We start from the raw sequence: 119,629 nt of genomic DNA, 5'->3' as shown, positions 1-119,629 counted from the left end.
CAATCATAGGCTGCCTACTCAGAATCACAGACTACCAGACTGCAAGCCCTAGTTGCACATTGCTTAAAACTGGTGCCCAGAAATGGCCTGACCAACACAGAACAGAGCAGAACATTAAACTCTTGCCACACATTAGTCATCTCTAGGACATAAAGCAGAGGTTTTCAACCTTTGGGGGTCCATGGCTCCCTTGATCAACTATGTTCTTTCTGTGGCACCCCTGTGGGGCTCAGGAGCCCAGTTATGTCACCCCTTGCCTGCAGAGCTAGCAGCCCCTCACCCCTTTTTGAACCTTCCCTTGTGGAGTGTTCCCTCAGCCGCCTCTTCTCTCTCCTTGGGAGTCCTCTGTGCAGCTGCAGCTACCACCCCAGGTCTCTGAGCTGCCTCCCTGCCCCAAAGAGAGGTGCCTCCTCATGCTGCTCCACAGGGGCCTGAGAAGCACTCCCTGGCCAGCACCAGAGCCACCATTCACCTGGGGATCTTGTAGCAGGGGCCGCTGCAACAGACAGTTGTGCAAGCCTTTGTGTGGCAGAGATGCGAGAGGGCATCAGAGGAGGGAGGGAAGAAAAGAGGGACAGAGGTCAGTGTTGCCCATGGCACCCCAGACCATCATTCAAGGCACCCCAGGGTGCCACTGAACACTGGTTGAAAACCTCTGGCATAAAGTGTGGGGTGGGAAGTCTGAGGCCGAGGAGCTAAACACGGCCATCTTATTTGGTTATTGGGACTCTCCCCAGCCTACAACAATTCCTCAGCCATGCACACTCTCTCCAGGCCACACCCTTGACCAAGCCTGGTTCTCACCCTTCTTGAGTGTTTTTGTCTGGCTGGAATGAGTTTTGGAATGCTGTTTTCCTACCTGGATGGAGAATACAGAGAGACGTTTGCAGAAAATAGCCTTCTAGATAAAGGTAAAAATTGTATGAGTTGCACCACTCACTTTTGCTTCTGCTACCCCCCCCCCCCCACTGGCATGTGGCCCACGCAAAAGTTACCCAGAAGGTAATATAGCCCTTGGTCGGGGGGGGGGTCCTTACTCTCCTGGTGTAGAACAAAAAGTAGGGCCATGATTTTGCCCCACCTCCAATGTCCTTGTTCCCTGTTCCTCCCAGGGGTGTATCTAGAACCAATGAGTGGAAAATGCAAGGAAGCAGATTTCAGCTAAAGGTCCCATCTGCACTGTACATTTCATAGAACTGTAGAGTTGGAACCTAACAATAAGAACTGTGGAACAGACTGCCTCAGGAGGTGATGGGCTTTCCTCTGGAGAGAGGATATCTCAGGGACAGCAATATTTCAGGGACGCTTCAGTTGCATCTTGCAGTGCAGATCCTGCATTTAACAGGGGGTGGATCTACACACAGGGGAGAAATGCTATAAATAAGTCAGAAATTAAACCGTTATAACAAAAGAAAAAAAATGCTACGGAAAACCGCAAAGAAATTTTGTTTGCTCTCCAGCACCATCTGGTGTTGCATTTTTATAACACATTCAAAACCGGTTTTTTTCTAATGTAGCTGAGTCCCAGGTTGAATCAGACGGCCTCCACGATCTCTTCCAACTCTTTACGGTTCTGGGATAGCCCATCTTTTCTCAAGGGAGCTCGAGGTGGTGTTAATGGTTCTCCCCTCACCCCATTTATCCTCACAACATCCCTATGAGGTAGGGCCCAACGGCTGAGAGGTCGCGACCAGTCCATGGTTGCAACCAATGAGCTTCATGGGATAAATTGAACGTTGGTCTCTCCAATCCTCGTTGGACACTCCAACCACTAGGCCACGCTGCCTCTGTTTCCTCATGGTGGAGCAGCTCTGCCCAACTTCTTGCCCCACCATAGTAAAGGACGGCCCACGAACCACACAACGTAACATTGCCAGGCGCTCGCAGACTCCCGCTGCCATGGTTTTTGCAGCCCTGGGCAGGCATCCAAAACCAGCAGTTTATTGGGCTCCTGGAGGGCTTATTGCGGTGTGCGTTGCACGGTGCTTGAAAGGTCACAAGTTAGCTTGGCAAGGCATTACCCAGGAACTGTGGAGGAACTACTCTTTCTTGTCGCTGGGAAAGAAAAATTTCCACGGAAAAAAAATCCAAAGCACCCCCCCCCCCCGTCCTCTCTCAGCAAATAAGTAATGAAACAGAACTAATACCCCAGCAGGTGTTTCTTTATAGGATTAATGGGTGATTATTAATTTCTGCAGCACTTCGTGGGATTCAGAGCTCTCTGTATCTCATTTCATCCTCAAAACAACCCAGTGAGAGGGTGAGGATTTTTCCAAGTGCCGCAACACTAGCGTGTTGCATGGAACTGGGCTGAGATTTGGTTCAGCCAATTGCTTGTGTAAATCTAGCACAGTCCGTCTTGGCATACTCACCAGTGAGCCGGATGGCCAGCAAGACTTGACTGACAGAATCAGGGCTGACACAAGACATTTCTGCTGTCTGAAGCATCGTCCGGCTGGCACCCGAACCCACCCCTCGTACGACCGATGCCAGTGGCAGGTGAGCCCAGGGGCAAAAGTGGATGTCTGCAAAATAGGCACAGATCCATTTTGTCGCTTAGGGTAGTCTGAGGAAGCCCCCATAGATATAAGCTGCATGATGAGCCCAGGAGCCACATTCCCTTGTGAGCAACTTTCTGGGGGCCACATGATAGTGGTGGGCAGAGCCCAATGAAAAAGTGGGTGGAGCAAAACATATAATTCTCACCTTTGGACAAGCAGCTAGTTTCTTCACACATTCTCACCCTCCTTATCTATCCTTCACCTAAACCAAACAAGAGGCCTTATCAGAGGTCAAGGATACATTCCACCAAGCAATATACTCAGGATACCAAGCAAGGTTGGCAGGGGAAGGGGCCTGGAGAGTTTGGAGGGCCAGGCAGTGTGCATGGGAGGGCCACATCCATTCACACTGCCTGAGGTTCTGCAGCCCTGCCCGATGCTTTCAATAGTCTTGCTGCACCCTTTCAATGATAGTAATACTTTCTAAACGTGCCTTTATCCATATCAATTAACATACTGATATCTGATGCAAATAAATATTGGCTTCTTTTTTGGTCATACCACTTTCTTTCTTTTCTTTTCTTTTCTTTTCTTTTCTTTTCTTTTCTTTTCTTTTCTTTTCTTTTCTTTCTTGCAATCATATCCCACTTTTTTTAATATCCCACTTTAGAGACTCAGCTTTCCCCAAAGGATCCTGGGAGCTGTAGTTTGTTAAGGGTGCTGGAAGTTGTTAGGAGAACTCCTATTCCCCTTCACAGGGAACCCTGAGAAATGTAGCTCTGCGAAGGTAACAGAGGTCTCCTAACGAATGTAATGAACTACAGCTCCCAGGATTCTCCCAGAGCAAGCCATAACTGTTTAAAGTGATATCATAGCACATTATATGTATGGTGTGGAAATGGATCTAGTAGGCTGGGCTGGCTGAAACATCTTGACATGGCAACCTCAGAGCGAACCCTCCTCCTCCTCCTCCCTTGCTCAAAGACCTCAGCCTGGCTGTTTATCCATGTCCTACTTTTGATGGGTTGTGTGCGCAGATCTGATGAGTTAGTGCATTTTCCATATGGTTGCCAGGGAGGAGGGGGGGCGCACTGGGGATACAGCGGCAGGCCACACTTTGCTCCTCCAGCAACCTCAGCTGCAGGGAAGGACCCTCCCCTCGCACACACGAAACTGGGCGCCCGGACAGATTTGCATGCACGTTGCGCTGTGCCAGGCTCTACCCGGCAGAGGGTAGCAACAGGCCCTCCATGCCCCGGCTGCGGCGTGCACGCACGGATGAGCATAATGGAGCAACATATGCCCTTGCAAGCAGCTGAGGGTCTAATCCGCCGGCAGAGAAGGGTTTAAAGCCTTGCCGGTTTAAACCTCCCAACCGTGTGAAAATCCCACCTCGCTCACAGATGGGGAAGGGGAGATCATGGGGCGGCATGCGCCATTCTGCATCTGCAGCCGGGGAAGATGCTGTGCTCAGGTTGGTTGTTGCTTCTACTGGCGGGGCGGAGCTGCCTTCAAAGCACAGTCGGAGCAAGCCCTTTCTCTCAAAGAATTCTGGGCACTGTAGTTCAAGCGTCGCAGAGTTACAATTCCCGAGCAGCCCTTGACAAACTCCAGGGCCCAGAATTCTTTGAGGGGTGAAATGGGCTTTGGCTGTGCTTCAAAGGGATGGCGTGTGCACAACCTCAGACACTGATGCCTGTTTCTTTCAAGACTTCAAAGTGGGGATGGATCCAGGACCACGTCTGCGAAACATCTCCCCCTACTTGAGGAGAAAAGGTGCCTGCTTCAATATCAATAGGCAGCAGGAAATCCTAACTCCTTCTCCCAAAAGTGGGGCGTTCATCTCTTTCAGTGAATTTCAAACACACTCCCAGTGATGGACCTACATATGGGGGCCCTGAAGCTTCAACTGTAATAGGGGTCCCTTCACAACCAGCAAGGAGGTCTGGGACACCACTGTTATCTTCTTCAGTGGGGTTGTTACACGACAGATCACCACAATTATTATTTTTTTAAACGTAACTACTACATCTCAGATTTTGATTAAAATTCCTGCACTGGATTATCTCCTATTACATGAAGCACATTTAACAAAATAGTCTTTATTCTGGCTTCTCTAGCAACATATTCATATGCAGTTTCATCTTACGAGAGCTTCCTCGCGATGCCGTTTTCCAGAGACAATACGCATAAAGAATTGGTGCTCTCTCTTCGCGGAGCAGCCAACTTACCGTGACACTTCTATCTTTACAACATCTGTGCTACGGATTCTCAAACTTTGGGATTGTTGAAATACACACAGCCAAATATTAATCAACTTGAGTCGTGCGGCTCAAATTGGGTCTACTAGACCCAGTTTTGGGAGGTCAACTAGACCAAATTTAGGGGAGTCTACTAGACCCATTTTAAGCAATGTGGACTAAAGCAATGTGGGGCCCTTCCAGGATTAGGGGCCCCAAAGCTTAAACTTCATTCGTTTCATAGTAGATCCACTCCTGCACACCCCTCACCCCTGTATCCAAACTTTGAAGCCTGCTCACCAACTGGTTCCCCACCCCCTTCTTTTTTGCCCTGCACTAGCGTAGCTCCTTTCTCTTCCCCCTGCCCCATATATGCTCTCCCTCTCCACAGTTTTCCTCATACTAACAATACCAGAGTCTGTGTTGACCCAACATTGCCTCTCTTCTCTCGCTACACACACACACACACACACTGCCCAGTCCCTCCTCCCTTCTCCTTTTCTAATTAACTCAGGAGCTATTTGGCAATTAAAGAGCTCTTGTTAATGAGATAACAGGATTAGCTAGGGGGACACCATCCACCCACTCGCCCACCCCCCACCTCCTTGGCAAAGGTTCGGCGAACACCTGCCAAGATTAGATGGAAGAAGCGGGGGGGGAGGTGTTGGTCTGGCCCATTCTTGGTTCCCCCCAACCCAAGACTTTGGTTGGGCTCTTGGCCAAGATGAGACTATGGAAAGGAGCTGAGCTCTGGGGAAATACCATGGCATCCCCAAGCAGACACAATCCCGTTGCCCCCAAAATAGCGAGGTTGATAATGAACTGCTTGTTTAGAGGCCTTTAGCTGGAATCTGATACAAAGGAGAAGGGGTTTGTTGAAGAATAAGGAACATAGGAAGCTGACAGATATCAAGTCAAGCTATTGGTCCATCTAGCTCCATATTGTCAACACTGGCTGGCAGCATCTCTCCAAGGGTTCAAACAGAGGTCTTTCTAAAGATGCTGGGGATTGAACCCTTTGCACACGTAGTAGTGCTCTGCCGCTAAGCTGTCTCTTCCCATCCGCCAAAGGCCTTGCTATAGTTGTCATAATCTCCAGCTCTCTTGAAGTTACATTTCTGAGTGGAAGGTGTGGTGTAGTGGTTAGAGGGTCAGAACAGGACCTGGGAGGTCAGGGTTCAATTCCCCACTTGGCCATGAAGGTCACCGGGTGACCTCAGGCTAGTCCAGGCATAGGCAAACTCGGCCCTCCAGATGTTTTGGGACTACAACTCCCATCATCCCTAGCTCACAGGACCAGTGGTCAGGGACGATGGGAGTTGTAGTCCCCAAACATCTGGAGGGCTGAGTTTGCCTATGCCTGGTCTAGTCACTGCCTCTCAGCCCAACCTACCTTGCAGGGTTGTTGTGGAAGAAGGAGAACCACGTATGTTGTGGAAGAAGGAGAACCACGTATGTTTCCTTGAGCTCCGGAAAATGGTGCATTATAAAAATAACTTTTTTTACAGAACTAGGCAACATGGTGTAGAAATTGGTGCATAGATTTGGTGGCAGTCACGTGAAAATGCGTACAGAATTCCATGCAGGCTTTGTAAAGAAAATTGCAAATGCAGTCAGGGCATGTGAAGTGGGGTGCATAGGGGCACTGCCACTCCTAAGGATGGGGTGGGGCAGGGCAGAGGTGTGGGCAGGTTATGGAACATTCCCCTGCCCCATCCCAGCCCTGGCAAGCAGCAGCACCCCACAGCCAGGAGCACAGCACAACAGCAGCATCTCCCTCGTATACCGAAACTATCCAAACATATGCAGAAATGGGACAAACTCCTCTGTTACTCAATGGCTTGAACATCTTACTGCCCTTTCTGTGGCTGAACATATATCTTATAACTGTTAATCTCATTTGGAAAGCTATTAGGTCTTAAAGACTGCCGATATATATGTTTAAATTAGGATTTATGGGTAAGGTGAACTGACATTGGCTGCAAACACACTATACATTCAAAGCACATTCCCCGTGCAGACAGAATCCTGGGAACTGTAGTTAGTGATGGGTGCAGGGAATTGTAGTTCTTTGGGTGGCGCTGTGGGTTAAATCCCAACAACGGTGTGAGCTCCCGTTGCTCAGTTCCAGCTCCTGCCAACCTAGCAATTTGAAAGCACGTCAAAGTGCAAGTAGATAAATAGATAGGTAGTGCTCCAGTGGGAAGATAAACGGTGTTTCCGTGCACTGCTCTGGTTCGCCAGAAGCGGCTTAGTCATGATGGCCACATGACCCGGAAGCTGTACGTCGGCTCCCTCGGCCAATAAAGTGAGATGAGCGCCACAACCGCAGAGTCGTCCACGACTGGACCTAACGGTCAGGGGTCCCTTTACCTTTACCTTTTTACCATTCTCAGAATTATTTGGGGAAGCCCATGTGCTGTGTACGTACAGCTGTTTTCTTTCTGCTGTATTTGCAATAAAGAATAATAAAGAAATGGGGCAAATTGAGCTTAAGATGGAAAAAACGAGAAACTGAGTGAAACTGAAATTGACAGATTTCATCCATTCCTAGGGAAAGGGCTTCCACGGCATCCTCCTTAAGCCCACGTGCATCCTTATTTTCATCGATAAAATGCTGGAGAGCATGCAATGCTAGTGCTACAAATCTTTGCTGCAGCTCATGATTGGAGAAGAGAGATCTTAAGCACAAGTCTGGTTTAGACACCACCATGCTAAGCTCACATCTTTGTAAAGAAAAGGGGAGGAGATTCTCTCCTTGAACCTGCAGTCCCAGGAAACGAGAGTTCGGCTCACCATGACATGTGAACCAGGCCAATGAATACGAGGCAGGATTGTGCGGGTGGGGGCAGGATTGTAAGAAAGCTAACATGACAAATGTGTGCACCAGAAAAACCATTTGCGATTAAGGATTTCAGACAATTCTGATGAACACAGAAGCAGAAGCAGCAATCGCAGGTTTCTACTTATTTGCCCTGTGCCCAGAATGGAAATCAATCCAGCAAATACGATCAATATTTCCTGCTGTTGATTTCAGCCCGCAAAATAATATGTAATTGATTACGTACCCACACACACATGGGGTAGAGTTTGACCACAAACGTTACGCACTTTACGTAAATTTGCATTTGCTTTGCTGAGCTTCACAATTGCATTTCCTTGATTGCACAAACATGTTTTTTTAAAGTATTTTAATGCAAATGACAATATGTCAAACCATTTTTCCTTCAGGCTGGGATCAATGTCTGGATAAAAGTGAGGCTTCTCCCTCTAGTCAAACAAAGCCTGCATCCCAGCCTCCCCACACTGAAGCCCCAGATAAGATATGAGCCCGGAGGGGATCTTAAAATCGCAACAGCTCTCCAGCTTCTCCCACACATCCTCCTGGGGAGGATTTCGGGCAGGTGCTGCATGCAGTGATGTTACTTGAGCCTGCAAAACTCTCTCCGGCTCCTCGAGAAGAATTTAAAAGGCATCTCCTATCATCTGCATAGTTCCTCAGATAAAAGAGCCCGGCTTGTGTAATGGACAATAAAGTGAGTTGCCTTTTATCCTCAGTCAATTCCAGGGGATTAGCGTTCCCTGAACATCTGCATTAAACACTTCCTGGATCCAGGGCACAGTCAGTGAATGGCTGCTGCAGCTTTGAGAGCTCCCCTGCTGTCCCCATCCTCCAGACTGGCCCCACCGTGGAGGAAACGGTGCATTTGCCGCTAATGCTCTCGGCTCCACAGGTGGCGCAGCAGCAGCCTAGCGGCTGAGCGATTCCTGCTGACAGCAGTGGCTACTGCCCACTGAAACTGGTTGGGTGGAAGGCAGGGAGCCCAAGAGTAGGGGGCAGGGCCAGCACGTCCATTTAGGCGGACTAGGCAATTGCCTAGGGTGCCAAAATGGAGGGGGCGCTGGCCAGGCTCGGGCGGGACGGGCTAGCCAGCCCTGTCTCGTCCATTGGGGCTGGTGGCGCAGCACACCAGGGCGCCATACACGGGCGGGTGGGCGGGCAGGTGCTCGCGCTCCAGTGGCACAGGGGCTGCTGCCCATGCTGCTCCCGGGCGGGCTGCGAGCCGGCCACCCAGCCCCGTCTTCGAGCGCAGCGAGCAGGAGGAGCCGTGCAGCCCCGCTGGCGGCCTCCACCCACCCCCACGAGCGGCCAGGTGCTTGTGAGGCAGGCGGCGGGATGGGCGAGCAGCAGCTTCTCTGCTACAGCGGAGAAACTGCTGCTTGCCTCTCCACCACCCCCACCTCCCGCTAAAGCAGGCTTTGGCGGGGGGGGTGCCAGAAGGTGGTTCACCTAGGGCGCAAGAAGCCCTAGTGCCGGTCCTGGTAGGGGGAGCCAGAGTCAATGGCAAGAATCAGAGCCCAGAGCCTGCCTGATGTCTAGCCCCCGACGGCTTGGGTACCGTACCCAGATGGGCCTCGGCACAAGGCATGCCTCTGAAATATTACACATGGAAGGACAACTCTTCATCCAATAACTCTACTATCATTGTGAAATCCTTGTCATCTACAGGTGGGCTGGGAGAGTCCTCTGCCCAAAGCCCTGCAGAGCTGTTGCCACTCAGCGTAGACAATATTGAGTTAGATGGAGCAATATATATTGGTATAAGGCAGCTTTCTAGGTTCCTAAACACAAGGAAGAAAAGAAAATAATCTCACGAAATGCTCTTCTAATGTATTCTCTCTTTTTGAAGGATGGGGGAGAGGCGGTGAATATGATTTTTGAATGCATCCATGAGCGGGTTTTGAACTTGGTTGAATTTCCTTATCCGCTGACTTGTTTCCCCAGTTGCAGCCACCCACAGACACATTGAAATTCAGACTATTCAGGTGCATTTGGAGATAACATTATGTAATGCTGGGCAAGGGGACTGCACTCGACAGCAGAAGAGCTTGGGCTCAAGAGTAAGCAACAGCTGCTCTCAAAGTAAGTCGGGGCTTAATTTAAACCTGGGTTCAACAAAAGGCCCACTCTCCGCAGCTTGAAAATTCAGCTCCGGGAGCTTCTCAGCTCTGGCGTGTAAGGAATGGGAACACAAGGAGCTGCCTTGGAGGAGTAATTAGATTCAGTTTGCATTTAGAGGTGAACCTACTTAATTTGCACTTTCTGAAACATTATACAAATTGAAACACAGCCTTCTTTCAAAATGTCCACTTACCTGAAATTTTCACTGCTGTTCTCCAGCCAAGTAATGAGTGCAAAAATGCATATGTTGGGATATAGTGTGCATATAAATGCATATATCAGTGAAAATCCCTATAATCATTGTCATCTTCAAAATAACGTACTATAATGCATGATATTAGGGGAAAGTATTTTGCAAAGAATGTTCATATTAGCACTAAAATGCTGGTGAATTTTCATGAGGGATTTATATATCAGGAACTGATGTGGAAAGGTAGTGAGAGCTGCATTTCAGACTGGAAAAATGAGAAACTGAAAGAATCTGAAACTGAAATTTTGCCCATCCCTACCTTATACCAAGTTAGACCACTTGCCATTTAACTCAGAATACTCTGCACTGAATGGAACGTGTTCTCCCAAATTTCAAACAGGAGTCTATTCCAGACTTGCCTAGAGGAATCAGAAAGTGAACTTGGGGCCTTTTGCATGGAAAGTGTGTATTTTACTACCAAGCCACAGCCCTTCTGTAGTAACAAAGACAAGAGTGCCTCTGGGCATGTGTTGAATTCATTTCCCTCGTCACTGACTCATCTCCAGACATCATGGATCAGAATGGAAAGCTTCTGTCTCAGGAGATTCTAGACCCCTCACCTACCTCCTTGGTTATCAAAAAGCTTAGTTGCCAAACAAATCGGCTCCTGGACGCTGCAAACCCAGAAGTAAGTGTTCCGGTTTGCAAATGTTTTTTGGAAGCCGAATTTCTGACATGGCTTTCCGTTTGAGTGCAGGAAGCTCCCGCAGTCAATTGGAAGCTGCGCCTTGGTTATCGAATGGCCTCCCAGAACGAATTAAGTTTGATCATCAAGGTACGACTGTAACTTCACCATGAACACTGCACTCTGGAAGTAAGGGACCCCTTCAGCACTGGCAGAGGAAGAGGAGTGCGGGGGTAGCGCACACACACACACACCCCGACAGCACAATCCCAGTAGGGTGCCATCGTGGCTGCCCCCCGCCCGTGCTGAGCGCCACGACCCTGCAGGCAGCGTGCCCCATCCCCAGGATGCATGCCACACCCCTGCGGGTGACACGTCCTGCCCCCAGGACACACGCCAGCCCTGCCCCCACCTGCTCTCCACCCCACCCCACCCCGGTGCCAGAGTATGAAGCTCTGCCACTGTCCTGCAGTCAGATGCCACCTTCTCAGGAGGTCCAGGTCGTACAACGTAGGAATCAGGCCTTTAGTGTCATTGCACCTATCCTTTGGAATCCCCTCCCCTTAAATATCAGACAGGCACCATCTCTGTTGTTTTTTCAGCACCTGTGGAACCTCATGCAGCAAGCCTTTTAAGCATAGCCTCCAACATGCTGCTGAGGAAATCGGGACGTGCATATTTTGGGGACAGGTGACTCACAAGAGAGCATGCCCCCCCCCCAAGATACGCGTCTTTTGGGGCCAAGCTCTCGTGGGACCCAAGGATAGGATAGAAAAATGAGCAAGTTGTCCCCTGCCCCCAAGTCCTTATAAGCCCACTTAAATATAATGAACAAAACTTTAAGGGCATTTTCAACCCTGACAATTCATACATTCTTAAGACTGTGTTTTAAGTTCTCTGGGTGGCTCAAAATACAAACATAACAATCGCTGCATAATACAAAGCCATTAAACCTGTTAAAAATTAATGTGCACCTTATAAAACTAAGAAGACTGTACCGTAAACTGTAAATAATTTTAAAGGTTTCTGAACTTCTCTTATGCTGCTGCATGCATATTGGGAAAGAGGAAGTCATTTGCGAAAATGTCCTAAGAGGGTTTCTAGGGCTTTGTTGGAGCATCTTTGATCCTTACAGGAGTGCACAGACTGCAAAGTCACACAGATTTCTTCATCAGGTCAGCCCCCTTCCTGACGAAGAGCTTTGCGTTACTCCAAAGCTTGCATGTACGTCTTTTAACGACGGTGCGATGGCGGAAAATGATATTATTCTCTGGAGATCACGCAGCAGCGTCTCCCTCTATCAGAACAGATGACAGAAATGCACTAAAAATGAATGTAGGGAGCAGGTAGATAAAATTCCCATGTACCATCTCAGCTTTCCAACGGAAGGAAAAATTCCAATAAATGAAAGGAGCCTTCCGTTGAGAAGCGGGGTGCAGCAGAAGTTCGGGGGGGGGAGAGGCAACGGTTGTAATATCCCTTCCCTCCTCCCCCCCCCCACCCGCACCGCCAACATGTCAGGAGGGAGTAAACACGGCAGAAACAGATGGTGCTTTTGTGACCTTGGTGGGGGATAATGGTGGGGCTGCTGGGAGCGCGGGGGAGGGGACTGTGTCAGGCAGGATTAATAGACTATGCAGGAATGTCCAAACCACACTTTTAATGAACTCCGATAAAGATTTAATGAAGCAAAACACAGAGAGACAATAAGGGTCTCCGACCCCAGTGGGGGTGCAGGGGTCTCCATGGTGAAAAGAGCACCCTCCCGCCTCAGCAGAGATACACAAAGCCTGGGGGAGGCCTCACACTTGGTTATAGATTAAACCAACTGCCAGGCTTTAGACTGGGAAGGAGGAGAGGGGGAAGGTGGGTGGAAGAGGACAGCCAGGGATTAGATGGATGGATGGAGATAGATAGATAGATAGATAGATAGATAGATAGATAGATAGATAGAGGGCTTTTTTCTATTAAAAATGTTTAGGGGTGTTCTCATTTTCCTACTCATATTGAAATACTGCCCCTCAATGAGGCCAAACTTAGATTCAAAAAATGTTTAAGGGTAGGCGTACCCCTGCGTCTTCCCTGAAAAAACAGCACTAGATAGATGGATAGATAGATAGATAGATAGATAGATAGATAGATAGATAGATTTCACACAGGGTTCCGGCTCCCTCTGCCCTCACGATCCACAATCCCCAAATTTCCTGATTATTATTTTTTTAAAGTACATTCCTAGCATTTGTAAAACCTGAGCTCGGTGGCATTGGAAGGTGGGGGCGTTGAGAGCGGCATGCCCCAGTTCCAGCCTGGAGGGGGGGTGACACTCGGCACCACCACCACCCCCCGACTCCCAAGCCGCCGCCCAGCACCACTTCCGTGCAGCAACTCTCTGCTCGGGCACTGCAGCCTTACAAGTTGCCGTGTGGCGGCTGCTTGCACCCGGCAGCCCGGATGGACTGCGTTCAGTAGCGCAAATGTGTCGTGATGTCACGACACGCGCACGCTACGGAGCGGCACCCCACCCCTGGGGGGTGTCCCTGCGTTTGCCACTCCGCACGCCACTGCCTGAGCTAGCCTTTACTTATTTCTCTCCTATCCCAACTTTATCCCAGTACAGGACCCATAGCATGAAATTAAATCCAATACAGCTCAAAGCACATATATGAGACAAAATGTGCAGAAACTATTCTCATTTTTTTTCAGTGCAAATTTAGCCTGCTTTCTCCCCACCCCCCTCCCCCCGCCCCAGTTTCAGTTATTTACTTTGCTCCCACCCACCCCAAAAAAATGCCACCCCTGGAAAAATTCCTGCGGTTTCCTGTGGACGGATGGATAGCTGGATTGTACCGTCTTCGCTCTGGATCAATATGGGCTTTATTTCAAATTCCTTATTGCTTTAAACACATGTAGGGAAGGGGCAGGGAATGCCAGCCAGTTCTGTTGAGATTAAGCCAGTATTTACTCAAAACAGCTTGAACTTAAAATTCTCCACCTCACCTTTCTCTCCAAGGAAAATAAATAAGGACCACCAATTGACGTCCAGACAGTAAGAGGGATCATAGCTATTAGGTTTCCTCTTTCTCTTTTTTTTCTAGTTTAAGGAAGCAGGGCCATGGAACAAACTGATATCACCTGTCTTGCATTCTAGTTGATGAAGACTAGTGTAGCTTGCAAGCTAGCACATTCTAATTTCAGCTGACATTGGGATGATAAGCAGGTGACAGCTTATATAACTAGCTTATTCTGAATGAAGTAAGTCCAGCTGACTTCAATGGGCATATAGGGTTTCAAGAGAGTATATCAGGGATGGGGGTTTTGTGGCACTGCAGGTGTTGGGATCCAAACTCGTATCCACCCTGGCCAGCATGCCTCATGGTCAGAGGATTGTAAGAGTTGTAGCCCAATACAATTTGAGGGATTGCAGCCTCCACCTGCATTTCAGGTCCAACAATTGCCTTCATATTTGTGTGGCTTCTCCTATAGGAAAGGTTAAGTTCTTGGGTGACAGCTTGGACAGAGTGCCGCACGCTTGGCACTGGGGCGATCTGCTTGCAAACTATTTCAGTGATCCCCTTTAAAATGGGAGGCTCAGGGAGGTGTACCCCGAAAGACAGGATACAAAATGCATCATATAAAGTAAGTAAACACTGAATTACAGAGAATCAGCAGCTCCACTAACGGAAAAAAACATTGGGAATCATCAATCGGCTGGCGTTAATGAGGTACTAAAAACGAAGGCATTTTGCCAACTGGGTAGCAATCTGCTCATTTTGCCACTTTTTCGAGGGAAAATGACTTGGAGCCATCAGGGACACATATTCAAACAAACCACTTTGATGTGAATTAATTTCCCAATTCTTAGAGCAGTAAATGAATACTCAGCCAAGGAATAAAAAGGTGGGAGTTTTTGTTCTGCCTTCTTCAAAGCAGGCTTGTAGGTAAAGCGGGGACTCTGGAATCCAACTTGTGCCAACTTTTAGAAGTAGGTCCCACTGGATTCGGTAGGAAGGTATTCTCAGTTAAGAGGTACTAGCAGGGATGGGGAACCTGTGGCCTTCCACGTGCTGTTTGGGCTCCAACATGGCCATTGGTCAGGGATGATTGGAGTTGTAGTCTGGGGACATCTGGATGGCTAGTCACAGGTTCCCCATCACTGCTTTGATGTGTGGGCTACATTGTGGGCTACACAAATAATGGGTCCCCCATGATAAATAATCATAACCTACAAGCAGTTGGGTGCTACCTTCTGGGAGATACAGTGTGTCTGTGCTCTTCAAAGTCAGAAGAAAGCGAAATGAAACATCTCATATATTTTACAAGACTAAAAATCTGAATGACCGTCCTCTTTTGCAGAGATGAAATCAAATGCAGATCCTTTCAAGTCTGCCCAGCCCAGAGGAAGGAGATGAATCGAATGACACATCGAGCAACTCTCACTGACGGCATTTTGACAAGGCTACAATAGGGACATTGTAAGGCGGGGGGGCCTAATCTGTGGCTCTCCAGATGTTGTTGGACTCCAGCTCTCGCCAGCCAATGGTCAGGGGATGAAGGGCGGTGTGTAACCCACACGATCTGGAGGGCCACAGGTTCCCCACCCCAAGGGACAGGGTATACCTGACATCTAATTTACTTTAGTGGCTGTGACTAGGGGAACCAGGGAATGGCAGCTATTCTGCATTGGTCAGGCTACAACCCCAGACCCTCCAAGTGTCCCTATTTTCCAGGGACATCCGTGATTTAGAGAAGCCATCTCGGTTTCTGATTTGATCCCAGAATGTCCCACTTTTCCTTAGGGCATCCCTATTTTCATTGGAGAAATGTTGGAGGGTGTGGTAGGATGTCCCTGTTTTTATCCAATAAATATTGGAAGGTATAGAGTTATCCAAACCGCAAGCCGTCTGAAGGCAATCCTGTATAGGAAAGTGTTTTTTTAATGTTTAATGTTTTATAATGTTTTTAATTTGTGTTGGAAGCTGCCCAGAGTGGCTGGGGCAACCCCGTAAGATGTGTTGGGTATAAATAGTAAAACCAGCATTATGGGATAGGACGTCCCTATTTTCATTGGAGAAATGTTGGAGGGTATGCAACCCTATGCACACTTACCCAGGGAAAACCTCTATTGAACATTGCTCGAGTTTCACATGAACAAATATGCATAGGATTGCACTGGGTGAGTATTAAAAAGCCTAACCTTGAATATTTGGTTATGGACCACAGAACTCCAGAGATATGCCCATGTTGAAAAGGGAAGGTTTTCCATTTCAAAAAAAAAACTTCTGCTGTTTTTGTGCCAAACTATGGCGCAGGTTCAGCTTCTGGCCTGCTGCAACTTGACTCTCCTATTAATAGATCGCTCTCTCTGGACCCTCCCTCGCCCCTCTCTGGTGTCAAGTTCATAGCAGTTAAGTTAGAAAGAGGACGTAATTGTGGCGGGTGTGGGGTGGCGAATCGTGTTGCTGCTAAAGAGTAAGCACTGCATGGCTCACTGCATGGCTACGTTGCTGCCTCTGAGCCTCAGTTCCTCACTTGTAAAATGGGAACAATCTTGGTCTAGCTGACAGGCTTATTGTGAGGCTGGATGAGACAGGAGGGTGCCCTTATCCAAACAGATCAATGTATGTTTATTTAAAAATTCACCTCCCTTAATATTCCCCCCCCCTCTCCTTTATTTCCACCTCCCTTTTACTTCGTTAAATTTTACCATGTGCAGAAATGTGTAAAGGTGTGTTGTTGTTGTTGTTGTTGTTGTTGTTGTTGTTTAAGGAAAGAAATCTCTATCTCCGTTAGTAGATGCGGTCCTTCCTGTCGGCTTCAGTCTCTAGGTTTTTGCTGAGGAGGTTGTTCTGAATGTTTATGGCATTGTGGGGTGGCTGTGCTCAGCCTAATGAGTCACAAGCTGTGAAGACTCAGCATAAAATGACGAGCATGATCACACCTCTGAGTATTATCCGTGAGTGGGTGGCTGAGCTGCTGTGATGTCACTGTGTGGGCCTGTGCTAAGGGGAGGTTCACAATTTCTGTCTGACATTGGCCCACCTACCCTGATGTCACAGAGGACTTAGTCAGCCGTGGGATAAGCAATTGGCACGATGAGGAGAATCTAAATGCCTTTGCCTTGAAAAACCTTCATATAAAGAGAGCCCAAAACTTCACTAGGCAGTTTCTTCTTGGGGGGGGGGGTTGCTGCTTAAGATCTTCTTCCTAATATTTAGTGTAAGTGTTATGTTTCTCATGAATTCATCATTATTTGTGCTCGTGATAGTAGCAGAAGTGGTTGTACACACTTTTGAAACAACCTCACTTTCAAAAATTTCAGAGCAGACATTCTGATTCTTTCCCAGTTGGTAGAAGTCCAGTAGCTTCCTGCTGAAATCCTATAACTTTTCATACCACCAATGTTCCAGGTTAGAATCATAGAGTTGCAAGGGACCCTGAGACACTGGCGGAGGAACAGGGGGCGGGGGGAGCGCTCTGCCCCAGGCACCATCGAGGAGGGGGGTACCATTGCAGCCACTGCCCCGGACACATGCCGCGCTCAACCCTACCATGTGGGCACCACGCCCTCGTGGGCAGCGCCCCACGCCCCTGCCTGCTGCCCGCCCCCGGTGCCAGAGCATGCAGCTTCGTCACTGTCCTGAGGATAATCTAGTCCAACCCCCTGCAATGCAGAAATATGCAGCTGTCCCATACAGGGATCGAACCTGCAACCTTGGTGCTATCAGCACCATGCTCTGACCAACTGTTGAGCTGTAGCAGGAAAGTGCCCCTCCAGATGGCAATACTGCAAGAACCTTGGGTTATATAACAGGACAATTATTAAAGCAGGAAAGTGTTTGGACACCCCAGTAAAAATCCACCACCAATGTGCTATTATTACCTCAATGACATGTTGCAGAATACACCTGGGGGGGTGGGGAACACCACCAGTCTGGAGGGTGTGGGAGACCCTAAATCAGGGAAGTGCATTGCTTGGCAAGTAAATGCACCCAGGTCTGGCCTGAGACACTTGGCTGCCTGAGCTGAAGGCAAGCTGGCTCCCTCCAACTTCCAGGTATGGAAGTCAGCTGTCTGGAAGATGGACGTCAGTTCAACACTGGCAACAAGACAGCAGCCTCCATTGTATCTGAAGGCAGCAAACTAGCTTAGGTGACTCGCCAGCATCTGCTGCTGCTTCACTCTGTCTAATGGTTGGACCGGCATTAAGGACCATAGGACGTTGCCTTATATGTGTCCAAGTTAGATGACTGGTGCATCTTTTTTTGCCCAATATTGCCTACTCTCAGTAATGGTGGGTTGTACCCAATGTCAGTCCTACTCTGAGCAGACCCATTGAAATTAATGGGCATGCCTAACTTAGGCTGCATTCACACCTTACATTTAAAGCCAATTTAAACGGCCATGACTTTCCCCAAAGAAATCGGAGAGTTTGTTAAGAGTGCTGAGAGTAGTCAGGAGGCCCCACTATTCCCCTCACAGAGCTACAATTCCCAGAGTTCCCTGTGAAAAGTGATTGGCTGTTAAACCACTCTGAGCTCACTCAGAGAGCTGTCGCTATGTGAGGGGAACAGTGGGGTCTCCTAATTACTCTCAACGGTCTTAACAAACGACAGCTTCCCGAATCCTTTGGGGGAAATCATGACTCTTTAAAGTGGTATCATAGTGCTTTAAATGTACGGCCTTGGGTCTTTTTATTTTCGTGTCTGAATATAACTCTGTGTCTGAATAATACAGTAAGAGCTGTTCAGCAGTGGAACAGGCTCCCACGAGAGGTGGGGGACTCTCCTTCCTTGGAGGTACACAAACCCCAAAGTTGTTGGGTTGATTTTTTTTACAATGCCAAAAAACGCCCAAAAAAACCCCCAGAATTTTCCCATTGACTTGCCTAAGATCCAGGACAAAGCACTTCATTGGGTACCACTCTGTGCTTCTCCAGAATCTCAGGCAGGGAACGGTCTTTCATGCCATGTTCTACCTGGTCTTTCCAACAGGAGATGCCGAGGACTAAACCTGGGACCTTCAGTATGACATGCTCCAGCTCTGCCACTTAGCTTGGGCCCCAGACGAGCAGCAAAGCCAGAGGGCTGTTCTTTTACTAGGTCCCCAGCAACCTGCCCTTCATAGCTGCTAGGCTGCCTTCGACTCCAGGGGTCACACAAGTTGCGTCGGCCTGACCTAAATCCACATTCCGAGGTAGCAGGGCCCTTTTTGCACCTGAGTGGAAAAATCAATATCTCGCACATACACATAAACAATAAACACGCACACAAAGAGAGATTTGTTTTTGTTTGGTTTTGTTTTTTTAAGAAAAGGCAAATAGAGACGCAGGTTGGAGGCATGAAAAGCAGTGCACCCTCTGGAATCGGCTGTCGCATGAAGCAACTGTTTCCCAATGCCTCACGATAAGCTTCGCAGCCCTGCCAGGCAGGTAAAAGGCCATCCCTAAGGTATAGGCCATTCAAAACAAATAGAGCATAAGCATCCACAAAAAAAGAAAAATCCAAGCCAGACACTAGTATCATGTTCAGGAGAAGAGAGCGGGGAATGAGGCTTCGGTGCCTTTAAAGAGTTGTAGAAAACATGGCATTTCACCAGGTGTGGGGTTTTTTGTGGGTGCAGGGTTACAAAAATGGAGTGTCTACTAGAACCCCTCTTTTACATAATGCTTAAAATAAAAGCGTGACCCAGGTGGTGCTGTGGGTTAAACCACAGAGTCTAGGGCTTGCTGATCAGAAGGTTGGCGGTTGGAATCCCTGCCACGGGGTGAGCTCCCATTGCTCGGTCCCAGCTCCTGCCCACCTAGCAGTTCGAAAGCACATCAGAGTGCAAGTAGATAAATAGGTACCGCTCTGGCGGGAAGGTAAACGGCATTTCCGTGCACTGCTCTGGTTCGCCGGAAGCAGCTTAGTCATGCTGGCCACATGACCCAGAAGCTGTCTGCGGACAAACGCCGGCTCCCTCGGCCTATAGAGCGAGATGAGCACCGTAACCCCAGAGTCGGACATGACTGGCCCTGATGGTCAGGGGTCCCTTTACCTTTACCTTTAAAATAAAAGTTATTACGTTTGAGTTAGTTGAGATAAACAGAGATACAAAGCAAAAAAGAACCGTATTGCAGTGGTTTACCGAGTTGTCCTACTAGTCTCAGGTCCCAAAGGCCACCCGGCAAGCAAAGCTCAGAAGGTGACATCCGGCCGGTCCCTCTCCCGCTCTCTCCTAACCTAGCCTGCTCCCTCACAAAGTTGTTGTGAGAATAAAATGGAGAGGGGGCAATCTTGCACACTAGGAGCAGGCAGACTTTTCTCGCCCCATCCCCAAGGTTCATACACAGCCAGGGGTGCAAACCTGAATAAAATATTGGGGGGTCCCAAGTAAGCGCTGCCTCACATAATTGATCACAAGACACTGTGGCACATGCACACCATGTTGAATGGCAATGCCCATCGACTTTGAGAGGTCCCTGGCCCCCTCAATGGGGCAGGGGGGGGCTGAAGAGACCTCGCCCCCTAGGAATTGGCTCCTATATACACAGCTATAGGTGGGTGGCCAGGAGATGCATGCTATTGGGTATGGCTGGAGCTGTTGGTGAGCAGTGCCAGAACAGGCAGTGGGAGTGGACTGGACTGGTAGGTGGGACCCCCACTTTTTCCTCTGCCCCATCAAACCCCCTTCCCCATTTTCAGTTTATTTAGAGGTTGTTGTTTTTACATAATTTGTATGATACTGCACTACAAATTGCTACGCTCCATTGCTGATCTTCCTCTCTACTCTTTCTATTCACTGATTGTAAATAAATTAAAATAACACACACACACACACACACAGAGAGAGAGAGAGAGAGAGAGAGAGAGAGAGAGAGAGAGAGAGAGAAACGCCATAGATTGATAGACAGAGCACGCATATAGACTCACAAATATGCACAAATGTGCATACATTTGTACACATCCTGAGAGCAGAACTCCCTGTTAGATCTAAGTCCTGACTTCTGAGGCAGTGGATAACAGATATTTGGAGGTTTGGGGGAATGTGAACTTGGCAGAGGGGCAGTAAAATTCATGAGTGGAGCAAATTTGGTGACAAGGTGGCTTGGTCACCCACATGGTCCACCCAGAAGGTCCCTGGCAGCTGCAGGCAGCCTACAGATTGCCCGCATGTTTTGCCTGCTTCCTTGAACTCCGTAGAGGAAAACATGGCTCTATATGTAATTAATAATAGCAAACCAGCTTATTTCCCTTCCCAGGACACATCTTTCTTTACTTAATCTTTCGCAACCTCAATCCAGCCCTCCAATATTCAGCTATGCTTAATATACATGCATCCAACTAGACAGACAGACAGGGGCCTATAATGTTAGCTGAATCGTGCCCCCCCCCCTCTTATTTTTTTGTTTCCCCAAATTTATTGCGTCCATAATCAATACATCCCATAATTTATACCCCCCAAGCTGTCTCTCTCTCTCTTTTCTTTTCTTTCTTTTTTTTGTAGTCGCGTTCGATTTCCATCACTGAGTTATGAGCCTCTAACAGCATATTTTGTGCAAACTTTTTACCGGAGTAAGTGATGTTCTCTTCATTAATAGATCCCAGCAACAGGGTCAGTGGTTGGAATCCCAACCTTTAAATCTTAAAGGTACAGGAAAGGTTGAAGGACTTGGGTATGCTTAGCCTGGAGAAGAGGAGAGGGAGGGAGGAATACATTTTGCATTTAGACACTATAAATAGTAGTGACTCTATACATATGGGATAAGGAAGCTCAGGCAAAGGTGGGCCTCCAGGCTTCGCTATCTAGCCCTCAGGACTCTCCCCAGACATCCCAAACATGGCCCCTCTCCCCAGGGTTGGCCCAAGACATTTTGGCACCTGAGGTGATTCACAAAAGGCACCACACACACACACACACACACACACACACACACAACAGGGAAGAAGGGGTGAGTGAAGATCTACATTGAGAACAAAGAGGGGAATCAAATCCTGGGATAGCCCAGTTGATAGAGCATGAGACTCTCAGTCTTGGGGTTGTGTGTTTGAGCCCCACATTGGGTAAAAGATTCCTGCATTGCAGGGGTGCTGGGCAAGATGAGCCTCGTCATACCTTCCAACTCTAAGGAAAAAGGTAAAGGTAAAGGACCCCTGGATGATTAAGTCTAGTCAAAGGCAACTATGGGGTTGCAGCGCTCATCTCGCTTTCAGGGCGAGGGAGCCAGCATTTGTCCACAGACAGCCTTCTGGGTCATGTGGCCAGCATGACTAAACCGCTACTGGTGCATGAAGAACCATGACGAGTGCCAGAGCGCATGGAAACGCCGTTTACCTTCCTGCCACAGCAGTACCTATTTATCTACTTGCACTGGCGTGGTTTTGAACTGCTGGGTTGGCAGGAGTTGGGACAGAGCAACGGGAGCTCACCCCATCATGGGGATTTGAACCGCTGACCTTCTGATCAGCAAGCCCAAGAGGCTCAGTGGTTTAGACCACAGTGCCACCCGCATCCCCTTCCAACTCTATGGTTCGATGAACAGTTGAAGTGTGAATCAGAGGCTGTTGTAGGGTGAGGAGGAGGGCCTGCTCTGAATCATACTGAGCCCAGGAGACCCTGGAGGGCAGCCCCCACAATTTCCTCCATAGGGGTGGGACAAGAACAGCCACACCAATTTGCCAAGAGGCCACAGTAGAGGTGGCATTGGAGGGGGGCTGCAGAGGTAGTGGCAGCTCCATTCTCAGCGGAGAATGGCTCCCACAGATCCTGCCACCTGAGGTGGTGGCCTCACCTTGTCTCATGGGTGGGCCAGCCCTGCCTCTGCCTAAGCCAGGCCCCTCACCAGCGCTGTGTCACATCCTCCCTGAGTTTTTGCCTGACTGGAATGTGGATGTTCTTCTTGCTTATCTGGGTTGGGGATAGAGAGGGTCGTGTGAGTGTATGCAGAAAGCAGCCTACAATAGAAAAGTAGAATTTACATTTGTTGCTCCAGCCACTGTTTCCTTTGGGCCCCGCCCACTACTGGAATGTGCCCCCCTCAGAAGGTTACGTAGAAGTGAAAGAGGCCCTCAGCCCCAAAAGGTTTCCTAGTGCCTGCTATGGCTCCTTACATCTTAAGCCAGTGGTTCTTAAAGGGTGTGGCAGGAGAGGGTGCCAGGAAGATTCAAGGACAATCCATGTTATATTTTGGGAATGACTCAAGTTCTCATGTAGCTGCTTTGTTTTGTATTATCTGGATGCCCCGTGATCATATTCTAAAGTAGTTGCGTTCTGTGTTCTGTCTTTTTGGTTTTCCAATGCATTTATTATGAATAAAAAGTTCGGAGCGGTGTGAGCAAATTTTTACTTTGAAAGTGTGGTTTGAGAACCGCTGGCTTAAACTTACGACTTCTTGGACTTCCCTCAGCAACAGAATGGACCTATGTGTTTCCTTTTTCTTTCTGGCATCCCTCTAAATATTTCAAAACTGGCAACACACCCTCCCTTTAATTTTCTCGTCTGTGGGCTGAACATGCCCGCTTCTTTCCATCTGCCCTCTTTGGCATGTATCTTCTAGACTTTTGACCGTCCTCCTCATCACTCATCTTCTGCAAGATGGTCCCAGCGGCAGCTTCCCCCGCAGCTGATAAAGTGCAGTGGTGCAGAATTGGAAGTGGGGTGTGGGAAGATTATCTCAGTGAAGAAAGCTACAACCATAGGAGACAGCAAAGGGAAGGTTCCACTATGCTTGCACCTTTGGGGCTGAGCTCCTGCACTGATCCTGCTACTCCACTGCATGCTTTCTATTTAGATTTCAGTGATCAGCATGGGGAGGGAACCGGAGGACTAGTTAACATATTCAGCAAGATTAATTGGTTAAGTTTTTAGCGGACTGTACCCCTATTAAGCACAGATAAACCTGTCAATTTCAGTTCTTTCAGTTTCAACTTTTTTCCAGTCTTAAATGCAGTTCTCCACATTTGCACAGTGATTTGTTTTTTACTTATTTTTTTAAAGAAAAAAAAATCTGATTTAAATCCATCAACATTTTAGTGAACATTTCTCCTTTAAAAGCCCACATTTTTGTATACAATATAATGCCTTTTTGTAAGTTATTTTCACTAACATATGCATTGCTATGCATGCTTTCCCCTAATATGTGCATTATGGCATGTATTTTATTTTTAAACATTTATTTCCTGCTTGATTGTAACAAAACCTCTGTGGGTTGTTTTGTACGCATTGTTCGGGCGGAGAACTGCTTTGCAACATTTGGAGAAGTGTGAATTCTGAAGGAAAGCTGTGCTTCAATTTGCATACTGGTTCGAGAAGTGCAAATTAGTGACTCCCTCACCAAAATGCAAACAAAACTGAATGTCCCCATCTTTAACCCCTATAGGCTGGGATGGTGTGTTTAAATACTCCCTGCACATAAAAAGCTAGCATGTCAGTGGGCCAGGCTTGCCACTTCAAGGGCAAACAGCAACGTGGGGCGGGGCAGGGGGTCGTTTCAGCAAGAAAAAGGTACAGGGAAAGAAAGTTATGCCCCCTCCCTAGCACCACATTCCTGATCCAGATGAAAAGCCCTCTTCATTTTTAAACAGAGAGGGAAAATAGAATCCCAAGTACAGGATTCAAAGGCATCTAACCTTCTTCCTGACATGCTACTTTTCTATGTTCAATGGTGTTTGTTTGCTTGTTTGCTTGTTTGCTTGTTTGCTTGTTTGCTTGTTTGCTTGTTTGCTTGTTTGCTTGTTTGCTTGTTTGCTTGTTTGCTTGCCTGCTTGCTTGTATGGGGGGGGGACTATTCAAACATGGACCCTTCCTCAACTGCAGCCTGATGTGATACAGAGACAGCCCACTTAATTGTGCTGTATAGACCAACTGCCTCCGACACTCCGAATGCCTGATGTCTGGAAGTGCCTTTAGTAGTCCAGAGAGGCAGCCTCTCTCTTCCCCACCCACTCTCCTCCCCCTTCTTCCCCTTGATCAGACACAGCCCGGGGAATTTACAGTGGTACCTCGCAAGACGAATGCCTCGCACAACGAAAAACTCGCTAGACGAAAGGCATTCACTAACGAAAGGGTGACTCGCAAGACGAATTTCCCTATGGGCTTGCCTCGCAAGACGAAAATTTCAATGCATTCCTATGGGAATTAAATTCCTATGCATTCCTATGCATTCCTATGGTCGTGCTTCGCAAGACGAATTTTTCGCAATACGAAACGACTCGCAGAACGAATTAATTTCGTCTTGCGAGGCACCACTGTACCAAGCAGCAGGAATAAGCACATTGGCCTGGATCCCTGGAAACGCCACTAGACCGAGGAGTGAGTTAAGTTCCTCACAGTGGGAGCCCACTAGCCCAGGAAGAACAACTGTGAGGCTTCCAGAGGGTTGCAATGAACCAACCCCTCCGTTCCTATCTTAGACATTTCTTTTGCACACACACACATTGAGAGAGAGTGAACTTTCCTTTTGTTTTACACTTGGCAGGTTGTGCATTAAAGTTGTCTTAAACTTTTTCACAATATACAATTCCTTCCTTCCCTCAATCCTGATTTGCACATGCCTGTCTTGTATTTGTAGATGGCACATAGTAAGCAAGGACGTGACATTTGGGGGGGGGGACATGCTACAGCACCTAGCACATTTATGTGCAGTAATAGCAACTGCAGTAAAGCTGCCCATAAGCTGCCGTTAGGGCTTGTTTGAGCTGAAAAGGTGTGGTTGTAAATTAAGAAGGAAGGAAGAGGGAGAAGCTATCTGGGCCATGCTGACACTCAGAACAGAACATTGCCAACACAGCTTGGGAACCATTCATCAAACTGCACAGCAGTATTTCTGCAACGTAAGTTCCTGAGCAAGTTACACCAGTCGCCTATCTCAGGCCACTTCCAAACCGCCTCCTTGTTGAGCGCTCATCCTGATTTGCTTGCGAGAAGTTTGCAGGGAGGTTAGAGGGCAACAGGTATTTGTTAAACATTTGTTCAGATTTGTTTGCGGAGAGTTTAGATGACATTGCGTAAAATGCAGATTCAGGTTGCAATTAAAGGCAAATCTGCCAGATCCACCCTTTCCGAAACAAGATGTGAACTGAAACAACCCTCTGAAATTTGCACCCCTTCGAATTTTGCAGTTCAGCCAAGCAACATGTACAAAAATGCCTAAGCTGGGGTAAACTGAGCATAGAAACAAACAAATTAATTTAAACAACATGCAAAAAGTGTGTTATTTTAGGTCCCATTGCATTGCCAATATGTGTCCGTTAGGCAAAACTGCATACAAAATTGAGCGTTTTTGGAGAAATTTGTGCGAAAAGGCTGGTTAGGACTTCTTTTTAAACTGACATGGAAATGTGAAGGAAATGAGAAATGGAGGGAAACCAAAATTGAAAGATTTTCCTCCCTCTCACTTCAAAGCAAATGTTAGCCCACATTCCCCACTGCCTTTCCCCCCCCCCCAGCACTTTCCTTAAAGTTCCCAACCTGAATTTGCCAGTATGTGACTGAAATTAACTACAGTCCGCAAGCACTCAGAGAAAAGGCTGCTGGGTCCGAGACGATTCCAGGACCTTCACTCCCCTGTTTCCAAATTCAAAACCATCCATCAGCCTCTGGCTCCCACATTGGTACAATAATTTCCCCCCACAGCTCAGGAATGGCATATTGCACAATTCTCATGAATAGAAATAATAACACCGCCCCACATCCTTTATCTCAAACTCCCCACCCCCCCGCCCTGTGGATCCCCGGCAAAGATGGCTGCTTAGACCGTGGAGGAGGAGAAACCCCATCTGGAGCGGCCTGCAACATGCCATCGCCAACAGAGAGGACAACTCTTGCCAGGCTGCTCCCGTATGGGAAGCAGATGGGTGACCGGCCGCGTACACCGTCCATCATTCGGCCTGTCACGGCTCTATGGAAGCACTCAACAGGGAGCAGGCCACAGGCAAAGGTAACAAGGAGGGGAGCAGAGTGCACATTGGAACAGGGCAAAGGAGACAGCCGAGAAAAGGGGACGCTGTAAACAAGCTGAGCTATGCAACTCGTGTCCGTTCCTACCCTCTCCCCCCTCCTTGCAGCTTTCCTGCCCAGTAGGAATCAAAACAGGTAGTCTTAGGGTGGCCACTTCCACACAAGGACGGGGAAATAATTCGATTCGGTTTGCATTTTAAGGTAAACTCACCTAATTTGCACTGTATGGAACAATGCATGAACCGAGAAGCAGCCCTCCTTCAAAATTCGCACGTCTCTGAATTTTGCAATACAGCTCTCTAGCCGGGTAATGCGCCGAAAAAAACACATACCGGTATATGTGCCTATATTAACAATGAAAGCATGCAAAAATTCATTATATGAGTGAGGAGCAACCTGCTTCGCAGCTTAGGCAAAATTGCATACAAAATGTGTGTGTTAGGAGATATTCACACCAAAATACTGGTCAAGACTTTTTAAAAAAGAAAGAAAGAAAGAAAGAAAGAAAGAAAGAGAAAAAGAGAAAAAGAAAACTAATGTGGAAGTGTAGAGAAATGAACTGAAAATTAGAAACATGAGAAACTGATATTGTTAGATTCACCCATCCTGATTTTCATGTCACCAAAAAAGAAGACGCCGATTTTCATAACATTTGCATATGCTAAGTTATAGGGAGAACTAGAAATCTAGAAATCAAGATAGACTTTAGAGAGAAACCCCAATCATCCCACTAGCATGGAAATGGCTACAGTCAGGTGAGTTGTACACCTGCTCAGCCTGTTGTCCAGGTGCTAAATGTTGATAGGCAACTTCAAGACCCCTCCTGCTCTCCTTTCTTATGGTTTGTTATCTTAAAAACTGACATGGACCAGTCAGACAGCCAAAGACATTTGGCCCCTGAGGCAAACCGTAAAATGGCACCCCGCTCCCCACTAGGGAAGAAGGGGTTGGTGAAGATGTGCATCAGAAACAAGGGGTGAATAAAGAGCCACTTTGGGATCTGCTGCCCCTGTGGATCCTGCCACCTGAGGCAATTGCCTCACCTTGCCTCACAAATGGGCTGGCCCTGCTTGGACCCATCAGCCCGTCAAGATAAAGGGCTCATTCAAACAGAGGACTGCCCTCTGGAAAGCAGGACATGTGGCCACCCCAACCAGCCTCACCATTAGGCAGAGTGAGGTGACGGCCTCAGGCAGCTGATTTTAGATGTTATGAAAAGGTAACAAATTGTTTGTTGGTTATTATTAGGTCAGTTTTACTGACAGGGAGGGCGAGAGGCGCTAATGAGATTTTGAGCCTCAGGTGCCAAAGGACTTGGCTGGCCTTGGGTACTGGGCGCCTTGACTTTGCGTCCTGCTGCCACCCAACACATCCAGGCAGAGGCTCTTACTTGTAAGCAAGAAATAGATCTTTATTTGGGCAAGTAACAGCACAGTCCCAACATGACACTTCGGGGGGGGGGGCGCCATTTGCTGCTCTGTGTCAAGCAGAGAAATGTCTTGGACTGGCCCTGGGCAAACCAGTTGGCTTTTTTTTCACCATGAGAGCATAAGCCAAGATTCTAAGTCCACATATTTCACTTTAAGAAGAAAAAGGGAAAGCACAGCCTACTGCTCATTGCATTTCAAACTGGTGTAAACACGCCACATCTAACCCATTTGAAAGATGTAAATTCACACAGTGTGGACTTCACAAATGATGCTGTGCATCAAGGATACAAGAATGACAAACCGTTGGGTAGCTACAGGTGACCATTTGGCTGCATATCTATGTCTGATGTGTGGGGAAATCCTCCTTACCACTTTTCTGAATGTTTAAATTTTATTAAAAGTTTAATAACGCTTGCAATGCTATCTCAATTTGTTTATACTGATACTGTGTATATGGATACCATTTATGTATTTGCTTTTAAAATATAAATCACTTGCATTGTTTCTATTGTGTACACACGCATACACACACACACACACACAAAATACATGCAACTCGATCAGTAAACCAGCTAACCATGAATTGGTATTTTCCCCCACCCCCACCCCTGTTTAATTGCCCAGCCTCTCCTTTCCCTCATTCAACAGCAGTGAATGCCCCCCCCAGAAACTTATCCAGGTTAATTAAATAAAAAAAAGTCCTGAGCCTCTTGCGGTTTTTACATAAGTATTATCCTGCCAGCTTGAGAGGGCAGTACAGATGTCCAAGCAACCCACTTCCTGGGGTACTTTGTCTACCTCCGTGAGCTCTCAGCCTCCTCCAGAACCAAGCCTTCATGAAGCACAGATATCAACTCTTGCAATGGAAAAAATCTCCTCTCCCGTGAGACTCTCAGGTTATTATTGTCTGGAAAATTGAGCTTTAATTAGCCATTCGTTAGCATGCTGTTTATTTTTCTTGTGTTTGTACTCCCGTCTCCTTTCTACAGCTGCTGTCCAGGACAGAACCCCAACCCCATTCATGGCACTGATGATACCTCCCACTGGAGATAATTATTGCCTTGGCTCTACCTGCTTCCTTCCATGAGCTCACCCAGCAATCCCATTAGGCCCCTTGTGGTGCTGGCACATAAACACAGGCACGTGTAAGTGGGCAGTAGCAACTTAGTTAACACACTTTTTACATCTTACAGAGTTCTTTAGGGCCTTTTGGGCAGCCTGATGGCCCAGGTCTTCCCATTTCCACACGTGAGATGTAAAGTTCCACTCACTTCCTCTGGATTTATGGTGGCCAGTTACCAAAAAAGAAAAGGAAAGAGAGCTTGCATTATCATTAGCAGCAGCATACCAAAAAAAAAGTGGGGGGTGTAGCAAAAAAAGAAGGCAGCAATTTGCTTTTTTTTAAAAAAAAGGTGGTTTGCATCACCAAAAAAGGAAGACAGCAATTTGCATATAAAACAGTAATTGATATGTATAGGTGCCAATTTAAAAACAATGACTATAATTTAAATAGAAATGCAATACCTCTCACAGTAGTGGGTAAGACAGCAGGTGACTTCCATGCAGGCTTAATCTGCTGACCAAGTGCTGGAAACTGGGGGTGGGCAACTTCAAAGCTCCTGCTCTTTCTCTTTATCTCTAAACAAAACTTGGGACTACTAGGCAGTCGTCTGACTGCTCTCCAAATTAAAGGGCTGCTCTCTGTAAAGTAAGGCACCGTACTACCCTAACTGTATGAGAGCCACTGAGCAGAATCCATTTCCCTTTGGTGCATTTGCTGGGTGATGGAAATACAAGCGGCATGTGGGGGGGGGGCATTTTCAGGGCAGAAGCAGCAGCTGGGAGTGGCTTCACCCTTCCCCTCCGTGTGATTTCCCTCCCTCCCCACGGACCCCACCACAATGTGTTCTCTCCTCCCCATCCTCCCCACGAGCTTACTTTTTATCTTAGAGCCAGCTTGGGTGGAGGGGGGGGGTACAAGCCAGTAGAGGCTGGGTCACTAGGGCACTGCCCCATCAAACTCAGTCTGCTCCCAGCCAGCCCCCCACCTGCCTGCCTTCTTACTTGCAAGTAAGGCACGCCATTGCCTGTGTGCTTCCACCTCCTTACTCTCAGTGTTGCCCTCCTAGAACTCAGCAGCAAGGAGGATGGGGGCAAACCAAGAATTACTTGGCTCTGCCTGTCATTGGCTCGTTCCACCTACTATTGGTTTTTTTAATAAAGAATTTCTTAAATTTTCAAACAAAAACAAAAAATCTTACAATTAAACATTACCAACAATAACAAAAAACCCCACAAAAATACAATACAAATAAGAAAAATACAAAAATGACAATAAGCCTCATATTCCTTAACATTGTTAGATTGACCTCCTCACATCCTCTCCTTCTGCGTCCACTGTATATCATCCTTAGTAATTTCTTAACATTTTATAATCATCATTAATATCTAATCTTTTTCTTAACCTCTATTTTTCTTGTCGTACTTCTATCTTTCCTTTTGTCTTATATACTTTCCATATCTGTAGCCTATCTCGTCTTCCAGTTCAATTCTTAGGTATTAATCTTAGCATAAATTTTCAAATAGTCTTTAAATTTCTTCCAATCTTTCTGTACCGCCTCATCCCTCTGGTCTCGGAGTTTCCCGGTCAGTTCTGCGAGTTCCATATAGTCCATCATTTTCATTTGCCACTTTTCTACCGTAGGTATATCTTCAGTTTTCCAGTTTTTAGCTAGTAGAATCCTTGCAGCAGTTGTGGGATACATAAAGACTGTCCTATCTTCACTTGGGATTTCATGGTTTACAATGCCCAGTAAGAAGGCCTCTGGTTTCTTAGGAAATGTGTTTTTCAACACCTTTTTCAATTCATTATATATTTTCTCCCAGAAGTCTCTTACTTTCGGGCATGTCCACCACATGTGAAAAAAGGTACCTTCTATTTGTTCGTTCTACCTACTATTGGCTCCCCCTACTGCTGCCCCACCCTGCCTTCTGCCCTACTAGTCCCGGGGGGGTGGGGGTAATTGGGTTGTTGTTTTCATTCTGATTATATATTTTGTGGTTTTATATTTTGATTTTGTTCTGTGAACCGCCCTGACACCTCCAGGTATAGGGTGGTATAATAATAATAATAATAATAATAATAATAATAATAATAATAATAATAATATAGGCACCAGTCACCACTAGGTACATCCCACTCACATTCAGTTTATTCAGTCTATATGTGGTAGAAACCGGTGCCTGCTGATTTTAGCATGCAGTTCTACCCCAAGATACAGAATTAATGTCGATTTGATTTCTGCACCATTCATATCAGTCATCTAGCACACTTCACCAATCTGACATTGTCACTATCTTGTGCGCAAGACCTCCAACATCACGCAAAAGCTATGCGTGTTGATTTGTCAACGCGTGACTCCCCCGTTTAGGCTATCTGTTTGTGCACATTCCCTGCTAAATATATACACAGCATTTACTGACCCTCTTACCCAAATTCCTAGGCTGGCTTTATTGCATCGCTGACACTTGATGGTTGACACCTACCTACTTTTCAACAAGTCTACAGGAACACGAGGAAATTACTAGGAGCAGAGGTGGAGGAGACAGGCTTTTAAGGAATTTGTGGTGTGCAATCTGCTGTAAGTTTGCCCAAAGTGTGTTGTATTTTCTTCACTGGGGCTTATTAAGTATGTTCCGTGTTGCAGCCACAGAGAGAAAGAAAGGTGAGAAAATGCATTTTGCAGCTGGCTACAGATCACTGGAGCAAATCACGTCAGGCAGGAGAGCAGAAGGGTGGGGACTGGTGGTTCCCCAATTGTAAATACTTCTGCACATGTTATACCACATGTTTTGATCATCATGGGTTTAGCAAACATCAAACGCCAAATCTATTGGAAGGGGAGGTGAGAGTGGCTAAGGGCAATGATTGTAGGGCAGGGTCTCCAGCACTGAAGCAGAAGGAAGAAGCTTGCTCCTATGGGACCGTTATCAAGGCTTGGATAACTGCTTTGGTCTTAACACTTTGATGTGTTGTTGTTTTATTGGTTGTAAGTACGCCATTCTCTTTTTAGCATATTGTAAAATGCCCTGTGGTTTTCGATGAAGGGTGGCCCATAAAGGAAACAAAATTAAATTAATAAACCATTAGCCCAAGACTCGACCTAGTTTAGACTCAGATATTACCTAAATCAGGACTTAGTGCTGCAACTTGAGGCCCTGTGTGGGGTAATAGTTAAAGTGTCGGACTAGGATAGGGGCAAGACCTGGGTTCAAATCCCCATTCGGCCATGAATGGTGTCCTTGGGTCAGTCACTGAATCTCAGCCTAACCAACCACATGCAGGATTGTTACATAGGGGGTATAAAAGGCAGACAATGTCCGTTCCCATGAGTGCCTTGGAGACATGGTGGAATGTGAAGCATAGTAAGAAAAATCATGCACACCATACAATTAAAGAGAAAAGAATCTCGGGAGCTGTAGTATGCTAAGGGTGGTTGGAACCTCTGTGAGGGGTAAACTACAGTTCCCAGGATTCTGGGGGAGGCAGAAGATGTACTTTAAATGTATACACAAGACAAAAACAGGGATGTGGGTGGTGCTGTGGTCTAAACCACTGAGCCTCTTGGGCTTCCGATCAGAAGGTTGGCAGTTCGAATCCCCGCAACGGGGTGAGCTGCCGTTGCTCTGTCCCAGCTCCTGCCAACCTAGCAGTTCAAAAGCACGCAAGTAGATAAATAGGTACCACTGTGGCGGGAAGGTAAATGGTGTTTCCGTGCGCTCTAGTTTCCGTCACGGTGTCCCATTGTGCCAGAGGCAGTTTAGTCATGCTGGCCACATGACCTGGAAAAGCTATCCATGGACAAACGCCGGCTCCCTCAGCCTGAAAGCGAGATGAGCGCCGCAACCCAATAGTCGCCTTTGACTGGACTTAACCATCCAGGGGTCCTTTACCTTTAACCTTTACCTTACAAGACAAAAAACCACACAAGCATAGGGAGAGCATCATTACCTCCCCCACGTAGAGCAGCCAGAACAGGCTCCCATTCATCCAGGATTTGGTGGTACTGCTTCTGGGTCAAAGAGCAGAATGCAACGCTGAGGAAGTGCTGCATCTCTCTTGAAAACCTGAGCTGGCTGCGAAGGAAGGGGTGCTCTGACGCTCCTTCCCCCCAATCCTTCCAGCATCCCAACTGTCCCACCTGAGAAGGCAAACAGCTGCTATGTGATGGCAGTTTTGCATCCTTCTTGGGAAACTCCACTAAGGAGAGAGAGACAGAGAATTGGTGGGAATGCATGTTCTCTGAGCGTCAACAGCTTCTCTGAACACCACACACCCCTCTTCTCAGTGATGGGGAGGGAGCATTGTTGTTTTTTAAAAAGGTGGGGGGGGGACATTCAACCTTCCCAGCTCATTCATCCCCTGGGACTCCCTGCTGTGATTATCTGTGAAAGGGCCTGTGAGTGCCAACTGCCAACAGGCACTTGGCAGGCCAGTCGATAAGGAGAGCCCCGCGCATGAACAAGTGGTGAGACTCAAGCAGCCTTGGGTATCTCGCAGGCCCTGGTCCCCACCGGTGGCACTCGAGCTCTGTTTCTCACCGGCTTTCTCCACTCCCACCTGCCTCAAGTTCTCCCACCCGCCCCGCTCAGCTCCTTCTCGCCCTGCCAAAATGGAAAAGGGGACTCCATCAATTGGCAAAGGCATCAGAAAAAGCTGTCGGAATTCCCAGGCCCAGCGAGAGGCGAGAGCCGAGCACAGGCCTCGTCTCCCCTGGTTACGAGGCCTGCTGTGTCCCTATTGAGGGAGCAGCAGAAGGGGCGGTGGTGTGTGGCGGGGCTGTTGTTGTTGTGTGTGTTTTCTTCCTGAGGGGGGAAGAGAGAGAGAAAGAGAGAAGACAAAACTTGAGAGGGATGTGTGAAAAGGCCAAAGCTCCTCCCCTCCCCGCCAACTTTGTTTGAAGGCATCTCTTCAAACACCACCACCACCCCCCTCTGAAGCCATGGCAGTGGCGGCAGAGGAGGAGGCGGAGGCGGCTGGGAGCACAGCCACACACTGCCGGCCGGCTATGGCAACATGTGGCTGCGCTCCCACCGGATCCTTGGCCGCTCGCTCCGCAGTCCAGCTGCCGTCAAACAGCCGCCACTCAGTGGAGTGCTGGAATTGGGGGGCCAAGAGAGTAGTGATGGGGGGGCGACAGGCTCCAGTAAACAGAAGGTGCTGCTGGGGTGGATAGTAAAGGGCTTGAGAACCACAACGCCTGGGTGCCATGCCACTTTCAAGCACCAGTCTTTTCAAGAGACAGATCTCTCCCTTCTAGTCATGCCCCCAATAGATCATTGCCCCTATTTTCCCTTTGGGGAAAATGTTGCCTCTCTCTCTCTCTCTCTCTCTCTCTCTCTCTCTCTCTCTCTCTCTCTCTGTGTGTGTGTGTGTGTGTAATGGGAAGTAGGCATCAATATTGACAATTCTTTGGGGTTCAGTCCTATTCTCTGGGTTTCTAGATGTTAAATATCTGACTGGGGAGGACGAGCGATACAAACACAAGGCCTCCGGTCCTGGAGCAGAGGAAAGCACCATGGAGCACCTGCTGAGGCCCACACCCTTGCATAGGGCATGCTGGCATGCGGTGGGGAACTTTTTTCAGACCCCGAGGGTCATCTAGTCCAACCCCCATGTGTTTGTGTTGCTGCTAGAAGTGCTATTGGCTCCATTGTGAAATCCAGCTGTTTTGGGACTACAATTCCCATCATCCCTGACCACTGGTCCTGTTACCTAGGGATGATGGGAGTTGTAGTCCCAAAACAGCTGGAGGGCCAAGTTTGGCCATCACTGCCTTAAGGGTTCCTAAGGGATTGTATTGCTGTTGCTGAAAAGGAAACCACTATGATCGACTATGAACCAGGGACCCAGGTGGCGCTGTGGGTTAAACCACAGAGCCTAGGGCTTGCTGATCAGAAGGTCAGCGGTTCGAATCCCTGCCACGGGGTGAGCTCCCGTTGCTCGGTCCCAGCTCCTGCCCACCTAGCAGTTCGAAAGCATGTCAAAGTGCAAGTAGATAAATAGGGACCGCTCCAGCGGGAAGGTAAACGGTGTTTCCGTGCGCTGCCCTGGTTCGCCAGAAGCAGCTTAGTCATGCTGGCCACATGACCCGGAAGCTGTCTGCGGACAAACACCGGCTCCCTCGGCCTATAGAGCGAGATGAGCGCCGCAACCCCAGAGTCGGACACGACTGGACCTGATGGTCAGGGGTCCCTTTACCCTTTACCTATGATCGACAAAGAGTCTTGTAGTGTCTTAAAGACAAACAATTTTATTCTGGTACATGTTTTTGCTGGTTCAGAGTCCACTTGGGTCAAATTAACGGGGTGCAGAATGATGATGGGAAACCTGTGGGCTCCAAATGTTTTCGGACTCCAGCGCCCATCACCCCCAACCTGCATGGCCAGCCATCAGGGATTTTGTGAGATGTAATCGAACAATGGAGGAGGCACAAGTCCTCCCTTCCTGGCAAAGAAAGAAACAAAGAAAATATTAGCTGTGAGGTCAGTGGGAAATTAAATTCAAGAAATAAAGTGCTAATTGTACTAAAGCTAATTCTCTCTCTCTCCCTGCACCCATTTCTCTCTGCATATCTTCAAGTTTGGATAATATTTCAGGCACCTGATGTCGACCGTGAAAGCTTATGCTATAATAATGCTCAGGGTTGGATCCTGCATTGTTAGTTGAAGACAATGGGACAAGTTGACTTAAGTCCCATTGATTTCTGTAGGAATGAAGCAACTAACTTATAGTGCAGGGATTGCCAACCTTTTGGGGTCTGTGGGCACGTTTGCAAATTGGAGGAACTGTTGTGAGCACTACACATACACACACACACACACACCTCACAACCAAGCACAGACTAAAGCTTATTCTACAGGCTACAGTAAAACTATTCTTTCAAGCCTAATTTCAGAGGGCAGAGGGGACCCTGCAGGCATCAGGGAGACCCCTGGATAGTGCAATCATATGCATGTATACTCAAAAACATGGGTAGGCAAACCAAGGGCCGATCTGGCCCAATCGTCTTCTAAATCCGGCCTGTGGACAGTCTGGGAATCAGTGTGTTTTTACTTGAGTTGAATGTGTCCTTTTATTGCATCTCTGGATTATTTGTGGGGCATAGGAATTTGTTCCTTATTTTCCTCCAAAAATATAGTCCAGCCCCCCACAAGGTCTGAGGGGCTGTGGACCGGCCCCCTGCTGAAAAAAGTTTGCTGGCGCCTGCTCAAAAACAATCCCCACTAAAGTGCAGCAGCACATAGTGCGAAGTAACCAAGTAACCAGGTCTGAACCGTCCTTAATCCTGGTCTGAATCCATTCCTTTAAGGTGCCACATGACTCTCTGTTGTAACAGACGAGCAGAGCTAATGTGTCTCTGAAAACACTCTAGCCACGAAGGCAGAGCAGGACAGGCTTTTGTACAATAAATGACTGTCTGACTTGATGCTTGGTGTTAGAATATGCGTTACAAATACACAAGTGTCTTTATTTTTCACCTGTGAAATATTGAAGAGCTTGTGAAAGTAGTGTCAGGAGCAAGGACTTCTGGTTTCTAATATTCCCATCTCTGAAAGGGTTATTGGGGTGAAATCAACAATATGCATTAATAATTGGATTTATATCACCACCATAAAGTTGGGCACTTGAGCTAGAAGCCTGAGGTCACTATGGGGACCTCTCCATGTACTTCCTGTATATGCATCATTATCCCGAATATTCTGATATATGGCATGCCACTGCGTTTTCACTTGTATCCTTGAAGGGAGATTAAAATGCATTGTACTACCACAAAAGCATACAGCCCCAAGGCTTGTTACAGCAAAACAACATGTATTGGGTGGGAAGGTGCATGTTCTCTGACTGGCTGAGTTTGAACCACGCAGAAGTGTGGGGTAGTGGTTAGAGCGCAACCAGGGTTCAAATCCCAACTCAGCTATAAAGCTCACTGTGTGACCTTACCTCGTAAGGTTGTTTGATGATAAACATGCAGGGGAGGAGAACCATGAATGCCAGGTTGAGGCCCTTGGAGAAAAATTGAAATAGAATCATGCAGTTGGAAGGGATCACGAGGGTCATCTAGTCCAACCCCCTGCAGTGCAGGAATCTTTTGGTCAATGTGGGGCTCAAACCCATGCCCCTGAGATAAAGAGCCTCCCTCTCTACTGACCGAGCTAGAAGTAGTGCAGTTACTCTGAACAAACCCCTGGAGTTGTATGTACCACAGCCTGCTTTTGCTGATGTAAACACGGGCAAGAATCCAAAGCTTCCATTCATGGAGTCTGATGCTTCTCCCAGGCCCTGCCTCTGCCGAGAGCACAATCATTCCCCCTCCCATACAGATGCCAATTTCCACCCCCCTCTTTAATCCCCAAATCTTCAGAATATTCTTTTCAAATCCTCTTGGAGGGGATTTTCAGCGGGTGCTTTGCTTCGTGTCTTGAAGTTCCCCTCCCCCAGGCCAGCTGCAATGCTCGCCCAGAATCCTGCTTACACGTGTGCAACAGCACACACATGTACTACTGGTGTGTGTGTGTGCGCACAAACACACACACACACCAATTGCAAACACAGCACCACAGGAGAATTTCTGCAGCCACACCTCGGCCGGTTTCTGCTGGTGATGGTCTGTGTGTCAGCGGGGCTTGGCCTCAGCGTGGCAGACCGACACATGTGGAGATTTAGAGGGAAAGACGCCGGAGCATATTTTCCAGGGCTGAGCCTTCAGCCAATCTTCCTGGCCCGCTTAAATCTCCACCTCGGAAATATATATATGTATGTATAAAGCAGCAGAAATCGCTTTAAATCTCCCCCTCCCGCTCTTTGATCAGCAATCTGCTTCCCATTCGCTGAGCTTCACTCAGGGGACTAACCTGTGACATGGAATTATTCCCACTAGTGGCTTGGAAAGAGGAACCTGAAAGCGGGGAGGGATATGTGGGTTGTTCTTCCCAGCCCTTTTAAGCTCTCAGCTTTGGACAAAGAGGAGCAGGGCCCCAGGCAGCAGAATGGCTCTCTCCTTTTGAGAGGCTAGTGGGCTCAGTGGTTTGGATGGAGGAGTGGATAGCAGAACCAGAACCCCTGGGTTCTAAGGTGTGGGGCTAGAGCCAAGTGCATGGAGTTACATCTCCGGATCTGAAAGGCTCCCATAATTCCATGTTGTTCACCATCGTATTCCCCCCCCCAAACGAGTAAATAAAATGAGACCAGCTTCAGGATAGGACAGATGAAACGAAAAGCCTTGACCATTGCAGCACTGAATGCCATTATTGTGACATGGGGGGGGGGGGAGAAAAGCCAGCTCTGCGAGTCCCTTCGCCCTACCCCAGCCCCCAGCTGCCTGTTGCACACACTTCCAAGAGATAATTGGGAACAGATGCTAGCGGGAAAGGCGTGTGCTAAAGAACGGAGGGGGTGTCCACAGTCTAACGGCATCTTAGTTCTCTGCTGCAGAAGGGCATCCCACCCGGGAACCAGCGCAAAAAAAAAGGTCAGCGGAGGGGCAGCCTCAATAATTTTGTCCTCCTAAACCGGGAATATTAGAAACAGGCATAGAGGGAAAGGAGGCCTAGGCCTGGGTTGAAGGACTCAAAGCCCTATGGTGACACAGACAGAATCGCCATAGAGTTGCAGAGTTGGAAGAGATCATGAGGATCATCTAATCCAACCCCCTGCAAAGCACGAATCTTTTTTGCCCACACGACCATGAAATTAAGAGTCTCATGCTCTTCCAACGGAGCTATCCAGGTGCTGCAGCTGACAGGGCAGTGGAGGCTGGAACTATTAAGGCAAACTGGGCACTGCCCAACCGACCTCTGCCTCCCCTCAGCCAGATCTCACCTGCCTACTTCCTTACATATATCTAGACTAGGAAGTGGCGCTGCCAGCTTCCTCTTCCTTTGTGCCAGTGCTGCCCTTGTAGGAAGCAGGGAGGCCATGAAGTTCACTGGATGACCTTGGGCCACGGGGAAGGGGAGACTCAGGTGAGATCCTTGAAGGAAAGTTGGGATAGAAATGTAGTGGTTTTTCTTTGTATTATGCAGCCTACCTGCCTCTCACTTCTTCCTGGTCAGTCACAGGCCTTACCTGTGAACTCTTTCTCCACTTCCCCACTAAACCACAGAGCCAGCCCCTTACAGGATGTGGAAGATGCGTTTAGCACGTCCAAATGATTCAATCTCACTTATAGGTCAGAACAGAGAGCAGACCTATCAGATGTGCTGATCAAACCTCGCACACCTCGTAGGTCAACAACCCCAAGAAATGTGGCTGTGCTCGCAAGGAATGCAGGGACGCTGCAGTGCCAATTCACATCATCCCGTGCGATTGCCCACCGCATCAAAAAGGACGGGAGTTGCTCATTTTGGCAGTGTGGCGTAACCTGTCCTGCAAATGCAGAAATGCAGCCAATCCTAACTCTACATGCTTTTCACTCACAGCAGGTGACAGAACAGTCACAAAGCCATGCCAGTTGGCACCTTTTTTTTCTACCGCAAACCATTAGCATAAATCAGCCTGTCTTTTCTCATATTGTGCAGAATTCCAAGCACACGGGGAGCTACCTTTGAAACTGCCCCGCATGTGCACATATATTAATGGTAGCAATGCAGGATCAAAAGCAGAAGAAAGCTATTTTTGAGACTGAATATATTTTCTAATCAGTGTAGGGTTTGTAGTCAAACGAAACGAAGAGATAGTAATCATGGTAAACATGATGCAAAAATGCCTCCGACTCCCCGCTCCTTCTCTCCCGGGTCATCCCCCAACCACCCACCCACCCATAATCACATGCTGCCCATAACCAAAAAACCAAGAAAGCCAACCACTGGTGTATCCAAGCTCAGAACTGTCCACACTTGACTGGCAGGGTTTCAGGCAGAGCTCCTTCCCAACTTTATCTGGAGGTGCCAGAGATTGAACCTTGGATTTCCCGCTACAGCCTTTCTGTAATCTCTTTCATTACAGAAAGTATTTTGCAGGATTAGCATAGGCCCAGGCCCGCCTGGTCCAGGTTGCATGAAGTCATGGATGTGTGCATTTGCCTCACTAAAGAGTAACCGCAACTCCAAACATCTGGGATCAATGAAAAAGCCCCAGCCGCTCTGCCTCAGCCTCACTCCTCTCCCACCTTCAGTATGGGGATAATGGTGACCCACTTTGCAGCTCTGTTGTAAGGATGGTTGAGATCAGGCATACGAAGTTCTCTGAGCAGTCTCAACGCACAATCCTATCCACTGCGTTCAGGATTGCAGCCTGGCAGTGCAATCATATACACTTGTCTACTTCAATGGGATTTTGTTGTTGTTGTTCAGTTGTTCAGTCATGTCCGACTCTTCGTGACCCCATGGACCAGAGCACACCAGGCACCCCTATCCTCCACTGCCTCCCGCAGTTTGGCCAAACTCATGTTAGTAGCTTTGAGAACACTGTCCAACCATCTTGTCCTCCATCATCCCCTTCTCCTTGTGCCCTCCATCTTTCCCAACATCAGGGTCTTTTCTAGGGAGTCTTCTCTTCTCATGAGGTGGCCAAAGTACTGGAGCCTCAGCTTCAGGATCTGTCCTTCCAGTGATCACTCATCAATGGGATTTACTCCCAGGTAACTGCATATAGGAGTGCAGCCTAAAAGTACTGAATGAATGCCAACCTAACATTATTCATTTCCAAAAGCAGGGAGGGAGGGAGAGTGAGCTGGGTGTCATGTGACCTTTTGCCCTGAGGGCTTCTGTACACATTCCCTCCTTTGCTCTGCATACAGTGCAATACCACTGCTTGTTTGGCAAGCAGAGTTAGCCACAACCCATATCTCTCCTGCCATTTCTTAGGCAATACTGCATTTATATGCACTCTCTCCCCTCCCCCCCCCCCCAAAAAACCCAGCCAATGCAAATTGAAGAAAAGAACAATTGCATTTTTAGATAGCAATGTGTACATAGCCCCAGATCCAAGGTGATTAGGAACTGGTGCTGGGAGGAATGCACTCTGCACATGCTCAATGCACTCATGTTCCAAGGGTCTGCAGGTCAAAACAAAAAAATAAAGCTAAAATTTGGCTCCTATTAAGCCCTGCCTATGAATTAGACAAGCAGAAATTTGAATTAGACAAGCCCCTCCAGCCTACCATTTAAGCTATGGTTTTGCTTAAGCCTGCCTGGGGCAGTTTATGGAGGGAGCTAGGTTATGTGCAAATGGGGGCAGACAATCTCTTGGGGGCAAGCAAGGCCTGGTCAGAAAGCTGCCTTGATGCATGTACAGTAGTTGTTGCATCAGATCGTTGTGCAGCTTGCTTTCCCACCCCCAGGGCCTTGCTGTTCCCCGCCCCCCCCCCCTATTTCTCGCCTTTCTCTCTTTCCCTGCAAAGCGGGTCAGCAGATCATCCCACCAACACCCCCACCACAAATAAATAATGCAACTTCCACACTTTTCAGCATAGGAGCCCAGAACAGGCAAAATATCAGAGGGGAGATTGGATTTCAACAAAATAAAAATACCTTTTTCCAGGGTAGGGGAGAGAAACCAGGAAAACAATACTTTCCCCACCACCACCACCACCCCCCCCAGGAAAAAAATGCAATTTAACGAGGTTCTATATGGAAGGAGTTTGGAACATGAGAATGCTCCACTGCATCCTTTCTGGGACTATCGGATGCTGGCATTCTCAAGATCCTTTTAAATATTAAAAAGGACAATTAGCAACACACATACACACAGCCGTTAATTTAACACTTAGTATGATGTGCCCCATTGTGATACACGATGCGTTGGACTAGGTGCGTTTGCTAGCGTGCTGCACACCCTTCCGCATGGAGCAGCTGCCTCCTCCCCCTCACACACACTCCCCACCGCACCCACTAAGCTCGGACCTTTTCACCCACGGGGGTGGGTGGGGAGAAGGGGAGAGGAGGGGGCGATGCGCGAGCTGGTTCATCCATGCCCGCCCGCGAGCTAACCAGCAAGCCAGCCACCGCTAGCCAGCGAGCGGTTTCTGAATGCGAGCGTGTGATATATATATTTTTTTCTTAATGAGTGCAGCTTCCCAGGCAGCCAATCCGCAGCCGCGGTGGGCGTGGCCATGCTCTACCCTTGCTGAATGAGCAGGAGCTCCCTGGAGGTGGACGGCTACAGTGTGGAAGTAGCTGGGGAGCTGGCAAGTCCTGCAGGAGGGGCAGGAGAAGCGCGAGGAAGGCAGGAAGGAAGGAAGGAAGAAGGGAGAAAGTGGTCCGGTCCCTCCCCGCTTTTCTTTTCTTTTCTTTTCTTTTTCATTTTAAGGGGATGAGCTTCGGGATTTTCCTTGCAACTTCAAAAATCCCTCCTCCCCCGACAACCTCCACTTTTGCTTTAAACCATCCCAGTCCCAGACACCAAGGTCACGATAGACGCCCCCTCTCTTAAAAGCAGGAAAGAACCCGCAACTGTTGGAATCCTCAAGACCCGGGTCAGCCTCGCTGAGGAATTCGAAGGCGGACACGGGAGAAGGACGGTCGTGTGAAAGGGAGGCTCCTGCAGTGAGACCCATCCCCGCTGAAGCGCCCATTCCTACCAGCACCCACCCTCGATGCCACCCACCATGAGGACGGCGCTCCTGCTGACCTGGACTGTATCCCTGAGTTACTTTGCAGACCCAGGTATGAACTGCAACTGCTTTATATTTGTCAAACTTCCTTCTGATGCAGACGGGAGGGGTGTGTGAGAGGGGGGAATCTCCCCGTTTGCCAGCCTTAAGGGGACCCCCCTCCCCCCAAAAAGAAACACCTCGCCCACTGACCCTAAACTTAAGACTTTTAAAAAAAATTTGAACAGGTCCAACTTTCACGAATGATACCAGGCTATATATTATCAGGATTGGGACCGGGCTGAGAGTGCGGGGAGGTTGCTCTGCTTCTGGCTACAAGGGTGTAGGGAGACAAGGAGCAGTTTCTCAGGACACCTGGGTTCTATTCCTGACTCTGGGGCAGATCATGGGGCTTAATGGTTGGAGCAGAGGAACGGAGGCGGCCGGCTGGGACCTTCCTTGAGGAATGGGTTGGGAGTCGGGACTGCTGGGGCGGGTTTTTGGTTTTTTTTCCTGGGTTGGGTGGAGGGGCTCATCCGGACTGTGCCAATGATTCTTGAGTACGCATGTATGTATGACCTTGAGGAGAAGTCGCCTTTGTACCACCGCCTTTGCCGCTCCCTGTTATCTGCGGGGGTGAACTTAAGCAAATAACCTCTGGTGCAGCCAGCAACGAAGTGAGTGGGTCGTTCCCCCCTTCTATGGGGAGGGGTATATTACCCCCCCACACACACACCCTTGTTAAAACCACGCGTTGCAGTTTCATCTCAGGGAGGGATTTTTTTGCGCGCGCGCGGGGTGTGTGTGAATAATTATTCTAATTTTTCCCTGTGGGAGTGGGAGGGCTAGCATCGCCCTGCCTGATTCCCTGAAGTGCTCTTCTCCGCGGGGGCGTGCTTGGGGTTAGGGTTGATCTTTGAGTTCCCTTCCACCCGCAGACTCCCTCTCGTGGTTAACCTTGAACGGCTAAATATCAAGCGATCTCGGTTGGCACGCCGACCAGCGCCCCCTCCCCGCCCTCCCGCAGCCCCCTCTTCCCACCCACTCCCCCATCCCTCCCCCACAGTGTTGCAACCCCAGCACCCACCTCGTTGTCATTCAGGTGCAGCATACCCTTGCTAAATCAGTCTTAAAGGGGGCGGGGGGGGGAGAGGAGCGCGGAACCTCTGAACTCCCTCCTCCCCTTCTGAATCTGGGTAAGCCTTGCCTGGCACTGGTGTGTTTCCCCCCCCCCCCCACGGCCCTACCCCACCCACCCTGCAGCACCTATACTTTTAATATGATTTAATTTCTTCTCCCTCCCCTTCCTGTCTTGTAATTTGTACCAGAGGTTCAGGAGTGTGTGTGTGGGGGGGGGGGGTATTTAGGAGGCCTGGCAATTTCAGTGCTTAACACTTCTCTATTCAGAAGTAAGTCCTATTGAGTTCATTGGACACTTGCACCCAGGTAAGCAAATTTAGGATAGCACCCTAAATTCCAGAAACAACAAACTCTGGTTGTTGTAGATTCAGAAGTGGAAACTCGGGGTGGGGGGCCCTCTGCAGATGCTCAGAGTTGTGCTTCTTGCCTCTCACCTGCCGCAACTGGCATTGGTGTCTAGGGAAAGAGTTCTGTGATTGAGTCATGTAGGGAATGTTGGAGGGAGGTTGGCTAGTTAACCTGCCAATCGGCTTCAGGCTCTGCTTATGAGATTTTTTTTGCCTGGATTTGGGGTCAGACCCTCAATGGTCTGCATCCCCTACATGCACAGGAGCAGGCCTAGCTGGAGACTCCATATGCATCATATACATTTAAAGCAACCCCCCCCCCCAAAAAAAAGAATTTTGGGAATTGTAGTTTAAGTGTGTTGTGAATTGTAGCTCTGGATGAGTAAACTGCAGCTGCCAGTGTTCTCTGGGTGGTGGAAATGTGCTTTAAATGTATGGTGTTTAGGCAGGTTATGGCATGTTGGGGCCTGAGGCGGGAGGGGGGAGATCCAAAGAGCACTCTTCTCCCCACACCCTGTCCCCAATGGCACATAGCGCCATGCACTGGGAAAGTTTTCCTGTGCAGCCCCCCCCCCCCCATGGAAAGAAGCAGGACCTGCATGTTAAGAGATAGCGTGGTTCCATCTCAGTGGGGTTTGTGCGGTGCAGCGGACAGGCCTGGTGGATTATGGGTCAGGCATCTGCCTGTGTTCTGCTATGCTTCCCTTAAGGGCATCTCATATATATATGTATGTATGTATGTATGTATGTATGTATGTATACATATGGAAACCGCTCCCCTTGGCCTGCTGCAACATGGGAAGCCTGCCTCCAAGCAGGGGCACCACAGGGTCATCCTGGCAGTGGGTCACTGGGAGGAGCCACCCGGGCCAGTGGGCAGCTGTGGTTGCACCTCCTCCAATATAGAAAGGGAATCCTGTACCTCTTTAAGTGGCTTTGCTGTTCGGCCAGGAGGAGCTATCCTCCAGTCGCAGTGCAGTGATGGGGGAAGGTGCACCTGCTGAACTTCTCCCTGACAGCTCTTAAAGGCACAGGAGCCGTTTTATTTGGAGAGGACCGGAAGCTGCCTTATGCAGAATTGCACCAATGGTCCATCTATAGGCTCAGTATGGTTCATACCAACCCTGGCAGCACCTCTCCAGGGTTTCAGACAGCGGCCTCTGCCAGTCCTAGCTGGAGATGCTGAGGACTGAACCCAGGACCTCTTGCGTACAAAGCAAAAACGGACTCTACCGCTGATGCAAGGAGTCGAATGTGTCTTCCTTTGGGCCTGGCAACCCTCCGGAGTTGGCCGGGTTCTCTTGGCTCATCTGCTGTCAGATGCCTTCAGTGGCAGCGATGGGAGTGCAGAGCGGCGCCCCCAGGGCAGGGTTTGGGGGTGCTGGGATGCGTGGGTTGCGGAGGTGTCGAGGGGATAAGTGAGTTCACACTTGCACGCCTGGCTTAGCCTCTGCCCCCTGGCTACAAGTTCCCTTTGCTGTAACGCTAATGATTCCTGAGTGGTTGTGGCGCTCTTTTCCCCCCATGGCGCCTGCTCTTCGCTGGCGTTGAATCAACCTCTGCACAAGGGTGGGGAGGGAGCCGGGGAGGGGGGCAGTGTCTAATGATGATGTGTCTTGAGCCAGCAGCCAGAGGCAGCAGCCGGAACATGGGAGAATAAGATTCAGGGCGGGGGAGTTTAAGGACAGAAACGGGATTTCCAATGGTCGCATTAGGGCAGCTGAACACTTCTCCCTAGAAAAAGAATTTCCCTGTGGCACTAATGCATGGGGCGGAAAGTTAACAGCCACCACAGTCCTTGCACTTTCTTTTTTGCACTGTGTGATTTATGACGGGGAACGTGTGGGCCTCCCCCTGCTGCCGTACTACAACTCCCAACACCCCCTGACCACTGGCCATACTGGCCACGGGCCAGTGCATATAATCCAACAGCAGCTGGAGGGCACTGTCTCCATGCATGAGCTGGTCTCAGCGGTGGTGCTGGAGAACACCAGCCTATTGTTGCCGGGGCCTTCAACATCCAAGCCAAGGCTCTCTTATCTGGGCTGCCTCAGGAGGACTCCGTGGCTTCCACGGGACTATCTTGGGGACCCTGTAGGCATCCAGATGTTGGGCAGATGATTATTGGCTATGCTGACTGGGGCTGATGGGAGTTGGAGTTCAACAACAGCTGGAAGGCCACAGTTTCCTCCTCAGCTCTTTACCAACAGAATTTGGTTCATTTACCTTAAAAATAAAATAAAATAAAGCACACCCCTACTGTTCCTATCTTCATTTTCCATAACAGGTTCGGTGTTTGCAGGAGACTGAGGAAGCAACCTGCAAAGTAGGTTGTTGTCTGTGACGGCGTGTGCAGTGATGCACTTAATTTCCAAGGAACTGCAACACTTTTTGTTTCCCCCTACTCATTCTCTAACATTGCAACGTCCTTATAATCTCCGACTAAAAATCAGGGCTGGGACCTCTCTTTAACATGGATCTCCAACACGGAACCCCTTTCTCAGTCTGATGTCTTCCTTTGCCGCATTTTTTCCCTCCCCCCTTAATCTCTTTCACCTTCTCTAAAGGCAAAAGTCCTTCCGTCGCTTCCCCCCAAGCCCCAGATAAAACAAAGGCTCCATCACTGACAACCCAGTACACCAGGGATGGCCATGTTGGACTACTACTCCCATCATCCCTGACCATAAGCCATGCTGGCTGGGGTTGATGGGCGTCTGAGTACAACGACATCTGGAGAGCGGCACATGAGCTAACCCGCATCACACCATTTGAAGGCTATTGGTCTTTGTCAGTGTTTGTTGGTTTGTCCCATACTTCCTGCCTTCATCAAGGACCTACCACATATCTGGCCCAACAATAAGTCTTACATTTGGCAAAGGATTCTAAGAAATGTTTGGAGGAAATATTGTTTTCAGCCCAGGGACCGCTTTCCTCAGAGGCAACCTTTCAGGTGCCACTTGGCAAAGGTGGGCACTCAAAGGAAGACACAGAGCAAGCCTGGTCAGGGGTGTGGCCTGGAGCGGGTGGGTGTGGCTGTGAAGGGCAAAGGGGCATGGCCTGAGGAATAGTCCCGTATGTGGACAGAGGCCTTGAGGATGACGTTTGAGTTTCACCTTCTCTATTTTATGGTGTGCTGCTTTGTCAGGGCGGTAGCTATGGGTTGGTGAGATCAGGCTCAAGGGGGGCACAAAAATCGCAAGTCTCCACTCTGCTTGGGAGTGGCCAGGAGCCCACCCACCTGTTTGTGCACTCTCCTTGCCAAGGGTGCAAGGGACAGGGAGGGGATGCCCGCAGCTCCTTGCCAAGGGCACAAGGGAGCCTAGGTACGCCTCCGCTCTTGGTTCCCATAAGGACCTGGCTAAGGCTTTGCAGTTTTGACCTCCACGCTCCCCTTCATTGTAGGGGAAGGTCTGTAGTTGGGGAGACTGTGCCTTTCACAGGAGCTGCTTTTCTGTCCATCAAGGAACCCCTGGCAAGCTGCTGTGGAACCCCAGAGTTCTTTGGAATATATTTTGAAAAGCACCGTTCTATTTTAGTAACGTGGAATAAGGCAGACTCTTCCCCCCCCCGACACACACACACACACACTTTCCCTCTTTTTCTTTAGTTTAAACAAAGCTTTCAAAGAGCACACAATTCTCCACCGAGCCAAATGTGTTCCGAGCTGGCAAAAAAATTGGTATTGTGCGTCCCTGTTCTGTCCTTGCTTCTTTTTTTAAAAAAAAAGCATCTGATCTGAAATAGTTGTAATGAACCTGCTATTGTCAAACATTCACAGCTTCTGCCCATCTAAGGCTGCTTTTCTCTCTTCCCGCCCCCCCCTCCTTCCTCTGTGCTTCAGGGTTCTGTTTGGTGTTGCAGCAGCATAAATAAATAAATAAATACATTTCCAGCTGGCTCCCAGAATTCTAGAAAAGGGGATAATTTTCCCTCTTAAACCTTCAAAAAAAAATTTTTTTTTTTTATTTTTTAAAATGCAGCCATCTCATTGAGAAGCTGTGTGACTGAAATTTGGCAGGAGCAAAAGCTGGCCTGGGGGATGTGCCTTCTGTTGTCTCTGTGGAAATCCACTCAAATTTGCAGTGATCTCAAGTTGGCAAAGTTGCAACGAGTGCATTTATCTGAATACTAATGCTGAGCCTTGCCTGTATTAAGTTATGCAAATGACTACCCCCTCCGCCTATCACTGACACAGAGCTGGGAGGTGGGGTGGGTGGGAGGAATGGCTGGTCGGCAGCCCCCAGCAGTGGTGGGGGTGAGGGTGGGGGAGGAGGAGGAGGAGGAGGAGGAAGAGAAGGCTGCCTTGGTAAGGCTGACAAAACAATTATAACTGATGCATTGATCAACTAAAAATAAGCCTTGCCGTAATTCAAGGTGATCTTTAGAGTATCTCGGAGGAAACTTAACATGGTGCGGCTTCTTCCCCCTCTCTGGGTGAAATGACAAATCGTTGAAGTGCTGGGAAACCTGCTTAGCCAGAGAACTGCAGAGAGCTGGCAGGAGGGGTGGGGTGGGGGGCACATGGCCTTCCATGTGCCGTCAGACTCCAACTTCCAAACCATTGGGCATGCTGGCTTGAGCCAACAGGAATGGAAGGGCTTAAGGTTGGCCATATCCGGTATGCACAATGCATGATATATATATATATATATATATATATATATATATATATATATATATATATATATATATATATATATATATATGTTGCATACATCAACCTTCAGCAGGTCAAAGGGGCAAAAATGCATACTTAAATGCAGTCCTATGATCCACTGGAAAACACCAACGGCGCTGTTCTTCAAGCCTTCGCCATTTCGCCAGGCGCTGTCTGCAAACATTCAAGCCGGTCTTCTTAACCCTATGGGGTTAAGCGTGCTTTTATACTTTAAAAAAAAAGAAGAGGTGATTTTTCCCACGAGGCTGAATCTGTCACTCATTACCTGTTTCCACACTTGCACAAGATGGGTTACGGGAACTGAAAAATGGACACCATCCTGCCCGTAGCTGTTTGGGCCATAAGAACTGAACAAATGCACTGAATGATGGATTCCATCTAGAGCCCCTGTGCTTAAAAAGAAGAGAGAGAGAGAGAGAGAGAGAGAGAGAGAGAGAGAGAGAGAGAGAGAGAGACTTCTATGCCGATGTGTTCTTTGCTGTGGGATGCTATTTGCTTCGATCACTTTGCATCTGTCCTGGGTTCATGTTGCAAAATAAAGCATTTCATGCGTGTAAGGACCACCACATATAGAAAAGTGTTAATAAGTTAAGTTTGGCACGGCACCAGTCAGTTTGTCCATGGTTGTTGGTGACCCAGATGCGTAGGGGGAATCAGTAGCAGTTTTCGTCTTGCTCCCCGGCACACCAAGAAACTTGCGTATTGAAAACCATGCCGTGCAGGAGCTTTGGGCTGTTGGGCACAGCTTGAGTTCTCCCATTTTGCTTCTCTGTTGGTTCAAGCAGGTAAAAAAAAAAAGCTGTGTGAGGGTTAGCGCAGGGCTGGGTGTTTATGACACCTGGCCCTCCAAATGCTCTTACACTCCATATCCCATCAGCCCTAGGCCAATGGTCAGGGATGATGGGAGTCGGAGTCCAACAATAGGTTTTCCGGCCCTGAGCATCACATTCCATCCAAAACCCGGGACTGTGGTTTGTTTTGCTAGCCAGCCTTGAACCAAGGTTTGCTGGCTTTACTGGTCATGGTTCGTCAGGGCAAAATGTGAAGGTTTCCCCTTTTGTGGTGCCTTTATGAAGTAAGGGATAAAAATGGGAGCCTTGAGCATCATGCACCGGCCCATAGATCATGCGCATTGTGTAAACCAGGGTTTCCCAAACTTGGATCTCCAGCTGTTTTTTGACTACAACTCCCATCTAGCTAGCAGGACCAATGGTCAGGGATGTTGGGCATTGTAGTCCCCAAACAGCTGGAGACCCAAGTTTGGGAAACCCTGGTGTGAGCCAAGCTAGTTAGCTGGACAGTGTGTCCAAACACAGCCAGTGCTGGGCTGAGGATCCCCACTGCGCCTTTCCCCAAACATTGGTGTTTTCTATGGATTATTCTGTTTACAGATTTTGGTTTGTGTCCATCAGCCTGTTGCATTGGCACAAACTGGGGCGGGGGGACGGGGAGGAGAAGAGTCTATAGATTTGAAAAAAGGACGCATGAAAACAAATGAACAGCTCAGTCCCATAATGAATGGCGCATAAAAGTGCCTATCTCTCCATCTCCTGTAAATACTGGCATGCTTTGTGGATGTGAGGCTGCTTACACTGTATGAAGTGGCAGTTGCTATTAAACAAAATAAAGCTCTTATTTTCTCGCGTCTCATCTTCTGTCACGAAGTAATTGTCTGCTCCCTTAATTTCCTGCGGCAGTAAACATTTTGGATTGATTTTTGCTCCTTTTTTTAACACGTCTGGAGAGATGCTTTAAGATAGCCATTGATTATTACCAGCGAAAATTGTTGGAGGAAATAGGGAAAATTGAATTTTCTCTGGGAGAAAAGACACAGAAGCCTTCAAAAACTGCAGTTATTACATGCTTGATGGCCACTAGATAGATTGGCAGGCTCCCAAAGATTTTGTCACTGCTGAACATATTTCATGGGGAAGAGAGGATTCAAAGAGCCGTGTGACTCTTCTCCTGCAGTTATTGCTCCTTCCAGAGCCAGGACTTAACTTGATGTATTGGTTTCGCCCTAGAACCTGGGTTTTTTGTGCTTCTTTACTGCCAGAGCCCAGCCCCAGAACACGTGGAGCTGTAGAATAATGGATGTATCTGTTGTAAAATGAGGGTGCTGTTCTCAAGACATTGTTTTCTCCTCTTGCCATGGTGGGGCTGGGCTGTGGTTCACTGGCAGAGCATGCAGCTCATATGCAGATGGTCCAGGTTCAATCCCCAACATCTCCAGGTAGAACTGGGAGAGACTCTGGTCTGAAAGCCTGGAGAGCCACCAACAGGGTAGACAATGCTGAGCTTGATGAACCAATTCTGTAACAAGTTAGTTCATCTGTTGTTGAATTCAGGCTCCCATCAGCCCCAGCCAGCATGAGCAATGGGTCAAGGTTGAAGGAAGCTGTAGTCCGGTAACCTCTGGAAGACCACATCATATCTGCAAGGTCCTGGTGAGAAGTGGAATACAATGATCTGCAGCATAAACTGGCTTCCATAGTGGTAGACAGCCTGGTGCCGTCCAGATGTTGTGGACTACAACACTTGCTTTCCTGGGTTATTGGCCAGACTGGCTATGCCTCATGGGAGTTGCAGTCCACAACTGGAGGCCACCATGTCTGCCCGCCCCAATGTCCAATACATTGTTCAGCTGTGGTTTGTTACATGTTAACACGTCAAGGACCTTCAGACAGCTTGGACAAGAGCAGAATCATCTTTTGTCCTTCGCTTGTACGTAGTGGTACAATCCTCTCTCTTTTTTTGGTGTGTCATAATGGGCATGAATCCAGAACAACCTGGGACTTGGCTACCACTGCAAAAATCAGCGTTTTGATTCCCTATGTTCTGTAGCACTTGGCCCACGTGCAGTTTTGGTACTATATAAAGTTTCTAAACCTCATGGATGTGGTATGAAGTTGGGAAATGTGCAGCTGGTGTTGGCTGAACGCCTTGAAAACCAGAAGACTGAACTGGGTGGGGAACCCCAGAAACCCATCTCCCCATGGGCGTAGCCAAGATTTATTTTAGGGGGCAGGTATTGTTAGAGGGGGCAGAACCGAGTTATCTGTGATACAAGTGGTCAATTAAGTATTTTTATTAGCTTGATTTAGGGGGGCAGCTGCCCCCCTGGCTACACCCATGCAGCTTCCCACCCCCAAAATAGGTGGGGCGTTTTTGTTTTTCTTTAAAGGTAAGTGTAGCTTCAATGCATCCATAAATTAGGACAATCTTTACAGAATGTTATCATGGTTTAATAAGCCAATAATCTGTTAATGCTTTGCCTGTGCATTCAGCTCCTTCTTTCCCCCCATTGCAGCACAAGGAAACTAACCAGGACCTTTTCTGGTTTGTCCTGAACTGGAAACCTGTGGTTACCAAATTCAGAACAAAGCAGGATATGAATCGATGGAGCTAGTTCCTTTACATCCTGACTTGTTTTGAACAAACTTAGCAAACCCTTTCCAGTTAGAGTCTTCCTGCTTTAATCACAGTTGGTGCAAAGGTAAGAGAGCACAGGGGCTCTGTTGGGGAATAGGCTAGGTAATATTTCAGCTGACAAACCTGAGATGCTGTCCATACAGCACAAAGTCTCCAGCTGTAACTGTATCGCTTCACGAACACTATCTCAACTGCAAAAACGCGTACAAAAAATGATGGCTGGGACTGATGGGAGATGGGCTTCGACAACATCTGGAAGGCAGCAGGTTTGGGAAGGCTGCTTTTCTGTTATGGTAACCCTGGAGGAACAATATAAACTTTCAGAAGTGCCCATCTGTGATCTTCCAGTTGTGGTTGGATGACCATTGGCCATGCTGCCTGAGGCTGATGGGAAGTGGAGTCTGGCAACATCTGGTGGGTCACAGGTTCCCCGCCCCTGGTTTACAAGCGTCTTCCTTGCTTCTCCTTCTGCCTGGAATTGCTTCCCCAAACACCTTTGTGGTGCTGTTTCTCTCTTCCGCCTACCCTTCATCAAAGGCCAGCTTCTCTGGGAAGCATTTAGCCCAGCCCCTTCCCTTAGTCCTCCTCATCCCCTACTGCAACCCATGCAGTGGCCTCCGGATGCTACTGGCTTACAACTCCCATCATCCTTCAGCATTGGCCAGGCTGGCTGTGGCTGATGGGAGATGGAGTCCAGCAACATCTGGGCAGCAGAACATTGGCTGCCCCTGCTCTACTGAGATGAAGCCCAAGTTCCACAACTGTATCATATCATTTCCCACCCCACCGCACCCCACCTTTGCCTGCTCTCCACCTTCCAGCAGTATCTGGAGGGTCACCACATTTGCTCCCCCCCCCCGCATTATGAGAATGAGGCTCCCCCTTTTCAGTCGCAGAAATACAACAACAACAACAATAACAATAAATTTATTATTTATACCCCACCCATCTGGCTAGCTTTCCCCAGCCACTCTGGGTGGCTGCCAACAGATTAAAAACAGAATAAAACATCACACGTTAAAAACTTCCCTAAACAGGGCTGCCTTCAGATGTCTTCTAAAAGTCAGATATTTGTTTATTTCCTTGACATCTGACGGGAGGGCATTCCACAAGGTGGGTGCCACCACTGAGAAGGCCCTCTGCCTGGTTCCCTGTAACCTTGCAGTGAGGGAACTGCCAGAAGGCCCTCGTAGCTGGACCTCAGTTAAAACCCTTCTCCACAAAATAAAAACAAACCAACAAGTGGAGCGTTGGGTGCCACAATTTAGGGAGGAGGTAGCCAAGCTGGAAGTTGTGCAGAGGAGGGCAACCAAGATGATCAAGGGTCTGGAAACCGAGCCTTATGAGGAACAGTTGAAGGAGGTGGGTTAGTTTGGCCTGGAAAAGGAAGAGACTGAGAGGATACCCATCTTCAAATATCTCAAGGGCTGTCACATGGAAGAGGAAACAAGCTTGTTTTCTCTGCTCTGGAGGGGAGGACCCAAACCAATGGATTCAAGTTACAAGAAAGGAGATTCATACTAAATACCAGGAAGAACTTTCTGGCGGTAACAGTGGAACAGACTCCATCGGAAGGTGGTGGAGTTTCTAAGCAGAGGTTGGATGGCCATCTGTCATGGATGCTTTAGCTGAGATTCCTGCATTGCACGGGGTTGGACTAGGTGAATTCTATGATTCTCTATTCTGTTTCTGGGTCTGTCATTTGTTCCGCTTCTAATGTTCAGGTGGGAGTAGCGGTGCTTGCATTGCCAAAACAGCGCCATGCAAGAGGGAGTTATTGGCAGGCTTGTGGGGACCCCAACATTTGTAGAAATACCCCCCCCCAAATCAGAAAAAAAGTTGATGGCTGGGGAAAACCACAAAGGGGAGGCGAACCCCAAAACAGACCAGCTGTAGACTGCATGTGTGCAGTGGGCACAGAATTCTGGTAGGGTCAGAGGGGGAATGGGATGGAATATCCTGGAGGGGGAATGTGGCTGGCTGGAACAGGATCACTCCACACTGCAACACTTTGTTGCAGGTCCTACTTGTAGGCATTCAATTTGCCTCCCCAACACACCCAGCAGGTCCACGTTATCAAATGGCATTGGTGCTGTCATGATTCGCGAAGCTACTCAATTCGTTAAGACACTGTTGTCTGCTATATTTTTGAAGTGTATATCCTTTAAAGACCAGGCACATGAATCACGAGAGCTGCATTTAAAGTGCAGTGCTGGTTGCGCATGATCTGTGGAGGGAGCGCATCAGAATGTACCAGATAATTCCCCAGGTGGTTAGTGACATCTATATGCAAATATAGATGGATGTACATCCTGCAATCTGTTACATGCCACTGCCTCTTGGCAAAAGTGGGAAAAAATGAAAAATTCTTATACAAGGTAAAATGAAATGTGTCTGTATCATCCCAGTCCCTGAGACTTGTGGGGCAGACCATAGAGTTATCATAGGGTGAGGCTATGTAGGACACCATGGGGCTGCCAACAAAAGTGATCTGGGTCTAACTCATAGATCTCTTGAGTAATTTGCAGCAGATGAGCAAGATAATTGACTTCACACTGTAATAACAAAAAAATGGGGTGTCCCCCCCCTTCTAAACAAGGCAGCTGAGATGAAGAAAGCTTGGATTGTGGGGGAAACCAGGAGGAAACAAGACTGACCTCTATTCTGGTACCCGAAACAAATTCCTGAGCATGTTCTCCAGGGGCATTCTGTTCCATAAACCTGAAGGTACATGTCTCACCACCACCCACTGCCAGCTGCTGTTTTCCACCTGGTTCCAGCTGGTGAATCTCTAGACTCTGGTGACAAATGAAATAGATCACACAAGCCTGGTGTCTGCTTGCCCAAGTTACAGAAGACTTGCAGCCAAAATCTAGGCAGGGCCCGGGGAAGTGGTCCAGCAGGAAAAGGGCAAAAGTGACGATGTAAAGATGCAGGAATATGACAAACAACGAGGCTTTCTCGGTTTTCCCTCCCACGTTTTGGGCAAATTTTCCGCTTTGGAAAAATGAGGATCTAGGGGAAACACTGGGAAAGAGGAGCATATTCTCTCTTTCATATCACTGATCAAAAGCAACAGCTAGTGTTTTAAAATAATATTGCCGCAAAACAGCCAGGGCCAAGATTCAAATAGGTAGTGATACGAGACTGGTTTATGGTCTTGACATTGATGCTCGCTGGCCTCAGGCCCCGAGAATGGGCTTCCTGAACTGGATACTGGGCAACCTTAACTGCACGTGTTCAGAAGCCCCTGGGACAGCAAGGGAGCAGTGGAGGGATCGTGAAAAGACATGGCAGGAGGCTTGGCAGTGTTCCTGATCCACACTAGCTTTTGCCTTGAATGCACCTCTTCCCACTTTCCAACTCGTGTGTCAAATGAGGGCGGCATTGCTGATAAAGACTAAATGCATCACCAGAAAGACTGTTTTTGCATACCATGTGCATTTGTTTGTTAATGTTAACTGCATTGATCTGCTAATTTATATAGATGGAGGCAAATTTAGAAATAACTACTATAATTTAAATCAGGGGTGGGGAACGTTTTTCGGCCTGAGTCATAGGCAGCCTTCTGGGGACCAGCCACTTGGTAGTTGTGGGCAGGGATACAGCAAAAGTGGGCGGAGCAATGGATGCAAATGTTCTCCTTGTATGGTAGGCTCGTTTCTGCACATACTCATGTTCCCCTCCCTCTTCGTCTACCCAGGCAAGCAAGAGGCATTAGCAGAATTCAAGGAAACATTCCAGGCAGGCAAAAAAAATTCAAGGGCAGTGCAAAGCAGGGCTAGCAAAAGGGTGTGGCCTGAGGAGAGTAGGATGGTGGTCCAGGAAGACTCCTGGAGCCATGTTTGGCTCCCAGGCCTAAGGTTCACCACCCCTGATTTAAATAGAAATATGACACATCTCACCCAAGTGGGCAGGAAGAAGTGACCTGTGCAGTCTGCTGTCCCACACATTTTGCTGTCCTTCTGTTTCAAGGTATCTGCTTTCTCTCAGCTCAGTTGGTTAGAGCATGGTGCTGATAATTCCAAGGTTGCAAGTTTGATCCCCGTATGGGACAGCTGCATATTCCTGCATTGCAGGGGGTTGGACTAGATTATCCTCGGCGTCCCTTCCAACTCTACAACTCTATTATTTTTTCTTGCCCTTATTCATCTTTCAACCGGACTTCAGCCAAACAGCCCTTCAGATAGGCATGGGGAACCTTTAACCCACCAAACATTGCCAAACTACAACTCCTATCATCCCAGGCCATTGGCTGCGTTTGCAAGGACAGGTGGGAGTTGTAGTTCAGCAACCTCTGGAGGGCCAAAGGTTCCCCACTGCTGAAATAGAGGGTTGTCCCTCTGTAAAGCAGGGCTGATGGCCAACCGACTTCAAACAGCTTTGGGAAAAGCCCTAGCAATGTTGAAGAAGTGTTGGGGTGAGGCTGTTCCTCTCTTTCTCTCTCTCCACCCCGCCAGCTCAGGCCCACCTTTCTCCAGAACATTAACCAGACGGAAAAGCCCTTAGATTTGGCATGTGGCTCTGTGCTAATCTACTCAGGAGCCCCTTATCGGGCCTCACAGCCACTTAAGCATTTCCAAAAAGGAGAAGGTGCAGCCGACTTGCACTTTGTCACATCTTGAACACTTGTTGTAGCAGAAAGGGGAGAAGGTGAAAGAATTGGCAGGAGCTGCACCAAATGAATTGTCTGCCCCTCTCTTTCATTTTGGGGTTATGTTTTTTTTGGGGGGGTTGGGTTTTTTGTTTTTTTTAATGTCTGCTTGGCAGGACCGGTGGGGGATGCCTGGGCAGCAGTTTCATGGTTCCCCAACCCAATCAGCCACCATCAATTAGTGAGAAATGAAATTGCATTTTAAAGTTATGCGCAGAAAGGAGAAATGTTGGTGAAAAACTTGTGGCAGGGTGCATTGTTCTGGTTGTGCTTTCCTCACTTTTGAGTCCACCAAGGCATTTGGTGACTGTCCGTCCTTTTATTCTACAAATGATATCACTAGTAGGCTGTATCCTGCTCCTTTTCAGGGTGCGCATGCCTCCTGGGGGAAAACTACAGCATCCTCTGGATAAAAAACAACCTGTTGCACACCTGACTGCTGCTGGTGGTGGCTTTTTAAACTGAATGTAAAAGAAATTCTGGAAAGGTCTCTCTCTCTAAAAAAATAAAATAAAAGGGAAGACTCCCCTTAAAGACAAGATCAGCAAATACACCTGTCTCAGGCACAATGGCTGCCAGCCTCCATTCTTGAATTCAAGCCCAGAGGAAGATATCGGAACACAATGGGGTGAAATTTGATTCATTGCGAACCTACCCAATTTGTACTTTCTGAAACAACAGATGAGCTGAAATGCAGCTACGCTTTGAAATCCACACCTCTCCAAAATTTGCAACGCACTTCTTCAGCCAAGTAATGAGTACAAAAATGCATATACGTGGGACCAAATATGCATAAAAATGCATATATTAGTGAAAAAGGTCTAAAAACATTGGGGGGTATGGATAAATTTTGCATTAAAATGCTGATGAATTTTCTGGAGGGCTTTTAAATAAAAATCAGAAACGGATGTGGAAATGACAAGAACTGAACCTGACACTGGGAAAATGAGAAACCGGGAGAAGTTGAAAATGGCAGATTCTCCCATCCATCCTCCTTCCTATGAGGTTTTTCCCTATTGGGAAGCACCTGCAGCTTAGGGAGCTGCAGAGCACAAGGCAAATGCTTAATGGAAAGAAAAGTAGCACACTGCCACTCTCAGCCGCATGAAGATAAGCTGAGCCCCACCACACCAACCAAAGTGATAAAGGGCGTTCAAAACTTTCTTGGCTGTGAATGAGGAAGCAGCAGCAGCAGAAAGCCTCTTTTGCAGGAGCAGAAAACTTTCAAGTAGTTGGAAGAACAGTTTTGGCACAGCTTATGCAAAGGAACAGAAGTATCCAGTATGTAGCATGAATTAATAGGGAAGAAAAAGATCTGCTGCAGAGGACATCCAAACAGTGGTCTGAAGTTCTTTATACCATTCTTGGGGCCAACCTTAACAAATGCGTCATAAGTCACAGGGCTCATCTACACTCACTTGTGCTGACACTTCCCTCTGGGAAAACCAAATTTTTACTGCTGGATCGGAGCTGGATCCAGGTTGATGTTTGCTCTAATTTAGCTCTAAAGAGCAGATTTTCCTGGGGAAAGTGGAGCGGCAAAGGCAAAACTTAACAGACCCTCCAAGTGTCCTTATTTTCCAGGGACAGCCCCAGATTTACAGAAGCCATCCCGGTTTCTGATTGATCCTGGAATGTCCCGCTTTTCCTTAGGACGTCCCTATTTCCATCAGAGAAATGTTGGAGGGTTGTGAGTCAAGCTGAGAAACCACTCAGACCCATGCTTCCTTGGCATGAGACAAGCCCTTATGCACTCTTAAACACACGGTTATTATTAATATATTACATCAGGGATGGAGAACCTGTTTCTCTCCAAATGTTGCTGGGCTCCAATTCCCATCCGCTGCATTCTGCATGGGCCACGACCACTGAATAGGATAGGAGTTTTATTCCATCATCTTCTGGAGGGCCATAGGTTCCCCATCCCTGACACAAACACATAATGGGTGGTGTTTGCTGTGAGCCCTACTCAGAGTAGGCCCCTTCAAGTTAACAAACTTGAGTAATTTAGGTAGGTTTGTTAATCTCAGCAGGTCTATTCTAAGTAGAACTTGGTTCTACTGCAACCCAGAATTCCTATCCCGGTTTTCAGATGAATATTATTTCCCAAAGGAGTTTGTATCAATAAAACAAAGTTCCAGAAGAGAGCCATCTCCCTGCCTTCAGGCTTATGGACTAAAAAAAGACAGCCAGGGCAGGAGAGTGAAGGGAACAGGGACATCCGTTTTGACAATGCCAGGACAAAGTCGTGAGTTATAAACAGACATACACATCCAGCTGTGGCCAGGCTGGTTTTGTCTTGCTTGGGCAGGGCTTGTGCAACTAACCCAGGAGCCCTTACTGCCTGGGATGATGGCAGAGGCCAGAGTGTGCTTTCTTCCAGCTCTACAATCTGAGGGCTATCCATACAGATATATTTTTAAAGGAGATGCCCTGTTGGCTTACTAACACGCTTGCTTCAAAAGTACAGGGCAGTTGATTGCACGGTCAAGGGATGTAGCAGGTGGAGAAAAGAACCATAGGATTGTAGAGTTGGAAGGGACCCTGAGCATCGTCTAGTCCAGTGTTTCCCGAACTTGGATTTCCAGCTGTTTTTGGACTACAATTCCCATCATCCCTGACCACTGGTCTTGCTAGGGATGATGGGAGCTGTCCCAAAACAACTGGAGACCCAAGTTTGGGAAACACTGATCTAGTGCAACCCCTTGCAATGTGGGAATATGCAGCTATCCCATACCGGGATTGAACCTGCAACCTTGGCGTTATCAGCACCTGACTCTAACCAACTGAGCTATCCATCTGCAATAGCAGTGGAGGCTGGTCCATTAGGATAGATGAGGCCCTGCTCCACCAAAGATCATCTGCCCTCAGCCAGACCCCACCTGCCTGCCTTCTTACTTCTTACAGTACGTCACCTTTCTCCAGCCTGGGGGCCTCCAGCTCCCATCAGCCAATGGTCAGGGATGAAGGGAGCTGTAGTCCAATGACATCTGGAAGGCAACAGGCCAGGGAAGGCTGTAAACAAGTTGGAGCATATGTCCTAAGGCAAGAATAGGCAGCCTATGTACCTCCAGAGGTTGCTGGATTTCTCATCCATCATCCCCAGCTATTATGATCAATGATCAGGGATGATACGAGTTGTCATGAAACAACATCTAGAGAGCCACATGTTCCCCATCTCTAGGAACATAGGAAGCTGCCTTATCCTGAGTCAGGCCATTGGTCCATCTAGCTCAGTACTGTCTACACCAGGGGTGTCCAAACTTTTTTCAAAGAGGGCCAGATTTGATGAAGTGAACATGCGTGAGGGCCGACCATTTTGCCTGACATTATTTGATTGTTCCCCCAAAGTTGTTGACCTTTTTTTGGGACAATGCAGGGTCTCGCAATCCTTACGAAATGGAATAGCGGAAACTAGGTTCACAGGCAGAACAGAGAGCCAAACGACGGCCGGTAGTGAGAGATGAACAACAGGTGGCAATGCAAGCCTAATGGGCAGGAGAGCAAGCAGCACCCGGGCACCTGTACAAGCTGACCAGCAGAAGGGATACAGAGCGGTGAGCAGCTAGTTGGCAGCTGCCAAGCTGCTGCTGAATTCCCCTCTCACTTCACCTTGCCTGCTTCGTCCATATTGCGCCTGCGCACTGAGATCCCGAGGAACGGTGTAGCAAGAGCAGCACCGCCCAAGCAACCAAACACACAGCGCCACCGCGGAAGACGCACCAATCGTAGCCTGCCCTGCCCGCCTCTAACCTTCCTTGATGGAGCGTTGGCTCCAGGGGAGAGCGAGCAGAGCAGAGCAGCAGGCAGGCACTCGGGGGGGGGGGGGCTACAACAGATTGATTTTTCCCAATTGCCTGTGGGGCCAATTTAAACCTGGCCCCGGGCCGCAAATGGCCCCTGGGCCAGACTTTGGACATGCCTGGTCTACACTGACTGACAGTGGCATTCCAGGGTTTCAGACTGGGGATATTTCCAACCCTACCTGGAGATCCCAGGGATTGAAGCTAGGACCTTCTGCATACAAAACAGATGCTCTACCACCGAGCTATGGTCCTTCCATGTTGGGCACATGGTTCCTGCATTTCAGGGGGTTGGACTAGTTCAGTGTTGGCCAAACTTGGCCCTCCATCATCCCTAGCTAAAAGGACCAGTGGTCAGGGATGATGGGAATTGTAGTCCCAAAACAGCTGAAGGGCCAAGTTTGGCCATTACTGGACTAGATGATCCTCGTGGTCCCTTCCAACTCTATGTTTCCCCTACAATCTGCCCAAGGGGTTCCTGGATTTGATTTTGGTTTAGCCTGAAGCTACTGGGGACAGTGTGAGGGCACCAGGGCCTGGGAAAGATGCACAGAGCAGATATTGGTGGCTTATATTAACGTGGCGCCGTCCCCAAACTTTGTGTGCGTTTGTGGCAACGGAGGCGGTAAGCAGATGTGCCTGGTGGATTTCCACGGGCCCCGTAATTCAGGGCAGAGGGGGAGGAGACCAAAGGAGTGGCCAGCTTCACAGAGACAAATGCACAAAATTAACATCTGTTGGCTTCTGGGAATGACCTAATTTCTGGCAGTTGAGCTGGTGCCAGGCAGCTATGGCAACATACTGCAGGGGTGTGCAAAGCTCAATGCCAGGCTTGTCAGCGGGAAGGGCTGGTAAAATGAGAGAGGTGTGTCCTTGTCACCACGATCTGTTCACGTTGGTAGCACAGACAAAGGTGCCTATGCTCACTCCCTTCACCAAAGTGGGTTCTGAGGAGCTTGAACAAGAGCCAATGGGTCTCCTTTGCTGTAAAAGCATCCTCCATACCAGGCATAGGCAAACTCGGCCCTCCAGATGTTTTGAGACTACAATTCCCATTATCCCTGACCACTGGTCCTGTTAGCTAGGGATGATGGTAGTTGTAGTCCCAAAACATCTGGAGGCCGAGTTTGCCTATGCCAGCTCCATACTCTCTGCCAATAACTAGGGGGAGATAGGAAAGACCTATCACAACTTCACGACACATCAGCCTCTTCCCCCCCCCCCGAGTGGTTCATGCGCCTTATTTAATTTATTTTAACTTATTAAATTTGTCGGCCAATTCCCCCCACCCAGTGCAACCCAAAGAGACTCGCAGGAACCAATAAATGACATGCTTTAAAACCACCAGAAAACAAAACACAATACTGTACAGTCGTACCTTAGATCCCAAATGCCTTGCAAGTCAAATGTTTTGGCTCCCAAATGCCACAACCCCAGAAGTGAGTGTTCAGGTTTGTGAACGTTCTTTGGAACCTGAAATTCCAATGTGGCTTCCAATTGGCTGCAGGAGCTTCCTGCAGCCAACCAGAAGCCGCGCTTTGGTTTCCGAACGTTTTGGAAGTCGAACGGCTTCCGGAACAGATTCCGTTTGACTTCCGAGGTACCACTGTAAATGTAAGAAAAACCTAAAAAGCAGAAAACGTCATGAGGAATGGGCCAATCATAAAAACGTAGAACTGGAAAGTATCCCAAGGGTCATCTAGTCCAACCCCTTGCAATGCAGGAATATCAGCTAAAGCATCCATGGCAGATGGCCATTCAACCTGTGCTTTAAAAGTGGCCTGCAAGGCTGTAACTCAGTGGTAGAGCATCTCCTTTGCATGGAGAAAATCCCAGAGTCCATCCACAGGTAAAGCTGAGAACGCTCTCTGCCAGAAACCCTGGAGAGCTGCTACCGGTCAGTGTAGACAGTACTGAGCTAGATGGACCAATGGTCTGACTCAATTTAAGGCAGCTACGTGTGCTATTAACATGTTTTAATCTACACAGAGGGAAAAGCTGTGACGGGCATCGCTTCAGTCAGGCCCTACATCCTGGAGTGGCTGGATTCCCTTCTCCCAAAGTAACACAGGCAGCTGCTTTCTACTGGTTCAGACCCCTGGCTTATCTAGCTCAGTTCTGTCTACACTGACTGGCAGCAACTGTCTGGGATTTCAGGGATGGGAGATGCTGGGGCCTTCTGCATGCAGAGCAGATGCTCCCCCTCTCCTGGGCTCCAGCCCTCCCCTAAGCACAGGTGTGTGGAAAGTTACCAAGCTCCTGGCGGGCAGAAGCCGAAGTCTTTTGAGAGAGTGCCCGAGCAAGGGGCACACATGGGTCAGAAGTCCTGGCAGAGCTGCTGAGCATGAGGGGCACCCCAGACCAGACAGCCTGGAGGTGGCTGGATGGCGGAACTGATGGGAATTGAATGAGGCTGTGATACAAAGCGCCTATTGTCCGCCTGCCGACTTGCGCACTCACAAGCTGCCAGCTCTGGCTGAATTCCCCCAAGCCCACCCCCCACTCGCAGGATGGCAAGATGGGATTTGTGACACACACACACACACACACACACACACACACGCACGGCTTTCCCCTGTTTTTGCCCTGTGTTCTCCCTCCAGGCTCACTTCTGAAAGGCATTCTTATTGAGCCAGAACCGATTGTGGCTTTTGATCACCATTGAGCCAAAATCCCATCTCGGGGAGGAGACCAAGCTGCCACCACAACCTCCTTTCTGCTTCCCATCCTAGAGGAGAGCCAAGGCTCTCTGGAGCTGTAGGGGGCAGAGCACCTGTTTTGCACCCAAAACGCCCCAGTTTCAATCTCTCCATTGCCAGGTAGGGCTGGGGGACACCCTGGAGAGGTGCTGCCAGCCAGTCAGGTGGACCACTGGTCAGAATAAGGTCACTTCCTGTATTTCTATCAACCCCAGTTAGCGCATTTGGACGACCGTTTGGCTGGATGACTTTCGGAAGTGGTCCTGGGAGGACGACTCCGCCTGTTACCCCATTTGCTAGCAACATTCCCTCCGACGGCAACCCCAATTCCTACTGGATCCTTGTAGAATGGTTCTGGGAAAGTTATATACCAGTATACCCTCCAACCTTTCTCCGATGAAAATAGTAAGATGGTAGTAAGAATAATTTTGTTATTTATAGCCTGCCCATCTGGCTGGGTTGCCCCCCCCCCCAGCCACGCTGGGTGGCTTCCAACATATATAAAACCATAATAAAACATGAAGCATTAAAAAACCTCCCTATACAGGGCTGCCTTCAGATGTGTCTAAATGTTGTGCAGTTACTTAACTCCTTGGCTTGGGGGTCACGTAACTCCGTACCCTCCAACATTTCTCCACTGAAAATGGGACACCCTAAGGAGAAGCGGGACATTCTGGGATAAATCAGAAACTGGGGCGGCTTCTGTAAATCTGGGACTGTCCCTGGAAAATGGGGACACTCGTAGGGTCTGGTCATTGACACCTATCATTTGTTCCCCACTGCTTCTCTCATCCTTGAGTTTTTATGCCGCCCAATTAAAAGCACTGGGGTTCTTTTAACCAACAGATGAAGCAACTTTCCATTTTATTTTTCATTGCCGCTCAGTCTCAAACACCTTTTCCAAATCTCTGCCACAGCAATGCCTCTTAACGCATAGTCTGTTCTGCCAGTTGCTATCGGCTAGCTGAGCATCACAAAGACATCCCAAACCCAAAGCCCAGCACCAGCCGATTTTTTTTTTGCCTGTTTGTGGGGGGACGGGGGATGCCCTCTGTTCTGTGTTCTGCACTCTGCAGTTGGGGAGAGAAGGTGGATTCACTGCTAGCTTTAGAGCCAAGGGGCCATGAAGTCTGCTGTGGGGCCCAGCTGGGCCTTCCACACGAGGTTCATGCTACCCAGGTTTGTACCCAGGTTGGCACTGCCACGGTCTCCTGCCTACTCTGGATTCTAATTGGCTCCCAGCGGTGAATTTGTTCCTGGACCCGGTGGTTTTCCGGCTCCTGTTCTTCTGGGCAAACTTTTTTGCTGGGGAGGAGGAGCCGCACACCTCCCTGGTGATCCTGCCCTATTTCCGTGGGGGTGGACGAGGATCCTGGCAAGAGCTATTTGTGCTATCTGGGCGGCTTTCATCTCCCTTCCCCCTGCAGCTCTGGCACAATGGACCGCCGATTTCACGCCTATTAGCAGGCAGGAATGCAGCGGTTCGCCTCTGCCTCTGTGTAGCTTCAAAAAGGATTTGCCATGAAGCGTGGAAATACAACGCAGAGGCGGCCCTGGGCCCGAGGCGGGGAGGGTGCGGTGGGAGGAGGATGAACGGAGCCAACAAGTGGGGAGAGGGGAAGTGGAAAATGCATGGCAGTGTTTTGTAAGTGGAACACCTCCCGGCAGGCCCCGGCGATTGCAACCATACGAAGAGACGTGGATCCATGGCAGGACACATGCCTTGCTTGCAGAAGGTCCCAAGTTCAATCCCCTGCATCTTTAGGCTGGGCTTGGGGGGGATCCTATGGAGAACCTCTGCCAGTCCCTGTAGCCCAAAGGCAGGACAACTTTTTCGGAGCCTGAGAGTTACATTCTGTTCCAGGGAAGAGTTCTGTTATGCCACCTCCTCATGAAACCATGAGTAGTCACTACTCAGCGGTGCTGCCTTCACACCCTACCTTTAAAGTAGTATCGTAGCACTTTAAGCAGTCACAGCTTCTCCCAAAGATTTCTGGGAAGTGTAGTTTGTTAACAGGTGCTGAGTGTGATTAGGATACCACCTCCCTATTCCCTTCCCAGGGCTACAGTTCCTCCTGCCCCTGACCTGAGTAGGCTTGTCAGCTTTTGACACACCTCTGCCTTTTGATTGGCAGCAATTAAACCAGTGATTGAGCTTAATCTCCAGTCTATGAAATTCCTTTAGAGCTGATGACTCTATGGCACAGCCAGTACAAAAAGTTGGCAACCCTCTATCCCCCCCCCCCCTCTCATCACTTGCATTTCAAGTACAACAGTTCTGACAAAGGGTTGTATTGAATGCTAGTTCTAAAAAGGGTTGTATTGAATGCTAGTTCTACTCAGAGTAGATTGATTTGAATTAATGGACAAGACTTAAGATAGAGTCATGATTTTCAATGGTTCTACTCTAAGTAAGACTTGGTTGGCTACGACCCCCATATCTGCTTTAAGGGATCCTGAAAAAGCGTCCCTAGATGTATTTGCCAGATGAAGTGTCCTTGTTTGTGGGTGCTATGCTGCTCTTTCTCACCCAGGGGCAGCAGAATTGTGATATCAGGTGAAGAACCTGCCACTCTTACAACTCCCATCATCCCTGATCATTGGCCATCCTGGCTGCGGCTCATGGGAGTTGGCCCAACAACATCAGGAGAGCCAGAGGTTCCCCATCCATGATGTAATCTGTTTCAGGCAAAAGGCGGGGGGGGGGCATAAGAAGAAATGTTAGCTAGACATGCTGACGAAGTTCTCAAGTTCAAGAAGCAACTCCAAGGACTTGTAGAAACCTACCTCAAATGAGAGTTGAGCTTGTAAAGTCCCCCTCTCTGTTCTTCTTGGGCTCAGATTAAAATCTAAACCAAAGAAGAATTCATGGCTTCCCCTGTCCCATCCCTGCTAAGCTTTCCTTCCCCCAAAGCTACCCATATACCCACTCTAAAATACATTCCATTCCCATTCCCTGAAGCTGTAGCAAAAGCAGTGAAGGTGTGCAGGGGAATAAAAGAAATGAGGTGTGTTTTGGGTGTTGGTGGGGGGGGGGGGCTGGCCAGCTGGTTTTTGAGGGAGGGTATTTTTTCTGAACTCTCAGATTTGCTTGGGGAAATTACCTGAGTGTTTCTGATTGTCACCTCCCCCAGGAAAAAAAATTATCTTGGATTGTTTCCAGGTGAATGTAAGGCAGGTTTTTGGAGAGTTCGCCCATTTCTAATCTTGGCTGCAGTGGTATCTTTTTGTGTATGGAGACGGCTCTCATAACAAAGGGACGTCTCCAGGCCGGATGACAGCCGTTTCTGTCTCTCCTCACAGTCTATTCCTGCGGTGTTGACAACTTCTAATGGTAAAGCATTCCTTGCCTTGGTCTCGGAGCTGATAACAGAACCCAGGCATCCTAACGCTTGATCTTTTCCCGCACCCCCCAACCTCAGGGAGACAGGAAAAACAATTCTACTTACAAAGTGCAGTTATGAAGTACAATCCGGAAACTGCAGCTAGTGCAGAATGCTGCAGCACAATTGCTGACAGGAGTGAGGCCTTGTCAGCATATAAGACCTGGGCTCAAAGAGCTGCGCTGGTTGCTGATGTTGCAAAGTGTTAATATTAGCATATACAGTCCTTAAAAACATGGGACCAGTTTACCTACGAAATCACCTTACCCCACATGTGCCCAACTCAACTGCTTTGATCGGTTGAATTGGCACTATTACAGGTGCCAATCAATACCCATTTATGAGAATTTGATCGCTTAGTGTGGCAGCAGCTGAACTTTGGAACTCCCGGCCTCTTGAAATCAAGCAAGCGCCGTCATTGTACTCTTTCCATTACCTGCTGAAAACATTCTTGTTTTGGCAAGCCTACCCAGGTGCTTGGAAAGTTGAAGTGATTCGAATCTGTTTTAGTATTCTAACTTTCGTACGTTTTAATGTATGGTTGTGCATTTCTCTCAAATTTACTGTTTTATCTCTTTGTAAACCGCCTTGAGGTTTCTCACAATCAAGTGGGGTATACCTTTTTGTGACATAAATAAATAAGCAAGCACGTGTCTCACAAAGTCACATGGTGCACTCCTGGTTTAAAACAGAGCACAGATCAGACAAATCATAGTGTTTACATATTAAAAGTTTCTAGATATCATGGTTCCTGGAATAAACAATCCTTGTTTGAAATGTGTAATAAGTGTAAGACGTGTCCCTGTAACCCTGTTCCATGCAGGGAACCTAGGAGTGGGCGGTTGCTAGGGGCTGTTTTTGGATGTGAAGTTATGGGATGTTTTTAATTGACATACTGTATTGGTGAGCTTTGCAATCCCTTTGGTTATGATGTACGCCTGTTAATTGTGGATTTGATTATTTTTAGCGTTAGGTTGTAGCGATGGTATTAGACTTTTTATTAGCTGTTATCGCGCTTCTGTATTTAGACTGTTTGTTTTGGTCCTGAACATCTTTGTGCACAGATGTTTTTTGTGGGAATTGTGAGATATATATATATATATATATATATATATATATATATATATATATATATATATTGGCTATGAGTAGATCAGGCGCCCCCTCTCAGTGGGTGACAGTGAAGGCCTATGAGTAGATGAGGGCCAGGGATGAACTATGAGTAGACCAGGCTCTCACTCCTTGTGGGTGGCAGGGACATTGGCAAAGGGGGCAGGGCTGGCACACTCATCCCCGCCTCCACTTCAACGTGATGGGAATCGTGTGACTAATGGGATGCCCAAAGAGGGCTATAGCTTTGTAGCTCTTTACCACCAGCAGCCTCCATCCCAAACCTACGCAAAATTTTGAACTCTGTCTTAGCAACATGGGGAGCTGCCTAAATGAGACCAACAGCTCATCTAGCTCAATATTTTCTGCACTGACTGGCAACGGCTCTTCAGGCGGCTTTCAGGCTGTCCCCCAACCGTACCTGGAGATGCTGGGGGTTGAACCTGGAACCTCCTGCATACCTAGAATCATAAAATCATGGAACTGCAGAGTTGGAAGGGACCATGAGAGTCATCTAGTCCAAACCCCTGCAATGTAGAAATATGCAGCTGTCCCTTATGGGGATTGAACCTGCAACCTTGCCATTATCAGCAGCACGCTCTAACCAACTGAGCTATCCAGGCTGGTACAGCAAAGCAGATGCTCTATCCCTGAGCTATGGCCCTGCCGGCTAGCCTCATGTTCTCACAACTATCCCAAAAGAAAGAAATGGTGTCACGTCCTTTAAAGGCGATCGGGATGCTTGGAAGTCTCCAGTCTTGGGCACGCTTTGGCACTGGAGAGTTAGGGGCTCAGGAAAGGGAATCTCCCTCTCCACCAACCATGAATGTTCTTCCCTGCCTGACCCTGCACTCCAGTTTCTGCCGCTTCCCCTCTCTCCAGCCCCTTTGCCTGCTATTTACAAACGGCATCTGCCGACACCCCAACAGCCGTGGGCAGCATGGCAAAAAGGAAATGCGTTTGCCAGAACTGGAGTCCAGCAGTGGCGCCCCACCCCCAACCAGCAAAAGGGCACAAAGCAAAGCGATGGTTTCGGGAGGGTGGTAAGGTCAGGAGGAGAGCTCACCCACCCTGCCGTTCAGATGGATTCACACTGCCCTACCTGAGGCTCCCTTGCAATGGTGCAATGCTTTCGAATGTCACCAGATGGGAGCCCATATGGAGTCTCCCCTGTGGGATTGTGGCAGGAGTGTCCCCTGCAGCTGTGTGTGTGTTCAGGAAGTGTGTGTGTGTGTGTGTGTGTGTGTGTGTGTGTGTGTGAGAGAGAGAGAGAGAGAGAGAGAGAGAGAGAGAGAAGTGAATGAATGAATGAATTTGCCAGGCTATTAAACAGTGTCCGCTCCAGATATTTGGACGGTCCCATTGGGCAAGATGACCTCATTGGGGTCCCGGAAGGTGCCCATCACCTCACCGCTCTCCCCACTGCCTGCTCACTCACTGTCTCCCTCTGGATCTGACCTGCACCCAAAGGAGAAGGCAAGGCAAGCTGCTTGCACCCTTGGGATTTGTATCCAGTTCTGCTCAGAGTACACCCATTGAAATGAATGAACTTTTGTTAGTCAAGTCCATTGATTTCAAAGGATCTGCTCAGAGTAGGATTGGCTTTGGATACAACCCTCACACACCCTCCAACATTTCTCCAATGAAAATAGGGACATCCTATTCCATTATTCTTATTATTTTTTTATTAATACCCCACCCATCTGACTGGGTTGCCCCAGCCACTCTGGGTGGCTTCCAACATATATAAAAACATAATAAAACATTAAACCAGTGTGGTGTAGTGGTTAAGAGCGGTACACTCGTTATCTGGGGAACCGGGTTCGCGTCTCCGCTCCTCCACATGCAGCTGCTGGGTGACCTTGGGCTAGTCACACTTCTTTGGAGTCTCTCAGCCCCACTCACCTCACAGAGTGTTTGTTGTGGGGAAGGAAGGGAAAGGAGAATGTTAGCCACTTTGAGACTCCTTCGGGTAGTGATAAAGCGGGATATCAAATCCAAACTCTTCTTCTTCTTCCTCTTCTTCTTCTTCTTCTTCTTCTTAACATTTTTTTTAAAAAAAACTTCCCTCTACAGGGCTGCCTTCAGATGTCTTCTAAAAGTAATCTCCTTGCTCGTGGGTTGCATAATTCCATACTACTGAAAATAGAGATGTCCTAGGGGAAAGTGGGACATTCCAGGAGTTTTTCCAGACCAAGGGCCATATTCTCCTCTTAGCAGCCTTCCAAGGGCCACATGCCGGGGTGGGCAGGGCCAGAGGCAAAAGGGAGAGCAGTAACAGATGCCAATTTTACCTTTCAACATGTGGCTAATTCCCCCACATACATGTACCTCTCTTCCTCTGCTATCCAGACAAGCAAGAGGCATTATCAGGATTCAGGGACACCTTTCAACCATGGAAAAACACTCAAGGAACATGCAATGCAGAGCCAATGAAGGGTGCAGCCTGGGGAATGTTATGAGGGCTGGGCAGAGAGGCCTGGAGGGCCACATCCAGCCCCACTAAACACCTCTCTCAGAGGCATGTTCTCACTTTTTTATTATTTATTATTTACCCCACTTTTTATTTTTTTCCTGGTGGCCCCATCCAATCCAGAGGAGCAGGTGTGAGAAGTGAGTTGCGATGGAAGAAGAGAAGGTGTCCCATTTGTGCCTGAGGAGGGCTCAGGAAGGAACACACACAAACACACACACACACACACACACACACACACCGGTAAAATAGGTTTGGTCCTTTCACTGTTTCATTGCTTTAAGAACTGTTTTGTAAGTGAGGTGTTGGAGATCAAAAAGTGTTCTCCCTTGGGTGGTGAGTGAGATGAAACAGAGCCGTACAGAGGGTCCTTCTCTTCCTTGCTGTAAACACACACACACCAACACATACACAATTTTAGAAAATGGTTGGGCAGTCGGCCGGTACCAGGCTTGGTGGCCCTGTTCCAGCCGGCATCAGATCCCCTATTCCCCTGGGGTGGTTGGACCAGCCTGCCTTTCTGACTCTCTTCCAGCCCTTTGTCTCTGGCTCCATCTCCATGTCTCAGCCCTCTTGACCCTCTTGAGAGGATTATCGTGCTATTCAGACCCTCGTTTAGTGGGTAAACTTTTAAACAATAGGACAAAGGCCTGGCGTTATTGGATTGCAGTTAAGCAGGCTTTAGTGAGGAGATAAGAGTCTCAAGATGGAGGGATCTGTGTGCCAATAAAGGCTCTTTCAGCCTCGGAGATCTTAACAGTCTCCCAGTGGCCGAAAGGGCGGAAGGCGCAGGGGGGCGGGGCGGGGGGGGGCAAAAGCTGGGTGCTGGCAACTAGATATGCTTCAGCAGGGAGTGTGTGTGTTCAAACCAGCAACATTTATTTTATTTCGTTATTTAAAAGCATTCAGAAACACATTAAACAGGGTCCGATCTTATGGGTTCAGGAATACCCGGGCAGAAAGGCACATCTTTACCATATGCTTGAAGCAGCAGGCAGATGCTGCTTCATGTATAGAAGGGGAAATACTATTGCAGGTCACCACAATCTCCAAGCATTGCAAGATTCCAGGGGTTCCAGGCAGACTTACTCAGGGTCCGTGTTTCCTTTTGGAAAATGAGGTACGGCAGAGACTGCAGTGTCTTCGTGATATATGGTTTATTTACAAATACATACAACCTGAGCCGAAGATGGAGGTGTTTCCAGCATTACACTCCCAAGAGGATTGTTTCCTCTGTAGGTACAACTTAGGATCCAGATGGACATCAGCCGTCATGCCCTGGCTCTGTTCTGCTTCCCTGTTGCATAACTGCTCCCCAAGCTCCTAACTCACATCGCTTTAGCTGTGGCATGAAAGCCCCCACTCACTTTACCGTCTCGCATAGTTCCCTTTGAAGCTTTGTGCTGTCCTAATGGCCCACCCCCAGGCTATCACCTCGCACAGGAGGCCAGCCCTTGACACATGCTGATTCCAAAGGACTAGCATCATCTAGCACACAGCTTTATCCATACAGGTCTGGGCTAATGCACATGAGTCTAATACACAGGGTCTTGCTATTTCCTGGTTTTAACCCTCCAAGCATTGATTAAATTCTAACAGCTATTAGGGAAGTTTTTAATGTTTGATGTTGTTGCTTTTTATTATTGTTATTGGTGTTCTGTTGGGGGAGTAGCTGGGGAAACCCAGCCAGGTGGGCAGGGTATAAATATAGGCTGTTGTTGTTGTTGTTGTTGTTGTTGTTTGTTGTTACTGTTGTTGTTACTGTTATTAGACCCAGGAATTTAGGGTGTCTAGCAGGCACCAACTCACAACAATACATTTTCATTAAATCTATTTATTTACTTTTATATCTCACCTTTCCACCCCTACCCATCTTATGGTTTCCCCCACAACACACCCATTTTATTAGTCCAAGATTATCTAAGCGTCTGTGGGTTTGAACCTAGGTCTCCCCTTAGTCCTAATCTGACACTCACGCCACTCTGCCATGCTATATTCTGGCCACAGTAAGAAGGAAGCAGAATGAAAAGGCTGTTTCCGCAGAGTCTCAAAACCCAACTTTTTAAGGCTGATTCACACATCCCTATGTATCGCTCATTTATTACCCTGAACAGCTTTAGGGCCTTTCAGATCCCTCATATCCCAGCCTGATCACTGAGACCATCCATAGAAGCAAGGCTGGTTTTCCCCTGAGTTAGTGAGGCTCATTTGACATTGGCACAAAACTGAGCCTTTCAAGTCAGTCTCCAGTACTGTGGAAGCTTCTTCCAATAGAGATTCAGGAGACGTCTTCCAGATTAACCTTTAAACGTTTGCTGAAAAAGTCTCTGTGCCACCAGGCTTATGCAGATAATAAAGACAAAATATTATCTGTAATAGTTAGCTGGTGGTCTGCTAACTACTTAATTTTTATGTTTTTCTAAAGTTTATCACCATATGTGTGTGCGCGCTGTTGTAAGCCAATTAAAACTATAATAAGGAGAAAATAGGGCCCGTTTCCCAAGGGGGAGTTCCGGAATTTTTACCCTGGGGAAGACCCTGTAATTTGCAGAGCCTCCCACTTATGCTGAAATGACAGAGACGAACCGTAGCTGAAAAAGCAAAGCGTAGCCTTCCCATTTATTCCAAGATCTGTTGCAACAGAGGTTCCCCAGACGAACAGAGAACCCCGACTTATGGTACAAGGAGACTTATATACATTTCCGTTTCCATACAAGTCAATGACACGAAAAGAGCGGGAAAAAGGGATTTTACATAAGGTAAGCACATTTTACTGTGTGATTGGATTTGACAATGGTGGTTGAGTGCTTTTTCCTGTCCATCCTTTGACTAGATAACAGTCCTGTATATCTCTGTATGCAGGGTGGAGCCGGCGATTGGAATTTCCTGAATTGCAAATGTCCATGCTTTTGTTATGAATAAAGGTGGTTGTCCTTGTTTATAGTTGACATCTCAATGTTTATTTCTTGCTGCTTTGGTAGTAGACCCAACGGGTGGCGCGGGTCTGGCTGATGGGTTTAGATTATGCAAATGGTCAAGAGGCTGGGTGGAGAGGCTAATCCAGCTGCAGGCGATAGGCATGGGTGGGGTGCGGAGATGTGATCAGATAATGAGCGGTCAGTTTTGCATCTGAACATCAGGATTGTCGCTGTCCGTTCCCCCCCCCCAACCTGCCCTTCTGCTTCTGGAAAGAAATGGATCAACATGGCTCTCTCTCCCTCCAGGTGGCCTTGCCTTGGACCTGGGTTCTGTGGGTCCCCTCTCTGTTCATTGGGGTGATAGTGGGGTGCAGGTGGGGTACAGGTGGGGTGCACTCCTATTACATTCCCCTCTCTGCGGCTTAATTTTGGTACAAAATTATTGCCGCACATCCTTTGTTGAATACACACCTCCCCCTAAGTGGTACATAGGGATGGACACAGGGGCTCCCCGGGGCTGCATCAAGGGAGCCTGGATGGGAATAGGGGAGGGTTGTGCCGAGCGCATTATAGCAGGAAAACATTGTAAGCAGCAACAGAGGAAAACAGCGATGGCAATCAAAGAGGCAGCAATAAAAATGAACCCCTTTACGGTCTCATGTATCCATGAGGAATTAGGGAGCCATGACCAAAGATCCTGATCAGAAATACCTTCATGTAGGATATCTTGGAGGTTACCGGTGAGGGAGGCGATGGCACCGAGGTGGGCTGAAATGTTAAAGGTCTGGCCGGTCACATAAGAACAACACTCTGCCCCGATGACCTTACAAGCTCTGCCTTGTTACTTGTGGTATTCTAGCACTTTGGGATAAACATTTTCTCCCTAGTGGTCTATGCTTTATTTACCAGGAAGGTCCGCCAGTGACTGAAAATGCAGTTTGTTTTGTTCCTGTCTTTTGTGTGTGTTTCCAGGTGTCAAAGCTAGCTGTCCTATGGTCTCTTGACCTTCAGCATGCCACAGCAACACCCATACATGCATCCCTGGTGTAAGGGCTTGCATTGACTTGACCTAAAGCCTTTTAACCCCATGTGGTTAGGTGTGACACTCCCTGGAGAGAAAATGCCCCATCCTGCGCATTTTGGGGCCTCTGTGGCTTTGGTTCTGCTCTCAAAGGGGTGGGCCTGCGCTCTTGCTATTTATAGGGACGTAAGCCAATGACACCTTGGATACAATTGTCCAATTCAAATGAAGTCCAATTAAAATTTATACATGCCCATGGTTCACGTTCCAAACCAATCTGTGAAAAACCATTCTAAAAAGGCAGTGGTCCAAATAATAATTTAACATATAAGGAAACATTCCTGCAAAATCAAAGCATAAACACCTTCATGTATCTGGGGTTTTGTTTTTTGTTTTGGATCTCGAAGTTTCTTCTTGGTAAATGATTCAAACAATCTAAAATGTGTAGATGAGGTTGGATATCCAGTGGGTCAAGGAAATGTGGTCATAAATTGGTCTAACCTAAATACTGGACTATGCAATAGCCTGATCTATTGAAACATAAAATGCATGGCAATACGCTATACATTAAACATAAAAACAAAACAATTAAACACAAAAAGAACACACTATCAGACAAATTTCAGCATTCCTACATAATAACACATAATATACACAACATACAATTATTAATTCAACAGCAGTTGGATGTCTTTGAGGAACTCATGTGATTTTGAGACCATTCTGGCTGCTGTTACATCCTTTCAATCCTAGGGCACAGAATCTTGGTCAAAAGAAAAGAAAAATGTCCTTACAATTCAACTCCCCCCCTTTTGTCAAAAAAGAAAAGAAAAGAAAAATAAGCTCCTGAAGAGAGCACTCTCATTTTTACCTGTGGAAATAATTTGGCATGTTAGGATTTTAAAGCCCCAATACTTAATTCTTTTGTTGCCATTCAGGTGGCCCCCGGAGCAATCTCCCAGCAGGGACAAACTCCGTCAGCAGCCTCTGCGCATGCACAGAGTCCATGATCCAGAAACCTATCGTACCACCCGAAAGAGCTGCATCCCTTGGCCAAATCACCTCTTTATAAAGGAAGGGAAGGGTGAGGAGATTTTGAAAGAGTAGGTTTAGACAGAAACCCAGCAATTTACGCTTTCACAAAACCAGCACTAAAGATTGGTCAAATTAAAGTCCTAATGAAGTCTCGGCACTGATCGTGTTTACTGTACCAAATAAACATATCATACCCCAGGCAAAATAAATTGGGAGCTATGCCTCCTTTATCTACAGGAAATTGGGGTGCAGGGTTCTATTCTCAATTGTACCATTTGCAGACAAAATTATTCTGCCCTTTATTTACAGGAGAAAATGGTCAAGGCTCATTGATTAGTCTACTTGAGTATGTGGGCTATCATTATTTTGTGTGCGCCCCCTCTGGTCATTTAGCAGAATACCTGCTCCCTTATATATGAGTAAAAATGGCCAGAGTCAGAATGAATAAAATTCAAATATTCACAGTGATTTTAGCCAAGGCAGACTAAATTCTCTGCTCCCTCATGTATGGGAAAATGGCTCTTCAAGGCTCTTGTATGTGCTTAAACTTTAAAACTTAAAATAGGTGAATTGGTAATCGCTCCTTTTATAAAACAAAACACAGCACTCTACTCTCAACTCTGAAAGCTGGGTTGAATTTCAACCCACCACCACACCAGGATTTAAAAATTACCCTCCAATGCTTGCAGACACATGGCCTTCCACATAGTTATAAAGTGGGAGTTGAAATGTACCCTGAGGTCATCTAGTCCAACCCCCTAAAATACAAGGTTCACAAGATTTGTACTACCAGAAACACATTCTTATGTACAGACACAACTATCATGCAAGTACACATGTACTAAAAGCAAAAGAAAAGTACCATCTTTATACAGAACCCTTTAGCAGACTTTAAGATAATTTGAGTGAGGATTTTTCCTTAGACTAGAGATGGCAAGTTCTTCGAGAATTATTTTTTTAAGATACAAGTGAACAGACGGTTTTCCTAAGATTTGATAGGGAGATAGTCTTTTATAAGGAATACTAATTCAAGAGTTGATATAACCACCTACAAATAATAAAACAGCAATAGATTTGATAGAAGTGATTTTTTTTTTTTAGAAGGTAAAAGTGAACAATTTTCTTGAAGCCTAATGAACCAATGTATTAGCAGCAAATTAAGAATTAAAACAACCATACATAGGAAAGTGAGATGGGGGGTACCTTTAGCAAAAAATCCCCCCCTTTTCGATGGGGAAGGAAAAGCTCAGACAGAACAAAGAAAACCCTTTTTTTTTTAAGGCTTAAGGCTGATGAAAATCAGACACTGCAATTCATCTTGTAAAACTTTAGACTTCTGCAGCAGAAAAAATTGTGTATTGAACACTGAGTTCACAAGTTCAAAGTTTTATATAAAAATTCAAAGTTACAAATCTCCCTTTTCTACAGCCTCTTTAAAACAAAAAAACATTTACACACAAATTCCATCACTTACATAAGATTATTTAAGCAAGCTTCCTTTTCTAAACCTTGATTACTTCTCTTATTTACTTCAAGGAAAACAAAGATCTCTAACATACAGGCTCTCAGACTGTATAATATTTGGGGGGGTTTCTCTCTGGCCTTTTTAAACTCACTGAAGTTACACAAGGAAAACAAAATGACAGACACAAGGAACAGACTCACATGTATAACAGACAACACACATAACAGACATGTAACATGTAAACATATATTTCCATAAAGGAGTTGGCTCACTTCCTGTTTCATTAAGCGAAGTTAGTGGGAAAGTCCCACATGAAGTGGTTTTATGAGCCTCCTTTAAAGGACCAATTTCAAAGTTTGAGCAAACATTTCCACAGTTACAACCCTTCATTTTTCTTCATCCTGTACCAATTGCAATTTTATAAGTTGGTCATGTCAATTTTAAAGTACAAATTGGAGAGAACTGACTCAGAGTTCCAGCCAGGACCAAGCCAGATGGGCTTTGTTCTGACCAGGAGTCTGGGAAAGGAATTCCTTGGATTGGGGTGCACCCATTATCTAAAAGTGTGGTCTGACCTTTTATCCTGCAGTCGGGTTAGGAGAACCCTCTATCCTGGGACACGTTTCTCCCGGATCTTCTAGATCCCACAGCCCCCGGCTGTGATCTGCCTACCGTTCGTTTGCGCTAACTACTAGGTGGCCCAGCCGTTGGCCTCTAGCTACTAGGCTGTGGTGCGATCAAGTACCTTCGAGACCCCCCTTACTAGTGTCAATAATAATTGCTGAGGGTCCGACAGCAACGTTCCTGCCTCTTACAAACTAAGGAAAAGGACTACCTGCCTTCGAACGCTTGCGTGTGCAATGCCGAAGCGGTAAGCCCAGGATAGATTTTGTGAAAGGAAAAGGCAACCTTGCGTCCTGACAGCAGCCCATCAGATTTAAAGAGGAAACATAGTAAATTTTGACAAGAGAGTCAGAGTGGACCGGGTCAGTTGCCACGTTTTGGACGTGAGCACTGTACCCCAGGACTTTGGTTCTGCTTTATCACCCTGCCCTACAGCTATGCTGTTAACCAAAAGTCCGAGCGAAGGGAAAGAAAAGGGATAGAACAGAATTTTTCGTTGCTGCGGTCACTTATCCACCCCTTACACCGTGTCCCTTATACTCACTTAGCACTCTCTCGATGGCTTCCCGGGTTTCTTAACCTGCAAATTAACGAAAAAAAAGGAAAAACAAAAAACAAACTTCCTTCCCGGTTGCGTTGCTTTGCTTCGGTGCGTCCCGCTGGAACTCCAAATTACTGCCGGAGATCCTGGTTCCTGGGGCGGGGGAAAGCTCTCCCTGCAAAAGAGCTGGGTGCGCGCTGAGCTCCCTCGTCCCCAGAACCCTCAGATCTCCGGAAAACTTGGGTCCCTTCTGTGGGATGTAAAAGGACAGGGGCAGTCAAACCCAACTTCCTTATATGGAACTCTACAGTTGGGGGTGAACTCTACAGTTGGGAGCTTCCAACTGTAGTGTGTATATGCCGAGTCTCCATGTCGCTGGTCAGTTGTCGTGTCTATCTCTAGGACAGTTTAAAAGCAGCATTATTAAAATGCACCGTTGGCACTAGGCCAAAAGTAAAAAGAGGGACTTTCTCTCAAAAGGAGAAAGTCACCATATGTATGTTATTTAGTAACTTTTAAGCCTGCCTCTAGGATCCTTATGTGACTAGATGATGATTACTTGTAAGTAAACGTTATACACTTTACCAAACACTGTGAAGTGTCTTATTGAAAGAGGGATAAAAAGGGGAAGACACCAGGACAATATTTTTAATGACTCTAGCGAGTCTATGCAAACTATCTGCTGCGCATATGAAGTAAAAAGGGAATGTTAGCTCTGCTGATATTATCGAGCTTGTAAACGCAAGTTGGGATAGGATATCTAAAACAATATATCCTCTCCCACATCCCTCAACATTCCCACAAAGGGTTAGCGGGCCCAGAATTGCATATTTTTGTGTATTTTTAAAGGATTGCATCGGATTGCAATTTTGAGTTGAGTGGATTTTCCTGGTGAGCACAAGGCCTAAAGCATCCATTGTGCTGAAAAGGGGAATTAACTACCCCTCCCCTCCCTCAGTGTTCACAGTAATCCAAGGCAGTGAAGATTTGTTTAGAGATTTTTGCATTTTAAGATTTTTGAACATTTTTCAAAAATTTTGGATTTTAAGATGGCTAGTGCAAATTTTGATAGTGATACAAAACTAGGGATGATTGTGCTGAGTGAGAATAATTTTATGCACTGGAAGCAGCGCTTAATAGCATATCTAGATGCAAAGCATGTTTTGGAGGCTGTTGAAGATCCCATGCCTACTGGCACAAGTAGAGAGGATTTAGCCAAGATAGCAGCTTGGAAGCGCAAGAACAGTGAAGCTAGGCATATAATTCTATGTGCACTTCGCAATGAGCATCTATCATTAATAAATAGTAAAGATGATGCATCTCAGATCCTAAAAGACATTGAACGCATGTATGGAGAATCTTCCAGGAACTCCTACAGAAGCTTGATGTATAAATTAACCAGATTGAGAATGAATTCTAAAGGAGAATTCACAGCGCACATCAGCAAATTTACTGAAATTATTCAAAAGATTGACCTCACTCCTAAGCCTTTTGATGAAGAAACAAAGGTATCATTTTTGCTAGCATCCCTAGGACCGTGTTTTGATCCATTTGTCAGTCTAATGGACCATAGAGAAGGTCTAACTTTCAAAGACCTGACCAGTCATTTAAGAGAAGAGTGTAGAGAGAGAGCAGAGTCTCCAGTAAGAAATGCAAGAAGCAAGGACAGTAATTATGCGTCCAGGCAATTTACAAAGTCCAGAGAAATGCCCAAGAAAATAATTTGCTACAATTGCAACAAGGAAGGCCATATTTCTAGGAACTGTAAAGCTCCTCCTAAAGCAAAGAATTCCCAAACCTCTCAGCCAAAATGGCAAAAGAAGGGGAAATTTGAACGCACTATGCTACTTCAAGAAAGGAATTTAGCTGTTCATAACCGTGAAAATAAACGTAATATGTGGATTTTAGATTCAGGAGCCAGTTCACATTATTCATTTAAAAGAGAAAATTTTAATGCGATAAATGAAGATGAAGAATCTGAAATAGAGATAGCAGATGGCAGAGTTATTAAAGCAAAAGGTGCAGGTTCCATGGACTTGAAATTCAATATAAACAATGAACCTGTTAAGACCAAAGTGCTTAAAGTTTTGTACGTTCCAGAACTAAGTTGCAATTTACTCAGTGTGTCCAGTTTGGACAAGAAAGGTTTCCAAATCACATTTGGAAATGGAGAGTGTAATGTGACTAAAGATGGTGAACTGTATATTCAAGCAAAATTAATTAATGGTGTTTATGAGATTGATATTTCAGAGACCCAGTCTGCAAACGTCGCGCATTCTAGCCAGAAAGATGAAGCTGATATGCAACTATGGCATAGGAGACTAGGACACAGAGACACCACCACCATTATGAACCTACAAAAAGGTGATCTTGTAAGAGGTTTACAGGTAAAAGAAAGCAAAGAGGCTCTGACAAAATGCATAAGCTGCATTACTGAGAAGGCTGTGAAACCTTCTTTTCCACGTTGTGCAGAACAAAGAAGCACTAAAGTGCTTGATATCATATATTCGGATCTATGTGGTCCAATTAATGTTCCATCACTTGGCAACAACAAGTATATTCTAATTTTTATTGATGATTTTTCAAGATATTGTGTTGCATATTTCATCAGAGAGAAAAGTGAAACAGTGGAAATGTTCAAAGAATACATTGCCATGGTCAGAAACAAGTTCCAACGCGCTCCAGCTGTGTTGATGACTGACAATGGAGGTGAGTACTGCTCACGTGAAATGCAGACTCTCATGGCCAAGGAAGGAATTGTACACGTAACTACAATCGCTTTCACGCCACAGCAGAACTCCATTGCAGAGAGAAAATTTAGATCCATTATGGAAATGACAAGGTGCATGCTAAAGGAAGCATCCTTGCCACAGAAGCTGTGGGGAAATGCAGCTGACACAGCAGTTTATTTGCAGAATAGATTGCCAACAAAAGGAGCAGAGCGCACACCATTTGAACTTTGGCATGGCAAAGTGCCTAATTTGTCACACATTCGTGTGTTTGGAAGTCTGTGCTACTATCACGTGCCCAAAGAACACAGACAGAAGCTAGACTCCAGAGCACAAGCAGGTGTCTTTGTTGGATATGCATCTGGAGGGAAAGGCTACAGAGTATTGGACTTAAAAAGTGGCAAAACCAGTGCGCACCATGCAATTTATTTTGATGAGCATGCGATGGTTAACACAAAGAATACAGTTATTGACTGTTCCAAGGAGTCAGAATGGACTCAAGAACTTATTGACTTTCCTTCTGAAACCCCAAGAAGTGCTAATCTGCGTTCTAATGTCATAGCACCCCCTACAGGGAATGCACCAGAACATGCAGAGGATCAAATTCCTACTGGCTTCAGAGATGAAGAGGACGACTTAGACATGCCACCATTGGAGGAGGATGAGGATGTTGATGCGGTTCCAGAACCAGAGATCAGACGCTCATCCAGAACCAACAGGGGTGTTCCAGCACCACGGCTGTCCTATTTTGCAGGGTCGGCATCTCCACAGGAACCTTCCACATGGGAAGAGATACAGAAAATGCCACCTAAGGAAGCTAATCTCTGGAGGAAAGCCATGCAGGACGAAATGGATGCATTGCATCAAAACAAGACTTGGACCCTCACGGAACTACCTCCGGGTAAGAAAGCCATTGGCTGTAAATGGGTTTTCAAGATTAAGAAGGGGTCAGAAGGGGAAGTTCAACGCTACAAAGCTAGACTTGTGGCACAAGGATTTTCACAGAAATATGGTGAAGATTATGATGAAACGTTTGCACCAACTGTAAGATACAGTAGCGTGAGAATGCTTTTAAGCATTGCAGCATCCAAGCAGCTGAATGTAAAGCACATCGATATTGCCACTGCGTTTTTGCATGGACAGATTTCCGAGGAAATTTATATGAGACAACCCAAAGGTTTTGTGAAACCACATGAGGAACATTTAGTGTGCAAGTTGCAGAAGGGACTGTATGGTTTGAGACAGGCTGCTAGAGCCTGGAACCAGAAATTGCACAAAATGTTAACGCAACTTGGCTACAAGCAAGGAAACGCTGACAAATGCTTGTACAGTAAGTCAGATAATGGACAATTCTCATATATTTTGGCTTTTGTTGATGACTTGATTATCGCGACATCAAATAACAGAGAATATGTGCAGATTGTGAAACACCTCAGCAAAGAGGTGGGAGTCAAAGAACTAGGAGATGTCAAGTACTACCTAGGAATCCAGGTGGAAAGAGAGGAAGACGGATCGTTCCTTCTCAGCCAGCGACAGAAAATAAATGAACTGATTGAATGCATGCAGATGCAAGACGCAAACCCAGTTGCAACGCCCATGGCCACAGACTTTCTGAAGAATCAGCAGGATTCGAAGCTGTTGCCAGATAACAGTGAATATAGGTCGGTAATTGGTAAACTTTTGTATTTAGTTACCACATGTAGACCTGACATAGCCAATGCAGTGGGGATTCTTAGCAGGAAAGTGAGTTCTCCCACTGAGCATGATTGGGCTGGTGTGAAGAGGGTGGTGCGTTATCTGAAGGGTACAGTGAACTGTAAATTAAGGCTACCAGCTGTCAGAAATCCTAAGTTAATTGGGTACACTGATGCTGATTGGGCTGGGGATAATGCTGACTATAAATCAACAAGTGGTTATGTTTTTATGTTTGGGGATGGACCTGTTGTATGGGGCAGTTATAAACAGAACTGTGTAGCATTATCTTCCACAGAAGCTGAATATATTTCTGCATCGGAAGCGTGCCGAGAGATTGCCTGGCTCGATGAACTCATCAAGGACTTTGGTTTGGTGAGAAAGCAAGCTGTCAGTTTGCTGGAGGACAATCAGAGTTGCATAAAACTGACACAAAGTGAAAGGTTCCTTGCCAGGACAAAACATATAGGTGTGAGATACCATTTTATACGTCAGGCAGTTCAGGATGGACTTGTGGAACTGTCGTACTGCTGCACCAATGAGATGGCTGCGGACATCCTGACAAAACCCTTGCCTAGAGAGAGTTTCCAGAATCTACGAGTCAAGCTGGGACTCTGGGTGGTTGAATAAAGTTGAATTTGCCTGAGAAGGGGTATGTGGGATGTAAAAGGACAGGGGCAGTCAAACCCAACTTCCTTATATGGAACTCTACAGTTGGGGGTGAACTCTACAGTTGGGAGCTTCCAACTGTAGTGTGTATATGCCGAGTCTCCATGTCGCTGGTCAGTTGTCGTGTCTATCTCTAGGACAGTTTAAAAGCAGCATTATTAAAATGCACCGTTGGCACTAGGCCAAAAGTAAAAAGAGGGACTTTCTCTCAAAAGGAGAAAGTCACCATATGTATGTTATTTAGTAACTTTTAAGCCTGCCTCTAGGATCCTTATGTGACTAGATGATGATTACTTGTAAGTAAACGTTATACACTTTACCAAACACTGTGAAGTGTCTTATTGAAAGAGGGATAAAAAGGGGAAGACACCAGGACAATATTTTTAATGACTCTAGCGAGTCTATGCAAACTATCTGCTGCGCATATGAAGTAAAAAGGGAATGTTAGCTCTGCTGATATTATCGAGCTTGTAAACGCAAGTTGGGATAGGATATCTAAAACAATATATCCTCTCCCACATCCCTCAACATTCCCACACCTTCGTGGTTGCCAATTGTTGTAAGCCAATTAAAACTATAATAAGGAGAAAATAGGGCCCGTTTCCCAAGGGGGAGTTCCGGAATTTTTACCCTGGGGAAGACCCTGTAATTTGCAGAGCCTCCCACTTATGCTGAAATGACAGAGACGAACCGTAGCTGAAAAAGCAAAGCGTAGCCTTCCCATTTATTCCAAGATCTGTTGCAACAGAGGTTCCCCAGACGAACAGAGAACCCCGACTTATGGTACAAGGAGACTTATATACATTTCCGTTTCCATACAAGTCAATGACACGAAAAGAGCGGGAAAAAGGGATTTTACATAAGGTAAGCACATTTTACTGTGTGATTGGATTTGACAATGGTGGTTGAGTGCTTTTTCCTGTCCATCCTTTGACTAGATAACAGTCCTGTATATCTCTGTATGCAGGGTGGAGCCGGCGATTGGAATTTCCTGAATTGCAAATGTCCATGCTTTTGTTATGAATAAAGGTGGTTGTCCTTGTTTATAGTTGACATCTCAATGTTTATTTCTTGCTGCTTTGGTAGTAGACCCAACGGGTGGCGCGGGTCTGGCTGATGGGTTTAGATTATGCAAATGGTCAAGAGGCTGGGTGGAGAGGCTAGTCCAGCTGCAGGCGATAGGCATGGGTGGGGTGCGGAGATGTGATCAGATAATGAGCGGTCAGTTTTGCATCTGAACATCAGGATTGTCGCTGTCCGTTCCCCCCCCCCAACCTGCCCTTCTGCTTCTGGAAAGAAATGGATCAACATGGCTCTCTCTCCCTCCAGGTGGCCTTGCCTTGGACCTGGGTTCTGTGGGTCCCCTCTCTGTTCATTGGGGTGATAGTGGGGTGCAGGTGGGGTACAGGTGGGGTGCACTCCTATTACAGCGCGTATCTGCTTTGTGTGGTTTTTAAGTGAAACTGCAGTATATGTGTAATTCTTACAAATGGGTGAATGTGTTGAATGTTACCTCTAGCAATAGTAAGGATCTGTTTTATAGTGTCTGAACCACACCAGGATGTTGCAGCCATGGGAAGATAAGAAGCTGCCTTATGCAGAGTCAGGTCATGGGCTCACCATGCTCACAACAACAACAACAACAACAACAACAACAACAACCGAATGTTAAAAACACAATACAGCATTAAACATTAAAAACGTCCCTAAACAGGGCTGCCTTCAGGTGTCTTTTAAAAGTAAGATAGTTGCTTATTTCTGGACCATCTGATGGGAAGGCGTTCCACAGGGCAGGCGCCACTACCAAGAAAGCCCTCTGCCTGGTTCCCTGTAACTTCACTTATCGCAGTGAGGGAACCACCAGAAGGCCCTCAGAGCTGGACCTCAGTGTCAGGGCTGAACGATGGCGGTGGAGACACTCCTTCAGGTATACTGGGCTGAGGCCATTTAGGGCTTTAACGTTCAACACCAACACTTTGAATTGTGCTCAGAAACGTACTGGAAGCTACTGTAGGTCTTTCAGGACTGGTGTTATATAGTCTCAGTGGCCACTCCCAGTCACCAGTCTAGCTGCCGCATTCTGGATTAATTGCAGTTTCCGAGTCACCTTCAAAGGTAGCCCCACGTAGTTGCCCACACTGACTGGCAGCGGTTACCTCAAGCTGATAATTGTCAGGATGCATGGTGTGGACCCAACATTAGAGTCCTAGAATTGTAGACTTGGAAAGGGACCCCTAAGAATCTTCTAGTCCAACCACCCTGCAATGCAGGAATATTCCACTACCCCGTACAGGGATCAAACCTGCAACCTTGGTGTTATGAGCACCATGCTCTAACCAACTGAGCTATCACACACAGGAAGAAGAATCAGAGCACTGTTTTCCCAACCCACAATTGATGCAGGAAGTCCGCTGACATGGCACCCCTGACATTTGGCCATTCAGCCTCTGCTTAAAAACCTCTCGTCCACTATGTCCTGAGGCAAGCTGTTCCAAGGTCCCACAGTTTGTCCCCTGAGCAAGCTCTTCTCTCTCTCTCTCTCTCTCTCTCTCTCTCTCTCTCTCTCTCTCTCTCGAGATTAATCTGAGGACAGCAATGTCTCTCGAAAGAACACCGGCTTGAAATGCATTTTCTACAGACAAGCAAGTGTTAGGTTTTTCTCATCTGTCCCCAGACTAATGAATGATCAGTCCTCCTGGCTTCTGGATAGGCCTGATCTACAAATTCACTCTGCAGTAAGCAAGTGAGCTTTATATGGATCAGCAGTCTCTGGGGAAACTTCTCTAAAATATCTATTTAAGCATCTCTTGTTTCTTTAATGGTCAATTGAGCAGGAAACCACGAGCTATTCAACAGAGCATGACATCCTCAGCAAGCAAACCTAGCAAATCCCCTTTGGGGATCTTTACACACAGAGAGTTGTGAAAAAGGATACCCCCCCATACGTAAGTGGGATAGCATAGGAACAATAAGCAGAGGCCCTGCTGCATTGGACCAAAGGATCAGACCATCTAGTCTTGCCTCTTTTTCTTGCTGTTTTCATATGCCTATGGGAAGGCTGCAATCAGGACACGAGGGCAATAGCTCTAGAGGTAAAATGTTGAGATCTTTGTCCTCTGTGCATTTGTATAATCCCATTTTATTGTTTACTGGTTGCAATGTTTCCATCCTGCCTTTCCTCCAAGGAGTTCAAGGCAGCATGCCTAGTTCTTCTGCTCTCCGTTGTTACCTTCACAACAAGCTTGTGAGGTAGGATAAGCGGAGAAACTTGCGCCCCTGTACACACTGCACTTTCGAAGCCCATTTGAAGCCCATTATTTCCCTCAAAGAATTTTGGCCACTGCAGTTTGTTGCTGGGAACCGTAACTCTGTGAGGGGCATACGACAATGCCCAGATTTCTTTCAGAGAAAGGAAGTGCTTCGAAGGTAAAGGTCTCAGGTGTACGCAGCCTTAGAGTGGCCCAAGTGAGCCTTATGGCCAAGTGGGGATTTGAACCCTGTTCTCGCCCAGGTCCTAGCCCAGCACTTTCACCACTACCCCACATTGGCTCTATCTAAAAGCCACCTAGTATCCTCCACCGCAGCTGAGGGTAACTTCAGGGAGGCTGGGGAGGTGGTGTGGCACACCTTGAACTACCCACAAGCATCTTCCTGCCCACTGCTCTCCTGCCATCCACAATCTGACCAGTGGTGGTTCCAGCAAGACATGATACCATTCACCTCTTTACCCTGGCCGTTGAAAACCGGAGAATTGATTTTGGCATCTGCCCGGCGATGTGTTGCATGGATTATTGATTTTGGGGTTATGGACAGGTTGGTGTTGCTTTTGCTGTTTTAACTGCATTTTTATATGCTGTGATACTCCCTGAGACCTTCTGGTGAAGCAGGGGCAGCTGGTACCCAAGAGGGACAGGGAGTGCGCAAGGCAGGGAGGTCATCAGTAGGGGGAGCTAGAGCAACTAATTCTAGGTTTGTCCCCATCCTCCTCCCTGCTGAGTTCCACTTGGGCCATTCTAAGGAGGAGGAATCATAGGTTTGTAGAGCTGGAGCGGACCACAAGGCTCATCCAGTCCAATCCCCTGTAATGCAGGGATCCTGCCAACAGCCACCCCAAGGTGGCTAACCCTGGCTTAAGTCACCTCATTGATTCCAAAGGGAAACAAGTTCACCCAACTTAATCTGGATCCAACCGAAGAAGAAAGAAGTCATCTACCCACCAACATCAAAATTGAAAGTGTAGTCCAAACTGAAGAGAGATAAATAATCCCTTACACTGGGGGCATTTTTATTTATTTTTATAAATACACACACAAATCTTTGTAACATTTCAAACCATGATAGTAAACTGGTCTCAGTCCTTGGCATCTCCAGGTTGGGCTGCGAATGTGCCCTGCCTGAAACCTTGGAGAGCTGCATCAGTCAGTGTAGAGAATGCTGAGCTAGATAGACCAATGGGATAGTTCAGTCGGTAAAGCATGAGACTCTTAATCTCAGGGTTGTGAGTTCAAGCCCCAGGCTGGGCAAAAGTATCCTGCATTGCAGGGGGTTGGTCCCTTCCAACTCTACAATTCCATTTCTCTATATAGCTGGTTGCTAATTAACAATTGGGGGGGGGAGCTCTGCAAGAGATCCAAATTTCACATCACAGACACATGGGTCACCTCCAGAATGCTAGAATTTTGCAGAGGAGATTGAAGCGTGTTCTGGAAATCTTTGTTTTCTGGATTAAAGTGCTCTGTTGCCCTACTGCAACAAATCCACTTTTATGATAGATAGATAGATAGATAGATAGATAGATAGATATAGATATATTAAAATTTGCTGTTAGGAAAGTGTTGGGGAAATGCACTGGGGAGGGTGGTATGTGCATATGATGAACACCGTACCAGCAAATCAGGATGAAAGTTCATTGTCGTACAACTTCCCTGCCAATGGATTGGAACGAATGCGCGATAAAAAGACTATGCACCGCCTACGCTTTGCATAAGCTTTGCGCAAGCAAATGAAGGTGAAAGCTGAGTCTTCAGGTCCCCTGGAGGAGCCCGTGGTCTCTGGGGCAGCAGCATGGATCTGTTCCACTGTCTGCGCACAGGCAGGGAGTGGAGACCATCCACGGCTGCCTAGGCACATGTACGATCCTTGAAATCCATTTGCGTAATAGCCCCTGATGAGACATGACACTCTGGCTGCAGGAACATGTTCTGGATTTTAAAGGATATGCACAGGTGGAAAAACAGTCCTTGGTCCTATGCAAAGCTGCTCTGGGAATTTTATTGAAGCATGGAGTATAAATTCCTCAAATAAACAAAATAGCAAAATAAATGCAAGGGGACTGTTTTGTTTCTTTGTTTAAACAGTTTATATACTGGTTGAAAGGGTAAGGATTGTACACTGGTGGACAAAGGTGGGGGCGGGGACATCGTGGCCACCCATGCACCCCCAGGCCGCTTACCGCGCATGCCCCGTGATGCGCGCCGCTTGTTGCGCACCCCCCTGACACGTGCCATGCCCCCCATGGCAGCGCGTCACGCCCCTTGGGTATGCCCCAGATGTACGCTGCTGGAGCAGGTAGCTTCACCACTGGGATTGTATCCATGTTTTACTCGAGAAATCCATTAAAACGAATGGATCCAAGTTAGTCATGTCCATTACATTCAGTGGGTTTACTCTTAAGTGTGATTAATTACAACCCCAAGCACACATCTGACAATGTTACAGGTAGGTAGCCATGTTGGTCTGCCATAGTCAAAACAAAATTTAAAATTGAAAAATTTTAAAAAATCCTTCCAGTAACACCTTAGAGACCAACTAAGTTTGTTCTTGGTATGAGCTTTCATGTGCATGCACACTTCTTCAGATACCAGATATCTGAAGAAGTGTGCATGCACACGAAAGCTCATACCAAGAACAAACTTAGTTGGTCTCTAAGGTGTTACTGGAAGGAATTTTTTTATTTTTTATTTTGATATGACAATGTGTATGCACTATGCCTTTAAAGCACCACTCTTTCCCTCAAAGAATTCTGGGCACTGTAGTTTCTTAACGGTTTCTGGAAATTGTAGCTCCGTGAAGAGTCAACTACAGTGCCCAGAATTCTCTGAGGGAAAGAATTTGTTCTAAATGTGCCTTAAAGGTATAGTGCCTACACAGCCTCATAACATAATAAACAAAGATTAAATGGGGTACCCCACCCTTTAAAAACCCTACATTACAGAACATTATAGTTAACTGCTGAACAGGATGTCAGAATAAACCATTGCACATGAAGAACTACAAGCAATACAACGGAAATTCCACATTTCCAAGCAACATACATAACAGCTAAACAAAATATCCTCCTAATACATTCATTGCAAATGAAAAACAACTGTAAAGCAGGCAATAAAGAAAAACCTACATTGTTTTATTGGGATTGACAGTATAATGGGATATACTGATTTATTCCCACATAATCTGGGTGTTTCCTGCATTCTTACTGACCCCCAGATCCTTCCTCCACCCAAAGCAAATATAGGACCCCAGAGGGCGCAGTGATTTACTTGCTTGCGCACGTGTGTGTGTGTGTGTGTGTGTGTGTGTGTGTCCACACACACACACCATCTCTAAAGTTTCTTTTAATGCATTTGCCTAGAGCCAGGGGAAGGGAGAGCAAAAGAAAGCTGTTTGACGGTGGGAACACAGAGTGGAAACAGAGGCTTCCTTGGCTGAAGGGCATGTGCAGAGCACACCAAACCAGCACCTCAGCAGTCTGTGGTGCGGAGATAAGGCAGTGCCAGGGACCCGGGGGCTCCTGCGGCGCCTCAAAAAATTGAAACTCTCCTCTATCAGCTTTCCCTCCCTGCTCTCCTGCTTCGCAAACCCCCCCTCTCACTCCTCCCAGGTCTCCTCAGTGCATTTGTGGTTTTTGCTGCTTCTCCCACAAAAGGAAAGAGATGGAAGAATTTACCAACAGGAGGAGGAATATTATTGGGACATGCACTCACCTCAGCTGGGGTACAGGTTTTTCCCCAGGGAGGAGGGTAAAGTGGCACAGATCTCCCACATCACTAGTAGGGATGTGCAATTCTGTTGATTTCAGCTTCTCTCCATTTCCCCTTCTTCCATTCTCTGCCTTTCCACATCAGTGTGTGTGTGTGTGTGTGTGTGTGTGTGTGTGTGTGTGTGTGTTGGGGGTGAATTTCTCCTAATATGCCCATTTTAATGTACAATTTTGCCTGACGTACACACGTTTGCAGAGCAATCTCCCCAACCCTGACACATTTTTCCACGCAGTTTTCACTCCTCTGTGCCCTTGTAAGCACGCGTTACCCTCATACATGCAAAACAAAATAAAAAATAAAAAAATTCATTCCAGTAGCACCTTAGAGACCAACTAAGTTTTTTTCTTGGTATGAGCTTTCGTGTTCATACCAAGAACAAACTTAGTTGGTCTCTAAGGTGCTACTGGAAGGAATTTTTTTATTATTATTACTATGGCAGACCAACATGGCTACCTACCTGTAACCTCCTACATGCGTTTTTGCACACGTTTCTTGGCTGGAGAACCGTGTCACAAGATTCGGAGGAGCTCAGGTCTTGACGGAAGGCTGTGTTTTGGCTCACGTACTGTTTCAGAAAGTGCAAGTGTGGGAGGTTCATCTTTAAATGCAAACTGAACTCTGAATCTCTCCCTAATTGCTTGACCTTAACCACCTTGGTGCCATTGTTCTTTGCTCCCCAGGGTTGGCGGCCTATTTCTTCCAACAGCCCATGGACCAGGTGATTGTGTCCGGACAGTCGGTGACGCTGGCTTGCGTGGTGATGGGCTACCGAGGCATGGTGCAATGGACCAAGGACGGGCTGGCCTTGGGGGGAGAAAGAGACCTGCCAGGTATGTTCGCTGTGGTACTGGGAGGGAAGTGGGTGCAGTAGCGATTAGTAGCTGTAGTAAACCTGTACGACTCCAGGGGGCGCTGCGGGTGCCTCTTTCCATTCTGGGTTCTGCAAACTTACCTGACGTGACAACCTGCTTTTCTCCTCACTGCAGGCTGGTCACGCTACTCCATTGTTGGAGATGCATCTGCTGGGCAGCATAACCTGAAGATTGACTACGCCGAACTGGATGATGATGCCATCTATGAATGCCAGGCCACTCAGGCTGCCCTGCGTTCACAGAGGGCCAAGCTGACCGTACTCAGTGAGTTCTCTCCCCCCCCCCTTCGTTCCTTGGACACTGACACGATTCTCCCACTTCACCCTCTTTTCGAGGCGGTCCCATGTTTGACCAGAGTTGCTTAGGCTCGAGAGTGCTTAAAATCCAGTTTTTCAAAACCGTTCTTTCTTTCCCCAATAATGATAATGATTTATTATTTATACCCCATCTGGCTGGGTTTCCCCAGGCACTCTGGATGGCTTCCAACAAAATATTAAAAACACAATACAACATCAAACATAAAAAACTTCCCTAAACAGGGCTGCCTTCAGATGTCTTCTAAAAGTCAGATAGTTATTTCCTTGACATCTGGTGGGAGGGCGTTCCACAGCGTGGGCGCCACTACCGAGAAGGCCCTCTGTCTGGTTCCCTGTAACGTTGCAGTGAAGGAACCGCCAGAAGGCCCTCGGAGCTGGATCTTGGTGTCTGGGCTGAACAATGGGGTGGAGATGCTCCTTCAAGTATACTGGGCCAAGGCCGTTTAGGGCTTTAATGGTCAGCACCAACACTTTGAATTGTGCTCAAAAACATACTGGAAGCCAATGTAGGTCTTTCAGGACTGGTGTTATGAGGTCTTGGCAACCACTCCCAGTCACCAGTCTACCTGCCGCATTCTGGATTAGTTGTAGTTTCCGGATCCCCTTCAAAGGTATCCCCACGTAGAATTCATTGCAGTAGTATCCAAGCAGGAGATAACTAGAGCATGCACTACTCTGGCGAGATAGTCTGCGGGCAGGTAGGGTCTCAGCCTGCATACCAGATGAAGCTGGTAGACAGCTGCCCTGGATACAGAACTGACCTGTGTCTCCATGGACAGATGTGAGTCCAAAATGACTCCCATGCTGCTCACCTGGTCCCTCAGGGGCACAGTTACCCCATTCAGGACCAGGGAGAAGACAATCCTGGTTAATATATAACGAGAGTCAAAAATTCCTGCATCCAGTTCTGGCTTCTTGGATCTCATACTGGCAAAGCCTTCTGGCTTTTCTGCTAATCTATCAATGTTTCTTGGCAGCATAAATGGAGCTGGAGGATACATTGTTGTGACAGCCCATCAGCACACAGCCACAGGGGCCTTTCCATTCCAGGCCCAGGCCCAGAGGCGTAGCTAGGGGAGTGGGGGGCACTGGGCGCCACATCATGGAGGTGGCACTTACCACGGGGCCTGCAGCGTGCTCAAGCCACATGTCTCTCCTGGGAGTGATGCGGCAGCTCGGGCACCGGCAGGCTCCACTCTGCCCGAAAAAGCAACACGGGCCTGCAGGGTGCCAGAGTGGAACATGGCTAGGGTACTGGGATTCCGGTGTGCCCTGCCTCACCCCACAGGCACCTCGCCATGCCCCCTTTGTGTGGCATTCACAGGCAGGGTGCTCATGCCGTCCCGGGTGTCCAAGCAGCTAGCTGCGCCGCTGCCTAGGCCAAATCCTGTACTCTTTTAGTTGCTGGGAAGTAGCGGTGAACAAATGGGTCATTCGCAGTTTCTCTCATTTCCCCCAGTCTGGAATTTAGCTCCCCACATTTCTGCAGCAATTTGAGATTATTATTTTTTGCCAAAAACAAAAACCCCGCCCTCGTGAAAATTCACCAAGTTCAGTGTGGATTTCTCCTAACAGCTGCGGTTTTGACAAATATACACATTTCTGCAAGCAAGGTCCCTTCATATAATGCATTTTAGTACAATGCTTTCATATCCATTCATAAGCATGCTTTACCCTAATCTAGGCTTTTTTGTACGCATGGCTTGACTGCATTGCAAAATTCAGAGCTGTATGAATTTTAAAGGGCTGCTGTAGCTCAGTTCATGGGCTCTTTTGGAAACTGCAAATTAGCTAGCTTTGCCTTTATGTGTGAGATGAATTGAATTTCTTCCCCATCCCTATGGGGAACTCAAGACATCTCTCCACCAGTTAGGAATTCCTGACTCACTGCTTTTGTAGCACACCTTCCTGTGTCTTGGCTGAATCAGAAATATACTTTTACTCTGGCTCACTCTCCTATGTGCAGTGAAGAGTTGGCATGCATCTGTCCCATTACCACCAATGTGCCCACCTAGAGATGCTGGGGGTTGAACCTGGGACCTTCTGCATTCAAAGCAGGTGTCCTACCACTGAGCTACACCCCTTCGCTGCTGTCAGAGGCCTAGATCTCAGTGCCATTTTAATGCCAGCTTTGCGGACAAGCTCATGCTTCGCATGCATAGTTCCTGGTTCTATCCCCATCATCTCACATTTAAAGGACCTGGCAAGCAGCTGATGGGAAGGACTTTCCACCTGTCAAAGTTGGCTTGTCACAGGTGTGGGCAGGTAAGGATCCAGCCCACCAGCTGCGTTCAGCAGCCCACCCCAGCCCTATATTAAAGATGCACCCAAGGACCAACTACTGCAGCCAAGACTTTGCTGCAATCCTATCTGGCTCTGCTTACACCTGGTAGTGCTGCTCCCTCTGTAGACCTCAGCTAATGGTTTCCTGGATAAAGGACCCACATACTTGATAAGCTGGTTTTGCTGCGTATCCCCTGAAGAATGGGGGCCAGCCAGAAAATATGCTGGCAGGAAGCTGCTGGCTGTTTTGCAGTAAACAATTAAGTGCTTCACTTCTCCCTCTTCACAAAATCTGGCTCGGATGGAAACTCTCTCCTGCTGCTTCTGCCCTGCCCAGAGTGTTGTTGTTTTTTCCTGGAGAAGCTTGTGTGGCCCAAAGCTCTTGCACCTGGTAGTGCCCCCTTACCAGATAACACAGCTAACCTATCTTCTCCATGTCTCTTCTTCCAAGTCCCTCCCAATGACCCGGAGATCCAGAACGGTCCCATCGTGCATGTGATATCCAACATCCCCTACAACTTGTCGTGCCGTGCTGCCGGGGCCAAGCCAGCTGCCGAAATCAGCTGGTACCGAGATGGGCAACGCCAGGAGTCTGCCGTGTACTCCAAGGTGAGACTTTGCCGAGTGTTGGCAAGAACTAGACAAGCAGAGGAAGGGGATCAAAAGTAGGACAGCGAGTCTGAGATCTATCTTGGTAAGCCTGGCGAAACATCCAGCACCCTCCCTTCGTCCATCACAATCTGGATTGCCAGGCTGACTTGTCTTTTCACCTAGTGCTGCTGTTGCCAAACGACAAGTCAGTCCGTAATAAAAGCAGGCTCCTCCATGATTTAATTGCGGGTGACAGGACTGACCTAGTGTGTATTACCAAAACCTCAGTGGCCAAACTGGGAAGGCCAAATCTCTCCCAAGCGCTTGGTGGTGCAAAAACACTGGTTGTCACTGTTATTCATTGTAACTTCATCCTTCTCCTTTATTTCTTCGTTATTTTTCACTGAGAAACTAATGTCAAGTTTTAGGGGTTGTTCTGAGTGTTAGGGTTAGGATTAGGGTCACAGACATGAAACAATAGCCCCCACTGCCCAGTAAAAAAGGTAAAAGGTAAAGGACCCCTGGACAGTTAAAGTCCAGTCAAAGGCAACTATGGGGTGAGGCGCTCATCTCGCTTTCAGGCTGAGGGAGCCGGCGTTTGTCCACAGACAGCTTTCCAGGTCATGTGACCAGCATGACTAAACTGCTTCTGGCCCAATGGGACACTGTGACGAGTGCCAGAGCACATGAAAACAGTTTACCTTTCTGCTGCAGCGGTACCTATTTATCTGCTTGCACTGGCGTGCTTTCGAACTGCTAGGTTGGCAGGAACTGGGACAGAGCAACAGGAGCTCACTCCATCACGGGGATTCGAACAGCCAACCTTCTGATCAGCAAGCCCAAGAGGCTCAGTGGTTTAGACCACAGCTCCACACGCGTCCCTGTTACTGCCCAATATCCCCCCCTGCATGAGGGGTGCTGGTGAACCCACAGTCGATTGTGCTTGGGGACTTCAACCGCCACACCAAGCCTGCCTTATCTGGGCTGGCTCAGGACTTTGTGACCATATCAACCAGAGGACTATCTCAGCATACTAGGCATGGGGAGCCTGTGGCCCTCCAGATGTTCAGTGAATCATAGAATTGTAGAGTTGGGTGGGACTACGAGGGTCATCTCGTCTAACCCCCTGCAATGCAAGAATCTTTCGCCCAACGTGGAGCTCAAAGCCACAACCCTCAGATTAGAGTCTCATGCTCTACCAGCAGGGTTGGATTACAACTCCCAACATTCCTTAGCATCGGTCATGCCGGCTGAGGCTGGTGGGAGTTGTAGTCCAATGGCCACTGGAGGGCCACAGATTCCTCAGTCCAGCTTCCTCGGTTAAGCCACCACCACTTTGAATCGTGCTCAGGAACAGACCAAAGCCCAGCAAAGTTATTTCAATATAGGTGAGATGCATTGCACAGCAGCAAGCTTGGCCCCAACACTCAGTGTACATTTGAACAAGAAGACACGACCAATCCCGGCGTTCTGTGAAATGTACAAGCTTTCAACCACTGGTTGTTGTATTCACACATGCAGAAATGGTAATGTTAGACCCGCCTGCCCTGAGGGAGGGAAGAAGCAAGGGAGCCTAGGCCACAAAGCACGCATGCCCCCAGCTCCCCATTGGCCAGAGAGGACGTTGTTGCTCTACATTTGATATATAATGGATTCGTTTTAGGGTTTTAAAATGGTAAATCCCCTTGGATGCCTTGGTGGACAGGCAGTATGCAAATCCAATAAATGAACACTAGATGTAGGCTGGGGGGGGGGGGAGAAAAGTGTGTGTGTGTGTGTGTGTGTGTGTGTGTGTGTGTGTGTGTGTGTGTGTAGAGGCCCTGTCTCCAGAGAGTGGCTATCCAAGGAAATATTCAACATGGAAACCCTTCTCCTTCCTCTCCTGCAGGCCCTCATGGATGACGGCAAGCGAGAAGTGGCTGTCAGCACCCTCCTCTTGACCCCCAGCAGCAGGGACATGGGCAGCTCATTCACCTGCCGAGTCAGCAACCCAGCAGCCCCAGCCGGCAAGCAGACCACGGTCACCCTCAATGTGCAATGTGAGCCCCCAGGGCATGGGCCTGCTGGGAAGGGGTGGGACTCTGTGGCAGCGCATCTGCCTTCCGCACAGAAGTTCCTGGGTCCGTGGGTGCTTCCGTTGCGGCTGGGCGTTTTCCCTGCCCGCAGCTCTGGAGAGGTGCTGCCAGTCAGTGTAGGCAATACTGAGCTGGTGGTCTGATTCAGTATGAGGGAGGCAGCTTCCTACGTTGAGGGAGAGCTGGGAAGAGAGGAAACGGAGCTGTTTCACATGGCAGGATGGCTTTGTGGTGCAATAAATGTGGCCACATTCACACTGTAAATTTAAAACGCTACGATGCCATTTTAAACAACCACTTCTCCCCCCCCAAGGAATCCTGGGAAATGTGGTTAGTTAAGGGTGCTGAGGGTTGTCAAAAGAGATTCCAATTCCCCTCACAGAGCTGAATTCCCAGAGGGGTTGAACAGTCAATCCCTTTTCCCAGGGAACACTCTGAATTGTGTGTAGTTCTGTGAGGGGACTAGGGGCCTGCTAACAACACTCAGCATCGTTGATAACGTATGGTTTAAAGTGCTGTGCTATCACTTTAAATGCATAGCCCAGATGGGGTCTAGGTCGCTGTGGGGTGATCCAAATGAAATAATAGCTTGGAGCCACCCTTGGAGTCTTAAGTCCTGCAGAAGCAGTGCTCTTGGTACCTTGCCGTGGCTCGGGGCTTCTGAAAGCATGGAAACCTGGAGAGGCAAGCTATGTGGAATCCTAGCTACCTGCCTTGGCAGCAGCCTAACTGACTGTACCCAGGTGGAACAGCTAATAGACACTGCATAGGTTGATAATAAGGGAGCCGGGCACATGCAGCGATGGATAGTAAAAGATCCAAGCTGATGCTGGCTATAGGCACAAACTTTGGTACCCATTTCCCAATTGGGATAAAGGCCTCAGGGAGAAAAAAGGCATAAACCTTTACCTTTTGGGGATCCCTTTGCCGGGTCACTGGGGCCTTTACACTAGAGGGAATAAATGTTCAGGATTTTCATCCGTTCCTCTCCCTCCTCTTGCAGATCCACCGGTTGTCATGCTCTCGGTGCAGCCACAAACTGTGGCCGAGGGTGGCAAAGTGAGCTTCCTCTGCACGGCCACCTCCAACCCCGAAGTGACAGGCTACAGGTAAGGGCTAGAAAGAGCAGAGAGCGTGCCCACCAGAGATCATGCGGCAGCAATGGTGTGACTGGGATGCCCTCTAATGGCAACACTGGGGATGCCACAGTCGTTGACGCTTGCCGGTTAGCCGGACAGCAAAGTGTATTTGCTTTCTTTTGCTGTGGTTCTTGCCTTTTCCTCGCCTTTCCTCATCTTTCAAAGGGAGAGAAGAGCCCTGGGGAATCACACCAGAGGCCCATGTAGTCCAACATCCTGTTTCCTTCAGTGGCCAGCCAGATGCCTTCTAGAAGCCCAAATGCAGGACTTGAGAGCAATTTGGCCCACTGTCGCCTTCTTAGGCACTGGTGTTACTGCATAGCTATCATGACTAGTACCCACTGACAGCCTGACCCGCCAAGCATCTGCCTAATCCCCCTGTTAAACCTTCTAAGTTGGTTGCCATCTCCAATTCTTGTGGCAGAGAGTTCCACAGTTCGACTCTGTGTGAGGAAGTCATTTCCTTTTGTCCATTCTGAATCTCCCACCTTTCTGTTTCATTGGATGGGCCCCGGGGAGGGAGAGGAACTTCAGTTCACTTTCCTCACACAGCACATGATTTTATATATCTCTTTCAAGTCCCCACAACCCTCCTTATTCACCTGCTTTCTAAATAAAAGATCCCCCAGCATTGTATGCCATTCCACAGAGGGCAGGAGAGGGGAATAAAATTTTTGGTCCATTGGGTCAAAGATCTTCCCTTCCTACAGTGGGCCAACTTTGATGGGTAGAATGAACCACCCACCTGTCAACCACCTGACATCGTATTGACTTTGGGTGATTGACAAGTGGGTTGTCGCACCCTGCTGTCCAAGCTGACCCGCCGAGGTGAGCTGAGAACCTGCACAAAGCAGGAGTGAACTCTCCACACATCAGGGGGCTCAATCCTGCTTTGTGCAGGGTTCGGGCACTGGGAACTGGCTGGTGCACCTGAAGTAAGCAGGATTGAACTCCCCACATAGCAGCAGGTGTGTGGGGAGTTCAATCCTGCTCTCTGCAGCTGTATCCCCACCTGCCCTGCATCAGATGTCACATATGATGGGCATGGTTTTAGGGGGGGAAATGGCCTTGTGGTCCAAAATGGGGAGGCCTTGTGACCCACATTTGGCCCATGAGCCAGAACGTCCCTGGCCCTGACATAGGGGAACCTTTCCTCATAAAGAACCCCCTGATCCGAGCTCTCCTAAGACCACACATCTCTTCGCAGGTGGGCTAAAGGAGGTGTACCTATTCCTGAGGCCAATGGCGACAGCTACGAGGCAACGGTTGACCAGTCCTTCTTCACAGAGCCTGTGTCGTGTGAGGTGTCCAACGCTGTGGGCAGCACCAATGTCAGCACGCTGGTGGATGTGCATTGTAAGTAAAGGAGGCGGCTCCAGATCCCGAGATAAGTGGGGGGCATAGCTCGGTGGCAGAGAACACACTTGGCACCCAGAAGATCCCAGAGTCAGCCCCTGCCGTCTTCCTTTAAAAGAATCAAGAAGTAGCGCATTGGGAAAGGCCCCTCTAGGAGACCTGAGAATGCCAGAGACAGTCCGAGTAAAACACTGAGCATGGGGGATAAATTGCCTGACTCTGGGGTCACCAACGTGGCCTCTGCGAGTACCCACCAGTATCTCCCATGGTGCCTGCGAAAAGTCTAAGTCAGTATGCCTTCTAAAATCCACAGTGCGTGAAAGACATTTGCTTTTTCTGTTCCGTTCCTGCTTGAACTTGCTTGGCTGCCCTGACATGGCCTCCACAGCAGCCATTTTTGTGTCACAATGCCACATGCACAGCGGCAGCCATTTTGCTCCCACGGCACTTTCTCAAAAGGCCAGAGCGTGTCAACTGTCCCAAAAAGATTGGTGACCCCCGGCCTGGCCTTGTGGAAGGCAGCTTTCAATGTGCCTAAAATGTAATTGTGATAAGTTCAGATAATGGACCGGCAGGCTCTCGCCTCAGACAGTCCCTTGCCATCCTGTTTTGCCCAACTGCTATTTGGCTAGTGTATGTGATGACAGGCATCCTTGGAATTACATTCAGGATGGGTGAACAACCTCTGTTTGCCTTGGAAACAATGGAGAGATGCATTGCAAGCAATCACTTTTGAGTGCTCTCACAAACATTGGAAGGTTTTTTGAGTACTTGGAAATATTGCGGGTGGTCGGTGGGGAACAACTATTATTCCCACTACTCCTTGCTCCAGCAAAAAGCTTTGTTCCAGCAAAAACAGATGCTCCAGGTGGAGGGGAAAGCCCACTTTGCAAGGGGTTAATCTTTTTGCGCGCCCGCACACACACACAGATAGCATCCATTATTTTGTGATCAGCCCTGCTAGAAGTGCCCCTATGCAAGCTATTGGAGACATCATTTCTTTCATTTTGCAAGTAGGTCCTTTGATGGACTTGACCTTGGCTCAGAGTGTGACAAAACCCTGCTCAGAATGGGCTGTGTCTGCTTCAGCCCTGCTCACAAAAATTCGAGCAGGGATGCTCATAGATTAGTCAGGCACTAACTCTAAATTTTCACCCCAACCCTAATTTACATGGTCAATGTGCCTCTTATACCCTCTTGCCATGATTCTTACAAAACCTCCAGAAGGTAGCCACTTCCAGTATCATTATTCCCATATTGCAGATAGGGAGACTGAGGCAGAAGATCAGTCGCTCTGTTCAGCTAACTCTCGGCAACCCCTTTCTTTCTGTCCACAGTCGGACCCCGCCTCGTCTCTCAGCCAAAGCCCCTGACGGTCGACGTTGGTGCAGACGCCTCTTTCACCTGTACCTGGACTGGGAATCCTCCTCTCACCCTGGCCTGGACCAAGAAAGGGTCTAGTGTGGTAAGTGCAGCATCAGCCCCCTCTTCAGATTTCTATTATAACAACAACGAGAAACAAATGTGAAATAGAAAGAGTCTAATATGGCAAGTGATTTCCACCAGGAGCCCATGTGCTCTGAACTGGCTTGCAACTTTCAAATCATGCCAATTTCCTTTTTTTTTTTTTTCTTCCAAAAGTTGGGAGTTAAAAATAAACTGCTCTGGGATTGTAATTTGCAAATTACACAAATAGATCTCGGAGGCCCACCTGCCACTGCGCCACTTGCCTATAAACACAGAAGGCAAGAGAGTGACGGATGCCCCGCCCACTTTGCCTCTGGCCCCGCCCATCGCCAGCATGCAGCCCCCAACAAATTACCCCCAGGGACTGGGGTCAGGAGAGAGACTCCCCACCCCTGCTGGAAAGATTCCTTTGGTCCTAAGAGAGCCACGACCAGGACTCCTTGTACCAACAGGTGCTGAGCAACGGCAACACTCTGCATCTCAAGGCGGTGACGCAGGAAGACGCCGGCGTTTATGTGTGCAAAGCCATTGTGCCGCGCATTGGAGTGGCGGAGAAGGAGGTGACCCTGGCTGTGAATGGTGAGGGGCCTGGCCTTGCGTCGGGACCAGGTGGCGGGTGTGGCAAGACTGTTAAAGGGAACAGAGCAAAGCAAAGATGGGATCGGATTGCAGCTTGCCTTGCCTGGGGACCATAAGAAGCTGGCTTAGCTCTTAGACCATTGTCCTTCTCGCTCCTACCTGGAGAAGCCAGAGGTGGAACCATGGATCTTTCTGCTTTGCATGCACGGCAGATGCTTTACCATTGAGGTGTATGCCCCCCCTTCCCAGGGAAAGATAGGAGGGAGCCTGGATGAAATCCACAAGCCGCTACACCTGAGACACTCTCTTTTTAACCAAATCAGCTCCTGTAGCCTTCTAAAACAGTAACTAAGGGATGGGGAGGGGAGAAAAGGGCCTCTTCTGTTTTGAACACTGCCCTGATTGTGTCCTCCTTTCCAGGTCCGCCCATTATCAGCGCAGAACCAAGCCAGCAGACTGCAGTGGGAACCAAGGCACGGCTGGAGTGCTTAGTGGGGAGCGTCCCACCTCCTGATAGGATAGTAAGTGCTTCAGTCAACTAGCCTTTCCAGACCTGCTGTTCCTTGTCCCTTAACCTGTGTGTACTTCAGTATACCTGAAGGAGCATCTCCACCCCCATCATTCAGCCCGGACACTGAGGTCCAGCTCTGAGGGCCTTTTGGTGGTTCCCTCACTGTGAGGGAACCAGGCAGAGGGCCTTCTTGGTAGTGGCGCCCGCCCTGTGGAACGCCCTTCCATCAGATGTCAAGGAAATAAACAACTACCTGACTTTTAGAAGGCATCTGAAGGCAGCCCTGTTTAGGGAAGTTTTTAATGTCTGATTTTTATCGATGGGCAGGGTATAAATAATAAATTATTATAATAAATTATCATAGTAGTACTTTGCAAGCTCAGGAATTCATCATTCTGGAAATCTCAACTTTTAAATTAAGAGTACGCAGGTTCCTAGCACTCTGGAAGTACATAATATTACATAGGCACAGCAGCTATTGGATAGCTGTTCTTAAAACATGTGTGCTTTTTTTTCCCTGCCCGTTTTGGGGCAAGCTCTGGCAGCTTTCATTATAGTTGCAAGTTGAACTTTATTATTTCTTTTATTATGCAAGCATCTTCATCCTACCTTTCAGCTGGAAAAAGGGGGAGGGAAGTGAGGGTTCAGGCCTGCTTATAACAAATTTAACACCAGCGCATTATGAAAATGAAAACACATCAAATCAGGGACGAGCTGCAGCAGATGAAGCTGCTGTTAAAAATAAGGATTGGTTCAATGAGTTCTTCAACTCATGCTCTACAACGGAGTTATGGTCATTCCCCAACCCAAACTGCTTGTGATACTCCAAATGCTGTTATGCTGCAGCTTCATGGTTGCTCTGAGCTGAGACACATTCTGAGCAGGCTCTCCATCTGAGGGTGTGGGGCTCCGCCAGACACAGCGTTGCCCTTTGCCCCCTTCAGCAGAGGCAGAATGAATTGTGCAAAATAAGCAGCTCAGTGTGCAAAAGTTGCTTAATCTGCAGGATTTATATGGGTCACTGAATTCAGCGTTTCTTGGCCCAGAATCCCAATGTTCCTATCCCAAAGCACACAGCGTTCTGGCCTTTTAATTTCTCCTTGACCAACTAGAGGAGATCCATTGGATTTTTAATTTTTGCTTTTGAAAGCAACAAATGCAGTCGCCGAGAATGTCCGGTTCAGATTAGAGTTGCAGAGCTTTGTGGGGAACTTTGGGGCTTCCAGATGTTGCTGAACTGCACCTCCCACCATCCCTGGCTATTGACCATGCCTACAGGAACATCTGGAGGACCAAAGGTTCCCCACACTGGGGTTAACCTTTGCCCCTCTGTGCTGTTTTTTTTCTGGCTGAAATCTCCCTCCACCTACTATATATATATATATAAAAACTACTAGCTAATGAGTCCAAACATAGACGCCGTGGTTCCTCTTGGGCAAATAGCTTAAGGGGAGGGGTGCAGTGTTCACCTGAGGGAGCAGCACGGAGGGGGAAGGGTTAAACCCCCTCCTCCAGTCCCAGCCTGAATCAGGATCCCATATGTGTTTCCACCTGCTTCCAGATGGCAGATTGCCACCCCCACCCCTTCCCAGATCAAAGGTTTTTGAGAAGCTGGTGGGTTATTAGAAAAGGGGGAGTGGGGGGGGGATCCCTGCATTCTTGAAAGTCAGTGAATGATACAACTTGGAACCATTCACCAGGCAGAGCAAAAGTTTATTGACTTTGTTCCCACCATGCCGAGAAATCCTCAGAAGGCCTAGCGCTCCCCTTACAACTGTAAATCACTACGCAAGGTGCCTGTTAACATCTGGAGAGCTATTTGTGGGTCGTGACTGACTGTGCAGTTCTGGTGATTTCCCAGCCCCCTTCCACTCGAGAGGCAGAGATCAAACAGATCTGCAGTAGCCTGGACAAAATAAGCAGATTTTTGTGTGTGGTCTATTTTTCTACATTGCACACAAGAATCTGATAGATTCTTGCATGGTGATTTTGCTGCACGTCGTTAGTTTTTTGTTTTGTTTTGTTTTTTGCATGGTGCAAATGATCCTATTTTTTCCATAGTGTTTTGTTTTTTCTACGATGCACATGATCAGCCAGCCACAAGGTGGAGGAAATGCCACATGGAGTTGTGTTTTTAAAGAGTGTGCATGTGACAACTGTCACCCATGCACTGGCTCTGGGTCAAAACCCTCTTAGCACCCTTGTGCTACCATCTGCCTACCAATGGCATAGGGATACGTTCTCTCCATGACAACCACCATTGCCATGACCTTTCTAATGTGTACATCAAATAATGAATATATGACAAACGCAAACAGTATAGTTCCAGTTACAGGTGGATAGCCGTGTTTGGTCTGCCATAGTCGAAACAAAATAGAAAATTCTTTTCAGTCTCTAAGGTGCTACTGAAAAGAATTTTCTATTTTGTTTCGCAAACAGTATAGCCACAATCCAGCTCTTTTGGCACACCCACCCTCCTGTTTTGCTTAGCATCCAGCCTGATAAAGTCTTCCGGCAGACTCTAAAGGCTTGCTCACTAGTTTGTGACATTTTAGCTGAGCATAATGGGGAGTTTTGCAAAATAAAAGGGTAGCCATTTGACCCATTGCCTTTGCAAGCTGATGTAACCTCCCTCTCCCTGTGCTCGGCTTATTTGGTGAATATCTATCTTGCTTATTTGGCATGCAGAGTGTTTGCAGGTAGCTCTCCTGCAGGTGACGCCATTCTCCCTTAGGTCCCTGCCCGGCTCTGTCCCGATGCCCCACCGCTGTTCACAGCTTTGATCCTCTCCCTTCCCCCTTGTCGCAGGCCTGGGCGTGGGGCGAACGGGTGCTGGATGCTGGATCGCTGGATCGCTTCACCGTGGACACGGTGGTGACGGACCAAGGGGTGCTCTCGGCCTTGCTGATCGACCCGACCCACGACGCTGACTTTGCCCTGCCCTACAACTGCACGGCCTGGAACCGCTTTGGTGCCCGTTCTGCAGCAGTCAGCTTGCGCCGCCAAGGTGAGGCTCCCATCTTTGGCCAGGAAGCCTTTGGAATGATCCCCTGGGGCAGGGAGGGAAGACCTGCAGCCCTCCAGATGCTGGCAGACTCCAAATCCCATCAGCCACAGCCAGCATGGCAGGGACGATGGGAGTTGTAGTCCAATGGCATCTGGAGGGCCACATTTTTATTCCTCCAGGTTCTTTGGACCTTAATTTCTGCTTATCTTTTGATGGGGGCGGGGTTCAATTGCATTTGCTTTTTTATACATACTACTGGTGAGCATCTTAGGTTATTTTTTCTCTTGTCCTTACGCTTATTTTTAACATTTGCTTCTCCAAAGTTGCTTTGAGCTCACCTTTCTGGAAAAAGTGATGATATGATGATGATGATTATTTCCCACAATGCCCCTGGCATGGCACTGCCCGTGTATATCAGGCTAGAAAAATAAAATTACAGGGAATCCCAGAGAAGGCATTACAGGTGAGCCCTTAGGAGCTGCCTGAGGAGTGCTGACCCAGGCCCTCCCCCTACTAGGCCACCTAGTGTCAAATTTGGAGCAGGGAGATCTGAGTTCAAATCATAGCCACAAACCTCCCGTGGGCAAATCGCTGTCTCTCAGCAGCCACAGCGTAGTTGCAGTGACAACACGGGATAATAAACTCTTGCAAATTGCTCTGGATTCCGTCAAGAGATGGAAATAAACAAATATGACAAATAAAAAGAGTGTGTGTGTGTGTGTGTGTGTGTAAATAACCCATCTTATTTCCATCAGAAGTCCTGTCCGTCTTAATTTTGGGTGCTTTGGCTGCCTCCGGCGTTGCTGCTCTCCTTCTCCTGGTGGTCTTCTTCTCTCTCTGCTACCGGCGCAAGCGCTGTGGGAAAGGTGAGGATCCCCGCAGCCCCCCTCCCCCCTCCCCTTGCTTTGTAGGTCATTCCAGACTTGAAGTGCACCTGGAGAACTAAAGAGAGCCTGGGGAGGCTGCAGTGCCAGGAAAGCAAGCCGGTTGCGTTTGAAGGAGGTGACACCAGCCGGAATAGCACAGCAGGGAAGAGAAGGGAGGCTGGGAGGTCACGTCCCAGCAGGAGGCTTTCTGTCATTACTGGAGAGGAGGGACCATTGCTCAGCACACCTGCTCAGAGCACATGCCTCACCTGGAGAAACTTCTGTCTCCAGTGTCTCCCAGTTCAAAAGGGGCTCTGTGTTTGGAGAGCTGGACCCTCTCTCCCTCCGTGGTTCTCCCATAATTTCAATTTATGTTGCATATTATAGTTACTCTATACCTTCACCTTATTACAAAATTAAAAGAGAAAAGTCACCCACACACACTGCTGTTCTTACTCAAATCCTAGCTGCATGGGCATCTAGGAGCACGTACCGGAAAATGTTAAGTTTGTGCCACTAAACAGTAGATTAAAGGGCTATGACACCCCAGCGCGACAAATCCACTTTTTTAAAAAAAGAAACAGACTTACTGCAGATCAGGAACGGACTGGTTTTGGGGCAGGATTCTCTCCCAACCCTACCTTGAGGTGCCTGGGATTGAACCTGGAATCTCCTGCAGTGCTGCACCACTCAGCCACGCTGCCCTGCATAAAGGAGCAGACATTCGAGGAAGCACAAAGGAGCCTAAGGTACCTCCTCCTGTGATGCGTCCTCATGTGTGCATCCATCCCAAAGCCCAAGTTCTGTGAGGCAAGGAAGGTCATCTTTGTGCGGAGCTGCAGGCAAGGAAGGCAGAATTCATGCCTGTATCTGTCACTCTGACTCTTCTGCAGCCAAGCGGGGAACTCAGCTCTCCAAGGCAGACATCCTGGTGCAGATCACAACGAGCGAGAGCAGCCCCAGCCGGCCGAGCGAGACCGAAGACGATGCCAAGGAGCCCATGGTGAGTAGAGCCAGTGTCCGGATGCGCTGCCCAAAGACTCGAAAGGTACTTAACAGACATGAAAGCACTCTCTGGAGGTCCTCTCCTGCTTGCCTACGGAACAGGGGTGTGGAGCCCACCACCCTTCAGATGTTCTGGGACTCCAAGGGTTGTTGCCAACTAAGTTCTAATCAGAGTAGACCCATTGAAGTTCATGGACCAAAGCTAGTCATGTTCTTCTATTGCAATGGGTCTCTCCGAATGGGACTGTGCAACTCCTCAGCCCCACCCAACACAGCCAATTAGGGCCAGAGATTTTGGAAGTTATCATTGAGGTTGAATCCTGACAAGAAAGAAGTACTGTTTGCGGGGGGGGCAGGTGTGGGGGACTCCCTGGTCCTGAATGAGGTAACTGTGCCCCTGACTCACAGCTGTCCATGGAGGCGCAGGTCAATTCTGTGTCCAGGGCAGCTATCTACCAGCTCCATCTGGTACGCAGGCTGAGACCCTACCTGCCTGCAGACTCTCTCGCCAGAGTGGTGCACGCTCTAGTTATCTCCCGCTTGGACTACTGCAATGCCCTCTATGTGGAGCTACCTTTGAAGGTGACCTGGAAACTACAATTAATCCAGAATGCCGCAGCTAGACTGGTGACTGGGAATGGCCGCTGAGACCATATAACACCAGTCCTGAAAGACCTACCTTGGCTCCCAGCACATTTCTGAGCACAATTCAAAGTGTTGGTGCCCTAAACGGCCTTGGCCCAGTATACCTGAAGGAGCGTCTCCACCCCATTGTTCAGCCCAGACACTGAGGTCAAGCGCCGAGGGCCTTCTGGCGGTTCCCTCACTGTGAGAAGTGAAGTTACAGGGAACCAGGCAGAGGGCCTTCTCAGTAGTGGTGCCCACCCTGTGGAACGCCCTCCCATCAGATGTCAAGGAAATAAACAACTACAGTGGTACCTCAGGTTACAGTGTACCTGACTTTTAAAAGACATCTGAAGGCACCCCTGTTTAGGGAAGTTTTTAATGTTTGATGTTTTATTGTATTTTTAATATTATGTTGGGAGCTGCCCAGAGTGGCTGGGGAAACCCAGCCAGATGGGCGGAGTATAAATAATATGTTGTTGTTGTTGTTGTTGTTGTTGTTGTTGTTGTTGTTGTTGTTGTTACTACTACTACTACTTCAATGCACAAAGCACACAGCCTGCTAAGAATACAAGTAGATCCCTTCCAGAGTCCAGCATCCCTTTCCCAGTAGTAGGCAAGCAGAGGTTTCCGGAAAACCCACAAGCCTCCAGTATTTGGTATTCAAAAGTACAATTGGGGCATACAACAAAATGTTGCAGGGTGGAGTGCTGGGATAGCTTAGTCAGTAGAACATGAGACTCTTAAGCTCACGGTTGTGGTGGGTTCGAGCCCCAAGATGGGCAAAAGGTTCCTACATCGCAGGGGGTTGGACTAGATGACCCTTGTGGTCCCCTCCAGCTCTACAGGTCTACGATTCTGTGCTCTTCAGGGTGTCTGGCCTACCAGCCAGCCAGCTGTGCACTTTCCCAATATATCCCATTCCCCCTCCTACCTGGATTTCCATTTTTCTCTCCACTCCATTAGTTAGCAGTCTAGGCCCTCTTTTTTAATGCTCAGTCCTTATTGGGTTTTCAGAGGGTTTCCCTGAACACCAAGAACCGGCACCCAGGTATACATAGGCTACGACATGGCCTCTGAACATGGAGGCTACATTGAGCTGTCATGGTACCAATTTGTTCTACCCTCCATGAATTTTTGCCTAACTCTTCTAAAAGGCCATCTAAGCTAGCAGCCACCCTTGCATACTGATAATTAACCAAGACTTGAGCCCTGCAATGCGCTCTTTGTGGGGCTACCCTTGTGTCTGGTCTGGAACCTCCAGCTGGTGCAAAATGCGGCAACTAGACCGTTGACGGGGACAGACTACCTACCACCAGCACATGCTTCAAGCTTACACTGGCTGCCCATATGTTAGTGGGACAAGTTCAGGGTTCCTGTATTAATTTGCAAGGCCCTTAACAACTTGGGTCAAGGCTATCTTAAGGACCACCTGATCCCTTATATCCTGGCCTGACCACTGAGATCCTTCGGGGAGTCTCTGTTGGGGTCCCCCATAACATAACTATTAGAAGCCCTGAATTCAGTGTTGAGGGCCCAAGTCCATTATATAATTATAAAATATAATTATGCTCATAATACTAATAACTCCCTCCCACGGGCACCTTTCTTGCACTTCGCACACATGACAAAAGACTTCCTTGTTCCAGCAGGCATGTTGAAGTAGGGATTGGCTTTATGTTTTGTTGTCCCATTTTCTATGCATTGTTTTTATGCACACGGCAAACAATGACTTAAATAAATAAATAAATGTGCCGTGTCTGTTAATTTCAGCAGTCTAAACCAGTGATTCCCAACCTTGGGTCTCCAGCTGTTGCTGGAATACAACTCCCATTATCCCTAGCTAGCAGGATGGTTAGGGATGATGGGAACTGTAGTCCAACCTTGGAGTTGGATGATGGGAACTGTAGTCCAACCTTGGAGGCCTAAGGTTGAGAAACACTGGTTTAAACCATCCGTTGTGTTAAACAGGGCTTCCTTGATCAGTTTCATCAGGCACCCACGCCCAAGTTCTAGCAATGTGAGAGAGAAGATCTCTCTCCACCCTTTCCATACCATTCAAAACTCAGTAATAATTTGTCTTCCCCCCTGGTCACTGATAGGACAGGAGGGTTTGGGCTGTTTGCCAGAGGTGGGGTCTTCCCTTGAGCTTAAAAAAAATGTACTTCTGCCAACCTCATTGTTTCCCTCAGCCTGCAGATTATGCCCCTCTCACACGCAGGCGGTGGTATTTACATAAAGAATGGCCCTCACAGCCTGAATGATAATAAAGAGAAGACAAGAGGAGGTGCTGTCATGGATCTCCACTTTCTTGCCTCGCCTGGTCTTAAGGGACCTAAAGAACTCAAGCCAGGACAAGGAGGGCATTTTCTATAGGCTGCTCATCTTTCCCCCTTCATCTCCCTCCAGGCCACAAGCAGTGAGTCTCCAGCTACATCCCACACTGAGCACAGTGAGATCCTGGAGGATGACGAAGGGAGCCAAGAGCTGAAGGTGAGCTCGGCTGGGACTTTGGGAGGCTGACCGCTCTGCCTACCGTACAAGAGCCCTACATCAGGGTTGGCCAGCCAGTGGCTTCTAGATGTTGTTGACTCCATCTCCCATCATCATCCCTGACTGTTGGCCAGGCTAGCAGAGGCTGATAACATCTGGAGTCCAAACATCTGGAGGGCCACAGGTTCACCACCACTGCCCTAAGTATACCTTTCTGAACCTCTCAAAGACCAAAGAGTCACACAAACATTTAAAAAAGCCTTCCTAATCCACACCAAAAGCCTGTCCATTTTCTAGTTATCTGTCTCCTCCGATAAGAAGGACATGGGAGTAACAGCCATCTCCTCCTCTTTTACAAAAAATGTTTTAGCATTTAAAATACTTCTTAACCACCACCAAAGATTTCAAAACACAAATACAACATAAAAACCAACAGATAAACAATAGATTGGTAAATAAACAAATAAAATATTGTTATATTCAGCCAAGTGGAGGCAGGCTAAAACCGTTTTTAAAAGAAGTTAGAAACAATGTAAGGCAAAATTCCAGCTAAAATGGCATCTAAAATGCACAGGACTTTACAAGCTTGTAATACAGGCAACAAATGTGCCTATTTGGGGAGGGCATTCCAGAGTGTGGGTGCCACTGCAGAAAAGGCCCTCTTCTTTTTTTGTAAATACATAAGGCAGCTCAGTTAAAGCCAGGTCCCAGTAGTTAAAATTCAGCTCCCCAGCTGTAGAAAGGGACAGACTCTTGGGTGTTATGGTTAAGCAACAAAATCACATCAATGAATATTATGATTTATTTGTCGTAATTGTAAATGGCCCTTCCCCCAAAAGAACCCCTGGGCAATGTACAACAAAGGATAAATGACAGAACTGCACCAATGATTTAAAAAACATAGTTATTTTGGTGGCAAAACCCAGTTAAAAAAACCAGACATTTGATAATTGGCAGTAATCCTAAATTGGTGGTATACAGTTGTATCTTGGATCTTGAACGTCTTGGCTCTCGAACAAATAGGCTCCCAAATGATTGAAAACCAGAAGGGAGTTTTCCAGTTTTCAAACAATTTTCAGAAGCTGAACATCCAGCGTGGCTTCCGCGGCTCTGGGAATTTTTAAGCCACTCTGGGAAATTTTAGCTCTCTGAAGAATCTCCAAACTCTTGACACCCTTAACAAACCACTATTCCCAGGATTCTTCGGGGGGAAGCTATGGCTGTTAAAAGGGGTCTAAACAGTGCTTGGAAGTGGCCAGGGGTGGTTTCAACCAGGGTCTCCTGAGTTCCAACCACTATGCGACACTGTCAATTCTCTCTCAGATTCTTTGCATATAATTTTTATTAAATTTTCTGTTTTACAATTTAAAATACTCATTTTCCATCCTTAAGATATCAATGACTTCCCTTCTTCTCTTTCCGTGGTTCATTTTACATATCATAAATCCCTGCACATTTTACAAAAGCTATACCATTCAGTATTCCATTATTGCATCCATCAAAACTTATTTACACTGTTGAATTTATCTTAATGCTGCCAGCATTTTCAGCTGTACGCAATTATTTCCCACATATTCAGATTCTTTGGGGCACATCCTGACATTTGCTTCCCTGGCATTCCAATACAGATGCAGATATTCTTTTTTTCTTCCATAGGATCCCACCAATGGCTACTACAAGGTGCGTGCCCACGAGGAACCAAGTTTGGTTAGCAGCTTCTCGGAGTACACGCCGGCTGCCCGCCCGTTGTTTGGGGCGACCTCTCTGTACCCTTCCACAGGGCCAGTTCAGCCCAAGCTGTACGAATACGCTCACCGCTATACCCTGGGCACGCCCGGCTCCCGCTCAGCCTACGACCCCCACGAGCGTCTTTTCCCCCAGGAAAACATCTACAGCGGGACAGCCTACCTCACCGCCCCCTATAGCCGGGCCTTCACCAGCTACGTCAAACCGAGCAGCTACGAGAAAGCGGAGAGCAGCTACGGGCAGTCGGACCAGGCCAGCAAAGTCTCGGGTTGCTCTCGCTTCTCCTACACGTCCTTGTCCCAACAGTCTGACTATGGGCGCCCCGCTCACCAGCGCATGCAGACCCACGTATGACTCGTGCCCGTCCCCTGGCAAATGCCGGTCACCTCCGCAGAAAGAGAAAAGGGAACGGACTCTGCTCACTTGTGGCTAACAGACTCGGAACGGCCAGGGTGATAGACTTGCAACCCTCACTTTCCTCCTGAGGGTGCCCAATTCTCCTTGTGTGTATATCGGTGGGGTGGGGTGGGGACGGCGGCAGGTAGCTGGCACGGCAGCCAAGATGGCCGACAGCCCTCTCGCCATCTTCTGACTGGGACCAAGCCCATCTCCCTCGGGCAGCAAGTAAACCAACCTCCTGCCCGCCTTCGCGCCAGGACATGAAGAGCGGTTTTGAAAACGGCGGGAAGCGCACTGCCTTGGCTGAGACAGAGGACAGACTTTCCGAGGAATCTGTCTTGACTTGTAAGAATCTGGATTCAAAATGGCGGGCACGGCTGTCTGTCACACAAAAGCATTGGCGTAAGAAGCTAGTGGGTGCTGAAACGGGTGCACAGTACGGTGCCGGGACAGTGACGGGACTACGTGATGCTTGTTCTCTCTCCCCACCCTGAAACAGAGCTGCCTCGAGGGCAAATCCCCTGCCGTCAAGGCAAGATTCTCCACCAGCCGCATGATTCTGGGAAATCTCCAAGCATGGGCCCCTCCCTAGTGCTTGCCTTTTAATTTTTTCCTGGCTTGATCCTGTGGTTTAAATCATTCTCTCTGCCCACCCTCTTTAGCTGGGGTGTCTCCTGGACTCCTACACATCCCCTTTAATTAAAGACAAGCAAATAAACCAGGCACTGCGCTTCGAACAGGACAGCACCTGCACTGCACCAAGTCGACAGGGAGGTGGCGATAGTGCTCAACATTTATGCCATTTTAAGACTTGCCAGGACTCTCTTTAGGCACATTTAAAATGACAGGCTGATGCTGAGGATTAAAATCCAATTATTAAAAAAGTCAAGGGTGGGGCGTGGGAGGATATAGGAAGCCAAAAGCCAATGGGATCTGTTGATTTCATTTGTGGGATTCTTTTTTCCCCCCTTTTCTTTTTAATAAGTTATTCCTTGTTGTTACTTTTTGCCTTAAGTGTATTTCTCTGCTATTGATGGTTCTGACATTTTTGTTTCGATCTTTCCAGAATCGCTTGGGAATGGTTTAGTTGGGGGTGGGGGGGATTTCCCCGTTTTGTTTGTTTTTGCATTTTTTTATTATTAGGCTGGGATTTCACACTGGCACACAACGGTCACACCTGTTTGAGTGTGTTGCGAAAGACGAGGGGGAGTTGTAAATGTATTGCCTACTGCAGAATTCAAATATTTATATTTAATTTAAAAAGCAGGACGGAGTTATGCTTTTGTTATTTTAGCCTTAGAACGCTAGGCAGCGGGACAGAGCACAAACTCAGCCGGGGGAATTCTGGGAACAGAGGAAGCTGCCTTGTACCAGGTCAGACTGGCTGGTGGAGAAAAGTATGTTACCTATACACTTTCCAGCATATATTTGCAACCTATGAGATCTGGAACCTTTCCTTTTAAAACTCAAAATCTGAAGGAAAAAGTGGGGAACCGCTGGCCCTCCAGATGTTGCTGGACTATAATTGAAGGTCACAGGTTGCCCACCTCTGCCTTAGATTCTCCAAAAGCGGTACCCAATACTCTGTTCTGCACTTCCATGGAACTGAAATAGAGCCACAGCTCTGACCCAATGCAACAGTGAACAGGACTCCTGCACATTTGACCCTTTTGCAGAAGAACAGATTTCAGCAGCATTGGTAAAATCCCCTGTTGTGCAATAAACACTGAAGGTGCTGAATCCCTGTTCTCCTCCACGGTGGGGTCTTCCCCCTAGGACATCTGACATAGCAACAACACCCTTTGGGGAGAGACAGCATCTCGGGTTCCAGCCCTGGCATCTCCTGTTACAAAAACCAAGTAGTGGATAGTATGCAAAGGCCAGGTAAAGGGGTTTTTAGTGAGAAGTAATTTGCACTTCTCAAACCTGAAACTCATCCTTCAAAATCTGCGCTTCTCCAAATTTTGCAATGCAGTTTTCCCACCAAATCATGTGAACAGAAATCATATATCAGGGAAAAGTTTGCATGCAAAATGCACAGATTAGGGGAAACTACAGAGTCGTCCGCAACTGGACCTAACGGTCAGGGGTCCCTTTACCTTTCTATAAGAAAAATGCATTATGTTAGGAGAAGTTGCTTGTGTATATTAATCAAAATTGCATACAAAAATGTCAAAACAAAATAAAAAATTCTTTCCAGTAGCACCTTAGAGACCTGAAGAAGTGTGCATGCACACGAAAGCTCATACCAAGAACAAACTTAGTTGGTCTCTAAGGTCATAGCTGTCATGTTTTGGATTTGAAAATAAGGGATCAGCATTCTCACCTATCCCGGGGACAGTCACATGTCAGTGGTGGGCGGAGCCAGAAGCAAAAGTGGGCGGAGCAGCAATGTAAACTCCAAGCGGGCTCGGGCTTGGAGCGGAGCAAAGAGGAAGGAAGCCAGCAAAGAGGAGGGCAGCCATGTGCTCTGCGCGATGGAGCCCCATCGTCTTCTTGTCTGATCCCATCAAAACAGGACAGGAAGCAGCAGCTGCTCAAAGGCAGCCAGGCTCCACCCACCAGCTAACCCTATTGGCCAGCTGAGGGGCTCAGCGGCAACGGATAGGGGCTGATGCAGGGGGAGGAATACATCCCCTGTAAGCACGGGAAACGGCTCCCACTTGCTTTGAGGGCTGAGGCTTTTCTCTCCAAGTAGGCAAGGTCTTCCCACCCAGTCCCTGGCCAGCAGGGGAGGAGCTGCTTCCATTAAAAATGGGAAATTTAAGGGAAATAAAAAATAAGGGAGAGCAGTGGGAAACTGCTTGAAATAAGGGAGAATCCCGGCGAAAACGGGATACTTGACAGCACTGCTCTAAGGTGCTACTGGAAAGAATTTTTTATTTTGACTATGGCAGACCAACACGGCTACCCACCTGTATACAAAAATGTGTTTATTAGGAGAAACCCACTGACAAATTCCCTTATAGCATTGGGAAACAGCAGGGAGGGTTGTGCTGTTCAGTGGGAGCACTGCATGCAGAAGACCTCAGGTGCAAGAGTTGGTTGCAGGTGAAGGATGCACGCTGGATACTCCAGTCAGAGTGGATAATACCCGACAAACAAATAGTTTGACTTGGTGTATAAGACAGGTTCCTATGTTATACACACACACACACCACAGTGAGCGAAAGAGATTTGCTTGCTACACCAACCCCTTCCTGTTTCAGCATTTCTTTTTCCACTTCAGCGGTATTTCACAGGTTTTCCGCTGTGGCCATGCTGCTTTTGAAACCAGATGGGTGGGCGGGTATCTCACCGTCTGTGTCGGGGCAGGGGGGTGAGAAATGACTGTGTGTGTGAAATCAGTGAAGATCTCTACTTCTGTGTTACATCAGCCACATGCTTGCCTTGTTTAAAGAGCATCATCGTTCTTATCCTTACTACCTTTTAAATTGTCTGCTAAAAGTAGTGTTCCTCTGCTGCTGGTATACAACTTGCAGGGAATGGCAGCCTTCACACACACACCCCGCCGCCGCCCCCCCCCCAAAAAATATGTGGTGATGTGGCAGGGAGTGTGAGATAGTTTGGGTAAAACAGCATCACAAATGGGTGTCGTGGAAGATATTGCTACCAATAGGTACTAGCATTGATAGTTGTGTTCCTCAATGCCAGAGGCAGTACCCTTATAAATACAGTTGGTGGGGAGAGTGTTGTTCAGCTGAGGTCCTGCTTGCAGGCTCCTGTTATTGTTATTGTTGTTGTTGTTGTTGATGATGATGATATTTACTTGCACTTCAGGTTAAATGATCCTTGAGGTCCCTTCCAACTCTACAATTCCATGATTCTATGTATGTACACACAATGGTGAGCAAATGAGGTTCCCAACTGTCCAGAAAAATAGCAGCCTGGCCTTTTCCTTTGCCATTTAACAGAAGCTTGAAGTACAGAAATAAGCAAGAACATTCCACAACCCGGAGATAACAAGTGATATCACTTGCTAATTCATGGTACATAATCATTATTTATTTTTGTTGCCAGTCTTCTTAACCTTGTGCCAACTGGGTGCATTTGTGCCTTCAAGGTTAGAAGAGGGCAGCTCCCTGCCCCCAAGGAGCCTACCATCTGACATTGCACAAAGGGCAAACAGGGGGAAGGAAAGTAGCAGAAGCAGAGTAAACAAAAAAGCAATAGGTGATTATTTCCATTACATGAGCTTAGACAAATTGAGTTACAGTAAGGTATGGAAACTAGGAGGCTTGTCTATTGTTCCTTTTATTTTTCCTTTTGTTATGCGAGGAAGTACTGTAGCTCAGTAGCAGAGCATCTGCTTTGCATGCAGAAGGCTCAGGCCAAAGCAGCTTTGTGTATGGCTGGGAAGGAAGGACTCCTGATCTGAAATCCTGGAGAGCAGCTGCCAGTCAGTGTCGACAATACTGAGCTAGATGGACCAATGGTCTGAGTCAGGAATATAGAAAGCTGACTATTTCATTGTTGAAGTTCACATCCTACCCTTTCAACTCCCAAGAGTTCTCAGGAGGGCAAACAAATTAAACAAATAAAAACCCAAAGCACACAATAATAATAAAAACACACAAAACCGAAGCAGCACCAAAAGCCAATCAGAATTTGTGAACAGCAGCCTTACTCCGCTGTTTTAAAAATGCAGGCCACAAAAGCTGCAGCTTGAAGGCACAGCTACACAGACAAGTTGCACAAGTTTCCCACTCTGCAGCCATGTGTTTGAGATGCTATGAGGCATGATATAATCCAAAATCTTAGGCAAGTCAGCTTCCCTCCACCGGCTGGCCTTGACTGCCTAGTAAAAAACACAAGCCCCGCAACCAAGACAGACCCATTCTGTAAGCTTATAGGAAGCAGAATTGGCTCTACACAACCTATGCAAGTTACAAAAAATAATACGTATTTATTATTATAGCATTGCATTAATCAAATGCTATTGATTTATTCGACCACTCGCTGTTAGATACCGCATGGGCAAATGCACAGGCAGGGCTTTTTCACATGACCTGCAGACGCAGCACATAGCTGTGGCAAATAAGTTTCCAACATTTGCTGTGTGCTTTGGGCAAGCGCAGTTGCTGTGTATTGCTTAAGCGCAGGAGCGCTCATGTAGCTCTTTTTAGAAAGTAGCAAACACCAGATAAACTGCCTCCCTGCCTGAGATGCACATAACCACTCTCCCATTTTGAGGGCCCTCTATTTTTATTCCTATGGTTAACACTTTTTAAAAAAATAAAAAGTGGTATGTTCTCAGCAGAACCACCAGGTTGCCAACGTTCTCCTGACAAGGGTGCCTCTGCAGAGTTGTAACTGGTGGATCTTTCGCCATCACGCCCCACAACAAGGAAAAGTTCATCTTATTTTTATTTCTTATCTGGCAGGGTGGGGTGTTGTTGCTGTTCTTAAGGCACTGGATTCCTGCCAGAAAAGAAGTCGGCAAACTTGCACTCCGATCTTCTTTGATTACCCTCCCCTCCATTATAAACAGGGACAGGATATTGCTCGCTCTGCTCCCACGGGCACAAATGTCGCACACAGAGAAAAGTGCAGCATTTATCATCTGGAAAGATCTTGGTCCTCCCCTGGAGGGCTTCTTCTACAACAGCTGGCAGACGAGGCGACTTCACTCATCCTACTAGGGGCGCGTCAAGCCATCGTCAGTAGAGGGCTGTCAGTGGTGTCTCCAGAGTGGCAAGAAGGGCCAACAGGCAGCCTGGGAAGGAGGTCAGCAGGTTGATGTGACCTTCAGCAGTCCCAGCATGTGTCCTCCGAGGGCTGGTATGCAAATGGCCCAGCCAAATTCAGCTGTAAGCAATGAGACGCCATGGAAGTGTGTCATATAGATGGTTATCTCATGCATGTTCCAGGAAGCCAATGGATTGTGCCCAGCCTGCTTCTTGAAGGATCTAATGAAAAGCCCAATTGTTCCTCAAGTGCTCTTCTTACTTGATGACCTCACACTCACCCAAGCCTGTGTTTCATAACCATGAAGCTCTTAGTGCAGGCGCTGGGGTGAACCTTCCTCAGCCTGAGGGCCACATTTCCTCATGGGCAAGCTTCCAGGGGCCTCATACCCTCCAACATTTTCTCCAATGAAAATAGGGACATCCTGTTCCATTATTATTATTATTATTATTATCATCATCATCATCATTTGACTGGGTTGTTCCAGCCACTCTGGATGGCTTCCAACATATATAAAAACATAAGAAAACCTGAAACATTAAAAAAATTGCCTATACAGGGCTGCCTTCAAATGCCTCAGAGGTTAGATAACTCCATACCCTCCAACATTTATCCGATGAAAATAGGGACATCCTAATGCAAGGCAGGACATTCTGAGATCAAATCAGAAACAGACAGCTGAAGGAGCGTCTCCACCCCCATCATTCAGCCCAGACACTGAGGACCAGCACTGAGGACCTTCTCACTGCGAGAAGTGAGGTTACAGGGAACCAGGCAGAGGGCCTTCTCAGTACTGGCACCTGCCCTGTGGAACACCCTCCCATCAGATGTCAAGGAAATAAACAACTGTCTGACTTTTAGAAAACATCTGAAGGCAGGCCTGTTTAGGGAAGTTTTTAATGTTTGGTGTTTCATAGTGTTTTTAATATTCTGTTGGGTGTCGCCCAGAGTGGCTGGGGAGGCCTGGCCAGATGGGCGGGGTATAAGTTGTTATTATTATTATTATTATTATTATTATTATTATTATTATTATTAAAATCCAGGACTGTCCCTGGAAAATAGGGACATTTGGAGTGTCTGCATCCCAGTGGTAGATATAGTCAGTGGCAAAACATGGGTGGTAGATGTGCCACTAAGCTACAAGTTAAGAACCGTTTCAGGTTAAGAACTTAATTCGTTCCAGAGGTCCGTTCTTAACCTGAAACGGTTCTTAACTTGAGGCGCGCTTTCGTTAATGGAGCCTCCTGCTGCCGCTGGCGTGTGATTTCCATTCTTATCCTGGGGCAAAGTTCTTAACCTGGAGCAACTACTTCCTGGTTAGCGGAGTTTGTAACCCAAGGTACCACTGTACTTTCTAACTACACAAGAGTCAAAGGTTCCTAGAATTGTGCCCCCACCCCCCACCCCCCCAAAAAAAACCCCATCTCAAGCCTGACAAGCAAGAGCCAAGAGTTCAAAGATACACTCCAGTCAGGCTGAAAGGCTCAAGAAGAGTGCAAAGCAGGGCAGATCAGATGTGGCCTATGGGACATGGCCTGGAGAGAGCCCCAAGGGTAGAGAGGGCCTTGATGGGTTGTCTTCAGTCCCCAGGCCAGAGGTTCCCTACCCCTGCCATAGTGTTGTGAGGGGTGCTTCTCCAGCCACTGACCTCTCCTCCTCCCTGTTCCTTTAAACCGCAACTTGATCTGCAGATGTTTGGCCCACACTGGGCCAAATGGCGCCCCAGGTGAGAGGCATTTTTCCCACATGAATAATGTCGCACCATCTCTGGAGAAGGAAAAAACTTAAACACAATGCAGTTTCCCCCCACCCCCCTCCAAAAAAAAAAAAACAGACCAGAGGCAATTGTATTTCATCCAGCAGAGTTTTACTTCTGCTGACGGCATATGAGCATCGTGGATTTGTTTCCGATAAATTCAGGATCGGCACAGTCCATCAAAAATCCAGTTGCAGCACTTACAATAAAACTTACAATACTTATAACAAGACTTAAACTGAACACTACAGCATACAGAACACCACACTAAAACAAAGAGACAAAAAGAGAAAAGTGCGTGAGACCCAGGCTCCTCCTGCCCTTACTATTATAGTCAACACAACCCTGACAGAAAGATAACAGAACCCGTTTAAACCAGCTGTACTCAGCTTCCCAGAAGAAATAATCCAAACATCAGAAACCTTTCACACAGAAAAGCTTCTTGAACCTTCTTGTATTAAACAGAATAGGAAAGATCTCTACACATCAGATCAATACTAAAAAATGCAAACTGAAAAATACATGGGGTGGCATTCAAGTAAGTTATATGCCAAGTAGACCCATTGAAATTAATAAGCAGGGCTAAATTGGTTCCGTTCTTTTCCGTGGGGCAGCTCATGAGCAAAACATGGTTGACTACCTCCTTTTGTTTTTAAGAATGGCATTTATAGCCCATTTCACAACTTCTTGGCACCATTTATTCCCTTGCACTCCATATATAAGGTGGTAAATTTGCTTGTGTGAATCTGCGATCATTCAGGTGTGGATGACTTGTCCAAAAGGACACTGTTACTGTCAATTTTAAGCAAACTTAGAAAAAAGGCGCACCCAGAAAGGAATGCCAATGCGATGTCGACTGCACA

The 119,629-nt window shown here is 47.7% G+C and overlaps 1 protein-coding gene across 2 annotated transcripts; it reads left to right on the top strand.

Moving 5' to 3' along the window:
* Nucleotides 1-42,233: 42,233 nt before the first annotated feature.
* Nucleotides 42,234-112,595, top strand: KIRREL2 (kirre like nephrin family adhesion molecule 2). 2 transcript variants are annotated; one of them, XM_033158093.1, is made up of 15 exons: nt 42,234-42,612; nt 90,673-90,822; nt 90,979-91,128; nt 93,916-94,073; nt 95,944-96,094; nt 97,134-97,239; nt 98,477-98,625; nt 99,963-100,090; nt 100,545-100,671; nt 101,092-101,192; nt 103,991-104,189; nt 104,945-105,055; nt 105,949-106,058; nt 109,094-109,177; nt 110,834-112,595. In XM_033158093.1, the coding sequence occupies exons 1-15, from the start codon at nt 42,543-42,545 to the stop codon at nt 111,275-111,277; spliced, it is 2,238 nt and encodes a 745-aa protein (XP_033013984.1). In that variant the 5' UTR covers nt 42,234-42,542; the 3' UTR covers nt 111,278-112,595. The 2 variants fall into 2 exon arrangements, with proteins under 2 accessions (XP_033013984.1, XP_033013985.1); XM_033158094.1 differs by lacking the exon at nt 109,094-109,177.
* Nucleotides 112,596-119,629: the final 7,034 nt, after the last annotated feature.

The sequence above is a fragment of the Lacerta agilis genome, chromosome 8 (genome assembly GCF_009819535.1).
Source record: "Lacerta agilis isolate rLacAgi1 chromosome 8, rLacAgi1.pri, whole genome shotgun sequence".
Taxonomy (NCBI): Eukaryota; Metazoa; Chordata; class Lepidosauria; order Squamata; family Lacertidae; genus Lacerta; species Lacerta agilis.
Note: the sequence above shows the minus strand (reverse complement) of the source record. Positions and strands in the feature narration are given on the sequence as shown.

Bases quoted from the DNA above. Each gene is read 5' to 3' on its own strand.
- KIRREL2 (XM_033158093.1), top strand. From the start codon at position 42,543: ATGCCACCCACCATGAGGACGGCGCTCCTGCTGACCTGGACTGTATCC. The intron at 90,823-90,978 runs GTATGTTCGCTG...TCCTCACTGCAG, and splicing joins GGGAGAAAGAGACCTGCCAG to GCTGGTCACGCTACTCCATT. The intron at 91,129-93,915 runs GTGAGTTCTCTC...TCTTCTTCCAAG, and splicing joins GGCCAAGCTGACCGTACTCA to TCCCTCCCAATGACCCGGAG.